Raw genomic sequence first — 144,179 nt, forward strand, 5'->3', positions numbered from 1 at the left:
CGACCACTCTAACAGGAAAATGGTCTTATGAAAAACGGGGAACTGTAGTCCAGAAAATTTTTCTTCTTCGTACAATAAGTTCCAAATTTATAGATATATATAGATATAGAAATAAAAATATATATATTCCTAATAGTAAAATGATGTAATCTGGATTATTTGCTCATACTTTAATCCAAAATAGTACATTTTACTTAAACTGATTATCGAAGGCGGTTTAAATTGATGACGAAGCGAATAATTTCGTGGCTTAAAAATCTACGGCAACAAATTAATTAAAGGAGTGCATTAAATTATATTTGATCACATTTTTGCTGTGTGGACAGTAGCAAAAGGTATATTTTATACAGTAATAACTTTTTACTTATAGAGCGATAATATAATAATATAACAGTAAAATATAATCCAAAGACTCAGAAGTACCACGACCTCAATAGGTAATTTGTATCAATACTAATATCTAACTGCAAAGTACTTTCCAGAAAATGCCGGAATGTGTTTTATTGTTTTTTTTAATCAAATAACTTAAAATCTCTTGTTTATAGGGCCTCTTCATTATTTAAATCAGAAGTTGTAGGTTTTTATATTGGGCCATATATTATAAATACAATGTGCTATTACTAAATTTTTTATCTGGTAATGTAAAACTTACAAATACTAATTTTAATTATATGTTTTTTTATATAAATAATTTATAAATAAAGTGATTAAGTAAATAACTTTCAATAGAAGAACTTATTATCACATTTTCACAACAAAAATTATTTTATTATTCAAATTTATGCACAATTTTTCAATAACGGTTCGAAATCAACCAGTCTCAGGTCCCCTGAATCGCAAAAGCTATTTATGATAAAAATGAAATGGTAAAAAAAAATATTAATCGGTTGTAATTATTTTTTTCACAACAATTGTGTAATATTGGATTAACATTGAAATATATCTTTTTTATATATTATTCTTTCTAAATAAAAATCAAAAATCTTAAATTAAAGAATTTAATATTACTTATACTCAATTATAGAATTAAGGTTTTAATATTTAAATTCTTAGTCGTTAAGAGAGAAGATTCAATATAGAATCTAATTAATAAAAATAAGAATAAAAAAAATCGGATATATATAATGGACTAATTCATCAGTAGCATCATTCGTCTTTAATAATTTTAACATTAATTTTTATCTAAGATATCAACTTAAAAAAAAAATTTATTGATTTTACTTGTGTTTTTAACCGATTATAAAATGTGCTCATTGTACGTAGTATTGTATTATTAGCCACAAGTATTTATTAAGAAATGAATCCGTCTGAACTTTTAATGTTTTTTAATGAAATATTTCGTTGGGGCCAATTTGAGAAATCGTGCCTGGCATTTTGCTGTTCACTTTTTTGATTGGAAATTCGATTTGTTCGTACCGCTGAGCATGCAGCTCAGGTGCATTTTCCAATTGGTGCGTTACCATACGCCAATTTACTTAATTTTCATTACAACTGCACGAACTTTCGGTACTCGATACATAAACCTGCCAATTAGTGAGCCAAGCGAGTAATACGAATAATACGCCATTTTGAGTGGGGTCGCTCATTGGAGCTGCCGAACATTATTAATCTATAGTCAGTAAAAAAAACGTGAATAACTGCAGATCCCGCACTTTGCAGCACCTACTTTACTTTAAATGCTGTTGTTATTATTGTTGCTTACGTTAAGTTGAGAGCCTTAAAGATTTCGTGAAATGCCGCAGGACTGCATTACGCTGCCTGCCGTTGCCTGCATGCACTTTTCTTAAGCTATTGATTTTGAGTTTGTGCAATTTGCGAATTCTATTGAAATGAGTGGTTTTATTTTTTCATCAGAACTCCTCAATATATGTTGCCCTATAACAAAAATCAACACAATTAAATGCACTAAAGGCTCAGGCTCAATGCTCAGTGCTCAGTTATGCTAGAAACATCAGTTCAATTTGTTAAAAATGCAATAAAAAAATTATCTCTAATAAAAAAACAACTACAACAAATTCTACAAAATTGTAATGACGATAAGAAAGTGGCTGCTGAAAAGCTAACAACATTTATTTGCACATGATGATATATTCGAAACCTAACACAAGCATGCATCGCGTAGGGTGCTTCGAAATCTGACAACAACAAACACCACAACAATACGAAATGATGCTAAGCAAAAACGTAAAGTAAGCAGATAATGGAACATTACTTCAGTGGCTATGCAATGGCAACAATAATGACCAACGAAAGGAGCAATAAGGATTTTTCATGCGATGCCTGCCAGCAAAGCTAAAGCGTCATTCAAATATTGTACGTACAACTAGTTTAAGTGATGTTTGGAACAACATATAACAACCTGCCTTTCGGTTGACCAAGGGAGGGGTAAACAGTGCACTCTTTAAGCAAAAGGTTTTCCCCCAGCGGCCACATACTCACCACACTCACACGCACAAATGAACAAATGAACAACCGAACCCCGCGGCTTCTTCGTACAAAAGCAATCAACGCCACCGCCACCACCGCCATCGCCGTCACTACTTAATGGCTGCTCTGCATTGCATGCCCCCATGCAAGAGTACAGAATAAGCACAGAATAAGTAATAATCCCGAAGCTGATTGCAAATCGAGCTGCATCGAGGCTAAATGAAATTCTCTCGCATTGCCATGCTGTAATTTTTATATTAAATGACGCTGTATGTCGTTCGAGTTCGAGTTTGAGTTTGAGTTCGGGTAAATGTTGTAAATGTTGTATCTGTAGAGGAGGCATTGTTCGGCTCGTGGATATGCAATTTAAAAGAAAAATATGGAAAAAAAACCGAAAAACGAAAAATGAAATATGAAAAATGAAAAATGAAACAGATCGAAAAAAAACAAAAAACCAAAAAAGACAAAAATACTAAAATACTAAAATTCAAAATTTCAGAAAAGAGAAAAACAGTGCTTGCTGAATTTGAGGTGATTCGTGATTGTTAATTGCGCCTGCGGACATCAGGAATTTTGGTAAACATTTCAACAACTGCAAAGACTACTTCACGCAATCTTCCTGCCAATTTTAAAACATTTAAATGTGTAAAAGTCCACAGAAATAATTACAATTTGCAACAATCCAACAATAAAAACATAAACAATAATTCAATAGATAAATGTAAATAATATTCTCATCTGAAATGAAATGCAGTTCCAATTCCATACTTCAGCAAACGAAACGATAAAATATTTCGAAAAATTTTGAAAAATACCTAATTAAAATTTATCTTTCAAGCATAATATAAAATAAAGAAAGGTGAATGGTACTTTCCATATATGTATATTCATTTTGAGTATACACCAATAACGGATTATCCAACAAATTTTGGTACCACCTTAGGAACTCCGCAAGATTATAAATTCTATATATTCATTTGACTATAAATTAAATTTATTTATCATTTATCAAAAATATCTAAACTGTATGAATTCATTTAATTAACATTAACGACAATTAACAAAGGAAAATTGTTTAAGCGTTTAAAGGAAAAGTGTTTTGGAATGAATAATTAATTTATATAATTTTTAAATTGTAATTTATCTATGTATATTTAGTTAAATTTTATCCAGTTTTTCGCTTCTTCTGGTACATTCCATTTTTTATTAAAAATAATTTCCTTTGAATAATTTTGAATAATTTCCGTTCGAACTATTCGAACCCAACTCCAAAAGTTTTTTAAAGCATGGTTGACTTCGGATGCCCGTTCTAGCTGATATTTTGAGTTATAGTCTTTTGAATTAGTTTCTCATTTGTTGATTATCTAACTTTAATTGAAAACTGATTAATCGATATCAATACAAAATTATTTTACAAACACAAGTATTTAACGGTAACATATAGACGTCACAGACCCACCATTTTATATGTACCATATAACATTAAAACCATTTTTTGATTTTTTTACGGTAATTTTAACCATACATTAAACAAAATTAAGGTATACAAATATTTAAATATATATATCCTTTTATTATACCTTTTTATAATATATTAAGTATTGAAACCAGAATTGTTTTTATATTATCTTTATTATTGTCCTATATACTATGTATATTAACGAACCGAAGAAAACAGAAACAAAAACCATTATTACTTGCTTTTGATTTTAAAGACGGCAAAGATAGATATATACCACCATCTTTTCGTGCTTAAAACAACAGTTAACTTAACAAGCTCTTAAATAAAAGGACTATAGAAAGGTTACCAACCCATCTGCAAATATTTCTTATCGAAAAAATGAAAAAATTTATTAAAGAATTAATAATTTATTAAAGAAAAATGAATTTTAAAGAATTAATACTTTAAATTGGAGACCATACAAGAAGTAATTATTTGCAGAAAAAAATATTTTAATTTCTTTGTAATTTAAAATAATTAAAGAACCTTTTAGGTGTTAAAAATATACAATGAATTTAATAAGTTTTACGTCGGAAGTAAGAAAAACTCTCAGTTTTATCTTCTAAGGTTAAGTTAGACTCGTAGATATTTTTATGTTTCAACGAAATACAAATTTATATTGTTTTGTTTTGAATTTATCTTCTGAATTTATGTATTCGGAAATTTAAATGAGGACAAAATAAAATCCGTTGAAATCCAAAGACTTACAATTAAAGTTACAGGTTAAGATAATTGTTGAATTAAAAATATATTATCTCTTTTTTTAATATAATTTAATATAATATAATTTGGCAGGACACGAGTACGATTCCTGGTACTTGCAGTCTCAAAAAATTATTTACCAATCATTAAATACAAGAATTATTTCCAAGACCACTGATGATGGGTATTTGAAAATACTCGCCACATCTATATGATCAGCCAAAAATTCGATTAATTAAAATAATATAAAAATGAATGAATGCATTTCGCTTCCAAATTAGATTAATATCAATTATGAAGTAACCCACTTTAGTTGAACTATTAAATAAATGCCAGCTTACGGAATAAGCACTTAAGTATTTGAAAAGAGTTTCAAAAAGAATATGTATAGAAAACCATTCGGAAAATATTTTCAATTCGTAAAATAAATTTATTTTTTAAACCTTTGCGATTTGAAAACCATTTCCTTTCCATACTACTCGGTTAACAAAATACAAAAAAAAATTCAGAAAACAATGTCTCTTTTAAAGCCATAATGAGATGTCTACGTAAGTTATCAACTGTGCTGAGAACCAGGAGGAAGCTTCTGAGGCAATAGCTGTTGACCACGCTGTTGGTCAACGCCAACATATCTTTAGTTTGGAAAGGTTCTTGTGTTCGACATAAAAGATCTGTTAAGGAAGTCTATGTCAATATTGTCTATTTATTTTTTCGTTAAACCTTCACAGGGTATTAATGTCTCAATTCTTCACTTAACGAAACTTCCATTTCTTATATTCTTAAAAAATAAATTCGATCTACGAAAAACACTCGTATGTTAAATTCAAATTCCTTATAGTATAATTTAGTTCGTAATACTGAATTAATAAAATAAACTTAATAAAGTTCAACAAGATTTTTTGAAAAAGATACGGTAAGACGTGTAAGATGTAAAATGAAGGCGTGGCAATACATAAAACAGGAGCGACATAAGATAATATAAAAATAAAATATTAAATTATGACTTCACTAAAGATATCAAATGATCAAAAAAAAAATAGTCAAAGAAGCCATATATGTATAATTAACCACATATAAACACAATATTTAAAAAATAAACTTTAATTAAAGTAAAAACTTTGTCAAATTTGCATGAAAAACTCATTTGTCCGCAATTTAAATGCCAAAAGCTGAACAATAAACTATGCGAATTCAGTATTGAAAAAGATAAAACAATTTATTATGATACTTTAATATTATATTTGTTTTTATTGGCATTTAATATTAAGCAAAATTTTATGTTTTTACAGAAGTCGTCAAATCATTCGTCAAATTTCCCTGGGCGTCCAAAGATTATTGATCTCAAAGGCACTAGCAATTTTAATAGGTTCAGCTGACAGAGTGTTTGGGCGCTACACTTTCGACACTCAACTTCTTGGTTAGAGACAAAACCAAGAAGAAGTTTTCTTGTCGCACGTCCTCAGCAGTGGGCGACATTTACTAAGATTATTTAATTGCTGCAGCTTCGCTTTTAACAATTGCAGGCATTATTTTTAAAATAATCTTAACGCAATCTAGTCAGAAGTATAGTAAATCAGCCCAACATAAGGATCTAAACTTAATATTTTGACAATATATTTTCTATCTTCAAAAATAGGCTATCTGTTTTAGATAATTACAAGTCTTTCAATTAAATCAACTTTAACTATATTCCAATATAATCATTAAGTATTGTTCATACACAGATTAGTTAACGAAAAAACTTTATTTAAAATTCATACACTTTAAGTTAAGACTTCTCCTCTAAGCAAAAGTTAATCTTAAATGAGAAAGTATATTTATAAATTTAAGTAATTTCAAAAGTAATTATGAAAAAAGCAATTCTCTTTTTAGAATTTAGATGGGAAAATGAAATGTGATATACTTTTAAAAATTTATTAATGAAATCGGCAAAACATTATAAAATATATTAAAATAATTGAAACCCTAACAAAAATATTTACTCCATCTGAACATAGTATAATTCAACGTGGAGCTCCTATAATCAAAGATGAGCTTTTGACCACCTATTTTGCTAAAAATCTAATATTAACCTCTAACCACCCCGCGTATTCTTCCAGTTTAAACTTATGAGGTTTTTATATTTTTGGAAAAATCCGTTTCGCAATGAGAGAAAAGCAATTTGTGGGCGTAGAAGCATACACCGATATATCAACTGACACTTTAGACGGAACCATCTGCCTAAATGTTAAATAATTTTGATCAATTCTCATTACTTTAAATTCCACTTACATTCTTGTAAGTTTAATTGATTTGTATATAAATTTTATAAGAGTTTTAAATTAAATGGTTTAAAAGTATATAATTATATTACAAATATCAACAATACTTACGTAGCACTGGTGTTAGAGTCATTTAATCTTCGATTAAAATATTTAGTCAAAACAAATTATATACGGACTATAAAAGAACTTCGAATGTTTCCTAAGACCACTGATGATGAATACTCGAAACAGCGTTACATGGTCAGCCAAATTTTAATAAATTAACTAAATTTTTGTTCTTATCTTTGCTTTGCTATTCGAAGTCAAACTTTTAAAATAGTTTTTTTTTCATCATAAAGACACGTCACTTTCGGCATGAAAACATTAACATTAAAATATTTGAAATTTATTAAAAATACGAGTGTATGTCTTATATATAACCAATGTAATTTATATTATTTTTATTTAAAAAACCTTAACGGTATACAGAACTACATTAAAGACAAAATTATGTATATGCGTATATATGTATATTTCATAAAAAATTAATAATTGTTTATTTCACGGAAACTCGTCGTGGTTTTTTTTTTTTTGAAATATATTATTATTACACATGAAAAAAAAATTACAAAATTTTGTCGAAAAATAAATTTGTGCACATATCCACATACACATAAGTATATTTTCATTCATATATTCTAAATAATCAATATTAATTAAAAAGCATCCCTTATATCCGTATTTCTGGGGATGGCACCCTTAAACAGACGACACAAACAACCATGAAAGACAAACAGCAAACAAACTTCGGCAGTTGAGCGAAGCTGCTGCAGCATAAATTACGTGTTTCTATAGGCAACTATGTTCCCTTAAGCAGAAGCACACATACCAATCAATGCCTGAATCCTGGCCAGTAGCTCGAGCCGTGCATATCCTTCAGGCATGCGGGCTGTTCATCGCATCTGTTTGCACAACGCGCTCTACTCTGCGTTTGTATGTACTGCATGCATTCTTTTCTGAATTGTGTACATTTGAGCATAAGTCACTCAGCGTGTAAACGGGTATGTATTTTTGCCCGCCTATTGTTTTAAGCAGCATGTGAGGCGTGGCTTCGCTAAATATAAATGGCTGCGAGAGAAAACTACAGTATCAAATAAATAACTTATTAGCTCTCCCTCTCTTGGCTACTAAAAAAAGGAACAGAAAGATATAAAACATGCTTGAAGCTACTTGAATATAAAACAAAAACAATAGATTAAATATTTTGTTTTACACTGGAACTCTCTTAAAAAAGAACTCTTCTGTAAGTTTTCTCTTATATTGAACAAATTTAATGAGCAAAATATTTTCCATATTATATGCATATTTTTATTGTTGTACATTCCAAATTTCAAATAAAATTAAAACTCTTTTTTTAATATTAAAAAAAAATATGTAAAAAATAAATTTTTTTTATTATATTCCGGCTTTGTAGTGGTACTTAAAATTGCTGCTAACATAAAGCTTTCCTTTAGAAAGGTGAAAAACGCCATGGTTAATTTTTTACAACTTAACATAGTAGAGCTACTTATTGAGTTCGAATTATATTTATAATAACGTCATTACATTACACTACACTATATCATTACATTATATTATTAAAAGTTATTAAAAGATATTAAAGTTGAAGTACGAAACTTTCTTAAAACTTAAATAATATTTTTTATATTATTTTATATAATGTTTTTTTTTTTAATTTAAAAAAGAACTATTTCTAGAGTCTTTTTAATATATCAATTTTCTGTATAATAATATTGGATCCAATGAGAATCCCAGTAAATAATTCGATAATAATTGATGAAGCTTGGTAGCTTCCCGCCAATGGAATAATTAATTAATATCGCTTCAAACAAATGTGAGCATTTTTCTCTTAATCTCCGACATGTTGAAGAGAAACGGCAAAGAGCGTGCTCACCGCTTAGCAGCAGCGAATAGACACTGCCAGCTCATGGCAGACGTCTCAAACAAAATCAACAAGCAGCTAGCCAAACAGTTGCTTACATACCCTGGAGGTTTTTATGGCCAACCAGAAAATTCAGTTTCAGTCGAAAACTACCGTCTGTGGCTGCGCAAGGGCAATTCGCGTTTGCCGGTCGTTAATTTGGATTTAAGATTTGTTAAGGAAATTCTTTTCGATATTTTGGGGGTTATTTACACGCTGGCCCACACTTGAAAAGCCTTTCCTGCAGGAAAATAAACAATAAGGAACTATAATTAGTAATTGAAATAAGTAATTGAAGTAACACATCTGCGACTCGAGCAGCGACGAAAACGAGTCACAAGACTGAAACTGGAATTAAAACGCGTCTTTAATAGAAATGACGGATTTCTGTGTAATTTTCGCAGCACGCGCCAAACTTTTCAAAGAGTTTCGAAACAACGACGGCAAGTGTCTAAGGATAAACGAGTTCTGACTTTTTTCTAACGTGAAAGACATTCAAGCGATATGCAATCATTTGTTGCATGTTAACTATTATTTAAAAAAAATTATTAATATTTAAAATAAAACAATAGTTGCCTTCCACAAGTGCCAAACAAACTTAACCAACAATTTTTGTAATTGTACCTGTTCCACTAAATTAAACAAGAGTTTTGACCAAATGTGATTCACTAACTATATAAATTATTTATTATTAATATAAAACTAAAGTTGAATAAATTCAAATTATTTTTATCTTTACACACAATAATCTTTACAAAAATTATAAAATACAATAAAGTAATTAAATCAGACGGATTAAATCAATAAGCAAAATGCATATTCTTCATCGAACAAATGAACATCAATTCGAGGATCAGAAATTTATGATGGTGAGTTCTCTGACTTTATCAGTGCAAAAATAATATGACTTAAATAAAGTCCAAAACCAAATTAAATTAATGAAAAACAAAAATATAATAAAAAAAAATAAAAATTATAATTCAAATATATACACATTTTAATCTTAAAAACTATGTGACATCAGAATATATAGAGAAACAATTTTTACATTTCTTTTGTAAAATCTAATCAAATCTAATTAACGATTAACCTGTTCACACGACTTTGAATATAAGTCGATCATAAACTAAGCACTGCAGTGTTTATGAAATATCACTGGCATTCAATTCTCTTATTTTTCTACCCGTGCCTTGTTTCACGGAACGTATGATTTATAAAATTAAGAATGAACTTCAACTCTATTGAATTGTTTCAGCCCGATTTATACCGACTTATTTTTATATGTTTTTAGTATTATTTAAGCTAAGACTAAACACAGAAATGTAAGATCATAGCCCAATAATTATAATAGCAATCTTGATTTATTTTTAAATTTTGACTTTTCATCTCTATAACAAACATGTGTTAATCGGGTATTTACAGCTTGTATTCCTTAAAGGACCTAAACGGACTTTCTATAGGAAAAACACATGCAAACCTTACTAAAGACAAATTTCTAAATCAAACCATGATATTATTTGATTTTATAAGTTGTTTCATATATCATTTATTAATATCAGAGTGTTGACATATTAATCCTTTATCAATATGAATACAACTATGGCATTGACACTGACAAAGACCCTGAATATCACAACTTATAATTGTCATATCCTTACCACAGGTGATATCGCAAGCAAGTTGTTACAAAATAATATATAAAGATTTCATATATTTTATCAAAAGTTTGAAGTATAACATGGCTTTGACTTATCTTTTCGAAGCTTTATTTTGGACTGCTTGAATATAATTATTAGAAAATTGTGTGGCAAGCCACACATTCATAACACAATCAATAGTTTTCTTATTTGTTCATAACTGAGATATTTATTTGAAATAACTTTCGTACTTATCGAAAAAAATTTAAGATAGTCAAACCTAAATCTAAACTGTTCAGTTTATGTAATTTAACAGATCTTTTTTTTCTTTTAACCATGAATACTCCGACAGACTGTTAAGGAAGTACTTTCCTATGAACCTGTTTAATGGCTACTGTCCTTTAAATGTCCACACTTTGCGTTCCTTAAAAAAACTCTGATTTAATTACTTTTCATATTTTATATTCTGTTTTATGAATAAAATATTTCAAAAATATTTGCTTACAATAGATTGTATATTTGCTTTTTCAAAAATACATCCTTGATTAAGTAATCAGATATGGAGAACTAGTCTTAATCAATGAAACACAAAACAATTTAATCTCATAAAGTTAAACTATAATCAACAAATTTCATAGATGAAATAGTTATTAAAAGTTGACAGATTAAAGCTAACTATAACCTAAATCATACATATGAACTCTTCGAATTCTCTTTTATTTTACTTAACATTGGAACAAAAGTTATTAAAATTGGAGAATTCATAATCCAACACCCTATAAATGAATAAAGCAGGATTATCTATTTTTTAGCTTGAAAAGTTAACGTTCAAAAAGCACTTGTGATTGAATTGATGATCAAATTTTATTGTAATATACTGTTGGAAACTTTCTTTATAGGACATCTTGCAATACTGGATACTTTGTTACAATTTTTGATAACTTCTCGATACATAACTAATAATAGAACAGCCATAACTTGAAATGTGTTCCTTTTCAAAGCTTTGGAGTTTCAAAAATTGTCAAAAAAAAATTTCAGTGGTGACTAATCGAGTTGTCTTGTTGGCCAATTCACATAAACAAAACGTGGCACTTAAGAAAAAGTGAATATTAGACATTTGTGTTGATGATATCTGAAGTAAATAGAAATAGATCATAACTTCAAAATTTGTACAAAATATATATTCTTGTGTAAGACGTTTTATAGAACGAAATCCTGTTATACATTTGTGTTCCCGCCGTAACCCAAATTCTTGTGCCCATATCCGTGGATCGGTTTTTAAAAACAACTTATAAATTCTTTGCTTTATATCAGAAACTATTTGGGTTGGATAATGGATAGTAATCGACAATCCTCAAAGTCCTTTACTTTAAATGATGACCATTTAATGTGTTAACAAAAAATTACAAAAATTACAAACGGATTCTAAACACAAAATAAAAAAAACATAATTTTGATATTTATAGAGCTTTTGATTGGTAAATCTGGGGTAATTTTTTCAATTCAAATGCTTTTTTAATGCACTTTTAGTGCAATTTTCATTTTCTATTTTCCATTCATATATCTTGGACGAAACGTATAACACTCAAGATTACCATGAAATCACCGGTTATTTAATATGATTAACAAACAAAAATATATATAAAATATATGTATTTGTGAAAAATATAAATGTCTACTAACACGATTAAAATAATGTTAGATTACTCTAAAAATTATACATTACTCTAAAAATGTTTGGACAACAAATTTTGACAGATCGAGAGTAAATCTAAATTAAATCCAGATTTACCAATCGAAAACGCTGACTTACTTATTATCATATAATTTAAAAATTATAACTTTTCTAAAAAATAGAAAAATATATTCAGCAAATCAATTTTTACTATATTTATAACAGAACTTTAGTTATGTTTCTTATCAAATCCCACCTACAGGTCACAGTGTGAAACTTCATTCCCCATTAAGTTCCAAATATTAAATAAGCAAATTTAATATCTCTTTGGCTGTTCTTGAAATGGCAAAATAATAATAATAAATAAAAAAGTATATAGTAAAAGCATATATCATATAAGTATGTACGCATATTCAATTAATAAAGTTTCAAATACACAAATCGAATCATTCATATATTGTGAATTAAGTGTATACTAACGATATTAGAATTTCTATGAAATGATAATGAAAATATGGGAGAGGTGTGAATGACCGTTTTTCTATTTGTTAAAATGTAAACTAATATCTCAGCTGTTGGGAGACCAAATTTCTTTGAATCATAGCCAATAACTTAAAAAAATGAATGAAATTGGTTAACTATATCATATATATGCCATACAAATGAACTACTATCTTTTAATTAACTATTAGATGTCACATCTTACAACAAAGTCATATCGTTATTGGTGGAATCTTCTCTCTGCATTAGCTGATTCACACGTATTCAACTCTTTTAAAGGCGTAGACTCCAGCGTAGTGCGAATGTTTAGTTCCACTCTCAGCACACAACATTTTTTCTCGCTACTTTCTCATAAGAACTGTGTAAATTAATTTTATATATTATACAATATAGTTTATATATAATATTCAGAGTCATTGCAACTATTTGTAAACGCTGAAGATAGTGTTATGATCCGTACATCAAGAACAAAGAGAAAGATACTTACAATTTAAGATAAAACAACACATACTGCAATTGGTTTCAATGGGAAACAACAAGTTCCAGATAGTTAAGTTACATTTTTGCATAATAAAAACGAATCAATAACGACAGCGAGGGAAAAAAATAATGAATAAAACTAGAATGTTATCTGTTCAACCTATGTATTACTGCTTAAACAAAGAGTTTTTAAGCACCTCTTAAAATCAGTTTCAGTTCTTTCTCATGCAGATGAAATATGTGGACATTGTCCTTAAAAACCATGTCTCTGTTCTCAAAGTCTTATTAGGGATTTTTAGATCAATGTAGTATGTAACAACTAAATTAAATAAAGAATCTATCATTTTATCTACTATTCAATGACGAGCTGGAGATTAGGATAGGAAGAAAAAGTACTCCCAGGGGTTGCGGACAATGTACTTAATATAATATTAAAACCGCGTTCCTAAGTACAATAAGTTCGAAAAGATCGCGAGGAAGAAAAATGAAATAATATGAAAGAGTCCAACAAATGTCCAACAATTGATTGGCAGCAACGATGGATAAAAGCAAAGAATGAGGCTCAATGAGGCGTTTAACGATTTACCGGGGTTCTTATAATTACTGGTAATGATTTGCGATTTTCTCTACGTCTGTATTCTCAAAAAATTTCACATTGATTACAAGAACAAGATATAAATTTTTACTTATTTATTGTTAATATACTTGATATTTATTATGTTATTTTGCATTGGGCAGGTTAGGCATTTCTGAAATGTTGTCGCTAAAAACTTAATTAAAAATATTAATTATAACCAAATGAAATTTTACGAAATCATAAGATGAAATATGGAAACAAATGTCTATAAATAAAAAATAAATTGTTTATGTTTATAGTTGAAAAGACCAATTAACTCATTAATTTAGCCGTTATATTATTTTAAACAATTTTTTATTTTCTATTTTATTGCAATAATAAAACATTAATTCATTAAAACGCTTAAAGGTGCAAATTGATTAAAGCGTGCTGACATTTTTTTCTTGTAATTAAGTAAATAAAATACCAATAAACAGTTTTAAAAATTATTAAAAATATCCAACAGTTTTTAAGAGATCTGTAGAGATAGCCAGCAAACACTGTGTAAGGTACTGCTTAATTCCTTAGGAATATCGTCTTAGAAATTAACTTAGAAAAATAAAAACACTGGTTTTCAGCATTTATTATACATAAAGAATTCACTATTAATATGAGTATCTCAAAAATGTCAAAAATTTATTCTACTATTTTGTATAAAATTTTTTTTAGGAAATTGGTAGCGCCCAAAATGAGAGCTATTTATTCAGAAACTGTATCACTGAATGTGTTATAGTAAAGAAATAGTTCAGTATCGTGGGTTTGGCCTTACAATAGGTGGCGTAGTAATGATTTTGTAATATGCTGTCAAAGTAGTTGCTCTATAAAACCTTGGGAGAGTTAACACTGTTTGACAGGTGCAGGAAATATAACCATATTTTTCAAGAACTCGACAATAACTTATTTTATTTAAAAAATTATATAGATAATATAGTACTGATCCAAGGTTTTGATTCAAGTAACTCTCTAAGTCAGCAACACACCAAATTTAATGTTGAAGTGAAAAATTCAGAAAATTAAATTAATTAAATAAATTTAATAGAATTTTAATATAAAAATAATACTTGTCTCTGTGAAAGTGTTGTTGGACCTTTTCCAAATTATTAAATAATTTAGAAACGGTAACAAGAATCTATTGCAGATATGATGATCATATTCATTCCAAAACCAAAAAAAAGATAATAAAACTAGTTGATTTAATTACAATCATTTTCAAAATTAATTTTAAAAGGAAGTCAGAAAATTGAATTTAATAAAACATCGTTATAATACTATGTTATTGCAAAGGAACATATATTTCTAACCTCAACAATAGGAAAATTATATTATATAATATAAATTTTATATATATTAATTCAAATTTTTAAACCAAAATAAATAAATTTAACGAATTCACCTTGAATTATTGAGACGGTCCGTGAAGTATGGACCAAGCAAAACCTACGCTGGAATAATGGTAACCTGCAGCAAAGAACGTCTTTCTTGAACAAAGAACGTCTTTCTTAAGCACTTCAACACTAGTATTTTTTAGTACTGACATTAACCTATAAAATATCCATACCAATAATCAGAATACTTTAACATTTGTGTTGTATCTCAGCCATTGTTAATTGCTTTGTACTTTGTATTTCGACACAAATTCTTCTGGAAACGTCTGTTATCAAAATGTTTCCTTCTATGCTATCTTCCAATACTTTGTCTACAGCTATTCGCATTATCTTTCTCGCTTTGAATGTCAACTGATATGATCACCCAACCTATTACAAATCACAATGCTTAAGCTCTTCTGATCATTGCAATATCTGCATTTTGTAAGAACCTGAACTTCATTTTTTTTTTATACGACTTGGTAAATTATCAAAATGCTTTCATCAGAGGAGAGTTTATTCCATCAGAGAAAAAATTGTTTCCAAAAAACTGAAAGGCAAATACTTCCATGTGCTCGTACACAAAAAAATCGGCCATTATTGAATATAATATAGATGCATTGTGATGCCAGTTTAAAAGTTACAGCAGTCTGAAGTTGATCAGAGTTCACCGATCCATTCTTTGCTTTAACATGTAATTATAATTCTTCAATGAAATCCTCACTTTCATAAGAACTGAGAGGCTAAACGACAAGCACTAAACGATATCGAAAACCATAATCCGGTAAAGTTTCTTAACTATGACTATGAAAATTATAAATAAAGACAAAAAAAAGCAGTGAAAAGAAAAAAAATTATGTCACCTAAACATGCCTTAGGTGCAGGGGCAATGTTCCCCTAAAAGTGTTCCCAAATTAATGATTCATAATATGAAAATGTGCTGTTGGGTAATGCATATACCCTCAACCCAAATACCAATAAATGTTTGTAGTGCCAATCTTGTGCAATAATGGAAAAAAGATTACCTATTAAAAAGTAACTAAAAGTGATATAATAATATATATGGAGCGGTACTTTATTTATTAGAAACAATGAAACAATTAATTGAACTGTTCTTTGAACCGCCAGCCCCAGCTCTTGGCTATGGCTTTTCGATCCGAATGTAAATAGTAACATTAGATTTCGGAGAATTTTTATTACTGCAATAGTGGGTGTAGTTCCGTATGCAAAGTGTACTCTGTAATTTAAGTATCGATCACTTCATTTCCCTGTCAACTAAAATCACTGTTAAACGTAAATCATTTCAATTTGACTGACATGCAAATTTAAAGCCAAATTATACCCAAGGATCGCACTCAAACGTACGAGGATAATTTAGTTCCCTACATGCAAGCAAATTGAGAAAAACGTTTTATTGCTTCAACGTTTTTTCGATCAAAACTGACATTCCGTATAAAGAAGGTTGATTACGCACAAAAATTGCATGTAGATACGTTTTCTTCATATAAACAATAATATAAATTCGGTTCAATATTATAGCCTTATAAGAAAGTTTCGTTCAATAACGAACTTGAAACATGAAAATTAAAGTAATTATCTTTTACTTTGATTTGTCTATTAAAATATTTTCATGGTGAAAAGATACGAATAATTAAAATTAAGTTGAACAAAAATGAATTTTTAAAAAGTAATACATACCATGTTTCCACTGCAGATAAAATGAGTTGTTAATCAAATTAGAATTTAGCCGTTTCCATTCACATATGTTGATTATATGTTGATTATTGCATGTGAAAGTACTTGTATGTGTCAGAAAATTCTATTAAAGTTCTAGAAGACCTTCTGTTTGTTTACATTTCAATTGTAAGCAGATGATATTTAGTCTTATATTAGTCTTATTTTTTTCTTTCAAAGTTATAATAAAACAAGAGCAAGTCTGGTTGAAATAAATTGGCATCAATTTTAAAATATATTAAATGATTTTTTTGACATATGTTTTTGTTATGTTGTGAGGAATATAATATATAAAAATTGTAAACACTAAAAATTAAATAATTTAAATAAAAGAAAACAAAATGAATATTAGAAGAGCAATGGCAAGCATTTTTATTTTATATATTTAAATTAATTTACTTATTTATGTATTTGAATTTATTAGTTAATGAAATGCTTATATAATTTTAAAGGATGATTGGAGTTTTGCAACATATTTCCTGTGAGCATTTACAATAGACTGATTTTTCAATTTGTCAGCATTAAAACTTAAGACGTAAAAATATTTGCGGATTATACCTAACTGTTAAGATTTTAAGAGTATTGTTGTGGTTTCGCATGTTTTCTTTCGTAAATTGCGAGTATTTTTTTGCTACTCTGAAGGAAAAAAATACGACTACTGTTAGTAGAAATTAATTATTTCATTAAGCGAATTCAGCATATTTGATATATGAACTCATTTGAGGACTCACTGTTTACTGACTTCTTAGAAGGAATAAAAAATGGATCCATGAGAAATGGATTATTGTTTAAAACGGCAGTGATCTTAGCGATAAAAGATATGGTTTAGTATAATATATCACAAATAGTTCAACAATTTTCTAATTTAATGGATCTAATTAGCTTTCTCCTAACTTAATGGATCTAATTCGCTATTATTAATTTCATTTTGTTTTTAAAGTAATAGCTCGAATCTATGAAAAGTAGATTTGTTTATCATAAACGCATGTGACAAATATTTTAAATTACAATTTTAAGTTACACTAAGAAATTTAACGTTAATACGAGCGCATATAAGATAAAAAAAAATAAAATTAAATAAAAAGTATATTCACCATAAATTATGGCAATGGGAGACAAAAAAAAAGAAAAAAACTAAAAAAAACTAGTCAAATCGTTTGATAACCTGTTCTGAGTGTATCAATTCCCACCCCCATTCAATTAGCCAAATTATACGGTTGCTTATTTTTTGTTCTCGGAAACTATGGAATTTTAAGACAACCTGAAATAGAGCAAAACAAAACTCGCAAACAAAAGTCATCGCCCACAAACAACATCATCATTATCATCATAATCGCACAGACATACAAAACAATAAAAACAGAGAAAAAACACAAAATATAACACAATATATGCCATATATGCGATATATACGATATATGCGATATATGCGAAATATGCGATGCCAAGAAGTCATCGAATTTATTTGCGTGATGCGTTGCCAAAATATAATTTATGAGTGTCGAACGCATACAATTTGCGTGCGGTGGAGTCTGTGCACAAAACCGTCTAAACTCCTCATTTCGTCGAATTTGAGAAGTACGAAATTCCCACAAATCTAAATTCCTTTAATAAAAACATAATTAGTTTGAAGCTCTTCTTCGGAGCGTAATTGTCGCCTAATTGTTTTATGGCTTCGTATCAGCTTTTACTCAGGAATTTTCAAGTTCATGAATTAAATTAAAGTTTTATTTAGTTTTTTAGTGATATAAAAATTTCCAAATTATGAAGTCTTGAGAATGATCGTTTTTTTAATTTAAGGACCAATCTTTCTTGTTTTCGATTTTGAAAAGAAATGCATAACTTCTTCAAGCCATTGCAATGTGATTAAGCCATTGTTCCATTAGCGACTACAAGAGGGGTTTTAAAGTTCAAACCGCCCCTCAAACATTTCAAATCATTTTACAATAAATATAATATTGTAGATGTTTTTTCAATTCAAAACAATTTTTATAACAATTCTAAATTAGTTTTGAAAAATCCTTGTGTAAAACTCTGTATACGTCCATCTAACTGAGGATTCCGATTTCTCAGGTACGCCCATTTAAACAACAGAATTTCAACAATTTCGTTGACAATGGCAATAATCTATTGTAACAACAGCATTTAATGTTATAACTAACTATCAACTAGCTTAAATTGAAATAAAAATTATTTTTCTTTCTACGTGCTTTAAGAAGTCTTCCTTAAAAATAATTATGTTATTAGCGAAACTCCTAACAAGCAGCGGACGCAAATATTTCAAGACAATGGCGACAATGGCTTTCTGTGTTCTCACAAACGCAATCGAAAAACTATTTTTCAGGATCCCACAAACCGAGTTGCCTGAAACATTAGTGGTATTCACAATCTCGAGTAACTCGGTTATCGAAATCGTTATTCAGGATCATGAATATCTCATAAATGATATTAACACTAGTATAAATTTTCTAAAAATTTTGCTATGGAATACATCATAAGTTTATAATAAGTTAATGTCTTCTCCACAACAAATAACCAAAGTAATATGAATATCTTTGCGACCGTGTAAGATATTGAAGATTTTGCGAAAGCTCCAGATACTTTAAAAAAATTACATTTAAGGCATCAATATCTCTCTGTGCTTTGATAAATTTAAAATTAGGTAGCCCTATCTTTACCTAAAATCATATCCCAAAATAAGGTTAAAAGTTCTTATTACCGACCAGAAAACCTGTTTTTTATAGACAACGAGGTTATTATTTGAAAATATAAGTATGTTAATAAAAGTAACTTATTTTTACAAATACTTTTAATCATCGTAATATATATTTACAGAGATATTCAAATTTATATAGATTAGGTAACAAAATTCAGTGAGCTTTTAAATTTTTCACATTGTTTTAAATGCAACTCTGTTTCTGATAAATGACATTTATAACATCTATTAACTATTGCCTTTGACCAAGATTATTTTTTATAGAGAAGCAAAAGTGGACTAATATTTATAATAAGAAATGTAATAAAATACAAACATACAGAAACAGCTAATACAGTAGTCGCTTAAAACAACAATTACCTTATTTAACGAATGTTCCATTTAACGAATGTTTAATTAAACGAACGGCTTATTTCTGTTGAATGTTCTGTAAAACGAATGTAATATTCGTTAAATACAATATTCGTTGCATAGAATGTAATATAGAATATATAGAATAGTCAATAATTTTCTATTATAATAGTTCAAGAAAAAAACTATTATAAGAGCAAAATAAAATTTAAAAATAAATTTAAAAAAAGTCTCCAAAAATGAATGAGCTGTGCAAATAACCTCTCGTTAAATCGGACAACTACTGTACTAATAAAAAAATTTCCCTATAACTTCACTAACTTTTAATTTTTTATTCGTTCGCGCAGTTCACGAAAAATCGACAATATCCATCGTAATCCATCCGTCGTAATGAATGAATTGGTAACATCACTTGTGAAGTCATGGGCGAATAAGTTTCTATTGGTCGAACCCACTGATGTGTTATTTTGTGTATCTTTCTCCGTCGCATGAATCTCCGACAATATGATTCGTCAAAATTTTATTTAAATATTTTTACTTGAAATTACTAATATAAATGATTCATTCATGTTCTTTCTTAATTTGCATGAAATGTTTTAAATTTTAGACTATAAGATATATTACGTTCTTTAAGATATACGAAAGTTGAAATTTAATTGTCAGAAAAATTCAAATCGAAAGAATTTTTCAGAGTTGCTCTCTCTTTTTTTTTAATCAAAATTCTATGGTATGAATGGAAATGGATGAGAAATGGCTCAAAATATATCGTTTAACTTAAATTGCAATAATTTTTTAAAATACTAATCGACAATTCTTTTAAAATTATGCAGATTTTAAAAAATATAAATAAAAATTCGGCTCCTAAACAGAATAAATGTTTATTTGATGCACAATTATGTATAGTAAAGAATGAAATTTAAATAAACTATTTTAAAAGATTTAGCAACCATTTTTTTTCATTTTTGATGGAATTTAATGGTATGCAATTCAGATATTCTCTAATTCAGATATTCTGTCATTCAGATATTCTGTCATTCATGGTCTGACGATAATAGAAATTTCGTAAGCAGGGATATCAATTTTCGCATAAGAACTTGTGTTATACTTGGGCAAAAATTTATTCCCGAAATTTCGAGTAGTGGACTATACTATATTTAATAGACTTAAGACAGTTTTCTACACCTTACAATGTTCGGATCAAAGAAATAATTAAAATATTTGAAAGAGTTTCTTATTGATCATTTTCAAATTTAAGAATCTAGACCAATTAATTTCGTCTATGGTATACCTATATGGCCCATGATGTCTTACATCACTACTGGCTTTTCATATTGAAGTCCGCGAAAAATATTATATGCAAGGTATTAAAAAATTAGAAGTCCATATTAAGCCTAAGAAACTCAGTATTCAACATTAAATCGTTTTACTTTTAAAAAAAACTGATATTCTCTGAATAATTAATGAATTGTTTCCATTGACGTAAAACTCATTGCTTTATTGTGCCTAACTATCTCCCGACTAATATATAATAGCTGACTAAAAATTGATAATTAAAGAAAAAAAAGTAGTATAAATGTTTTTCAGTATTAAAAGCCATTAATTTTGACTGAGAATTTTCAATTTATTATAGTTATTTAATACTATCACTTTATTTTAATCAATAATTCACTTTACGTAGTTTCTAAACTAAATCTGCAACATTTGTAACAGATTTTTGAAATAATAAGGATTATAGGTATATAGATAACATAAAAACATATACAAATGTATCTAATGATATATGACTTTGATTGTATAGTTAGGTTGTTCTTTGCAGCCAACACCGAACAGTAATCTACTGCGACAACACTGTAGGCCGATTGTGCTCGCAGATCTGTGCTAAACGCTGCTGAATGATTTTTGGCTAGTGCATTATTTAAATATATTAGCATGTCTGCAAAGAATATATCAATTAAAACAAACAGCCATCAGCAAAATTGCAAAAATGTTCCCCGCCAGTCGAGAAAGCTCGGCGGGGCATGGCAGAAACAAATTGCAGTCTCAATGCGTTGCATCTATTAATGTCATAATTACGTGTGGTGCACATGCAGCAACCGATAATTACACTCGTTTCGCATGTCAGTGCTGACATTGACAGAAATTGACTAACTAACTAAGTTAGTTTAATTTTGTTTGCGTAAAGTGTCAATAAGCCGCTGCAGATTTTGCTTAAGTAATTTTGGCATCGTGGGTTGGCAAGCGGAATCTTAAAAAATAGTTACCAATCTTTACATTTATTAAATAAAAGTATTCAATTATTGAAAGACTCTCTTGCGATATTTAATATTTGTCAGAACAAAAAGAAATTACTTTAAAATTAAACCTTAAGACCAATATTCCCTTTATACTAAAAGCTCTAAAAGAAAATCGATTACAAGGACAATAACCCTCAAGAGTCATTGTGATATATATTTCATTTATTAGAAAAAAAGCAAAATTCGACATTTTTTTTTGGATTCTGGAGTAGCAATATGCAATAAGAACCAAAAACATTTACTTGAATAATCTCCTTCAACAGCTCGAAGTAGTTCTCATTAACATTTCAGTCAAACCGGCTTGGATTCAGATATCATTCTCGGACAAATTATATTCCATCAAAATTTTTTCATGAATCTGAAAGACCCTATAGATATTCTATATTTGTATTTGTATATCTGCATTGTATATATTTTATACTGGCTAAAAGTTTTCTGTGTTTCATTCACTTGCCCTACGCCAAGTACTTTTCGGTCTACCTGATCGTCTTACTTCTTAGGAATTCCATTCCATGACAGCATGAACAATCGCATCAATTGGTTTTCTCAATGTGTGATCTAACCATCCGTATTTTCGTTGTAAAACTTATTTTTCTATTGGTTTCTGATTGGTACGACACCAAAGGTTTCCATTAGAAATTCTAGCAAGCTACCATAAAGCGGTAATATGTCGCAGCTTCCTATACATAAAAGTTTGAATCTTATGAATCAACGATCAGGTTAACGACTGCATCTCACAGCCATATAGCAAAGTAAATTTTACATATGCGTTTAAATTTCTGACCTTAGTCTCGTTATCCACGTTATTAGCTTACCAAACCTTGCAAAGGTGATTTTCCTTTTTTTTAACAGTTGTCTACGTCGATCATAGTTCCAACTTCGCTGCTTATGACACTGCCCACATTTTGAAAGTGCTGAACATTTTCGATATCTTGACTATTTAGCGAGAAAATTGATATTTTATTTGCCTTGATTCTCTTTGACACAGTTTTCGAAGAATTGATATTAAGTCCTACTCTGGCTGCTTGTATCGAAACATACTTAATCAAAGCTTGCATATCTATATGTCTACTTGCCAACAGTACCATGTCATCAGCATACTCGAGATGTTCAAGCTTTTGATTGAACCATTATTTAATGCCTACTGGCGTTTCTTTAATTGCTTCCTGGACGGCGTCAAGAACTGGGATGAACTATAGCGGGAAAAAGCACACCGGATTTTTAAAAAAGTACATTCCTATCCTACACTCATTATTTTAAAAACAAATACAGGTTTATACACCTTGAGAATAAATGCCGTCTCAATGCGAATTTCCCTAATCTGAATTGCCTATTCAGAGTTTTCAACAAATTTTTCCAACACATATTAGATATAAAAATAGTTGGCGTGTTTAATCAATGTAATAGTTGCATGGACTAACGCTAGATGATCTTTCCAGTTTTTTTAATGCAATCAATGACAAAAGTTTACAATTTTAAAACTGACATTTCAAGAAATATCAATATTGGCATGGAGTGAAACGGAAAAAATATTCCGTTCGTTAGAATCCGTTCTCTAGTCGGCGCGCTTCAGATATCAGAATTGATCCTTTTTTTCTGTTTCCGAAGCTAAAATTAAAGACCTTACCTAAGCTAGTTTACGAAAGTTGTATTGCACTCCATGTACATAAATATATAAATATATTTATATTGATTTACATTTATTTATTAATAATAAATTGACAAAAGTATATTATTGCTGATTAAGGTGTGAAATAAAAATATGAATTTAAAATAGATCATGTGACGACATAGCCATATTGCCGTCGTTTAAGCAACTGGTAAAGATACATATCCATAATATAAAAATATATCCAATGGATTTGGATTTATTATATTCAATGGATTTGGATTTGTTATATCCAATGGATTTGGATATATTATACTGGCAATACAAAATTAAGATTTTTATTTATAGAATTAAAAATATCTCTGTCTAAAGCTATACTCACTGCTTCACTTATAAGCATAGTCTTCAAGCACATTATTATATATTTAACTTCAGTTAATTATAAATAAATTTAGTGTAAGTAAGTTCGATTGTTTGTGTCCATCTCTGCCTTCTCTTTTATTCAGTGTACTAAAGACAGTTTCGATGATTTCTCTTTACTTTCAGTATTACTTCAGTATTATAATGAGCCCTTATTATTCTTAATTTTTAGTTAAAGGTTTTATTCTAACTTATTCATATTTGGGAACAATATTAAAACTGAAAGAAAATATCCGCAACTTACACCCATGAAGTGTCATCAAAATTGAATTTTCGAAGAGTTAATCATTTTTACTGTAGAAGCGCAGTTAAGTATCCATTCTCCATGACTTTGAAGTTCGACAAAAAACTATTTGGAGAACAGAATGAAGAGAAAATTAATGGTTTTCCCTTTAATGAAAATGATTGTCATATAAAAAATTTGTTAAGCGCAATCGATGACTCACTTTGATAACTGCGCACCTTGTTACTCTTTGATTGATCAATGCCAGAACATAGCGTAGAAAGAGACGAAATTAACCATTCCGTCATAGCGTAATTTTTCAATTATGGAACTCATTTACCAGCGACAAGTACTTGAGTGGAGGAAGGGTATCATTTTCTTTCTGAACGCCCGCAAAGCTACGCTTAATTAAGTTGAGTTCATGACAAAATGGCCACCTGAAGAAAGAGTGGTTTGAAGCGCTCGGAATATTTGTGGTGTGAACAAAATGTTTGTATATTTACAAAATATGTGAGATATTTTTAATGACATCCGTACATACACAAACAAACTTAAATTGAATTATACGGTTTTTTATAGTGTATATTAGCTTTGTAAAAAGTGTTGACATTGTAATTGAGTTCTGCGTGGGGAGGGACAGTGACTACTGCAATAAAATCTAGCCAGTCGTTATAGCTGAAGTAAAGCTGAAGTAAATGTCTTCTCAGATGTGCAATTAAAAAAATTAGTAAATAAAAATGCATTGAGGAAGTGGATTTAATTGTAATTTTAAATTCTTCTTCTTTTTCTTTGTATGTTCGTTTTAATTTGCGTTGTTGCAAGGTAGAGACGACGTGTGTTAGGCTCGTGCCCTGCGTAAGGTAAATTCTTTCTTTGGCCAAGATGAGATACGAGTGCATCATACGTTTTTGGAGCAGCAGTTAAGAATGCACGTTTGCACGTTCAAAAATTTGTACTTAAAAGAGTTCTCCTCCTTGTAAAATAAACGTAGTTCATCCGTTTGTATTTTATGTTTCTGTTGTTTATTTTTTTTTTCCTTATCTCTTACCTCTGAGCACTGAGCTCTGAGCTCTAAGTTCTCAGGTGTGAGTAGCTACGAAGTGCGAGCTGCAGCGTTGCAACGGTGTAGGACGAGTTTGATGGTTCACAGCAAAGTCCTAATGTATGTACCCTGACTAAGCCAATCTCAAAAATTCAATATTGGAATTAGTATTCTTGCCTTTGTGTTATTGTTGTTATTAAAGTTGGCATTCTATTTCCACCAGTTAGTGTCTGGCATTCGAAGACAGATTGAAAGTATTTATGAATGAGTTTTACTACTTCATTAAAATAAAAATACAACATATATAAAACCATTTTAAATCCATATGACTATAACACAGTAAGAAAACTTGCTGAAAAATGTACGAATAAACGAATATACGAATATACGAATATGATTATATTATATATGTATGTATGTCCAAGTGCATGAAGAAATTCAGAAGACAACCATAGCAAAATCATAATAAACAAAAATCGATTATCGTTTCTTTCGTTATTTTCATTATTTTGAGCATTGTGTTTGTAAACTTAAAACTTAAAAATCCTTTCGACTTGCTTAATTTATAGCTGCAAAGCACTTGAATCTTAAAGTCTTTAGTCTACGCTTCATCATTTAACTTTCAGCATTCAACCTCGTCAGAAATTATATTTTACATATGATCTGCATATTCAAATCGGATATGGCAGCCGTGAACCGTGCGTAGCATCCGCACTTCTTCTTCGACCAAAACATCAACGCTACTCTGTACTTTTAATAACTGTTGCTGTTGTTGCTGTTCTTACTCTTCTGGATCTTTTTTAGACCTGCATTCGACAACAAGTCGAATGTTTTTGTTGTCCTTGCATATGGTAGCAATGTTTTGGGCTTCCCTCTTCTTCGGACGGTATCAATTCAAAGCACGAGTGGGTGCTGAAATTAATTTAGTCGGAAGTAATTTTTTCGTTTGCTGATTAGTTTTCTTATCCCCTTTTATAGTTGCTTCTCGTACTGACTGCTGACTGCTGTGGCAATGCACTGCACCCGAGAAACTAATATTGCCCGGATAAGAAAAGTGCATCGGATTGGATATGTAAAACAATAACAAACGGTTTCCGTTCCTCGGACATTTTATTAAAGTGCCTTGTGATTTGAATGCTGGTTTTAACTTTAATTAAACTCCAATAGAATAAAAAATCATATTTTTAATTGAAAATTTTCCTTCACGCATTCAGAGTCAAAAAAATGATAATAAAACATTTAATAAAAATAAATTCCCTGGTACTGTGTTTGAAACTGCAAATATTGTGTGATTTTGCCAAACGAAATTCGGCTTTTGTCCTTTTCGAGTTTTTTTCTTGTTGTGCTTTTATCGCTCCAGTGTTTTCTTTGATTTCATTTTTAGCATTCTTTACAGTATCTGACAACATAATTATATATTTTCAAATAACTGACAATATAAAGAAAACATAAAATATTAGGATACTTCGAGAATAATTGCAAGGAGCCTCCACACATTCACTGTAAACCAACCAAAAAGTCTGTCGCAACCGCGTATCGCCGTATCTGTGATTACGTCTGTTGTTGGCTGCATATCAGTGCTACCTGAAGATATTTACACATATTTCGAATGGCGTAAATGGTGAACTCTCATGTAGTAATTTCAATAATGACTGCAGTACGAGTGTATCAAAAGGAATTTTCAGGCTACTGTTTAACAACGCAGCCCAGATAGTCGCATGCGTCACACAATCCAAATAATCAAGAATGGACGATTTGTCTGACAGAGTTTCACGTGTTTTGTCTTGGCCAGTAAAAGTGTGAAGAGCGAATTGGAAATAATATCAAATGAACTAAGCTAAGTCGTCTTATTAATCGTGTTATTAATAAAACATAAATGCAAAATACCAAAATGTTTCAAAATTCTAAAAAAAGCAGTATCAGTTGCATGGCGGTATATACAGGTTCACCACCTTAAAAAAGTCAACCTTTTCTTCTAATGAGTACATTGGCCTTTGTAATGATTTACGCTTTATTCTAAAAGAAGTGGTTAAACTATTCCGGATAACTTCAACTATTAAACTAAAAGCAATATTTTAATTCAATAGATAAATTGAAATATGAATACATGAACTTAGAAGTATGCGCAAACTAGATATTTTAAAAATTAATAGATTGCAGTTGCTAACAATGTATACACAATAGATATTCCCGTCTATATTTGAACATATCAAATGTATGCGGAACTATATGTAAAAAAACAAAACTAAATGAAAGTCATCTACAGATATTACAATATCGAAGAAAATTCATCAAAATATTATTTAATTGTTCTTCCAAAAAAATATTCTAAGAAATATAGGCGATGCAGATGAAAACAGAGACTGCGTTTAATTTAGCTAACTCTTCTCATGGTCTCAACATTTCAAATTTGTTAACCGGCGGTTCTTGCAATTCGGTCTATAAATAAAACTTTTTAAGTTACAATATAAACAACAACAGAAAAATGAATCAGAATAGATTTGTTGGGACATCAAGCAAGGAAGTGTATCCGAAGCGTTACAGAAATAGACGATTAGATCTTAAGTCATAGCATCAGAGGACAAAAATAAAAATATATATTAACAAAGAGTAACAGAAATTTGGAATTTAAAAAGATAAAATAGGATAGGATTTGTAAAATAGGATATCAGAATAAATGGAATAAGCCTGCCAAATTTTGAACAAGTGATTTGCTTAAAAATTGAAAAAGCAATGGAATTGTAAGAACTCACTTAAACCTTTAAAAAAAACTTTACATAAAATATGAATTTATAAGTAGCACAAAGCTTTGTTTTGCATAAATTCCAAACTCTTCGACCTCTCAATATTATCATATCCATTTTCCAATATAAATAGTTTTCGTTACCTGTTCGTTCGGTTTTGGTGAGATGAATCGCTTAGCTTAGATAGACGCATTGGATTGTATTTAATTGTGATACCCGCGTTCATGGAAGAATTTATGACTTTTCGAGATCCCTAAAAGTGACAGGTATCAGATAGGCCAAAGTTATAAACCGCATCGAATCAGATAGGAAGTAATATTGTGATAATTGTGATAATTATTAGAACAACGCTTTATTGAAGTGTTTGTATAATAAGCTCTGCAGAAATGACCATGTTTGTGGATTAATTAATTGATTAATTTTGCTCAACGCACAAGTCCGATTACTTATAGTGGCAGTTGTAATCAAATTAAATGTAAAAAACTCAACGAATATCATCGATCGTCCACTATATTCAGCAAATCCAGCCCATTGGATCTCTGTTTGTTCATAATACCGAAATTCCCGCTTTGGGACACCAATTTTAATCTGTTGAAGACATAAACCAAAATTCGTATACAGAACTGTCAAAATCAGTTTTATCGGAAAGGGCCTATGAAATGTCTTTCGAAAGCTTAAGTATATTTGATCTCTAGCTGATATATAAAAAACTCTTTATGTCATTTAACAGTTCCCGGTAGGTATGGGACATTTTTTTTGTGTACTAAATGCATTGAGTTCAGTATAATAAGACCATTGAGGGAGATCCTTCACTGAAATACATACTTGAGGGGTATTCCAAACACTAGTAAATCATTTCATACGTCATTTATTTGCTTAATTGTTGCTAATCAATTAAAGTTCTGATTCAGTAACTAAATTGTTAGACATATTTCACTAATATAGCATGTATTGACAAGCTAAATATAATGTTTACTTAAATAAAAGAGTTTTTAAAAATTATTTTGCAAAATTAAAATAAGAATCAAATCTGTAACCCACCGGCTATTATTTTTGTTTAATTAATTTATTTTACTTGGTACGATTTATGGCCTAAAAAAAAATTATTTTAATAATTGAAAATTCTAGTTAATATTAACGTTTAATATAAATTAATAGAAATTTTAAAGTTTTTGTGACTGCCAAAATATGGAAGTTATCATAACTTCTGAATGTGAGCAGAGACCTCCTCCTTTTCGAAATATTCAGATATGTTCTGCATTTCGACGGGGGTTTCAAAGTTGGTCGGTTTCAATTTAGACCAGCGCGCCGAATCTTCCCATCTTCGCCAAAATGACTGGAAGTGCACATCGAATTGGAATTGCATTAATTAATTGATTATCTACGCATTGGATATATTAGAAGCTTTCATACAAAGTTTTTTTTCTATTGGTCTAATACGGGGATAATTATTATCCCGTGTACCGTGAAATCAACTGAATGTCAGAAATAACTTCCATGTGGAAAATGTTAAAACTATCTCCTATCTAAAAGTCAAAGGTATTTTAAAATATTTTTACGAATTAGTATACAGAAAAGATATTCTAGCGCATCCTACTATATTTTATTCCGATGATCAGAATATGATATGTGATAATGTGATATTGATGAAAAAGTTATCTCAACTCCGTCTTGATTGAAGATTAAAAAACTCATATTATTGTAATTTAATATACGACTAACATGCATTTATTATTCTTATTAAAAAAAAGAAAAAAATATTACAATTTTTTAATTATTTAATTTATTTGTAAACATTTATTGATTTCGTTACGTATCAATGGAAACGAAGACTTTCAACTGTTCACAGCACTGTTTTTGTTGCGTTGAATAAAAAAACAACTAAATAGGTTGTTGTCTTTGATAGCGGAGCGACATCTTTAGTGTATTTGATTATTTTGAACGTTTGCTGCTTAAGTCTTTTGTTTTTTAGTATTAATTTTGTTGAGTGATAACTTTTGTATAATAATTAAACGGTTAACAATTATATATTTTTATGTGACACTAAATATTGAAAATAAATTATAATTTTTTTAAGAAAATGTATTTTGAACTGAACACACAGTTAGGGAGTTCGATCAGAGAAAATGATATTAGTTAGTGAGTGTAAAAAATATTTCTTTTCGGTACTAAACCAGTTTCTTCTTACTGCTCGAATATCGAAAATCAATTAAAAGTGTTCTGACAGGCAATTAACGTTTGAGAGTAGCAGCTACTGATGCGGCAGCTTGACACGAGTTTACTAAATGCGCGATACCGGGCAAGGCGTAAATCCATTTTACGTGCCAAAGCAGACTTTTTGTCTACTTAACCTTCAAGAAGTAATTGACAAACTTCGATTAGGAACCTTTTCCTAAAGTCTCGCAGTCATTACGGTAAATAACATGACATCAGGCCAATCTTATTAAATACTTTTGTTTTTAAATATAATGCGTGAGCGAAAAATTTCACATAATTTTAAAATTCAGAATTTGCGAATAGTATTTACATATATGCAGCAATAATCAATCATTTATTTTCAGATAAAAATCCTTAAGTTTATAGATATTAATTCGTTTTTATTGTATTTTTACAACTCAGAAATATGTAAAATATAGTAAAATGTACTCTAACACTTAATAGATTTCCTCTTTTAGTTTTTGTTTAATTAATTGTAGTTGAGAATACAGATCAGTTCAGTCGAGAATTATTGCTATGACAAATGGATTTTTGCTACTACTTATTCAAAAAGAGTAAGCATTTGTATCTCAAGTTTCAACAAAACTATTACGCTATGGAATTCATATGTATTAAAGGAATAGACACATTTTCTAACGGAGAACGACAAGCGGATATTGTTACAGCCTTATAACGTCAATGTGAATAACTCGTTCATGTCTGAAAATATAGCCATTTATAACCAAACTGGGAGTATTGCAATGTTCTATACTTCTGCAACGAAAATAATTTTGAAAATTTTCAAAAAATCCGAATAAACGAAATCCACTCTGCAATGGAAGAGAAGTGATTGCTCAGCAGAACATAGTAAACACAATCATTCGATGAAGTTTCACACATAATCTCCAAATAAAGCCCTACGATTTCCAAAATTCCAAATATGACAAAATATCAAGATGATTCAAAATACTTACTCGGTCATTTACCAACTATCGTCTGTTCTCATGAGAAAAATGTCTCAATTGTGTAATATATAAATAAACAAAGTGATCGATTTACTTACCGGGAAGGTAAGAATTTATATATGGTAAGAATAATTATAAGAATTCAAATAACACCATTTAATATCTTGGTCCTGATAATAGTTAATAGTTTTCCTTATTTTTAGACCATGGTCTCTAGAGTAATTCCATAATCTACTATAAGAAACATTTGTATGATCTTCTAAATCCATGTGCATTTCTTGTGTGTGTGCTGTTTTATGTTTTTAGATTTGGATCAAATTCATCAATGTTTAGATTTAAAAAATCTAGATTTAGATTAAATAAATCTAGATTAAGATTAAATCCTTTTGGACTGCTACTAGAATCATTCATTGAGAAACTATAATATCGTCCGAAATGATTTAGGTTATATGAGCTTTGTCACAATGAATGACATCATATCTGTTCATCAGTATGGGTTTTTTATTTACTTTATTGTATGCGTGTGTACCTGAGTTGATGATTCATCACCTTGACTCTTTTTAACCTGTGGAAAGTTTTAAGTCATACTTATAACTGAATACAGGGCTTTTATGAAATAATGGATCTATGCCTTTGTATCTGATTTATCAGGTTTCGCTGTGTTGTTGAGTGTTGCGTTAATGTGACTGTCAATTATGTTGAACAGTTTCAGTGCACGATCTTTAATGTATTTTTTGACTGAGTCGACTCAGATCTCTATGAATATCCGCTTCTCTTATGTACCACGGAGCGTTAACTAATTTTCTTAAGGCGATAAATTGCACTCTTCGAACCCTTTTTAATGTGGATTTTAGCGCTTAGCAGAACGCAATACTACTATAGAGTAGTCCTGGTATTGTAATCTGATTCTATATGATGACTATTTTCTTCATGTTTGGGCACCTTTAGCTCGTTTAAACTTGAAGTGTGCCTTTCAGGACTGATTTACTTTTTTATATTAAATCTAAATAACTACTAATAAAATAATTTAAATTAAATTGAACGTCAATTTTTCGTAGTAGTCTTCCTACCGCGATTTCTTACTCGACAGACTAACTTAAAATTTTACCTAGACCACAGTTCATCTTAAAGATTTGAATTTTCAAAAAAATCTCTTGAAAGTTTTTTATTTTTTTTTAAATTTTTTGGAATTATAAAAAAATCCATTTTTTACCAAATATTTTATTTTTTTCGGAAAAGGAAAATGTCCGAATTTTTGAAAAATATATAAATATACGTATGAAATAATTTATAATCAAATGATTCACTTATTTAATCGCACTTTAAAGATTATTTGCAAAATCCAAATCTATACTATAAACGATATGTATTTCCCATAAAACCCTCAAAACTGTAGCATCAGGATTAGGACTGCTTTATGATTTTATATAAATATTTTGTCACGATTCGATTAATGTGATAGTAAATTGTGATCTTTATCAAAAACGGGAACTGCTCACTATATAATTCAAAATATGAAAATGAAAATAAATCCAACACATTTCATGTCTCAGACTCCATGAAATGCTATATGTTATCATATATTGAACTGAACAATAAATGGCATAAAAGTGAGGTTTGAAAGCGGATCATGGTAACAGTGATAAATTATGAATATAAATTAAAATCGTTATTGAATGCTACAAATATTATTAATTTAATTTTTATTAAAGTTATTCCACAATAAAATCGATTATGGCTATATAAAAATTCTGTCGTTACATAGATTTAATTAAAGAGAGGTACTAAGTAAAATTTAAAATTAAAGCGATTAATCCGCTAAGAAATTTGCAAAATTTTTATAATGGTTTAGAATACCTAACTACTTACTTGACTGCTTCTACCAGCGGTCAAATTTTAATATAGTAATGTCTTACCGAAGTCCACGTTTGATTATATATATTTTTAACAATTGACAATTTTTGGAATCCTTTTCGTCATTCTCTCAGTAGATATTCTACAAGCATGACAAAGACATTGTATATGCCGCAACTTCACAAATTTAACAATATTTCCACCGTAACCTTCCTTTCAACTATGTTATATCGTAGTCGGTAAGATCTGTTCCTTTCCAATATTGGATCAAACGTTTCTGTGTATATTCTCCTTTGAAATATATTGCATTATTTATTATATTTGCATGTACCGTTCACATCTCAAGAAGCACAAATAAGACTTCTGTATCACCGATCACCGATTTCAGTTAAATTAAGTTCCCAATTAGTTGATCCCATCGGCACTTTCAGTCTTATGGGCACCGATTACCGCCAATAATAATGCATAAGAATGTCAAAGTGTGTTATTATTTCTGTTCAGTAAGGTTAGACAATTTGCTTCCAAATTATGGAAATGCTTTGAAAAAATAAATCTGTTCATGAAGTTCATAGAGCACTTCGTCGATATTACGGTCAACATAATCGGCCTAGTGAACTACGTCAATAAGCGAAATTGCCATATATGGAGCGAAGATAATCCTCAAATCATTAATGAATCACCATTACATCCATTAAAATTGATTGTTTGTTGCATTTTAAACGCTGGAGATATCATCGGTCTTTATTTCTTTTCAAATGAAGAACGATTTGTCCTTACCGGCACTATGGCGAGCAATATCGACCCATATTGACTGAATTTTTGTTTCCAAAAATTAATCAGTTAAACATCGACAACGTTTGGTTCCAACAAGGTGGATGGGTACAACTTGCCATAGAGCACACATTCAACAATCGATTTATTGCGAAATCAACTTGGTAATATCCTCATTGCCAGAAGTCGTCCTGTTAACTGGCACCCTTCTTCGTTCGATTTAACGCCTCTCAATTACTTTTTATTGCGCTATGTTGAGTCATTGGTTTATGCCAACAAACCAGCAACTCTTGAAGCATTGAAAGCTAATGTTTGACTTCCTGAAACGAGCTGGAAAGTAGTTTTGCGTTTGTAAAGGTCGAATTTTAACATCGGACTTTGTCCAGGATTTCAATAATGTGCATTTGTGGCCACAAATGACGAAGTTTAGCATCAAAGTTTATCCAGAATTGCCATAATATGCATTTGTAGTCCCAAATACTTTTCTTGGCATTGCTTTGATTTAGTTCATGGTTGATTTAGTGGTTTCTTTCTTTCTTTCTTTGAAGAAACATGGCATGGGTTTACTTTTAAATGGAATTGTGTGTATCTTCCAATTTCAAAAACGAAATATGAAACAAGTTCAGAATAAGACGTAATATTATTCATAAACGATCATTATTTTTATGTGTGACTATGAGTGAGTTAACGAAATTATTTATTATTAATTGGCGGCTAGTTTATTTTCTGTAACTCAATCTTTACGTTTTGGACTTTTCGGCTTTCATTATTTTTTTTTGTTTAGATTTTTAACTGTTTTTGCAGGTTTGTACGCATGAAAAATTTGTGCAAATAACAAAAATACCGGAGATTTCGGATTCAATTAAGCTCAGTGCGAAGATGCGTGACTTAAGCCGAAACTTATTTGAACATTTAATGGAAAATTAAATTATTTTTATTAGAACTTTATCATTTCCTTTGTATTCGAAATCAGCAGAGTAAGGCACATACATACATATGTGCATATACATACGTATTCACATATTACCAAGGAGTACAAAAGCCAAATGTCAATCACTCGTTAAGCTTGGCTTGGCTACAAATTACATATAGACAAAGTTTTGACTTCAACAGTGTGAATTCAAGTTGTTCTCCCTGATATCTTTGTTTTATGATGCTTTGTAATAAAACCAATGTTTTATTAACTGTTTTGTTGGAATTAGAAGCTGAGAAGCTGAGATGCTGAGAAGCGCACAAACATACGTAGGTACTACGATTAGTGGATGTGTGGCTTAAATGAACTTCCAGAGCTGTGTTTTCGATGAAATCTTTAAAATCTTTGCATGATTAGGCAGTCTAAATCTAAGCAAAGTGATACTAGCAGAAAGTTCTACCGCATTAGAGCATCGCCAGAGCCAGACTTGAATACTCAGTTATGGTAACGGCTGTAACCGCAGCAGCATAGCGGCATAGCGGCATCAACCTGGTGGACACGATTTATTCTGGCTTACAAATTAAAATAATTTTGATTGATTACTTTGGATTATCTTGTCATTTACCAACATCAAATGGAATATTTATCAAAACGAAATAAACCGGTTGAGTCTTGGCGAACTTTATGCGTTTCAAATCAATCCAAGAACTTTCAGTTATTTGAATATGTTTGTTTCTTGGCTTGGCTCTGAAATTGTATTGTGTTTTATCTATTTTTTGTTGGTGTAAATTTTTTTAACTTTAGGGGTAAAGTATGAATATTAAGGTTTAGAATTACATAATTACTCTATACGGTAGTTTGTGGCGCACCAAGTTAAGTCAATCTTTTTTGCCGTGGCTTCAGCAATTTCTTCATTTTGTTACTACTGAAACATAAACACGGTGATGTTTTTATATATTTTTTATGTTATTTTTATTTTATTTTTAAGTCTTTGGTCTATCGGTCTATCGGTTGGTAAGTCTTCACTCGCCACAAGCTTTTTAACTTCAAAATGTTGATTTAGCGTTGACCCTTCCACTCATTGAAAATGTTCTTGTGTTTTATACTCAATTTGTGTATTTATGTGTATTTATTTTTATTATTTTTTATAATGAGTTTTCGAACACACATTATTTTCGACTATTGTCTTACGTGAATATGCTGAAATCAAAAATATACAAAAATATACTGGTCAATACTCCCATCATTTGTGTGCGGCATCGGAAAAAAATTAGATTGAAACACATTGTACACGTTGATATATGTAAAAAGGTACCGATGAAATAAAAGTAGTCGAACAGGTCTTTTGGGCGCAATCCAATCTGCACACTTCAGATTGGTATTCTAATGAAATTTTATCCACTTGCCAATGATCAATTGTCATTAAAAGTACTTTGACTCTGAAATTTTGGGTATTTTTCGTTCAAGTACTGCGAATTGTTTACTTTTCAATGGCCAAACTATGCATACATGCCGATAAGAATAGATACACACATGCATAGGAGCATACACGCATAGGAGCATTCCAACTAAACAATAGGGACCTAAATTGAACAAGCATACCCGATTCGACATAAGTAGCAAGTAACTTCAAATTCTTGACTTTTATCAACTTTTGAAGAAATCTAATTTCCTCACAAAATATGGAACATCGCTATGGAAAACTATGAAAAAGTTTCATAAATTTATATAAAAACCATTACAAATTTTACAGCCATCCTTAAGATAACAATGTAATGAATTCCTTCGAAATTGAAGTGAATCTCTCTTCTTTTATTATTAAATCATTAAAATAAAAAATTAATATTCTCACCAGCGATTGGAATAAATCTATTGTTCATAACCTAGCTCTTTAACCCTGTATGTTTACGATTATAATATATTTTAGAACATTTTGGGGTTTGTTGTTTTAGTGTTTATATGAATTTAAAGTTAGGTCTGCCGAGAATAAGCATTCATAAAAAAATTTGATCTAAATCCCCAATATCCTTTCTTCAAGATCGGCAGACAGCATTGTCGGGAAAAATCAACTTATTTACACTCCTTGTTGATACATTGCTTGAATTCACCTCATTTAACAAAAGTACCTTATATGATATACCTTTTGTTGGGATGATAAATTATTTTGATTATTATTGGCCTACTCTATTAACAAGAAATCTTCCCCATAGGTTCTTATATCTTCATTTATGTACTTTTTGTGAGTCCACAAAATGTCTTACTACGAATTAGCATATATTTACATATTTTTTTGCTAGATAATTAGCCATTTCATTACCCTAATAACCTTAATGTATCCAGTCTAATGAAACATTATATTCTCGTAGTTCGCAACTACAAAATAAATTAAATAGCATATTTGATATTATAATATATAGCTATTTCTCTATTAACGTGTATTTATTTTTATTCCTATTATTTTATTCTACTGCATAATTTACTAATTTTAATTATAATATTATGCAAATGTTTAAGAAACATAGTCACGAACAAATAGAGCGAATTTAATATTTCATCCAATAAAGAACAACTCAATAAATATTTACCAATTTAAGTTTAGTTTCATTTTGTTTCTTTGAATAAAAATTAAATAAATGAATACATACCTCCCAAACTCGAGTGATTGTTGATTGATTGAACAGATGTACCTATGTTCGTAAAAAGCTTACAGATGACCGTAAGGCATACCCAATGTTGATCACTCTAGTAGGATATGGATGGTGAACCTTATAATTGCGAATTCATCTACATTGCAGTTTCTACAATAATTCATATAGCCTTGTATGAATGCAAGAGAAAAAGAAATTGTTGGACCTTCTCGTTGAGGGGTGTGAAATACAGCTAAGTAATCGTACTGCGATTACTCTTTACTCATGAAATTTAAAACTATTGCAATTTATTTATTATACTTAATTCCTAAAGAATTTTAAAAATTTGAATTAAATCATTTTTTTCTCTCTCTTTTACAAACAGATATATCCTTAATTGTTTCCTTATTTATTTTTCTCATATTTTTCTTTTCTTATATTTTTCCTTCTAACGTTATGTATACACGCTTTAACCAATTGTCTAACAAGATTCTATTCTGTTCCATAACAGACTAGGAAATTTAATTGGAAAAGTGTAATATTTTTAATAAGTCTACTAACAATTTGAAAGCCCTACTCCAAATACTGCTCAAAATTTGAAGTATGCTATAAAAATATTTGATATTAGATTTAGGTTTCTACTTTTTTAATAATGTCATCGTCAACCCAATGAGGATTTTCAGTAGAAACAATCGTTTAGTATAAATGGATTTCCATCGCCATCTTATTATTCCTATAACTTAAGTCATTTAACATAAACGAATACTAACATAATCCTACTATTTACACTAATAAAGTTATTGTAGTAGGATTAAGAAGTACGTAAATATATATAAAAAAATCTATACTTCAGTTGCATAAAGGTATTTATGAAATATAAAGTCATTCTTATATAAAATGATATGGTAATGTCAAAATCCTTACAAGCTACTAAAGTACCAGGAGTATTATGATTCATGATGGAAGCTAGAAACACTGTAATCATCCATGAAAGGGATTTATATTCCTAAAATACAGGACACTTAAAAATTTATTTGTTTTCAAAATTTCCTCCGATTATAGAAAAATATAATATTTTTCTAAATACATATGTTATGTGTGTATAATGTATGTAATTCCAAATTTAGTTTTAATAAAATGTTTCATTGGCCGTTTACAAGTATTTCCAAAAGAGGAGACAAATAAGAATCTGTAATTGGTTTTAATATATAAAAAATAATTTGTTGTTATGAATTTGCTTAAGTTTATGCAACACTAAAAACGTGGGTGGTTGACTTCAAAAACGATCGGATTAGTTTAATTGGTAAAAACCATTCTGGAGGCTGAGCCGTTACCTTTGACTACATTTCAAAAATATTGCTTGAAAATTAAGGCGTGACCAATTCTCCATACATAATATGCCACGTTTACTGATCTTTAACCAATAATTTAATCACTTAAAAAGTTATCAGATTCTGTTAAAAAAATGTAGTTAAAATTTTTAACGATTGATGAAAAAGGATCAAAGAAAGGTCGAGAGATACCGAAAAGATCTAAGCTGTCAACTTAGAATATCAAGGCTACTATTTTCTAGAATAGCAAAAGTTAGTTATCTAATTGAATGACTATCTAAAAAGGAGTTCTATGATATTGTGCAATATAATGGGATTAATTAAAAATTATACTTATAGATAACATTACCATTTACAGATGTATAATAATATGTTTCACCAAACAATACACGGGCAAGAAAGGTCGATTGTTTAATTAAAGGAGTAAGATGTTGAACCAATATTGAAGAGAGATTAAAGAATTTGAAGTATCATTGAGAAAAAAATTAAGACTAGAAAATAGAAAAACAACTGTTATGATAAAATTAAAAACAATTAGCTTTCACGCTATGAATGTCTAGATTACAAACTACCAAATCTGAAAGCATATAGGATAATCATTAGATAAGATAGATAACCATTAGTTATCAATAGTCTTTATTTTTCAAAACTAAAATTCCAACTAACAATTCCAAAAAAAAAAAACATTATAAAAAAGTAAAAATATTACCATACAATCGCTTAATTCAATCCGTATATAGTAAACGCATACATATAACAACTTTTTAATATAATATATTTAAGTTGTAATTTTCTTCTTCTTTTTCATTGATGTACTCATTCCGAGAAATAAAAAAATTTAACTTGCATTAAATACTTATTATAAATTATTTGTAAAAATTTTGGGGAACAGGCATTTAATCTCTTCACAATAAAAACAACAAATGAGATATTTTCCTAAGGATTTGTAAGTAACAACTGACGTACCACAATTCCTGATAAAGTCCTCAATTTGTTTACATATTCTAAATCAGAAGATAATCAACACCACCAAGTCGGCAAAGTGCAAGTGCTTCTTCATGACCATTTTGCTTTAAATTTAATTCACAATTAATCCACCAAGAACCATGGTCTGAAATCTGTGGAGTGTCGGCCGTAAGTACTTTTATACAACATTCCTTGGAATGGTTATTTGTTCGTTTTTCCTGCTTTCCTGCATTCTTATAAATACATTTTAATTATATTTAAGCATTTTTTATCACTGCGCTGCATTTTTCGCATTTTTGTTTAGAAATAATTTTTATCATTTTATTAGGAAAATTTAAAGATTTATTTTGCTGTAGCTTTTGCTAACAGCGGAAGTTATTCAAGATTGATTAACATAGCACGTTAATATGAGAACCAATTACTCCTAAACATAAATTCCACTATTGATTTATTGTAATTAAAGAACGTTTACGTAGGAACTCAGGAAAAATTGAAATACTTATAATGAAATTATATTCTATTTCAGGTATATTTGTATTATATTATATTTGTTATGATAAAAAAAGATAGGAATGCATTTTGTAATTTACTGGGATCAATTTTACATATTGATTATAAAAATTTTCTGTACTCAGGTCTGTTTTTGTGTATATTAAAGCCAATTAAGTAGTACTCAGGTCTGTTTTTGTGTATATTAAAGCCAATTAACGAGTAAAAAAATAAAAAACTTCCTTCACATTTAACACAGTCCTATACCCAAATCCGTTAAACAGGTTCCATAAAAAGAGTCGTCCAATGAACATATATGAATGAATGATGGAATAAAAACTAATTAACTCAACCGTTCATAATTTGCTCCATTTATTTTTAATCTCTGATTTATTTCTTATTTTCAAAAAGACTTAATGCAATGAACCAGTTCAAAGCTCTTTAAAAATCAATATTCATCTAAAATGTGTGATATTATATATTTGGTGAGATTTAAAAAGAATCTTTTTTTTTTCAAACACAATACTTCGATCCATAATAATGCGTATTGTCCTCAACTAGACAAATTGGTTTAATCAAACAAAAATGTTTGAAAAAAGTAAATAGAAAAGGTACTATATAGTGTTTTAACACGATATGTGGCAGACCTCATATAAGCTTAACAACTCGACAATAGCTTACAGATTTTAAATGAAATATACTTGTACCTCGTACTTTACCTACTGTTTACTTCAGATCTAACACAGCAATATTACATGTTACTTGGTTCATTCTTGCTCGCCACCAAATTCCAGTAATTGGGCAAGATGATGCTACAAAGATGTCAACTGATATTAAACCTGCATTTTCACCAAAAAAAAAATGAAATCACCTTCCACACAACCGAAGAAATTGAAAAGTTCCTCACTTTTTAAATATTATTTTATAATGCAAACTGTTATGGAGTTCTTTCTGTGCTTACATTTTTAATAAAATATGGAAAGACTCAACGATTTGCAGGCATCTATATGCAATTTGGTCACGTTCAGATGAAAGGAAATCCAAAATTCTTATTAAGATGTCCCGTAGAGATATCAGTAGTTTGGTAGGTTTACTTACAGGTCACTGTAAACTGGGGAACCATGCTAGAAGATAAGGTCTCCCTTTCAATCAAAGCTGTCGAGGCTGTGGGGAAGACGATGAGAGTGCCTCTTATCTACTATGTTTCTCCCCAGCTCATGCACGGCGGTGACTCAACTCTTTAGGAGCCACCTTTTTTAAGGATCTTAATTAATTACAAGACCTGACACTTAATAGCATTTTAGTTTTCGTCAAAGGGTCTTGGTATTCTTCTCAAAAATATTCCAATAAACATTATTGAGATAAATGTTACCATTTGTACTTCAGCTTAACATTATACTTGAATACCAGTTCGCGTTTCAGCACGAATATGGTATATCGGAACAGTGCCATCTACTTGTAAATACAATCAAGGATACACACGCTCTGCAGTGTACTAAAATATACAGCAGGCCTTCGACAGTATCTTACACCTAAAACAAATTTGACGCTAACATCTTATGTTATTTGTCTAACAGACATTGTTATTTGAAATGATAAAATTAATATTCCAAAATTTCTTTTAGTGCCGAAATCCTTGAAGGATGTGTATTGATCTGAGCTCAATAACGTAGCTATTAGAATAACGTAGTAGAATAACGTAGTTGTGATTAGATCTTTCCATATAATAGAGTAATATACGGTAATTTGCACTAATTATTTAGTGCAAAATTAATTACAAAAAGAAGAAAGGAAACACCATACTGTTTTATATACCAAGCAATGTGAAGAGGAATATACTACACCTTTCTTAATATTTATTAATACAGCATATTTAATATCTACAAAAATCAAAAAGCCTAGCAAGTCAACAATATGGATCGCACAAGTTTCTTTAATTTTTAATTTCAAAGTTTCTCATCATAAAGTCTAAGTAAGAAATTTAAATTTATTATCTTTATCTTAGTAATTGGAACCCAAAGCAAAGTAATGACAATGGCGAAATAATTTAATTTTAATTGAGATATTATTTTACAACATCAACACATTGCAATTTTTAACTTTGAAATGAAATGTATCAACTTGATTAACTTCCATAGAAAATCCGAAAGACAATAAATTGCACAGGTCATTCGCAGTATTCGTTTATGTTTAGATCAAGTCTTGGTACTGCTGGCAATACGCATATACAATAGAATGACTAAATAAATGGTGGAATAGTTTGTAAGTCATCTGACAGTACCTGACCAAGTGCATAGAAGAAAATAGCCGCTTTTCTATAAATAATAACTCCTTTCTTATTATTACGTAACAAACACTATTCCCTTATAAGGACCACAATAAGAACGCAACTAAGCTATTCGAATAAAGTTGTTCAGTGGTGAAGAAAGAGATCAGCATCTTTGCATATGCTGTAGCAAACACTTTCTGTCAAATTAAAGTCAATATTATTCAAATTATATAACAGTTAGATGACTTTCCATTAACTGACATTATCTTAATTTGGCACCAATAATTGTCCTTAAAGCATGAAAAGGTAAAGAATTGTTATTTGTGCAGATAAAGACGAACGATGAATACCACTACATCTAATTTACAAGTGATTAAATTACGTGTCTATCTGGTAGATTTCTTTAATTAAACGATGTAGAAAAATTTTACTTCATTTCTGTATCAATAAAGAAATTACCATTAAAAATAAAATTTAAAACTGTAATTTTGGTATGTCCCCTTTTACAGTTCCTTCATGCTAGAGACAATTATATGAACCACATCTATATAAAGAATTGATAATTATACGGACAGTTTATTTATTAATTTTTAAAGATACATTTTTTTTAAGAAATTAGTGCAAAAATAAATACTCTTATATTTTTTTTAAATAATTATTTTAATATTTAATATTACTGGCATTTATGATTTCCTTATTCGAACATTTATACCTAAATTTCTATAAACTAATAAACTAGTCTGCTATCAGCTCTCTTATGTTCAATAGGAAATAAATGCCGAATACACCTACATACCTAACATATGCATTATTTGAATGTACCAGTAGAACCGTTATTCAGCCGTCTTAAAAAACTGTAATTTTTCTAAAACCACATAACAATACATTAGTATCTGAATAGGATATGACACTCCTCATCAGAACTGTGGTGGACTATCAACACACAACGCCACCTAACGCTATTTCACGACATAAATTTTTTAAAATGACTTTTAACAGGATGCCAAAATGAGTTTACGATAGTATATGATAAAGGTATTTAAATGGTGTATCGAGAATATCAGTATCCGAGTAAGCATGAAAAGTGCTGCTCTTTATGCAACCTAATCTCCTTTAGTTACAATAACTACAACTTCCACAACGCAAACAAAACTGCTTGGAATAAAAACCCTTCTACATGGCATACAATCCATTGTGTATGAGTTAAAATTTTTTTATTTAATATTTTTATCGCCTTCGGCTATAAATTTAGTAAATTTCTCACCCCTCTCACAAGTTGGCTTAGTTGCCCTTGACTTCCACCTAACATACGCTTCTCAGCGAACTTCAATGATGTTGGTACTTCCTGCGAAATGATTGATGGCCGCCATACCACATGCTAAGTGCCAACATTCAAAATGTGGCAAATTAAATAAAATTTTTTTATATTCAAATATGAAATGCCCGATTGAAAATTGCTTAATTCTGGGATTTGCAACAGCGACAATTATGAAGTTTCGTCAGACATTTTTATTTACTTGAAGCATTTTTAAATGCCACTACCCTAATGCACATATACTATATTCGAATATAACAATACCGATATTTCTATGCAACCAGTTCTGTAACTGAATTTCGGACTTACTGTCGATAGGATGAATTAACACCGAACTATTATATTCCAGTTTTCACAAAATTGAGTTACGTCTACTTAGCTTTACCAGATTTCAGTTACTACATATATTTTCTTAAAAATATTCTATTAAGTATTTAACGATTTAGAACGAAATTTAGTTTTTCCAATTAATTTTATAGTTTAACTAAGAAATTATATTCAGCAAATTAAATAAAAAATTTTAATAATACTTTTATAATTATTTCAATTTTATAAAGGTGTTATTCAAATTTCAATCAGATATGAAATACAACTCTATTTAAATTCTCCACACAGCATATCTTGCAATCGTAGATCCTTTCTATATAGTTTTCGATGACTTGTTGGCAAATAACGGTCAATGAATTGCCCATAAATTGATCAATGTGCGGTTTTAAAAAGTCGAGAGTTTAAAACCCACATCTCCTTCACATTCTTATATCTTCAATTTTACACCAAACAAAATTGATAACCATATGAAGCTAGCAATCGGAACTGTAGCATTCAAATACCACTGCCTCAACGCGACAATTTTGTTAACTGATCTATATACCAAGCGATAAATAAATCGCATTGCTGAAGAAAATTCGATGCCAAATAACATCATCTAGCTCTGTTATTAGAGAATCCGGTCTCTGCATGTTCTATACTTTTCATGATTCATACTGTAAAATAGCAAACCTTGAACTAAACATATAATTCTTTGAATAACAGTTCTCTTTTACACACATCTCTGAAATAGTGCTGTCAAATCGGGACCGCGAAATATAAAACTTATTTTTTGCTTACTTCCTGTTACAGTTTAAGCTTTCATATAAATATTTCACTTACTTATTTCCTTCATAAAATGGTCATTCTATTGCATATCAGACTTATATCTCACTATAATGAGAATAGGATTACCCAATATTCAATGCAACGTCCAATCACAGTATAAGCTATAAAACAATGTAAACTAAAAGGTGTTTACTGACAAGAAAGTCATGCAAAGAACTTCAGTAGTTCTCATAATATATATGATTTTCTCATTCTCATCTCAGCAATGTTTATTAAGGTTGCTTATTTATAACAAATTATCAAAATCAAGTAATCAAAATCCATTTAGTGTACCAAGTATACGGAATTATTAAATAAAACAAACAAAAATCATCAATCAGAATTTATTTTATTGCTGTTAAGTAAGCCCCTTCGAGTGCCATCAACTCTACTACAAGTTTACCCAATATTTTTATATATTTTTCGAAGGCTTTTATTTTGTAGTGCAGCCTTATACTTCTCTTATAGACAATATTATAGACAATAGAATCAAAACTCTTTTTTTAAACTAATAATTTTATGGAAACAACAAAACTTTAGTTGATCGTTGGCATAAATTATGATCGTTCAGTTACTATGTTATCTTGCACTAATACCATTCAATTTTTCTTGCACAGTGCGAGTATGGTATATAAAACTGTCAGATATTCAATAGAAGGTATCATTTTTAATAGATTTAGAGTTTAAATAGAACTAAGAACAAATCTGTAAATAATTAAACTTATTGAAATTTTTTTAAAGCACAGTTTTAATCATAATTCATAATTAACTCTATTTATCTCTATTAAGTTATCTTTAATAACCCATAATTTAGAAGGATCATAATTAAATCTATTTATCTTTATTAAGTTATCTTCCATGATTCAAAATTTAAAACCCCAAAATCTCATCTTTTAAAATTATACACCAAAAGAGCATTATCTCTAACAAGCAAATTCTTATGTTATATTTCATAGCATAGAAAATTTAGATTTTCGACCTATTCGCAGTAAGCAATAAAAATGTTTTCATTATAATCTATGCTGGTAACTAGTAAATTCTGTGAAGTTCGATATAAAGAATATAATATAAAATAAATAGAGAAAAACTGAAATATCTTCGGTTACAAACACAATTTTGTTTATATGTTCAGTCAAGCTATAATATAACTCCATGACAGGAGTTTTTAAGAAATGTCCTAACCACTCATTATCGGTAATGCTACAAAGAATAAGTTAATTTCAAAGTTGTAAAAGGATAAGTGTAATTGTAGTTATTAAAACGAATACAACTTAAATATCAAACATCAAAACTATTCACAATTTTTAATGTAAATGTTTAACATATATATAAGTATTATCAATATAATCAAGGGATTCAGAAGATTATCTTGTAGATAATTGATTTCGATTTCAAATCTTTTAATTGTATAAATATTCGAAGTCTACTGTTAAATTAAAGGGTCTCAAAACTGGGTTATCAGTTTCAAATAAGTGGAAAAAGAGTATATTAGTCTAATCGAAGTGCTACTGTGATTGTCGGTTTCTTTTTTATTTTTTCACAAATATATTTCAATAGTAAAATATTTTTATAATGTAAATATGTATGAATTTTTTTTTATTTTATATATTTATTATTAATATGTTTTAACATTTAAAAGAAAATTGATTCTACCAGCTTATCCTGAAAGACAGCTGTAATTCTGTTTTTCTATAGGAACTAGTTCAACACATATTTAATTTAAATTAAATAAGGAAAAAAACACGGGTGTTTCATATATGGAGCAAAATTTACTCGCTGCATTTATTTTACTCGTCACTGTTATTATTATTAACGAGTATAATTATGTACCATTTAAATTATTAATTGATGGATATTTAAAGGTCTCTCAATAATATTATTCCCAGCTCAAAAATGTAGTAATTATATAGGATAATGATCAATATCGATTTACAGTGCCTTATAAATTATTTTTTTAAAACTTATTGCACACTTTTTATTATTATTTATAAACAATTATTAAAAACAAAAAGTAATTATAAAATAAATATGCAAAAAAAAAAGAAAAAAAGAAATATTTTGAAAAAATTATTCAAAAATCCTTTTTTCCTTTTTGTTCCATTACTCAATTTAATAGATTGTGAACGCACCCTTTAAAAATATGGTATTATTTATGGTACTTCGATTTTCGATATTGTTGTTGTGATATGCGAAATTGTACCATGGTTTACCATGTAAGATTATTAAAAACTATTTGAAAATTATTGTGATTTTATTATACGAAATAATTTGTCCTCATCTCAGAACGCAACTGAGATGAATTATTTCAAAATCACGTAATGAAATTCAGTGCAAACTGAAGATTTGCGGCTACTGCTGTCGCTGCCTTAAAAGTGCGTTTGAGCTCCGTTTCGAAAACACAGGCGATGACGAAGACGAACTGATTCGAGCGAAACGCTGTCCCTCGTTTTGGCCAACGCAACGAGCTTTGCTTTGCTTTGCTGCTTGTTCTATTCGTAGTTCGTGTTGTTCTATGTACGAAGAGTTCAGAACAAACAGCAGGCACAGCATACTTCACAGCCACGGCAGTAGCTGCAGTGGTGGTGGTGGTGTAAGATGCCAAATATTTTGCCATTATTTTTAGTTGCCGCGTGACTATTGAAGGTGTACCATTTCGGAGGTTTTATTTAATGTCTCAACGCCAAATAGCCAAATAAATTTATTTTTAATCGGCACAGAACAAAAAAAAAGTGATAATATTAATTACAATAATTAAGTAAAATTTCGCCAACTGCTTGGGTCGTTTGTAAATATTGGAAGATGAATTTTAATCAAAAACCGAATAAGTCGTTACATTTTTGAATTTTTTAAAATGCTTAAATAAAAATTATATATATATATATTCATAACAAAATATCTCAAACGTATTCCAAAACTATCAAAATGAGGTGAAGTGATGAAGTAATGTCAAATGTTATTAAAAAGTGGTTTAATGTGTTTCTGATAACTTGATTCAAAACGAAGCAACTGAATCATTTAAGTCTTTAATGTTAATTTAAACACAAACACAAATAATAAATATGATTAATTACACCAATAAATTGAAATAGAGTTTTTACAACTGTATTGTATGAATAATGTAAAAGTTTCGAATTTGAATAAATAATAACAAAGTGTTTAAAAATCGGACTAGCAACTGCCCTTAACTTTAGAAGTGAAGTGGGTTTCGAATCTCCTATTAAGAATATGAGACCATGACTCTAGCTTATGTGGATATGCCTACTGTTATTGACGTACAGGTAAAAAACTACTCAGATTAATTACACAGCACAGCACAAGATACACATATCAAAATCTAGCAAAGGAAAATGAATAAATTTAGCTAAAAATAATCAATATAATTAATTTTTAACAAACAAATAAAGCCGCTATACACCTAACAGCTAACAGCAAAGTACAATGGACTTCTTCTCGAAAACTGATTAATGTCTTTTGCATAATATTAATATTTCCAAAATTATATAATATTTATCAATATTTGAAATGAGCTAGCTATTTACACAATTTCCAATGTATCAACAATCAATAGGAATTATTATATAATTATTAGTAGTCATTAATTAATTAAGAAAACCTGAATCTTTAAAATATAAATAAACTGCCAAATTTTTAAAAAGGATCTTTTGATCTTTCAAAATATATATTTCCAAATGAAATTTATAAAGTTTTCTCTGTCAAGATCAATGCTGTTGATTTAGCGACGGGAAAAACGATATATCAATATATACAAGTATACAAGATATACAAGTCACAAATCAAAATACAAAAATATCTCGAAATACTTATAGACTTATAATATATTAAAAATATGTGTTAATAATATTACTGTCATTTATTTCCATTGCTGTGAAAGTACTTATCCGATAAGATTCTAATGCAAATGATAACCTAAAATAATTAAATGCTTATATAAATTGTGTTATATTATAAAATCGAAACATGGCTATTAATTATAGTTGATTGTTATTGAACATATAAAATTAATTACAGTTAATTTCCAATACAATATTTTAAATCAATACTGTTTGGTTTAAAATGATTAATTAATCTGAAAATTCCAGATAATTTAAAACAATACATTTGAATATGAATATGAATTCTTTTGGATTCCTCACAGTCAATCAAATAACAAGGATGTGTTCTATAATTGATCATTTAAACAATTACACAAATATTGTAAATTTCTTAAATTCTATAAATTTTGATGAAAAACTATTTGCTTTTAATTTATTAGTAACAAAATAAAACAACTTTCAATTAAACTATATTTTCATATATTCATTTGTATATGCAAATTAACAAAAATCGTACAGAAAAATAATTCGCTAACATGAGTGCCTTCATCCTCTCTGTTCTAAAACAGAATAAAGTCGAGATTATTTGATGTAAGATATCACTCGCACACCATAAGGTGGATATAACCCTGTTATCCTATTAGTTACTTCGTCGCCTTCATGGTTGTAAATTTCATTTATATATAAATTATATATAAATTATTAAATTATTTATAAATTTATATTCAAAGTATTTATAAAACTGGTGGATATCCACCATATAATACTAACTCACTACTTTTCTTTAATAGGAAAATTCTCTTCACATACGTATCTCCAAAGCTATCATATAATTTTTTTTTTATACTATTATATTATTATAATACTAAAAATGTTCTATGTTCCCTTTATTTATTTCGAGTCGGAGAACAGAAAATATCATTAAATAATTTGGCCTTTAACTCATCCAGGAAAAATATCAAATGTGCTCAAAATAAAAGAATTGTATATTAAAAATTATGTGTTTTAATGTGACAATTTAATAGATTAAATACAATCAAGAATGTGAATATTGTATGTAAACATTATTCAACTTTATTGTAAAGACCTATATTGCGATCCAATACCATTTGCTCTTAATTTTGGCTTAATACCTTGTATAAACCTTTTTCATTTCTACTTAAAATCATTCTAAACGATGAGTTCATTTTGTAATTAAATGATTTCGTTATAAAAAACAATTACTTCAAATAAATGAATTTAAAATTAAACGTTTAGGCTCCATGCATAGTGTTTTAGGTAGAATCAGTCACAGTTAGTGAAGAGACCAGAAATTCTTGTTAACGATATACTTTTGAAACATATCAATGACTAAGACAAGGATGCACAAAGTATCGAATGTGAAATTAGGAATTACATATTAGTAATTGCATATATACAACTATTCAAAGGATAATATATAGATAAGAATTTTTCTATAAAATGTCATATTTAGTGGATTCTAGTGAGACAATTCATTTGAACATAATTTTAACTGAAGTTTAAAGCGTTATTTTTACTTCATTTTCTCTATAAACTGAAACTTCTTATCAGAATTCCCAACTATAAAGCTTATCACAAACATAACTGAAATCTAAATCATAAATTTCATATGCAAAACGACAACAGAAAAAGAAATACCACTGTTAAACGATCTCAAAATATTTGTATATAAGTTAATATTGATAGAATACAAATAATTAAATTTTATTGCAAATATTTTATATCTACAAAATCATTAAATCCACTTTTCTTACAGATAAGAACTTGTCTTTAATGCCACTGCAGATATTTTATTCAAGAAAGGTTTATTTTAAGCCTAACTTAGTAAGGCTTATTGGCTATGATCGAATAGAACTAATTATAGCCTCATCAAGACGCTACAACTATCCATTTTCTACAAAGAGTTATTTTAAAGAAAGTGACCATTATTCAGACGTTCACTAACCAACCACCTTTTTAAATTATTCATAGAACATAAACTAAGGCTAAAACTAAGTATTAGAATTAACACAAAAGCAAATATTTATATTTTTTTTATAAATCCATTCATTATTATTATAAAAAACGGATTTTGTTTCGTGACCTTAAGATCTATTGTGTCCCCTACGTGAGCTTTGAGTGACTCAGTAAGTCGTATGTCTACAATAAATAAAAGTATTCTTCAAAACTTCGAATATATGTTATTTTATTTGTTTTCTTTGGTTTAAGCATTTGTGCAGAGCCGTTCCTCCATAACGCGGATGAGAATCTTCACATCCTCTTTGCAGAGTAATCAAATTTCATCGAACACTATTCCCAGTTTATTTCAAACTACGCTACTTTATTACTTTATTATTCCTGCCATAATTCTAAAATTACACTCAAAACAATTTGCAAGTTAAAAATTTTTTATTATTACTGCACTCCTACCACTGTTGTTATACTGAGTGGAATTGACTACGATCAATCCAATTTTATACTTATTCTTCTCCTATGTATCATTTCGTAATAATTCCAAAATAAAAAAAACATATTTTTGAAAAATTTCAATTTCTGTGAAGTCCAAAGTATTTAAACAGGACCTTTTAAAAATACCATATGTATTTGTAGTAAGGTCATCTATTCGCAATTATATGTAATCCGTAAGATAAATCCTTAACTGGTGCAATATCAAAAATTTATAATATTTACATGTATAAAAGTGGACTTGTTCCATATGAAGTGACAAAGTGTTTGTGTTATCGATACAAATGTGCATCGTAAAGCTATTATCGAAACGATACCAATTATCAACCGAGTTAATGATGATGATTATTCATCCAGTTGAAGAGTTCATGAATAAGACTAATTAAACCTAAAAACGGCTGTGAAGATTCATTGCTCAACCTAAATTCGTCTAAATTGCTAATTTATTCATTAAACATCAGTTGAAACTAGATGTATGGTTTAGTAGGTGTAGGTTTAGGTGAATGGTTTGTTATGCACAATTTAACTGAGGATCAATCAATATGAACTTATAACAAATTTTTTGGTTAAAAACTATATATCAACTGTTTTCCCTGCCGCTTATGATAAGTATTTTAGGGACGTACAAGCCATACAAACAACTAATTCCGTCATACTCAAAACGTGTATCAGTAAAGAATCTATCTTACCAACATATATAATAGCCTCACCTTAAACCTCTGTTTTTTAATTCTTTTTACTTTGAAATGCCCCTGTACTGTCACGAGTACTACATAAATACTGTTTCTGCTTAATATATTTACATTTTCTTAGAGAAATAGTATATGAATATTGGAAGTTTTGTCAAAAATACTTCAAAAATATAAAAATACTTTCGGTTACCTTTCCCAACGATAAAATCCTTAATTAATACTTATAAAATCTGGACCTATAATTTGTTTTATACTACTTTGATGAGTTCCAAGCTATATCATTAACATATGGAACGTGTAATAAATACACTCGTTCCGAATAGTACGAATCAGAGTACTTTAATTAATTATAAAAACTCGTGGGTTCACTCTTAAGTAACACGGTTTTTGATATATTCTAATCTAGGATTTAAATTATAAACATGCATTGAAATTATTCCGTTAGTCTCTCTTAGAGAAATATAATAAAATAAAAATTGTTGAATCCTTTATAATGTTCAACAAGATTTTGCTATATAATTTTTGAAATGGTATATGCAATATATACACTTGATTTTTCCTAAAATAATTATGTATTTTTAATTAATCTTAAATGAAACTTTGCTACACCAAATTATTAAGAATTCTTAATCCGTAGTTTGATGAGACATATTCTTACATTTTTATTATTTTATGAATAAATTTTAGGCTACCGGACTATTATAAAACAATCAAGGTATACCTACATCAATAATTAATTTTTTATATTTTTAATTTGTATATTCTATATATACCACAATGACTTCTGGTAGTCAAAATTATTTTATAACATCCATTTGAATTTATATACTGTAAGACAAAAACAATTTTAATTAATGTTTAACGCGACTATCATTTTTTTAAAAAAATCTTCGCTCTTATAAAGAAATTTGGGGTTTCAAGCAAAAATTTATTTCTATTATCATTGAATCATGTTAAGCCCACTATAAATTTCTATCTATTACAAGCTATTCTATTCTATCTTAAACAACCATTAATAAAAATTATTTTTCTATAATTGTATCAACTTAGGACTTTTGTTGTAGTGACTTATTGTTTTATAATAATGAGTGAAATATACATAAATAATTATAACAACAAATTGTAATTTTTTTAGGAACGCCTCACTAGTCACGGCAGCTTAGGTTTGTCGAGTAGTAGTCCAGCCTATTCAACACATACAGGAGGCCACACCGGTCGAGGTGGTCCGTCTGCGGGGCATGGAGGGCATGGCGGCACACATGGTAGTGCAGCGACAATGCATCACCAGTCACTACAATCAGATTTTCAGCCTCCATACTTTCCACCACCATTTCATCATTCAACGCAAAGTCCACCACAGCAACAAGTAATTATAAATCCTTTCAAATATATACATATATATATACCACAACAAAAATAGAACGTTATTTCTTCATTTTCATATATCATTTGTAATAAATTTCTAATCACAGCGTTTTTAATATTGATCAGATACCTGCATATTTACAGAATCATGGAGCTTTAGAATATCTGGGAACCGATCCATATGGCCAACCACTGTCTTCATTACATCACGCGCCTTTGCATCACTACAATCAATTAGCTGGACTGAGATCTACTCAAGATCAACTCGGTATACATAGATCTCACAGAGAAGCAGAGCTGCAGGGTCACATGGTAAGTCAATCACAATATTTTTCTAATTTAACCATTCTGTTATTCAATTTGACAGTTCAATTTGAAACATGACGAAAGCACAAATAAATTCTGACACATACAGCAAACTTACGTATACAGTTCCCGTCCTTTGACGTACATAATTTTTTTGATACATACACCAAAGTTGGGAGTATTCCGAGACATTTTTGTCTAAATTCCGTAATGACTGTATTATAAGAGTATATGTATTGCAGAAAAAATTCTTGCCAACATTCTGCGAATATTCTTGGGATAATGTTTTCTTGTTCATCTTGTTTGAAAGGAAAAATTCTCATAACGTTGTCTTGGCATACTCGCACACACTCCTGCCGAGTTCATGTGCTCTACGAAAATAAGCAAATATGCTTAATAAGAGGGTATTTAAAATATTTTCCCCAACGCAAAAGATGATCCCTCGATTAAACAATGATTTTTTAATTGCCCTGTTATGAGTGCGGATGTGCTTTATTTGAAGGAAGAAACTTTGGGATTGGCTAGCAGAACTTTTCCTTTCAACCCTTAAATATTTAAGTTGTGAAAATATTTTTGTGTTATTTTCTTTAAGTCGTATTGGGAAAAACTTTTCGGCTTGCTTTTTTACGCTTCTTTTAAACATTTTTGCGAAAAATTTGGAAACAAAAATTTGGTTTCATGCGAAGTAAATTTCTCAAAAGTAAATTAAATTCCATTAAAGAAAATTATTATATCGTAATTTTTTCTATAAAAATATTATTTGCAAATGCTTGAGTATTATGTATATTGAATTGCGTCCAAATTTCGAAATATATTATAATATTATTATAATATTATAAAACACTTTCTCTTCAATTACACTTAAATTTTTTTTCGAAAATAAATTAAATGTAAAAATTTCATTTGATTAGATTCCATAACTTTTCTGCAATAAAACCCCTTCTATCATAAAACCTGAATCACTCTTTTATAACTACAAGCTTCAACTGAATATAGAAAGATGAATACTAGTTAAATTTTGTATATAATATATACAAACAGGTTATTTATTTGGCTATAAGTAGACCGATCTTAAATAAGCCCTTTGTTCACTTGAGTTATAGGAAACGTATTATTTGTCATATATTTAAATTAGTTTATAAATTTATTTTATGTAAGACTTATCCAAATAATTTCAAAAAGAGCAGAACAAAGGACCTAGCAGTCCAGTTCCTTAATCTTAGTTAACTTTAAAATTAATTTTAATTATTTACCAAACAAATAAATTTCAAAATTATCAAACGATTGTAGACACAACTCTCACATGGATTTCCGTATACTGACAGAAGAAGTGATTACGGTAGTGCAATATCAGGTGGAACTGCCCATGGTGGACGACTCACTCACGAGCATGACCCCTTAGCACTTCACCAAGCTTTACAAAATGCTGTTGATGATGGTCAAAATCCTGGTATGGATGACAACGTCGCATTTATGTCAGATCTACCATTGATAAAAAGTAAGTGTAAATATCACTGTAAAATAATTTTATAAGTAACATAAGAATAAATTAATTGCCGATTTATTACAAAATGAAAGAACAACATTCATTTGATTTAGTTGTAATCAGTATTGCACTTTTCAATAGCAAATTACCCCAATTTAGCGAAATTCGTACATTCGTTTTGGTCTCAAATTTAATAAATTTTCTTCGGAAATGAGTTTTTTGTAATTCTCTCTGCCTGCCGCTTAGGCATTGCACGATGTTTATGAGGTGGTGACAAAAACACACCTGGACAAAACAAGGAGTTACTTTCAAACAGTATCGTTGCATTGTGCTGCAGAATCCGACACCTCTAATTGGCAGGATTATGTAAAACGACCCTCTGCACCACCAGTAGAACTCTTGAACGTTTAGAGTGTTTTGTTTCGTTTCGTCAATGTTTCGTGTTCACTTATAACAAAAATAACGACAATAATAATAATAACAACAACAACATTATTAATATTAACAATAATTGCATTATGCGTTTGCTTTGTATTGTATTTTACCAGATACATCTTGAATTCCCATTCCTTTAAACTTCTTGTTTCTTGCTTGTATTAAAGGTATAAAAAGTGGAAAGGATGTCGGCAATATCAGCTCAGGCTCGCCGAGTGAAGTATTTTGTGCTGTTCCCGGCCGTTTGAGTCTTCTTTCAAGTACATCAAAATACAAAGTGACTATTGCCGAAGTCCAAAGAAGACTGTCACCTCCGGAGTGTTTGAATGCATCGCTTTTAGGTGGAGTTCTGCGAAGGTACGAACAAGTTTAAAATGATTTTACAATAAAGCACAATTTCTTAACCTTCAAACGTGAATTCTTAGAGCTAAAAGCAAAAATGGCGGAAGACTGCTTAGGGAAAAGCTTGAAAAAATTGGTTTGAACTTACCTGCTGGACGAAGAAAGGCTGCAAATGTAACACTACTAACGTCTTTGGTGGAGGGCGAAGCTACACACCTAGCGAAGGACTTTCATTTTGTTTGTGAAACTGAATTTCCCGCTCGACAGCTTGCCGAATATATTGTGAGGCATCAAACAGAACCGCAAGAATCCTATCGGAGGAAAGAACTATTGCTACACTCACAACAGGTACTTATAACGGGTCTAAAAATAATTTAATTTTAGACAATTTAATTTTTAATTATTATTCAAAAATAAATATTTTACATCAGAGTTTGATTTATTAATTATTCTTTTCACATTAAATTGAATTAAATTAAAATTAATTTTGAAAAAAATAGTTTGAAAACCCAAGTAATGTTGTTTTAACGTAACTAAAAATTTAATAGCTAATAAATTCGGAGTCGTATTTTGTCAATTCGAATTATAATGATCATCTTACGGCGTTACAGATCTGAAAAATTCTTACTCCATTGAACTAGGGTTTGAATATATCTCAGCACTTTATGTCTGTACTTTTATCTTTCACAAATCAGCTTCTACATCTGCAGTCTTACGCATTTTTGAACGACCGTTGAATCATGGGTCATGAGTCATAAGCGCCTGATTTTGTTTCATTTTCGCTCTTACATAGCATCCTAATTCGTCATTGACATGCTGATAAAAATTAACATCACAATATTGACTATAAATATGGAACTATTTATCTGAATATATAAAGTTATATATATAAGTCGTTGAAGTATTTAGATTTATGTTTTCATCAGAATGCCAAGATATGGAAACTTGTCCACAACATCAAATGGTCCCTCTGTTAATAAAGGTATCATATATTTTTTTTCTAGCTTTTACCTCCAATGCGAATAATTTTATACTTTATCTAATAACATTACTCGAGAAGTTACACCGATTATCCGCCACTATCGCTTTATAAATAAATTTTCTGATCTGACAACAATCTTGATTATATTTGCACAATGTTATCAGGTGTAATATTGTTGCACATAATACATATCTTCTTTCTTGATTCTGACCGTTATATTAAAAACTTGGGACTCTATTGTCTGTGCCATCAAGTTTACTTTTGTACATTTCAGAGTTGATATCGTTAGTTCGGTCGGTTTTTCGAAAAAGACCGTTAACCTTCGGTCAATTTATTATTTCGGTTGTAAAGACTTACTTGACATCAATAAACAATGCACAGAAGTCAAACCTCTGGTCATCATATTTTTCAATCTTTTGCTTTAGCACGAAGATTTCATCGAGAGTAGAGAAGCTGGCGAATGTTTTGTACCATAAGTTAAGGAAGTTAATTCCTCTACAATTTTCTAAAACATATTGAAACGTTGATACAATGATTGATTTCACCTAAACGTTGACAAAATTATTCCAGTTTTCCAATCCACTACTGTGGTTTCACCTATTAATATTCGTGTAATACAAAAGGATTTTTTCTTTAATTAGTTGTAGTATTCCCCTGATAATTTATTATTCATTTTCTTTCATTTTTTCTTTGGCATTTATTATGTTATTAAACAATAGGCATTCATTGTTAACAATTTCAGGGAAAACATATTTTGTGTTTTTGTTTAAATCCATTGTTTTAAAATCTAAATTAAAATTGCCATTAAAATTAATTGCTAAATAAGACTGGTTGCACAGTTCCATGAAATACTATTTCCGGTACTTTTTTAAAGAAGAAGTCACCGTTCCATAACCCCTCACTGCTTGGCTACATCCTAGAATATTACTTATATAAGTTAACACCCGCGTACCCCAAATCCGGCCCTGTGCTTAGTTTTATTAACGGAGCAATCAAGCTATATTGTTCGAACGCATGGTTGCTACCAAACGGAACATCCACTTGTTTATCTGAAAAAGTCCCGTTTGGTTTCGGTAGCTCCCAACTTCCCAAAAGTGCCGAAGAAGCAACATCAATACTTCTGATTAAATAAAAGAATATTTAACTTTTAATATTAAATTAAATAAAAGAATATTTAACTTTTAATATTAAATTAAATAAAAGAATATTTAACTTATATATAGTACTAATAATTGAAATAATAAATTAAATAATTTTATGTCTCTTAATTTTAGATAACAAAGGAACTTATGCAAGTTCTTAGCCAAGATAGAACTACGCAATATGGCACAAGATCACAGCATCTATTGGAACCGTCAATGCAACGTCATCTCACACATTTTTCGTTAATTACCCACGGATTTGGTTCTCCAGCTATCATGGCGGTATTGCATGCTTTTCAGGTAGTTTACCTTATGTGATTTTTCAGAGTATTATTTTAGTCCATAATCCAATTTTCAGACTTTTTTAAACGAATCTCTTAATTATTTGGACAAATTATACCCATCAAATGGCGGCGGAATGGTTACATCATCACTAGACAAAAATAAGCTCGACAATGACAAAAAATGATAAAAATAATGGCTCTTATACACTCAAGTAAAATATTGACGTAATAAATAGGCTTTTACAATTTAAAGTTAATTAGTTAAAATTATTGTACAATACAAATAAAACAAAATGTAAATTAAGAGAATTCTATCCTTTAATTATAATTACTGTAATATACATATATATATATATTAATATATACTTATTAATATATTATATTGAGGTATACAATTTTGTATATTTAAGCTTTTTAATAATTCTTGTTAGTAAATATGTTTAAATTATTTCCAGTGTTTCTACTTAATAGATTTGTTAGTAAGAATCTGTGAAGTAAATAATTCATTTGCAACTAGTACAATAAGTAGCAAAAATTAATTAATCCTTATATTCTCACATTAGATACAAATTCCACAAATAAATTGAGCCCATGGCACACACAACACAGACATATATTTACGAAATTATGAACGAAAGCATATATGTATATTTATTCCAAGAATATTTCACGTAAAGTAATACATTAAGTTCTTAGATATTGCTTAAAATTTAATTATAATTTTATGAATAAAGACACGTTTCTAAAACTAAGATTTGTGTTTACATTAAAAATATCTATATATTATACGTATAATGTATATGTATATAACTTTCAAGCTTCTTTTTAGGTATCTAATCACAACTACAACTAATACACCTCTCTTAAGGTGTAACTAACCTTGGAAGGCATTCCAACTTTAAAGTTCTTATCAAAATCGAAGAATCAATGTCTCAACCACTCATAAACATTAGTTAATAAGAATGAGGTATTCACAAGCCCTTACGAAAGCGCTACACCCGTTGCTGTCATCACAAAAGAAAGTTCTTTTCTAAATTATAGAAAATAGTATAGTTCATAGCAAAGACGCTCATATAATAAACGTAAGACTTTAATTCATACTGGGCTACAATATTTATCAATATGTAGATGCTGTATGGTCAGAAGTTGTGGCTCAGAACATTTGACGAAACGTTGGAAAAATATTGGTACCAGGAAGCGAGCTTAACAAACCGATTTCGACATTGGCAATTTAGTAAAAGAAATCTTCACATAGTAATTATAGTATATATGTAGTATGAAATTAAAGCATTTCCTTGAAAGACCTTTCAACGATATAAAAAAGCATGCAAACCATTAATTAAAAAAAAAATTATCTCTTTACTTAAAGCAGGTATATTAGAGAAGATTCATGAACCAAACATAAACTATAGGCATCAGTATTTAGTTATTGTTAAATGTATCTACAGCAGTCACGTATATGAAGGTTGGTTTAACCCATTTCGGACCACCGTGTGGTGCACTACACGACTAGCTTTAAATATTTTTAAAAAATATATAAAAGTAATTAATTCAACGTTTTTCATATTTATTATTGAGTTTGATATCTTAATAATATAAAAATATATATAAACTCATGGATGAACAGTTTTCATCCATGAGTTTACACTGCCAGACATAAAAAGTGTCCAAAAAGGGCTTTTTTTAATTAAATAAAAATTAAAACATATTGAAATAAAAACCAATTTATTTATTAAAACATGTGTTCACAAAAGGCGAAATATAATTTTCGTAATTTTTTTCGACGCCATAATAGCAGTTACTTACCACGGGATGCCAGCGAAAAAAGGCGTGTGACTAACCACACGTTGGGTCCCATAGTACTATAATGATGAAATAATGCAATATAAATTTTAGTCGTTAGGTAAAGACAAAGTGAGAGTAATCTCTCTACTAAATATTATACTCTTCTAATTTACTTAAACTTGTGCTATTTTACTATGGATAAGTTCTGTTGTCATTATTTTACTATAAATAAAATTATAATGTCGTCCCGAAGATATCTAACAAATCAGGAACTATTGCATATTATTGACATATGGACCGAACATGACACATCAGTGCTAAATGATATTCCACTACCTATTGAAATGGTGATATATTTTCCACCGGATATTGTTGCTGCTGAAGTCGACAATAAAGTGATGACCATGATGAAGTCAACAAACACTTCATACGACTTGAGCCCTTTGAATGAAGTGGGAGGTTAGTATTTTATTCTCCTTTTTTGAATTGCGTTCGTCTAATTGTGGAAGGGTATTTAGGTACTTTTGAGGTTGTATACGAATCAAATGAAGAAGATTATGGTGGTTTTGTGAAAATTCCAACATCGCATCCATTAACATTGGAACTTGAAAGATCTGTAAAAAAATATCATCTTTATAGTGATTTTAAGCCGAACTGGAAAAAGTATATATATTACCACAAATTATCAGAACATGTTTACCTTTTGAGTAATTTACTACATGTGATCCGTACGCACGCTCCCATAAAAACTCAAAATCGCCACCGCTGTACTGTTTGTACTCCGAAAGCCACAGTTTTTACATGTGAAAAATGCAATGTTCATAGTCATGTAGAAAATTGCCTTAAAATTTTCTATGAGAATAAACAATATTACATTGATCGTAAACAACGACGCATGTAAGCTTTTTTCTTTTTACATTGTACAAAACATATGTGATTATTCATAAATATTTTTTACTAATAAATACTTAAAAGGCATAAAACATTGACTTTTATACTTAAATATAGTTCATATACGTTACAATGGTACTGACTTGACCAGACCATAAAAGTAACTAAATACCATATTTGCGAACAAACCGGACAGAAAAAGATTTATACTATCAAAGGGTCCCAGCGTGTGGTTAACCATACTGCACTTTTCCGAAAACTAATTTTCGAAATAAAAATTTATTTTTGCACTATTTTTAGACTATTATTAACTAAAAATAATACCTTTTTGAAAATTTCACCATAAAATTCCAAGTTTGAAGTTTCCTGGTACTTAAGGGGTTATTGTCCTCAATCCCCAAAAAATATTTTGAACCATTCTACATTGTATTTAGTGGAGTTTTCTAGCTTAAATATATTAATATGAATATGAATATTTTTAAAAATGCTTTCTTTCTTTGTTAAGTATTTTGCTTTGTACTGACACTACAGAACTGGAACTTTATAGTTTAATATCCGTTTTACTTTAAAACAGGCACATAGATAGAAGAAAATATGTTTATAATTAGGCAGACAAATTTCAAACATGCGTTTTGCATGCATGCGCTAACCAATAAGCAAAGAATCACCCAAACTCATGCATCAGGTGTTTTGATCTTCAAATCTATGGCATTTTCGATGATGATGAAAAATATAATAAATAAAATTATGTATTGTTAAAAGTCTATATTATAAAAATCACAGAGCCAATGCGAGGGTCACTATTTATATTTTGAGTCTAATAATGAAAAAATACTTACTTGTCGTTGAAAAATGCTTTATTGTTTCGGGAAGTATTCTTCTTAATGATTAATACACTTTTGTATGCGTTCGAACCATTTGTCCAAGCATTTTTTCAAATGTTCTTCAGACACCTCCAAAATATGCTTTTTAAATGCGACAACAGCTTCTTCCGCCGATAAAAAAACGTTCTCTATCGACGTTCGGGAACAAGAATCATTGGGTGCAAAATCAAGACCGAAACCAGTACGGCGGATGCCCCATCAATTCGATTTTTTGAATGTTCACATATGCGACAACAGCTTCTTCCGCCGATAAAAAAACGTTCTCTATCGACGTTCGGGAACAAGAATCATTGGGTGCAAAATCAAGACCGAAACCAGTACGGCGGATGCCCCATCAATTCGATTTTTTGAATGTTCACATAGTTGGTTGTTAGATGAGATGTGAGAGCACTCGTGTTGTTTTGATGAAGAATGATCCGACGGCGCTTGTTTGTTTTCCGTCTTTCACTGAAGACTCCCGGTAAACAAATGGTTGTATACCATTCGGAATTGATTATTTTAATTTCGTGTGATGGTCGCCGTATAGTTGTCACATGACCAGTTTTCCGAAAAAATAAGCGACCACTTGTTACGAAGTGCTTTGAGCGCGAACAACTTTTGTTAGATTTAGTTCATTATGAACAGGAACGTAAATCCTGTTCATACGCTTATATCCATGATTTGTCGCCTGTTATAATCTTATACTCGTATACATCTTTTGAAGCACTGCCATTGTACTTCTTGAGCATTTGTGAGCACCAATTGACATGAGCGTCGTTTTGAAATTTCATCAAATGATGGGGAATGACATCCAACGAGAACAAACCTTTATCACTAATAAATGATCGTGCAATTTTATACACACTAATGGAACTATGCCTAGGGTTCCCTCAATCTCACAGTATGTCGCTTGACGATCTTGCATTATCAGGTTTTGCACAGTATTAATGTTTTCACAACGTTTTCACGTAATAATGGAACAACAACTGATTTTGGACAACCTCCAGGAATTTCGTTAGTGAGCGAACTGCGGCCGCGATTAAAATCATTGTATCAGCGTTTCATAGTGGCAAATGGGGTGACATTCATGATCAAATTAGCGACTAAGACAATTAGCAACTTTAAAAAATTTGTTTGATAACGTAAACTCTAGTTCGGAGGAGGACAATGAACTTAAAAAAGAATCTTTATTTAAAACTTTTGGTAAGTGTATATAGTAACACATGAAGCAGTATTTTAATGATACATAAATTAGTACTTTGTCCACAATTGAAGTTCTATACGAAAAGGTTTTCTCAAAACTATAAAATGTCAAAACTATATTAAGAAGTATTATTAAAGGAGACAACTCAGATTCACTGATATTGATGAGTGTAGAAAAGCAGATTATAGACTAAAACGACAGCAGAAGACCTTACATGAAACTATTTAATCTAAATCTCAGTATTTAATGATATTTAAATATCCTCATGTTTATATTGTGTAATATCCATTAACTTAATATCCATATCCATTAACATAACTTACCATTGATCTTGTTTATTTTTTTCCATTGAAAATGTTCGTTTAGGTTACATTTTATATAACTGAAACGCCTAATAATCGTATACTTTATAGTTGTAATAACCTTAACGTCAATATCAATTATGAAGTAGCGACACTCTCCTTTATCAGTGAAATACTACTGACTGTAGTTAGTGAAGGATGATTGAAGAATTTGATATTGCTACCTCCCGTATAGAAGGATTCCAAAAGTTACATAAGCTATGAAGGTGAACTATTATGATATATAGGTGAAATACTCCTGTATTTATTTAAGTTTATTGAACATCTTGGAAAAACTTTATTGATATTCCTTCTGAATTATAATGATTTTTGTTTATTTCTTTTTCTGTTTTGCTTGTTGTTTAGCTAAAAACTTTTTGCGCATTTTTGCGTATTTATTTGCCTTTTTATACCAGTTTTCATACTTATCCACAATCTATAAATATGTAAAATTAAAACATATGACTTAAAATTGGCAGTTATAATTAATAAGGAATACTTTTTGATCCAAGGGTAGTTGCGAATTTTCTCCACCAATAAAATGGTCTACAAATTCTTCAGGCTCTAAAGAAGCTTGACGTAACTCCAAACGTCTTTGGATATTAAGGGTCGTTTCCACGTTGTTTACAATTTCGCCAGAATTATAAGCCTGAAACGTTTTGGCTAAGGCTGAGTATACATAGTCATCTATCACATCTTGATCAGCTGTTTGGGAAACAAATTCTAACCAGAGAAGAAAACTGGAACCATAATCACTTTTCGGAATTAATATTATTTTTTGAAAGATTTTTTTAAATTTCGGTTTGGCAGTCCATGGGACATCACTTGTACCTAATAGCATTATTCTATCATCTTTTTTAATAGGTTTTAAAATTTTTTTTGCTATTGACTTTTGAAGCATTCTGGGATTAATTCCTTTTTGATCTTCGGGAATCTTTTTCCAAAACACTCTATGAGCATCTTCAATAAAAAGAATTGTTGGTTGAAATGCTCGGGCAACTTTCATAAGAACGTGCAAAAAGTATGGTAAATCTTCAGCGAATTGAAATATTTTCTCTGGGCTAATATTAATAAATAACGCATCTAAAAAAATATCAAGAATATATTTGATCCTGTCATCAAGAAAATAAAAATGCATGCTTCCTTACACAAGAAGATGTAGTTAACATTTTAAGATATACTTTTGAATTAAGTGGACGGTATAAACAATATACCATTAAAACGTATTGTACATGTACAAAACACATTAAAAAATATCAAAAGTTTGTGTACATATGATTTAAATGTGCAGACAAAATCGGAGTACACTATTTGTGCACATGCACACTACAAATGCATATCACATAATCGTAGTGTGCATTCCTTTCGTACATTTCAGCCAACGAAATCTGCACTAAAACTCTACACTACGATCGGTTGGTCGTAAAGTTTTGTACTTTTAGAAGTACGTAACGATTGGGAAACGTTCTTGAACTTGTTTATAAATGTTTTTTATTTTAAGTAGAAATGTAAAACGTGAATATTGAAGGATATTCCTTAAACTTAATATTGCAATAAATATAAGAATAAATATAAGAATTGAGCAATCTTTTAATATTAACAAGCTCTTATTCAAGATGTGCTCAATCTCTCAAGATAGAAGTTCGTATTTTTTATCAAAGTAACTATCTTAAAAACATATCATTAAAATCATTACTACACCTCTTTTGTGTAAGACTAAAGTTCCAAATGATTGGAATATTGGAAAATGATTGGAAAATCAAATAGCTAACTGAAATCAAAATACTGAAAACCTACCAATTTCTGAAGCAATAATTTGACTAAGAAGTTTTTTTCCAGTACTTGGTGGTCCGACAATACACAGCGATTTAGGCTTATCCACTCCGAATTCACCCATACCAAGCATACATTCTTGTATTACCATTTTTATATCACCTCTTGCAGGTCCAAGAGTGCTATAAAATATATATTTAAGAAAATTAAATACAGAATGCAAAAGTTAATCCAATTATTTGTTCAAGATAAAATTAATAAATGTGATATTCTCACTATGCTTTTTTGGATTAGGCAATTTAATGCTTATTTATATTGGCCCTTAACTTACGTTAAGTTATTCTCATCTCTTAAATCGTCAGCAACAAAATTAAACTCCGATACAAAGTTGTCGAATGTCTTATGATCAAACTTTTCAATAAGTTTAGCCTCTTTCAATTCATCATAAAGAGATTCTAATGTTCGATCTCCTGTCATATCATGCACTGCCTTTTTCTTCTTTCCTTTTCCCTTTTTCTTTTTCGGTTTTTTTGCTTTAGTCGGTCTATATTTCTTCTTGAGATCTGCTGCTAAAGCTTTTCTTAGTAACTCATATTCAATCCTGAAATAAGTATTTGATTTTATTTCGTTTTATTTCACAATGAAATGAATTTACCTCATGTATTCATCCACTAAAAGTCTTAAGTCCTTATGTATTTGACACAACTCTTTATCTGTTACCCATTCTTTAATCGCTTCATGGTGCTTATTTAAATATTCATCAATAAATTTCCAATCAGTAGAGTACTTTTCCATTATCTCTTCCATTTTTACTAAAAGATTGAAAAATATTCCATTATTCTATTGCTCAAAATAAACACATTTTATTTGAATAAATTTTAATTAACTACAGAAAAATTATGTAGTTTATAAATAGTTTTGAAAGTTTACAACTTTGCAAAAATAGAGAACAATATTCCAAATTACTGCTGATTAATCCGATTTGATTACTGTTCGACTATAAATTAGTTTGATTAAAGGACATAATACTGTCGGATTAAATAACTTTAAACATACTTTATTTGAAGAATTAATAACATAAATAATCTAATAAATTAGATTATTTTCAATCGAAAAAATAAATATCTCCAGTTTTTAGTTTTACCTGTATACTTATTGCTTGAAATTTCATAACCAATATCAACTATTCCTGCCTCTTTCATCTTCTTTCGCGCTTGTTTTTCTTTCGCTAACTTTTGTTTCTCCTTTTGTCTTTCCTGTTTTGCTTTTTCCTTTTGTTTTGCTTTTTCTTGAGCTGCATTTTTTTTATTTTTCTTCTCCGAAAATTCTATGGGTTCCATGGTTTCGTTAATTACAACTAGAACAGTACCACCCTTTAAAGCATCGGGATATGGATGAAATTCTCCGACCTTGTCATAACTAAAATTCAACACATGTACATAAATATTTATTACGTACAAACGTTCTTGCGTTAATTTATTATAAAGCTCAACTTTAACTTTGAAATTTTCTACTTACAATTCCCGAAACCAGGCACGAATGTGATCGGATATATCTTCCATTATCCACGGACTTCGCTCTTGTAATAATCTGGTATTTTCACTTTCTATAAGATTTTGGAAATCTTCATCTAGTTTTTTCTTAAGCATTTCTTTTTTATAAGTATCCATAATTGATTCTGCTCGTTCATGGGGCTTTACTAGTTTTCTTTTCAATTTCATTCCATAGATTGTTTGTTTTATTTTAATTTTTTGCCTCACTACATTTAGAGTGCTGAACTCACGCCACAATGTTTGAATTTTTAATGCAGCTTCGTCCTTCAAACGCCGTAGTTCATTTTCATCGATTTCTAAAAAAACAATGCTAATATGTTTTTAAATGTTTAACAAAATGAGTTATACCAATTTCATCCTCAGCATCTACTCCTGACTCGGTTAAGTATTTACATTCTTCTGTAGGCTTTATAAAATTGGCATTGAAAATGGTACGTTTAACGGGTATACTCATTGGGCCTTCATTATGTGAAAACGTGTATTTAACTTTATTTGGTTGCCTCACAATAAGGTATTTTTTCTTGTCGTATTTAATTGCTGCTTTATATAATCGAGCACGTCTAGCTCTCTCATGCGCTTGTATAATAATTATTGCTTCGCCAATTTTAGCTAAAATCTTACTTTGTTCGTTTAGCTTAGCTTCCTCATCCATAAATATTTTATGTTCATACAGAATATCTTGCAATTCTGGAGGTCTCCTATATAAAAACTGTGGCGAACGCCAAATTACCAAATCGTGTGGAGTTAACTTACGGGCAATAAGAGCTTTATCCATGTAAACATATTCAGAAAGCTCTAATCTTTTTAATTCTTCTTTTAACTCTATAAGTCTCCTCAATGCTGTGTCTACTAATCCGTTTATAACTTGACGCTTTTGGACTTGAAAGGTGTTGCTGTATAAATATCCCAATTTATTGACCACTTCCGTATACAAAACGTAAAGTTGAGAAAATATTTTATACGTTAGCACGGGGTCTTGAATTGGTTTCATTTTCTTAAGAACATTTTGCCGTTTAATTAAATTTTGAATATCTTTTCTGGTTGCGACCCAAAATTTATGATTAAAAGTGAACGACATTTTGAATATTTTGTTTTAAAAAATTTTCCCAAAAATATATGCCAAAAGATCGCGATTATGTTTTTTCAATAAAACAATATATAATAAACTAAATTAAAAATAAAACGTATTTTCTATTTAAATAAATTCATTTGAATCTACTTTTTCATTTTTTGATTTTTAAATTTACTAATAGTACAAAATTCGTTATCGAATATTACAAAAAATATTTTATTGTTTGACATATTTCTTACACTTATAAATTATAATTTTATGAAAATTTCTTATTACACAAAACTATGGTATACGGAAAGGCACAACAATAGCTTCTTTGTGATCTATTTTGACATCCATCAGCGCGGCTTGGGCCTTATTAACTGCGTATTTTATCTAAAGTTCAAAAATTTTATTTAAATTAACATAGTTTAGAAATTTTTTGAAAGTACCTGCAATAAATCATCCATTTTGGCCGTTTTCTTTAAAAAGTATTCAGGATTGGAAACATCTTTTAATAGACCTATGTGGAAGGAATATATGTAGAATTTCTTATGCACTAATAAACTGTAAATACATTCATATAAGTAATATAAATACAAACTTATTTTAATTTAAATAACATTTTAAAAATCGGTAATATTTTTAATACTGTACAAATTAAGGAAACGGATTTTAACATCAATCTGTAAAGGACCACACCTTCAGTATAAAATAGCAAAAGAAAAGATTTTTTTTGTTTTTAAAACAAAATATTGGATGACTCATAATTATAATTCAAAAGTTCAAATTATGAATGCATTTGTGTAGAAAGAGTATACACCATAACTAACCAGTTTGCACTTTTTCCGGATGTTGTATATTACTCCACTGTTGCTGCAGACGTTGCGAATATAATTTTATCCTATCGCTATATTCTTGATGTTCTAAATTATGGGAATCCATTGCACCAACATCTATCATATTGCTATAACAAAGTAAAATTATTGTGTAGTGATAAAATATCCAGTGAGTATTTTAGCTTACTTACATGGCCGTATTTTGCACTAAAATACGGCAAAGGGCATTTTGGTCATCTTTTTTTGGAAGTGATTGAGAGTACTCATTGCTTACAGTATGAGTGCTTGTGTGTCTCAATGCTGGACTGCTGTTTACAGGATCAGCTAAAAGATGAGTACGCTCGTTGGTTTCATACGCCTATATTACCATAAGTATGTAAAACAATTATAATAAAAACACAACAGAATATTACTTGATTATTCAAATCCTCCGAACATTGTAAACAATTACAAAGCGTAGAAAAACAGTTTATAATGGGTTGAAAATAATCCATTTATTATTAATTACGACTTCGCTTAAACAAGAAACAAATAAAAGATATAATATTGTTCTTCGCCTTTTAACTTAAACAACGTATGAATATCATATGTTTACGTATGCGTGATTCAATAACGTAATAACGTAATGATTCAAATTATTCTATGCGTATATATATATTGTGTACACATAAATCGAATTTTATTCATGTACGATGTTTACTAAACCAATTTTAAAAATATTATATTCTCACTTCATGATTAATAAATAATTGTAATAATTAAAATTAATTGTTTATTTTATAACTATTTTTTTAAATGTTTTTTTAGTGTCTTTATTTTTCTTTCTTCTTTTCTTAATGTATTCACATATCAAATTTGTTTTTGATGTGAAGTCGAATTTGATTTTATTACTATTAGGTCCACGAGTTACTCGTAATAATTTTGAGTAACACTCCAGACTTTACTCGTACATTTTATTTCAAGTAAAATTTCTGTTGATGCGTGAATCAGCTGTTTTTTCTTGAATTTAAATTTTTGTATTGGTTATTTGCGCGGCACTGATGTTCTTACCAGATTTTACACAAAACTATTCTATAAAAATCTGTATAAAGAGCGAGTTTGTACTTGTGTTTTACTACGAGCAGCTCGTGGAACAGACCTATTATAAGCTGCTAGAATGTAGTTATGCGTGGAGCATAAATGATATTCTGCATTTGCAGGACTAGCACATAGTCATACAGAAAAATGGAAATTATAAAATCGGTTCCTCTCATTACACCGATCTGAAACATATGTATGATTTTCCACGTATCATATATTTATGTCTCAGGATATTTATTTTATTAAGTTATTCAATTACATTACTCTCTGAAACTTTCAAAATCGCTCCCAGAATATAACATGTAAATAAACTGATAAAAGCTAATTTGTCAGTTCGTATTTAACAATTTAGCAAATTAGCAAGTTCTTCAACATTTTTATTTCATAAAATATTTAGCATAAAATTTTTTAATATTGAAAATGTTAGAAAACCCTACAATTTTGAATTAAAAATATTTTCCATATTGACCAATTAAGTAAAAATTATGTTGTATCACGTATTAAGAACTGTGCATTATAACTGCGGCTTAATTTTGAACATCTGTTTGGTAATAAGTCGCTTCTTACCGGATATTTATTGTTGTGGTGACTAACAATAAATTTATAATAATAAATTATGTTGTTAAAACTGTAAGCATCGAAAACTCATTAATTTACCTTAACGTACCCTCATTTACACTATTTTAACATTTCTAGCATTTATATATTTAATACTTTTCTCTTTCTGATACTGAGTCTGATATCATTCGGCTTTTGCCTACGAAAGTGGTTGCAAAGTCGCAAGTTAAAATTATCAAAAAACAAAATTGTCAATGTTGGAATCTTCCATCCATATTGCAATGCTGGCGGCGGCGGTGAACGGGTCTTATGGTGTGCCATAAGAGCGCTACAGGTAAAGTAAGCATTTATTTCACAATCATATCCTAATATTCAACATACATTGCAGGCAAAATATGACAACGTCAAAATAATAATCTACACTGGGGACATAGATAGTTCCCCTAACAACATTTTGGAAAATGTTCAAAACATATTTAATATAAGTCTAGATAAAGAAAACATAACATTTGTTTATCTCAAACGTAGACAATGGATAGAAGCAAATATGTATCCCTACTTTACGCTTCTTGGTCAAAGTATTGGATCTGTGCTTTTGGGACTAGAGGCGTTGTGCAAATTTCCTCCAGATATTTATATAGATACGATGGGATATGCTTTTACTTTACCTCTATTCCGGTATTTGGGTTCATGTAAAGTGGGTTGCTACGTACACTATCCTACTATAAGTACCGATATGTTACGCAGAGTGCAGCAAAGAGAATTTTTGCATAACAACCAAAACTATGTCGTTCGCAATCCGTTTTTAACATGGATGAAAATAACATACTACCGAATATTTGCGAAGGTTAGTTCAAACAACATTATTTTAAAATACATAATTCAAATATAAGTTAAGATTTATAGTGCAGTTGGTAAATGTTCTGAAACTATAATGGTAAATTCTTCTTGGACTGAAAATCATATCTTGGAATTGTGGGATGCCCCATTCAAAACACATCGTGTCTATCCGCCTTGTGAAGTAAATCATATTAAAAATTTACCTTACGCTGGTAATCCTGATGAAATCATTATCTTATCAGTTGGCCAGTTCCGTCCTGAAAAAGATCATCCTCTTCAATTACAAGCTATGTATGAGCTCAGGACACTATTGGCACGTAACGAAGCTTTGTGGAATAAAATAAAACTCATTATTGTAGGATCATGCAGAAATGAGGAAGATTACGACCGTTTAAAAAATATGCAAGATTTATCAAAACATTTATCCTTGGAAAATTCTGTTGAATTCAAAGTAAATGTTCCATATAATGAGTTATTGCAGTTATATAAGAGGGCGAAAATTGGTATTCATACTATGTGGAATGAGCACTTTGGAATTGGTATAGTCGAATGTATGGCTGCTGGCATTATAATGGTAGCTCACAGATCGGGAGGTCCCCTGTTGGATATCATAGAAACATCAGAAGGATGTCAAAATGGATACTTAGCTGCTGATGCAGTGGAATATGCTAACTGCATATTGAGCATTATATACAATTCAAAAGAAGAAAACGATGCGATTCAGAATGCAGCTATGTAAGTTATTTTTGTTACGCTCAGAACAATGAATTTATTGCCTTTAACTTTTTTAATTTATTTGCAGCTCATCCGTAGAAAGATTTTCGGAAAAAGAATTTGAAATAAATTTTCTTCGTGCAATAACCCCAATTTTTAACAAAATAACTTAAATATTCATAATCATATATATTCATAAAAATAAATAAAATTTGCTAATGAAAGCGTTTCAGGAATTTATTATTGTTGCAAATAGCTAAATTTTATTTTAAACTTTCTACAAAACACTAAATCTTAGATTTTTTGTTTTTAATATTATAAGAATGAAATATTTATTTAATTGTTATAAAAAGTATAACAATTCTCATACTACTTGCTTATACAAATGATATTCCAGGATTGAAATCCATTTTATTATCCCAGTACGCTTACGACACGTGCAATCTGTACTCTGATGTATGTTAAGAGAACTAATATTTTTTTTAAGTCTCTAAAGGTGTCATTGGTGATGTAGTAAACTACAAAACAAATGAGATTTTTATTTCTCGTAAGCATCATTAGAACCCAAAAGCTTTAACAGTTCAAAATGCCAGCAACAGAGAAAATACTTCAAAAGTATTGGGTTTCACAATAAATTTGTTGCAGATTGTCAGGTTCTTTTAGTATATATCAAATAAGGTGCACTCATTGGAAAGATTGCAGGTGTTTCAGTAATTCACAGTATTACTGAAACAAAGCCTGTTATCCCCAATCACTATAGTATATTCAATAGAGATTGAAACCAATATACATATTTGTTAAAATGCGATTGTCTTGTAGATAATTTTAAAACAAAAAAAAAACATAAAGAAATGATATCATATTTTCAGAAACATAATAATGGGATTCATACAGCTTCGTAAATTTCTCTTAAGAGATTTTCCTAAGGTGAATGAGTAACCCTCTAGAAAAAATTTCGCAAAAGTTTCTGAATGCAGTTAGTTTCATTTCTTTTATTAAAGGAATTGATGCTTAGTAATTTTGTGGAAAAAATAAAATCATTAATACAATATACTCCTTTATATTTTTAGACGCTGAAAAAGATGATGAATTCCTTAAAGATGTCAAATCTCAGGAATTACAGATGCTTGACGATTGAGTAACATCCATTCGCAATTTAGTACCAAAATTAACTCATTTCATCCCGAAAATTTATCAAACCTTGAAGAAAAAAATTTTTAAAAAAATGTTTCAATCATTTTCTTCTGCTCCTTTGATATGTCGTACTTAGCGGAAACTGTAAGTCTACCAATTTTGTAAAATTTACGAAGTTGCATGAATCCCTGTTTTTCACTGTGGTTTTTATTAAATTCAATTTCATCATATATCAATTAAATTATATATTAAATTATTAAATAGTCAAATTATAACTTTGTTAAATTTTAAAATGGAAAAAAAAATTATGATATTTTGCTACACTGAATAAATAACCGACGGTTTGATTAATATATTAGAAAGCGTAAGATTTCAAGCACAAATTCAAAACATTTAGGCACCTGTTAGTGTTAAGGCTCAGTTAGACGGTAGGTACCGTAAGAGATTAATTCGAAGCGAAATGCACAACCAATACATTTCGCTTTGAAATAATTTCTTACGTTACCTTCCGTCTAACTGAGCCTTTAAAATCAAATAAAATTAGATAATTAAGATTTAAAAGACTTTTCAATGTGTTCACACAAATCTAAGGCGTTTGTGGAATTAAATTATGGTATTTCACCTGTAATCAATAATCAATCAATGGAACGAAATCAGAGAAATTATTTAATAAATATTTTATTATTAAGCGAAATGAACAATATATAACAGGTTATTAAAAATTAAGGCGATACTAGTATAATATATAATATTGTTTGATTTAAGATATTATATGGAAATCATGTGTATTAAGAAAGTAATTTATAAATAAAACTGTCATATCTATTAATTTGTAATTCCAAAAGAATTGTCAGTTTGACAGACCACTTATACAAACCACTTGTGCTCAGTGAATTTCGTAGTTCATCATGGGTTTTATTTCTACTGTAATTTGTCTTTTGTCAATTATTTCTTTGGGAACAGTAAATAAACAAATTAAATTATAATCGAATCCATTTTTACATTAAAATTTTTCATTAGTGTTATCTTGAATACGATGGGTGGATAAATATCGAGCTTCGTCATGCACTTGATTCTGTTAATTCTGAAAGCTTTTCGTATCGTGGAAATGTAACTATACCTAGTTTAAATTCAGGATTGTCTAACATTTTGCAAGATGCTCTTACTGACAAAGAATATCAAAACCTAAAGGTAATTCAATTAACTTGATATAATATATATGAAACATCATATTTACAGGCCCTTGCTAAAAAAAATATGTTTTACCGTCTAAGTGCTACGGTCGTTTACGCAAACGGAGTAAAGCAAACTTATATGACCTCAACCAAAGCATGTAGTCTTTTAGCAGCGCAACTTAATGACATTCTCTGGGTTTCGATAGATGGGTCTGGATTTGTAACTGCAGTTTCCCAAACTGTGGGTTCTTCGGCCACCGATGATTGTTCTAATTTCGAACTGCCGATATCTGAACTAGAAGATTTTAATACCGACGTGTTAATCAAACATACAGAATTAGCACCAGTTCCTGATACTGCTAGTTTTATACAAAAAGTTGAACGCGAACGAGAAGCTCGTGAGAGAGGCGAAGTTCGTGACAATCGTGGCTTTTTTGCGAAATACGTAAGACATATTTGCATTTATAAACTAAATCCTAACTTTGTGCAATTTCAGTGGATGTATATTGTTCCAGTCCTACTATTAGTATTTATATCAGGAGCTACAAATCAAGACAACGCAAAATAATATTATTTATTTTATTTCAGTAATATTTAACAATAAACTTAAAAATTTATGTATGCTTATTTATTTCACTGTTCGGACTTTTGCAAGAGTTTCGCAACCATTTGGTCTTCTTTGGATTTTCGCCTGGCTTCCTTTTGTTTTTTCTTGTCCTCTTTCTCTTTTTGTTCCAACATTTCTTTAAATCTATCATCGCGGGGGTCCAACTTAAAACCAAAATGACGACGAACTTCTTCAATAAGTCGTTCCTTACGATCCTTCGCTGCTTGCATTTCAGCTTCTTTTTTAGCTATTTTTGCGTTTAACTCTTTTTTCCATTGATCAAGTTTCACTAATTTTTTAGCGATTTCGTCCTCCCGTTTCTGAATTTTTTCCGTTTTTGCCAGTTTCTCTTCATTCACTTTAGCTATCATCTGTTGGAGAGTATAAGGATGAGCAGCTTTTTCATATTTGTTTTTAGCGGCTAAATCTTCCTTTGTATTAAAACAAATCCGGGGATCAATACCACTTTGGGATCCATATTTTCCAAATATTTTGCGTTGGTATTTTTCTGATAAGTGAATCCATGATTGTGGTTCTTGATAGGGTATTTTTTCATTTAACATGTTCCTATGTTGTGCTAATAACCTCGATTTGTTAAATTTCTTCGGATTTACAGGAATTTCCACAATTTCTTCCATGAACGATGGAGGTTGTTCAGGTTCTTCATTTTCATCGTTTAGGCTCTTAGCTTTAGTAGCAAATGTATTTTTGTAACTCCCAAACACCATTCCACGAAATAGTACATTGTTTCTACAAGGAATCGCTGCAATCATTATTTCTCTTTTAAATACTTTTGTTAAGTAACCTCACTATTTTTTTAATATAATTTATCCACAATTTAGGTTCCACAAATGTCAAATGTTGATATACCAGCAGTAAATTAAACATCTTTCCTTGTGTACATAAGCATAAAGTTATAATTAATATGATTCTATTCTATTATTACAAATAGAATGTTTCTTTTCGAATTCATTAAAAAAATTTTTTTTTATACGTTTTGGAATAAACAAAACTAAATATTTTAGTCAATATGGGACAGTACGGATATATATTAATTGAGAAACAGTTAATATAATTTTTTTTTCGTTTGTTTCGAACATTTCCATTACAATAGCTGTGCTTCAGCAAACAATTGTAATTGAAAGTAATTGGCAACGCATCAATCATGTCAACCAAAGAATACCTTACAAGAACGGCAACTCCATTGTGAACTAAAATTTGTTTTTTCGCACAACAACAATTTGCCGTAGAGCTCTTGAAAGTGTTAGTGAAAAGTGCACTAACACCAGCTGAAATCCCTGAAATTTTTCACCTTTTCACCTTTTTCCGATGCTTCGAGTACTTTTGAGAACGAAATATTTCAAAAAGTTTACCATGAAGAGTGTAAGAAAGAGTGTGGTTTTGTTTTTTGGTTTTGATTTTTTGAGAGTAATATAAAATTTCGTTGCGCCAAATCATACAAAATTTACTGCGCAAATATTTAACAAAAAGTTGTTAAAATTTTGCAAACACTTTAATAGCAGTTACCAAAAAGTAGGTATAGCACAATTTTTATACCAAAAATTAAAAAATATACGTCCATATGTTTGCTGTCAAAACTGCAAAACAGACAGTATTTTAACTCTTTTTATAAGGGTACGCATGTATATCCTGTTAAAATTTTTTAATAGGGTTCTAAATACACCTGACTATAAGCAAAAGCTCTTGCGTGTAACGCATTCATAAGCTTAGTTTTCCACATGATATTCAGTTGACTTTTACATATAAATTAAGTTTTTACTTTAATAATTTTTTGCTTTTAGTTTATGTATATTTAAATTTGCAATTAATTTTTAAAAGTATTGTAATTATTATTCTGTTAATTTTGTATTTGTAAAAATCTGTAAAAAATTATAACCAATATATAATAGTGGATATGCCTCTTGGGGAACCGACATATAAACTCGGTAACGCACCTTTATGCATACCTCTTGGGTGGTGTGGAAAATGCATACCAAATCTTGAACTTTGGTCGAATAAACTACATAGCTAAATAAACTAAATGTAGAAATAGGAAAATACAAGGAATGTAAAAAATTTGTTATAGTTCTTTTTTTAAATTTTCACACAATAATGATGAAAGAAAATTAATTTTCATTTAATTTCTATGCATATTTCTAATAAAACAGTTTAACGAAAGTATTTTACTATTTATTTTAAAATATTAGTAAGTGTGCATTTTATGTTCACATTGAGATTAAAATATTTAAAACATAAACATAAGGCGCTACATGTTAATGATCATATCATGAACCCTAATAAATTTATGTTTTTAAGATCATTTAAATTCTGAAGAAAATATTCATATATTCTATACATAAACAACACAAAAAAAAATAAATATGTTTTTAATTTTTATATTATATAAATATTTATAATATTCATTAAACAGATGAACTAAAAATGTATAGCATATATCTCGTTTAAATCTTGCATTAATTCTGGTAAATAATCAAGTCTATTTCATTTCATAACAATAATAAATTATGTAAACAACTTGTACTTCTTTTAATTAAACTTAGCTAATATTTTTAAATACTTTAGTATTTATATATAAATATATTTTATAATCATAATATAAAATTAAAATTTTTCAATATTAAAATTTAAAAATTGTTAAATTTTATATAAAAATATATCTTCATAAGAAAAACTCTTAAATCCGACAATGAATGCGCATGCACCCACTCTTATCAATAGATTTTTCGCTACTGATCACACACTAATGTACGTAAATTAATAATAAGTATTATTCACCACATACATTTAGAGCGGATGCGCGCACATCCTCCCTTATCAACAGATTTATTGTTACTAATCAATTAGAAATGCATGCAAGGCAATAATACGTACCACACATTTAAAGGGAATGCGCGTACACCCTTCCTCATCAACATATTTTTTGGCACTAAATTTAAAAATTAAGTCTTCGCAGAGAAACACAATTTATCATGGATCACTTAAGTGCTGCCGTATAAAAAAGTGAATTGGTAGTAGCTTCAATCTTTGTTATTAATTTCACATCAAAACGGTATTTAATGCTATTATATCAAAATTGTTTTTGAAATAATGTTTTACACGCTCAAAAAATATATAAGAAAATATAACTCACTAAATAAGAAATATTCAAAACTGTTTGTTTTTATTTAATTAAAAAATTTGCTTCTACAAAAGTTTGTTGCCGAACGTAATAAATTAAAATACTATAAAATTCATATGAAAATAGCAACAAAAATTAATTTACTGAATATATATTACATTATTAAACAAACTAAACTGATTTAAATTAATTGATTCAAATTATTATATATTAATTTATAAATTTATTTATCATATATTACTTGTTACAATATATATTTTGTTTACGTAATGTAATATTATTAACCAAATAAGGAAGCATAAGTTTTTTATATTACTAAAAAGTTAACATATGATTAACAAGTAGCAGCAAATTATTATACTGCAACCCCAAAAAGAGAGCAATTTGATGTTATCGTGGTAAGATCACATGTATTTAATACGTGTGCCGAAATGTTATAAAAAATAAGTTTTCAAAAACAATTTCAAATGCACTCTCACGAAGTGGGCGGAGTTTCCGTTCTTGTAAAGATATTCTTTGATGTCAACTGTGTTTATTTACAAAATTTTGTTTTGATTTATATAAATAATTTTGGTGCTAAAAGAATAGCTTAAAAAATTTTAAATACAAAAAATAAGAAATCTAAAATATATTAAAAAATATGTAATCTGCTAAAATTTATAAATTATTAAATGTCAGTTTCGTTTATTATAAACTTTAAAAATTAACTTAAATTCTGTAGTAAATAAATGAAAATTTATTTAAAGATATTAATACAATCATCGAACGATAGCGAAACTGATTCTTTACCCCATTTTTAAAATCTTGTTCAAATGTATTAAGCTCAAGAGATGAAGTGCATCAGCATGGAAATATTAGTAATTTTATGGAATTTTCCCCATGAAGATTTTAGCAAAAATTTTAGATTTGTACCATGTATTACCAATTATTTGAAGCATATGTGTACATAGAAAATACAATTACTTTTTATTAATTATATTTTCTATTTCAATAGATTTGTTGACAAATTCCAATCAAGAAACACAAAATATTCGTTGTGGTCACAATCGGACGAGTGTAAAGAAGGAGATTTACATATAGGGAGAATTTAAGATATAGGGCAAATACAATTGCCTTATTGTCTATTGTCATTGTCTATGTTTCTGAGCCATATGTAACTACCGGTCTTATTATTGTCTTGTACATTCGTAGCTTACTTTCCTTGGATAGTACTTTTGATTTAATCAAGTCTGAATATTTATAAAAACATCTATTTGCTGCTTGTATTATATTTCTTATTGCGATTCTGCAATCATTATTGTTGCTAATCAACGCACTGAGGTAGGTAAAGTTACTAACAACCTCAAAATTGTATTCACCAATTGATATGCGTTGCATACCCATACTCTCGTTCCTTCTTGCTAGCTTGAGGTATTTATCAAAAGCTTCTACTTGGAAAATAATTGACTTATTTCAATAGGAAGCCATATTACAGTTTAATCTTGCAGGCACTTTGCGATGCAAATAGTCTTTTTATAGACGTGTCTGTTGGAGAGTCTAGTTCCTTACACGACAGTTGAGTTTTGCGTAGATCGCAACTGTATAGTACAGCATCACTTTCAAACAAATTCCCCAGATGTTCTTTTTTTTAGAAAATTGTGCATATCCTTGGATTTGCAAGTAATGCATTCGTAGGCAAGGATTGTCATAGAAGACACTTTTGGTCGTTGATTGTTGCATTTTATGGAACAATAAAAAACACCTTCAGTAACAAATTTATTTATGTGCGCATGGGCAAATTGCCTACATGGTAGGCACCTTGACGTGGTGTAGGGGCTTAGCTACAACTCGGACTATAAATATGAATATTCGCAATCACCTGGCATTTGTCAGACGACTGTGAATTTTTAACGTTTCTAGAACGAGGTGTACAACCAAGATCTACCTTTAGGTAGTTTTGTGTTGTCATGTAGTCTATGTTTTGTTGTTTTATGTAGTTGTGTTTGTTTTATTTTACGTAGTATTTGTAGTAGTAGTAATTTTATGTGTATTAGTAGTAACTTTATGTAGGCTGACTGACGTGGTCCGAATGGCTACTATAACATCTTAGCGTCTCGGGGAGTAGATGAGTCTTTGCATTTTGGTGCTACTCATTAAGTTCGTTAGTCAATCGATCGGCCTTTAATGGAAGTTTAGTTGTTTGTAGGATCGATGACCCCAAAGCAGTTAGGTCATGTCTCTGCTGGTTTTGGGGTCGCCAGCAACTAGGCGGGGTGAAGGAAAACACCCTGGGTTTGATTGAAGATATGAAACAATCTATAGTTTTTGTACCTAGGATGTATGGTGTATGGTGTAGTATGTGTGTATGTATGAATGAGACCCGAACAACCCCCCAATCTACGGTGGAACAGCTATGCCTGTAGGAACTTGGTCACGGGGCTAGTGATGACCTTAATAGCGAACTGCGGATACCAGGCGACCTCCGCTTTCAATTTGCCTTCTGTCGGTAAATGGGCTCTGCCGATGGCGACTTTATACTTCCCTAATACTCGTGGGATATCATATGGATACGTCTAATGAACAAACTAAAGGGGATGATGCTACCCTTATCGCATCAAACACTACTGCTGTCGGGCAGGGAATTAACAACGACCAGTCGACTGTTGTGTCACAGGTCAGTGAACCTTTTGCAGATGGTGCTGTTGGGCACATCTGCAAAAATATACACGCTGTGGAAAATGTTGTTTTTCCACAGTATACTGATGCTAGCAGCACAGAAACTGAAGGGTCTGATGCTGCCTCTATTGACATTGACGGAGTCAGTCTCTGTTCTCAACAGTCAGGTGCTACTGTTGTCAATGTTTGTATGAAAGGGATCAGTTTACATGACCAGAAGGGTTTTGTGAAACTGAACTCAATGCAGAAGAGGAGGTTAAAGGCTTACATGAGTCAGGGACACTCTAGGGATGTGGCCCTAGACATGGTTTCTAAACTTCCAACTCGTGCGCCAGCTAAAAGGGCTTTATCTGACGACATGGTCATGCCAGCTGGTAAGAAACCAAAACAAAACGCCTCGATTCAGGGATCGAGTAAACCCTCTTTCAGCCAAGTAGCCAGTCAGGCCAAGGGGATCAAATTAGGATTTGTTCCTTTTGATTTGGCTAAGTGCCCCCTAAACAGGGAACAGACTGCACAGCTACAGGAGGCTATAATTGAGACTGCCATAGAGTTGGCGTCTGACGAGGTTAAACCAGAATTTGAAGGTTGTTTCCCTCGTACGGGATGGCTCATGATGGTGTGCACAAATAACCAAACGGCTGAATGGGTCCGTAAAAATGCGGCAGCTATTGCAACAAAGGCTAAACTGGGCGCCAAAGTGGTTGAAGAGTCGGAGTTTCCAAAAACACATCTGGTGCGAGGATACTTCCCACACAGTTGCGATTTTGAAAATACCAAGGTTCTTGCCACAATTGAGGCCCAGAACAGGATTAAAGCAAGCACCTGGAAGGTATTACAGCGGACCGCAGAAGGTTCACTGCTCCACATCGTCTTTGCTGTCGACGATGCATCCTGGAACTCACTGGTCCAGAGTGGAGGTAGAATTGCATATCGCTTCAGCCATGTCAAGCTACTGCTTAAAACTAACAGTATGACAAAGGAGGGGCAGCCAGAACAACGGCCTGTGGAACAAAAGGTTCCAAATAAACTCCAGATCACAAGGACGGAGAAACAGAAAGTGGAGCACGTGGTCCCACAATCAACACTTACGTCTATTGTGAATCCAAATGAGGCCCCAACTACTAGTAGAGCCGCCATTCAAAAAAGGCTTTGGATGCGGCCACCTGTGGGTGGAGCATCAACAACTCCAAAAGAGCGCCAGAAGGAAAAAGGGCCACGAAGAGCTCGACTTCAAAAGGAAGTCGAACGCTCTCTCAATAAAACTCAACAAAAATGAGCACCATAGGGGTGTTACAGGCGAACCTGCACCACGCGAAAGGAGCATCGGCTACCTTGTGCAGGACCTTCGCCACAAAAGGACTGGCCATAGCGCTTATCCAGGAGCCATGGACAGTCGGTGGGCATATAAAAGGCCTTCAACATCAATCAAGTAAGTTGATATATAAACGTGACATAGAGTCGCCTAGAACTGCTATACTAGTAAACAAAAATGTTAACTGTATTCCAATTCCAGATTTCATCCAGAGGGACTTGGTGTCGGCCATTTTTGAGATCCCGACGGAGTGCGGAACACGAGAGATCGTGATCGCATCGGCCTACTTTCCAGGCGATGCAGATGAAGCACCACCTGAAGCAGTCACAAACTTGGTAAGTTATTGCAAATCCAATAATTTACAATTTATAATTGGTTGCGACGCAAACGCGCACCATACCTTATGGGGTAGTACTAACATAAATAGAAGAGGGCAAATGCTTTTAGAATACTTTAGTAGTAATAACGTCAGCATATTGAACAATGGTTCTGAACCCACTTTTATTAATGCCATTAGAAGAGAGGTTCTTGACCTTACTCTTTCTAGTCAATTTATCTCCAATTATGTTGTTAATTGGAGGGTCTCAAAGGAGGTTTCTTTATCTGACCACCAACATATTCTTTTTGAACTGCCGGGTCACTTTTTACATAAAAATTTGCCAGCTGCACGTAAGTGTATCAACTGGGAAATCTTTAGACTATCCTTAGCTAGTAAGGAGGACCAGTTACTGAATTCAATCAGTCATATTGATGAACTTGAATTAGCTGCAGATCAAATAAACTCTGTTATCTCTCAGGCGCATGAAGATGCATGTAAGGTTGAACCACGTACATCCAGACGGGATGTGCCATGGTGGAACAAAAGGCTCGAAGAAATGCGCAGGGAGGTTAGGAAGCTTTTTAATTTAGCAAAGCGATCAGGGGTGTGGGTAGACTATAAAACATCCTTGACTGCCTACAACAATGAGATTAGAAAATCTAAACGGAAATCATGGAAAACTTTCTGTGACAGTGTTGACAACACTCCGCAAATGGCTCGCCTTCATAAAGTGTTGAGAAAGTCTCTTTCAAATGACATTGGTCTATTGAAAAAGAATGATGGTCTCTACACAGCAAATGGCAGGGAAACTTTACAACATTTACTACATGTGCACTTTCCAGGATCGATCTTATGTGATGCATCCATAGATAGGCGCACGTTAAGTTATGAACAACCAGACAATCGTTTAATGTCGCTATCTGGTATCATTTTTGACATTGATAAAATCAGATGGGCAGTTAATTCTTTCAGTCCTTTCAAGTCACCAGGAAGTGATGGTATCTTCCCGGCACTTATACAAAACGGCATAGACGTTCTTATCAATCCTTTAAAGGTGATTTTTAGGGCTAGCCTATGCTGGAAACATATACCTGAAGCTTGGAGAGAAGTGAAAGTGGTATTTATACCAAAAAATGGTAATAGACCAAGTGATGACGCTAAATCGTATAGACCGATTAGTCTCTCATCCTTCCTCCTGAAAACTATGGAAAGACTCATAGATATCTATATTCGTACAGAACTGTCTAAAAGTCAACCTCTTCACAAAACTCAATTCGCTTATTCCAAAGGGAAATCTACCGAATTGGCCTTACATAGCTTGGTCAGTAGAATTGAAAAGGCCCACAAAAACAAAGAAATTGCGCTTTGTGCATTTCTGGATATTGAAGGAGCTTTCGACAATACGAGTTATGGCTCGATCTCGAATGCCTTAACTAATAGAAATGTTGATTTTAATGTTATTTCCTGGATTGAGGCGATGCTTCAAAGCAGAAAAATTACATCAACCTTAGGTAGAACGTCTGTAGCTGTTGAGGCCGCAAAAGGTTGCCCACAGGGTGGAGTACTGTCTCCTTTGCTCTGGTCAGTGGTTGTTGATGAACTTTTAATCTTGTTGGAGAATATTGGTTGTGACGCCATTGGGTATGCAGACGATCTAGTTATAATAGTATCTGGAAAGCATGGTAGCAGTCTATCAGAGATCTTGGTAGGGTACCTTCGACGCATTTTAGCGTGGTGCGAAAGTGAGGGTCTCTCCATAAATCCGGAGAAAACTGTTGTTGTGCCTTTCACACTCAAACGTAAACTAGACATAGGTCCCGTACGTTTAGGAAAAACTAATATTTCTCTTTCCAGTGAAACAAAGTACCTAGGTGTTGTCCTAGATGGTAAACTCACTTGGAGTTCACACTTAAATAAAGTATATAACAAAGCATTAACGGCTTTATGGACAATACGGTCCTGTATAGGTAAAACTTGGGGCCTAAACCAAAAGATTATATTTTGGATATATCAGGTAGTAGTACGTCCTATCATGACATATGGTTGCCTGGTTTGGTGGCAAAAGGTCACACAGGCTGGATCTATTGCTGTTTGCATGAAGCTCCAGAGATTAGCGTGTCTCTTAATGACTGGTGCTATGAGGACAAGTCCAACTGCAGCACTTGAGGCTATACTTGGATTGACACCTCTGCACATACACATTCAATCTACGGCTGCGCTTAGTGCGCTTCGACTAAAACTCCACATGAACAAGAGTTGTCTTGACTATGGTCATACAACAATATTAAAAATATTTGGAGCACATAAAATTCCTCAATGCGATGGAGACTATACAACAGAACTCCATCGTTTTGGCAAAAAATTTGAGGTACACCTACCATCACGTTCAACGTGGGAGAATGGAGGCCCACAGGTTGACCCAAAAAGTTTGGTTTGGTACACAGATGGATCAAAGATGGATGAAGGCACTGGCGCTGGTGTATTTGGACCCAACACCAGCATCTCGGAAGCAATGGGCACATGGCCGAGTGTCTTCCAAGCTGAAATCCACGCAATCAACTTATGCGTAAGATCCAATTTAATCAAAAAACCTTCTGGCTCGAAAATTGTTATTTACTCTGACAGCCAGGCTGCTCTTAAAGCTCTTTCTTCTTGGACTTTCAAATCAAAACAGGTCCTTGAGTGTTACGATCTTCTGCAATCACTTGCAGCTCGGAATAAGGTAAACCTTTACTGGGTTCCGGGCCACAGAGGAGTTTTGGGAAATGAAAAAGCTGATGAGCTTGCCAGAACTGCATCAGAAACTGCTTTTATAGGCCCTCAACCCTTTTGTGGAATAAACTGGGCTAGTACAAAACAGATTATCAAGGAAATGGAAAATCATATGCGGCTAGAGTACTGGGTAAACTTTCCAGGACTCAGACAAAGCAAAGCACTGATAACACCTTACTCCTACAAAAACATTCTTAAATTCTCAAAATGTAATTTAAGGATGATAACGGGTTTCATTACAGGTCATTATGGTCTGAAATATCACCTTCATAAACTACAATTATCTGCTAACTCGGAATGCAGATTATGCCTCGAAGATGAGGAAACAACCATGCACATTCTTTGTGACTGTCCAGCTTTAATAACGCACAGAAGAAACCTGTTTCATAAGGAATTTCTGTCACCAGAACAGATTAAGAACTCTTCTCTAGATTTAGTTCTAGACTTTATTCACAAAGCTTTAAGGGGCTTTGTTTAATCAATAGTGAAACTGGTACAATAGGTCTCTTCTGGCCGCAGTACCGGCTGTTGGGCAATTTTCACGAATACCTTTTATTATTATTATTATTATTATTATGGGCAAATTGCATAATATATGTTGTAGACAGATTGTTGCAAAAAATGCATGATGGCCTATATTGGCCATGCGTGCTATTGGCATCACTGTTGTAATCTGTCAAGTATTATGTTTTGACAAATAGCAAAAATTTTGTACAAAAATAAATAATTAACATAGATTGAAAATTAAAATGATTAAAAAATTAAAAGAAATGGAAAAAAAGTTGAAAATTTCAAATAAAACACTGAAATTTTTCTTTTTTCCAATTTATGAAATTTTTGAATTTTGTTTAAATTTTTATTTATATATGATTTTTGACATATAATTGCAATATTCGTTGGAGTTTTCAATGAAGGTTCACAATAGTTCATTTATTGCGTATGTAACACTTTTTTTTACTGGCCGATGTGTGCATACCTATAGTGGCCGATGTAGAGAAAATAGTGTTGTTGTTTTGCGTACATTTCGGCCAGTGTAGGCCAGCAACTTGTTGTTTTTTGCCGTACTTGCGAGCCACCGAAAAAGCCTATTGTTGTTTTAATTAAATATAAGAATTTATCTTAATTTTTATATATTCATTTCAAATTATTTTATTTTAATATATTATCAAGAAACAATTTTCAATAATAATAAAACATAAGAAATTAATAATAATACATAAAACAAAAAAATAAATAATAATAACATGTTAAATAAAATAAATAAATATTAAAGCAGTTTTATTTTTATATTTTTTACTGCACCGTATCATATGTTAAAATCGCATTGTCAACGACATTTTCATTAATATACGTTTCACTTTTATTTTGTACATACATTCCACATTGAACCAAAATGTGAACTAGATTAATTGTTGATTCACCCTGTTATTATTGTTTTGCATGTAAAATTAACCGGATCATGGTTTGCTGAACCGCAGCTATTGTTATCTTTATAAACTTTTTTAGACAACGCGAAAGAACCTTTTGCATTTTTTGACTACGCTTTTCAGGTATTCGAGATCATGCACATCTTCAATATTATGGTCGTTTAAAAGGATGGGCGATTGATTGCTTGCTTTCACTCTCATTGTTTTTATCATTAACGCGTTGATTTTTAGACCGACTTTAACTGACTGTTCGCATACGCTATTAACGAGAGTTTGCATATCAGTATATCTGCTTGCTAACAATACTATATCGTCTGCATATTCGAAATGACCAAGCTTTTGATTCAGCTTCTAGCCGATGCCAATTGGGCTTTCTTCCACTACTTCGAGAACAACGTCTAGGACTGTAATAAACAATAACGGTGAGAGGGGAAAGCCCTGTCGCACTCCACTATTGCAATTAAAGCTGTTGCTGAGTGCACCTTCATGTAAAACTCTGCTATTGGCCCCTTCGTAGCTCTTTTTGAAGATATTAATGATCCTGTTGGGAATACTTTTAGCGTTTAACGCTAGACTTATGTAACTTCTCTTAAGCGTATCGAACGTCTTTTCAAAATGAATAAATGTTAGATATAAAGCAGCATTCAGTTTTGAGGCCTGACGGAAACCTGCTTGAGTTTTTCGAATAACTGCGTTTAATGTTCCGGCGATTCTATCTATAATTATTTTGTTGAAAATCTGGAAAACTGCTGGTATTAAAGAAATTCCCTTCTAGTCATTCAAAATTATGTCAGAACTAAGACAGTACATGTCAATTCTTTGAAGTTGTCACTTATTATCGAAAGTACAGTCCCCGAGCAGCACAGCTACAAGCACCGGTTAGCATCCTACTAAAAGAATGCAAGAAGATAGATAAAACAGAAATAATTCGAACAGCAAAACTCAACACATCACTTGAAAACTATAAGGCAAATAACATATATCAACTAGTAAAAATCAGTAGCGTTCTTCTCCGCCAAGCTTAAATCGGCAAAAGGGAATTACAGCATCTATGACAGAGAACTTCTACCAGTATACGCATTTTCGTCAGCAGCTTTAAGGGCATCATTTCGTCATCCGCACTGATCACAAGCTGTTTCAGCAGAAAACAAACAAGATATCTCCTAGCTAATTATGTCATCTGAGCTGCATAGCAGAATTTACAACCAATATTGTACATTCGTCAGGTGAAGACAATATAGTAGCAGACTCTCACGTATTAACACAATAGCTATGCCAGAAGCATCTAGTCTTAATCGAACAAGCGAGTACCAAGAATATGGCGAAGAATTAAAATAATTGTTGTCCAGAAACACAAGATTGCAGCTGAAGAAATTGATTGTGAAAAAATACAATTAAGTCGGAAAAACAAAATTAGTTTCAAAATAATCCAGTTGAAAATTGAATTAACTTGAAGCGTTAAGCTTATACCATAATTAAATTAAATAATGAATTAATTTTTATTTATTAATAATGAGTGTTTTATTGTATTATATATAATTTTTTAATTATTACTTATTTCATTATCATTGCGTAGTGATATCAAAAGGTGTTAATATTTTTACACACTATATCTCAAAGGAACAATCAGGTGCACTTAATATGGATTCTGGGGCATGCTAGTATCCAAAGCAATGAAATGGCAAACGAACTTGCAAGAATAGGCACGGCTTTAATAATGATAGCCCCAGAACTCTTCTGTGGTCTTTGTAAAGAAACTCTATCCATTCTTTTGAACGCCGCTGAGGAAAAAGAAAGAAACCTCTATTGGGAAAGGTTGTCAAGACTATCACAATCTTATATGCTTTTAGGGACTTCCAACCTAAAATGCATCAAATATTGCATAGAATAATCAAAAAATAACCTATGAATCATCACGGGATTATTGACCGGTGACAGTAGATTGAGTAATCACCTAACAAAGCTAGGAAATCAATCCAACTCAGACTGCAGATACTGTAGAGAAGAGAGAGAAACTGCATACCATGTGGTTGGGGAGTGCTCGGCATTGATGCACAAGCGGAAGAAACACATAGGAAGGTATTTCATGGATCATAGTGATTGAAGACTAAGAAAGATAAGCTTTATATTATCTTTCATTAAAGGAAGAAACACTCTAATCCAGCAAAGGGGCACAATAGGTCTTTTAGGACGCAATGCACTACCCCCTTTCAAATAATCCCAATGGTACTATAATCAATAATTATACTCTAAAAGACTATAATCTATAGTTATTTACGCAACGTTTGTGGAAGATCAACATGTCCACTAATGCAAAATTTTGTTTTAAAGACTTACTTTCCGATGACAATACGCATAAGAAATATCTCAGAAGAAATATTGTAATTCATTTAAATATATCATAATATAAATTCAAAAATTTTAATTTAAATTCTGTATAATATATTATTATATTTAGGATAAATGCATGATATAAATATTTTTCTTCTAAAGTAGGTATATCTTAGTTATGAATGCACAAGACGATGAGGCTTCTGGACTATCCCATGTAGCAAATAAGATGCAATTTAAATTTCCGTGTCTACTTTTCTGAAGCCCAGAGTTACGTGACACTTTATGAGTAAATACCAACAATAAATTTTAAGAAAATTAAACATGTCTGGTTTTGAAATATCCATTGGATTTCTGTATCAGCAACATGTTAAAAAAAACCGTATATGACACTTGGAAGGTTGGAATTTGAACGCACATAATTTTGCACATGCGTAGTTCACTGGAATATTAAGGGGATAAATAAAATTTCACAAACTTACTTGGAAAATAAGTTTAAGAATTTCTGTAATAAGAAAATTTATTTGTGCTAAAAAAAACAAACTGCTTACGGAAGCAAAAGAACAATTAATTTGAATAATAAATCCTACGAAAAGTAAGTAACAAGTTATTAAAAAGTGAGAACTATAAATTAGTTAAAAAATGTATCCTAATATCATGTTTTATGTGTACTTTCGAATTATTCATGTTTATGCATTTCTGCCAAAAATCTCAACCGATAAAATTTTATTTAATCCAGGTGCTCTATCAACTATTCTTAGGATAGTTATTTAAATAACTTGATCGCATTTAAAAATATATGATTTGTGATACATACACAGTATATTCGTGCTTACATATTTTCGTTATCAGGCGACTATCAATTGTCCTAATATTAGAAGTCTCCAGTAATCACAAAATTTTTTCAATAAACATATTAAGAAGTTTTTTATTTAACAGTTAAACTTATAATATAATGTGCAAATAATGAAGTTACGGATATGTTTTGAATCTCCAAGAGGAGTGAGAATATTGCAATTATATGTGTTTCTGTTATACAGTTTCTGATGATTTCTTAAAGACTATACCATTTATGGGATGTGTTTTAAAATTTTAAAATAATCACTGAAGCAATGAGAGTGTTCAGAATAAGGACCAGTGTCCTTTGTAATTATAATTTTTAATGTAATTTTAAATTTTCTTTAATAAATTTTAATATAAAGTATTATATATATGAGACATATTAATGTTTACATGTTCCTACATGAGTTTAACAATTTTTTAAAAAAACAATAAAAGAAAATTTTGATTTATCTATAAAAAACAGTGATAGATAGATTACAAATATCTTGATACTTTCACACTATCAAGATATTGCAAGTACCGTAAAGTGTATCAAAGTAAATAAACGACGATTTGGCTTATCCTATATTACTATACATAATATAATATTACGTATTACGAAAAATAACTAATTAAACAATTAAAAACTATGACAATCTCCGTTTTTCTCGCTTTCTTTTAAAATATGCTCGTAGAGCAATTGATGATGTAGGGTAGGGCTGTCCAAACCAGATGCTATCGAGGGCTAATACAAATCCCTGTATAGAATGGGGGAACGCAAAAACAAATACATACGTTCATAGTTGTTTTGGACAAAAATAAAAACACGGTTATAATGTTAAATTTAGTTTTATGAATTTATTAATTTAAATTCATTTAGTTGGTATACGATAGAAATAAAATAATGTAATTTAACCAATACACCAAAACAAATATTAGAAGATATTAGAAAGACTTCTGAGGCAGCGAAAGAAGAAATTATTTAAAGAAATATTTTTATTTAAAGAAATATTCATTTGGCAAAAAACTCGATCTTATTAATTGCAGAATTTTATAAAATTTTTCTTACTATGTTTTAAACATTCCAGCCACTAGAAACATCATGAATCCAGGACTTAAATCAAATATCTTTTGACACTATATCGTCTTAGATCTTTACAGTCAACAGATTTAACAGATATGAATTCATAATGAAAGCGGTTTTAAAAATACCTATATGCTTATAATCCAAAGTTATAGAAATTAATGTTCTCAAATTAGTAAAGGAATTGTACAATTTATTACGGGCAATATATTAAAAGTACATATGTATATATTAAATTATGTATATTATATATATATATTATAAAGATGTTTTCGAACAGAAGTGAAACAACAACAAAAATTTATTTTTTTTAAATTATTAATTGAATTTTTGGCTGACCATACAGCTGTTTCCAGTATTGCCAAATACCCTTCATCAGTGGTCTTGGAAATAATTCTTATATTTAATTATTCGTAAATTATTATTTTTGAGACTGCAAGTACCAGGAATCGAACTCGGGTCCTGCCAAATATGAAGCTCAGAATCAGCGCACCTTAACCAACTGATCCAAAGCCGTACTTGACTTTTTATGTTCACATATTTTTGCTGGAGTTTTGTTACTTTTGCTATGAAAGTTTTTATTAACAATTTTACTTGCTGTGTTTATATTAGAACGACATCATAAACCAGCTGTAGAATAATTGAATTAATTAATTAATTATATTTTTTATTTTTAATTGTTAAATTTCGAAACTATTCTATTCGTAGAAGCATTATTTGTTGCATGATTTGTTCTTTCTTATGTATAGAACCTAATCTAGGAACGTAATGCTGAGAAAGTCATGCTAATGTTATTCCACTAGTCGCACGGGCGATAACCAATATTTATTGGCGAGAACCATATTTTTGTGAATAAGTTGTAATTTAACGTCAAATTTTCCAGATATATTATATAATTATATATATTATATATATTATTATTATATGTAATAAAATACATATTAAAAAATCTTGTAAGTAATTTTAAAAGCAAGTCATCAAGATTTATACCATATAGGTATAATATTGTGCCCTTAATCATTTCCAGATGCATAAACTTATACTGATTAGGAGCTAACAAATTATCATAAAAATTTAGTATTTTAGTGTAGAGGAAAAAAAAACAAATCTATTTTCAATAATATATAAAATACCGAAATAACGAAGGGCGCGATAATTCTAATTTTACATAAATATCAAATGAAATTGGGTCTCGCACCTACGCGAACACACTAAGTTTATATTGAACTTGCTTTTACATGTACTCGTGTTCTATTAAAATGGTTCTAAAAAAGTAATATTTGTAAAACTGATAGAACTCAGTTTGCATAAAATTTAAGGAGGAACTTTGATTAAAGTAAAGAGAAAAAAACAACAGACTTTCGTACTAAAATGCCATACTTCCACCTTCATAAATAAATATAATATGGAAACCAGGCTAGATGCACATTTTATAAACACAAATAAACATAAGGTCATTATATCGGCTACTGGATTACTCTGTAACCTTTCCAATAAACCATACAATATAAACTGGAACACTTTGAATAAAAAAAAACAAATAGCAACGTTAACCAATCTATAAAATTAACACAACTAACTCCAATTATTTAGCACAATGGGCCTATAGGCCTAAGTGGATCCCCCTAGGATCACAATGGGTGGTCCAATAATTACGCAAATCGTTTGGCTGTTTATTTTAAGTTTTTTCTCATGAGTATCTGCAAGTCTTATTCAATTACTATTATTATTATTCATAAATTACTATTTATTCATAAATGTTGTGACGAGTTTTCGAAATAATTAATTAAGTCAAATCATTTGCGAAATTAATGTTTGGTAGACATAGTAAACTAGTACGAACTAGTAGCACGTACAGCAGACCACTACCGACATTATCTTGTAATACAACTACTAATATCTTAAGATACAATTACTGGTAACCTTTTTAACTTTACTCACATTTCCGAATGTACTTTCCTTTTCAATGTCAGGCTCGAGAGTTATAAAATTGTCTTGAATTTATATAGCAAAAATGCAGAAGTGTGGAAAAAATAACATACTTAAACATTCACAAAGTGAAAAATGTACACTAATACCTCGATTCATGATATACCGATTGGCATCGACCCGATTTCCGTCGTCCCGATTTGCGTCGTCCCGATTTGCGTTGATTCGAATTGCGTCGCTAAAAAAATTAGTTTTGGCTTCGACTTGCGTCATTTTTTAATACATGAGTACAGAGGGGATTCCCATTTTATTTCTTGTAGGTCACATTTTTTAAAAGAGGATAGTGTTAAAAAGTGTCAGTTTACATTTGTGTGGTGTAGTGGAAAAGTAAATTTCTGCTTTATAAAGTATAAAAATGAGTCAAAAACGAAAACAAATTTCCTTGGAACAAAAGTTAAACATTTTGAATCGTTTCAAACTTGGAGGAAAACCTGCTGGCATTGAGAGAATTCTGGGCTTAGTTCCAACTACTGTAAGAACAATTTGTTGTCGTGATGCAGAAATGGAGTCCCATCTATCCATTTGGAGAGAAAATCAGAATCAAAGCAGAATGCCATTGAGTCAAATGTTAATTCAGAATAAGACTGATATTCAATGAATTAGAAGGTAATTTTCCATCAAGTGCTCAAAAATCAGAATATTTTTGTAAATTTAGTATGTTTCGAATTTTGTCGGTCCCAATTAACGACGCCAATCGAAGTATTAGTGTATTGGTTACATAACTAGTTAGAAAATATAATGGATACCGCCTTGAGACAGAAATACATTTAAAATTCTTTAAAATTTGTATGTTTTTAAAGAAATGGTTAATATAAGGCGAAGAAATGACAATGTACTTTCTTATTACAGTACAAATGGATTTCTTGATAATTAAAAAAGTTTTAATATCAGAAAAATTTATTTATAAAGTATATTAACTTTTCCAAATTTATTTTAAGTTTTCATATTTATTCGAAACATAAAATATTTATTTAGTATCAGAGGGTTAACAGAGGTTAACCCTCTTCCATATATCTAAAATACATCTGATTCCTCTATTAACGAACTTCTCACAACGAAACTGTCACTGGTTATTAGAAAAGTAGAAGATAAAATATATAAAAATAATATTATATACATAGTAACTATTCACATTTCACTTCACAGTAATCATATGCATAGTAAGTAATGAATATATTGTAATAAATTGTGTTCGAATGGGTACTACACTGCTACGTCAACTGGTAGTGTAGTACTAGAAAACCAATCTAGGTATATATGTTGCCAAATTGATTTTATTTTCTTACATTTGCTATATGTGTAGATTTCTGTTTTACTTTACTACTTAAAATTTCTCTTGTGAGAAGTGCATTATTATGTATTGTATAATATTCTATATATTCTCATACCTATATAATATTTTGATTAATTAGATTTTATGAATTATTAATACTATTACTGAACAATAAGAAAAAATTATTGTTAAGCTCAAAATATGTTTGATTCATTAAATACTTTTTTTACAGATGATTACGAATTTAATCCTAAATCCATATTGTACAAGGATAATGCTTTTATTTCTAGGCATAGCGTTTTTCATACCACAAATAGGTAAATAGATAAAAATCATATATGTACTACATTAGTTATAAAACATTTTGTTATAAACTAGTACTTAAAATTTTTGTATATCTTTGTTAATATAACATAATTTAATTTATTACTTTAACTTTACAAAATTCTGTCTTGTATAGCAACTCTACCTAATGGATCTTTTATGATGTCTGAAAATGATTCTCCCACAACTGCTCCTAAATTTTTATCTCGCGGCCACCTATATAAGGTCATTGTAGGTGAAACGATTGAGTTACCATGCAAAGTACAAAATCTGGGTTCATTTGTGCTTTTATGGAGGAAAGGATCTTCTGTATTAACCGCCGGTCATCTTAAAATAACTAGAGATGCAAGATTTAAAATAGTTGGTGACTATAATTTGCAAATCAATGGAGTAAAAACTCAAGATGCAGGAGATTATATATGCCAATTAGGAGATCAAGAAAATAGAGATCAAGTACATACAGTGGAAATTTTAGGTAGATTTAGTTTAAATTTTCTCGTAAATATTCTTATATTAAATAAATTGTTTAGTGCCACCAACTTTAAGGGCACTACCACACAATGGGCAAGTTACCGCTCGCAAAGGTAGTACAGTAACATTAGAATGTAAAGCATCGGGAAATCCAGTACCTACAATATATTGGTTTAAAAAAGATGTGTTCTCTGGCCCCACGCATTTATCTGATAGTTCCACTTTAATTTTGGAAAACGTTGATAGACATCATGCGGGTATATACCAATGTTCTGCAGATAATGGAGTCAAGGAACGAGTTTCAATGGATATACAATTAACAATTTTATGTAAGTACAAAATTCTTAAGAAGCTAAGATTGACCTTTAGATGAACAGTCATAAAATAATAAAGTTAGGTTAAAAAAAATTGTTTTAAAAGATCTAGCAATTAATCATGTATCAGCTTATGTTACAAAATGGATCTAAATTTAAACATATCCACTACATTTCAGAAGTAATATAAACCCAAATTTAGCGAAAAATACTCGTACTGACAAATGTACAAGTTTTCTATACGAAAGCATATTTATTTCCTGGTCAGCTTTAACAACCGCATAATAATAACGTTCGCTGAAGAGCAATAACTTATTGTTATTGTTAACGCGATTCTATAATATTTTTCACACCTCAATCCCTAATTTTATTCTTGTTAGGACTTAACATCGCAAAATAATCCAAATGTTTCCCCGAATAAAATACACTGCTTAAGGTTTATAGAATTTAACAAGGTGAGGCTGAAAATACTTCAGATCAAACACTATTCCACGATAAATGAGGAATTGTTTTCAATAACAATGCAATAATGTTTTGACTATTTCGCAAAGTTAAATGCTGACTAGAATTATCTAACTAAAAACCGAATAACTGTCAAAATGGTGACTTCAAAAATAAAGTTACGGGGCCATATGTAGGGTGATGTTTTGAGAAAAGTCAAAATAACGGTTTTTTTTTCAAATAACTCGAAAACGGTACACAGGAAAAAAACTCGTTGTGATTTTCGAGTTCTACGGAAAATTTCCCTATAGGAAATATAAGTCTCGTCTTTGGAAATTTTTGGCTGTAAACTAGTGTTATTTATTCTATTATTTTTTATGTATTTTTGGGATTTTAGGACTGATTCGATAACACAGCAGAAAGTTTTGGGACAAGAAAAGATAATTGGATGCCAGATCAGGACAATATAAATGATGATCCATGAAATTAAGTTGTTTGTAGATCACTCATTTTTGTGTTGGAAAATTATCCGTTTTTGACGTTGGTTTTTCTCAATTTTACAAACAATCTTGTTAAACAAAAGATGGTGTACCATTCAAAATTCATCATTCTGCATTGTTTTAATGGTACTATTAACACATAATCAGTTTATTTTAAAAAAGAATACACCATTTGCTTCAAAGTAATATGAGTGTAAATAAATTTTATTGACATGAATTCAACGTGACATAAATTTGAAATTTTAATTTATCACAATTTTAGATAGATTTTTTAAAGTACCGACTGCAGTTCTTGAGTTCTTGTTTGGTTGAGCTTTCGTCAAATTATGTGAGATCCAACGAGAAGAATATTTTATCACGGTTATATGATCATGTTATATTAGTATCTAAAGTTAACTTAAACCTAAAGTTGTTAGCATCTAAAATTGTTAGATGACTACATTACAATATCAGCTTTTGTACAGGAGTAATATTTTCTTGCAAAACAACTGATTTTGGATAAGAACATTATCAAGCGTAATGTATTAGCGTTTCGTAATGGCAAAAGATGGGTCTTTATCCTCAGACCCATCCTTCCTTAGAGTCCTTAACTTAATTAAAGCTTATAGAAAGTGTATTGACGTACTGAACTGATTAGCAACTTATATAAATTTAAATTTTATTAACATCTTTTTAAAAAAATTTAGTGCTCATAACATAATATTTTTTGGAAAATGATTCTGGATATTTTTAACATATCAACAATCAATTTTCGTTTGATCAAATCTTATTTATTTTTAAAGTGTTATTTATTTGTAATTTCTTATATTAAACTATATTTCACAGTATAATTAATTCCCTTATTTGCTAAAATAATAACTATTTTAATTACTGGTAACATTATTATATTATACGTATATTATAATATATCCATATTATATATGCATTTATGGGTTACATTATTTGTTATAAAAAAGGATCAAATCTTTTTCTATAAACATTCGAATGTACAATAATATAATTTATTTATATGCTTACTAACTTCTTAGCACCACCTGAAATAACAGTTGAAAAATCATGGGTACATGCAGCTGAAGGTTATGATGTAGAACTTGTTTGTGTAGTCCATGGAGACGTTAACTCTGAGGTAAAAAATTTTAAATTACGTGATATACATGTCTAACCTTTTTTCCATTCAGATGCTTTGGTATCAAAATTCATTTTTGTTAGATCCTACTGATAGACGGTCCATGTATCCAAGAGATGACAGATACAGTTTAGTAATAAGAAACTTTCAGCCATCTGATTTTGGAAATTATAGCTGTGTTGCTGACAATGCTTTGGGTAGGACCAAAAAGTATATTGAAGTATCAGGAAGACCAGGCCCAGCTGATTTTATATCACCTGCTCTTAGTGGTTATTTGGATCATTACAATCTAACATGGACTATCGAATCAATTCCACCTTTGGAAGAAATCAAACTACTATACAGACGACTTTTGGTAACTATTTGTTTATATGATAATTTTTCTTTAAATACATATCACATATTTCATTAAAGATGAATGAAACCTATCAGCATCCAGGAAAATGGCATGATTTTCATATTAAACCTACACCAATCCGTATTGATGCCACTCACTTTATAATGTCACACGTTATACGTAATTTGGAGCATAATGCAGTATACGAAGTGATTGTACAAGTCAAAAATAAATATGGCTGGAATGAAGTAAGTGTTAAATTATAATAGACAGAAATAAGAGCATCATTCCAATTTTAATGGATCTTAGTAGAGTCAGCTATTATGAGCAACTTCTTTTGCTGCACTACATGCCAATATAGTTTACTACTTAAGATATCAAGGTTCAAATTCGTATATATTGCATATTGATTGCGATAACACAAAGTGTTATCATTACATTATTGTGCAACATTAGTTACACAGATGATGGATGACATCTTTACAGCCCGATATATCGAAAACTATCTTAGTTTTACATATAGAGCTGTGGAAGAAGTTGCTCTAAAAAGACGTCTTTATTAAAATCCGTAGTCAAATAAGCGTTCCTTGAAACGAAGGAATGGAAATAGACTTATAAATAATATTTTTCTCTTACTCTCTAGATAAGCGATATCCACCAGTTTTATACGAGAAATCATGATTTACTTCTGGACTTAGACATGGAATATAAAATGGCAAATGGAGCAAATAGCATATTGACAGATTTATCATTACTTTTTACCATTTGTATTTTTTTAATTTAAATTTTTATGTTATTCTTTTTGAATTTGTAAAATGTGCCTTATACCTTAAATATTTATAACCTTCATTGTTTATTTAATTTTATTTTAAAACAGATTTTAGTGCGTTTTACCATATTTTTAATCTATAGAATTGAACCTTAGAGGGTTTTATTCATAAAATTCTTTTTAATGCCATGCATATTTAAATCGAAGTTCATTTTTATTGCAGAATTAATTTTCAATCTTATTTTGTACTAAAATGAAAATATTTTGTACTAAAATGAAAAACTTTTTGTGTTCATTTGTGAACCACCAAAGAAATGAAACCGCCATTTGCTTTAGAACACATCAAGAAGTTAGTGTAAATATTGTATTGTTAATAAGTAGTCCAATAAAATCTAATGGGTGGCTGGGTGGCGAGCAGTTTAAAGGCGCGGCTTAAAGAGATATTGTTTTACTAAAAAATAGGTGATTCATAATTCGAGTGTACGAGTATTTACCAAATAAGACTTTTAAAATAAGCGAATAAAAATATAAAAGAAAAATTAAACACGTTCTAAATGACAGTAGAGTAGCGAATTGATAGAGGAATAAAAGAAAAATTTAAAAGCTTTTACTTGTGTAACCGATGTTTTAAGTTTTCATAACTTAACTGTAGAGCAAAACTATACATATTGTTTGTTTGTCTATGTTAGATGCATTATAATAATTTAATTAGCAATTTTTATTTTTTTCTTCAATGTTGAAATATTTTAAATTAATTTATTTTATTGTACATACTTTATTTTTTGTTGAATTGAATTGAATTGAATTCAATTCAAGTTGATTTTAAAATGTATATTATTTTTACAATACTTAAGGTATAATCAGTATAAATGTCTACAAATTGATAATCAATGTATCTGCCGACTGATACAGAAATTGTATCCGTATTTATATGTATATATTATTTATATGTATGTATTATTTATATGTATGCATTATTTATTATATATTATGAATTTGTTATTAACATTATGTTAGAAATTCAGTCTTGTTAAGATATATTACTGCCCCGTGTGCACCTATTAAGATTTAATTTGTAAAATAGACAAGTAGAAAAATAAAATTAATATAAATAATAGTTTGGTAGTCACTACTATCAAAGTAATTATTTTATAAAAAGTAAAATAATAAATTATTATTAATTATGTGTGTAAAAATAAATATAAGAATTAGAACAGTATTGATAATTTATAATGGTATAATTTAATAAAGTAATAACCACATATAGATTAATAGTTAAAAGTAATTAGTGAAGTTATATAAATAAGTAATATTATTAATTATATTATAAGAAAACATAATAAGAGCTCTTAGCTAGTCTTAGTAGAAATCAACCCAAAACAAACTAAATGACAAAACTGTTTTTGGTTAATTTATAATAATTAAATTAATTGTTGAAAGAAACTAAATTTAGTAAAATTAATAATTAAACAATAAAACATTGGGTATTTTACTAACGACAATTCGAATAATTTTACCGAAGTAAAATAACTATAAACGAAATGTCAAATTCAAAGAGATTAATACTTAAACAAATGTATATATGTAATATTTTAAAAGTTTGTTTGCGCAATATTACATATTTAAAAAAGATTGCAATACGCACCACAAAACATAAATATCACGGCTTAATTAAATTGAACATTGCAAACAAGAAATTAAACAGTTCGGGGTAATAATTTTCGAATACCCTGAGCTAAACTAATATGAATATTATATAGTAGCTATATTTAATATATTCCCCACAAAAACTTTGTACATAGAACGTTTTTAAAAATTTAAGAGAATATTACACACAATTACAGTCAATAGAAATAAACGCAAATTCGCATTATCATGAATAAAAATAATAATAATAATAATAATAATAATAAATAATATACAATTATTTTCTTCCAAAACCAATTAATACAAATCATAAAAAATTTATAAATAAAATTTATTATTGCTAAGGTAAAATTAATATGTAACAAAAAAAAATATTACTTAGCTGCAGAGTCATTGTGTGAATAATAAAAAATTCCAAACTACCTAATTTCACACTAAAAAATAAAAATGTGTTTATTATTTTCTTCTATTATATCATGACAAAATTATTTTATACTGAATATTTAATATATATTCCCTTATAATAAATTAATTAGAATTAACAAAAATTTTCTTTAGTTTTCTGTTCACTATATTCAGACGACATTAATATATTCATATTTGCCATAAATATTCTGCAGTATCCTAAACTAGTAATAAATTTTATAAAAAATTAACGAATTAATATGTATTAAAAATAAGTAATATTACGAGTATACAATTTTAAATATTTTTAAACGAAAATACAATTTTAAAATTAATTTTAATAAATTAAATTACTTACAAGTACTAGTAAAATGAATTATAGACGTAAATTATTGTATTGTGTTAATATTAAGAAATTATATTATTATGTAAAAATGAAATAAATATCGTCATATCAAAATTTAAATTTTTTAATAAAATGCTTAAAAGCAAATTCCGTTATTATTTTGGAGATTGTCCAACTATTCTGTGTATACCTACATACAACTTTTCCTTTACATACAGTGTTGTGCATAACAAAAGCAACCAAAATTTGCCCATCAAATAAATAAGTTTTTTGTCGACTTTTTACTTTTCATTCCAAAACTTAAATACAGAGTTTTATTTGTTATTGTATAAGCTATTATAAAAAAACAACAAAATCTACAATTCTAAATAACGGGTTAAATAATTCACAAAAATAATGAGATATTGCGAAATGCGGCTGTGCAGAACAATAGCAACTTTATTTATTATATTAAATTTTTGTATTATTTTTGTAAATTTTGTATAAAGCCCTTTGCTTTTTATTACTTGGGCACTTCTACGGGTCATAGGTGATATTAAATTGTTAATAAAACTATTTGGAATTTTATATCATTCAACTTTCATGACCTCAAACATTTGGAAACTTTTCGACCCCCAAAGCGACGTTTGAGAATACCAAAATGTTCTCAATTGAATTAAAATCAGGTGTTTGGGCTGGCTAATCTAAAATTGGAATTCCATTTTTCAAAATCCATTCTCTTATCAGCTTTAAGGTGTGTTTTGGGTTGTTATCGTACTGATATACCCGTCGGAGTGACATTTCTCATCCGCCATGGGGTACCATATGGCTTTCTAAAATTTTTTTGTACACATGTTGGGCTATTATTTGATGAATTTTATGAAAAGATCTTAGTCTAAATCCTGAAAAGAACGCTCAAATTATTACTGACCCACGCCCATGCATCACAGTCGCTTGGCAGTTACGCAAATACAAACGTTTTTCTTTTTCGCGACGCACTGTGCACATCCCATCAGAATTAAAGATGTTAAATTTTGATTTATTGCTGAAAAAAATTATTTTCCATTTAGTAAGAGTCTAATTTAAGTGATTCCATGCGAAATTTGATCTAAATGAAGTATATTAATATTAATTAAAAAGAAAAACAAAAATCTACCTCTTTTGCTAATGCTTTTTAGTCAACATTGGTTTTTTGACTGGTCTGTAACTTTTGAAACCGGCTTCGAGAGTAAGCCTGCGTACAGTACTAGAGTCAACACCTTGTTTAAGCTCGGCTACGACCTTTTTCAACGACACGAATGGTTGTTTTTTTTGTAATTCTTATGATGTTTCGATCAATTCTACAAGTAATCTTAAGAGAGGCTTCACCCAAATAAACAGTTTTAACGGTATTTTGTCAAATTATATTTTTTTATAAGCTGCGAAACAATAAACTAATTAATTTTAAATATTTTGGGTATTTCATTTGAGCACTGCCATTTAAATATTTTTCAATTCTTGCTTCTTTAAACTTCAAAGTATACGTGTCACGAGCCATGATAAAAACGTACTTCCATTACCTGATTTAATATTGAACTATTCTGTGTTTATGTTCTAATTTGCTTAAAAACATAAATCACAACATAAAAATGCAAAAAATCAAAAAAATATCTTGCTAGAATGCACTTTGGTCATAGATCTATCATTGATCTTGTCTCAGTTGCTATTGTTTTGCACAGCCGCATTTCGCAATATTTTATTATTTGTGTGAATTAATTAACACGTTATGAAGAATTGTAGATTTTGTTGTTTTTTTATAATAGCTAATACAATAACAAATAAAACTGTGTATTTAGATTTTTGAATGAAAAGTAAAAAGTAGACAAAAAACTTATTTATTTGATGGGCAAATTTTGGTTGCTTTTGTTATGCACAACACTGTATATCAACTGTAAATATTAGAACGTGGAAGAAATCTAAGCTACTGGATAGATACTCACATCTCCTTAATATATCTAATATAGGAATGCTGCAACAAAGCAAAACAAATATTTTATTAAATATATTACATTTTTCTCTTTCCTATTTGGCATTACAGTCCAGTGTGAGCCACCCTAAGGCCAACGTTCACACTGTTCACTATATAAAAAAACTAAAAATGTCTAGCCTTAATTAAATGTAAAATTGTATTCATAAAATCACTATTCTGATAAAAAGTTTTTTGCCAACAGACTACAAGGCTTTAAGCAAAGAGAATTTATTTGATATTATGAGATTTGAATTATTTATAAACGTCTTTGAAAGACAGCTTCCGAATAACTGGGATCATCCAATTACTACACAGTCTTGTGAGAGCTTGGCAGAAGTCTGCTCGGGTCAATGTTTTCTTCTTCGCAATTTTATGAATTTTATAAATAAAATTACTTCCCCTACCTCCCCTTAATGGCCAGATCTTGTTTCGTTGAATATACAAAAACCACCCAATAGATAAGAGACTACTCGAGATATGCAAAAATACTTTACATAATTAATTATTTGAAATTTACAAGTCCTAATTGACAAGTCCTGAGAACTGTTTCTGTAAATAATAAATAGAAACTTATAAAGAGGCGACAATATTCTCTAGATGTACCATCTTCAAAATCTAAACCCAAAAAAGTTAAATTTCTTAGTAACTTTACTTAGGGTTTCTCTTTTACGAAACACTAAAAGGCAAGATCCATATACGAAGGCAAGGAAATAAACTACTCTAATCTTCATCACTTGCCATTTTTTCAACATAATACCGCTATGTTTTATAAATTTTTGAAACTGATTCAATGTTCATAAAAGTCCTCAAAATCGAATATATTTTAATTTGCAAATAAGAAATTAACATGTCGTACCCTCCATATCAACAATCTATGAAAATTACCTCAGAAATTAACAGCACCCACCATATCAACAATCGATGAAAATGACAGTTGCATAATATGATTGCACCTAAAAAAGAAGAATTAAGAGATTAAAAATATATGAATATTTACTTAAAATTTTATCCAGGTCCCTTCTGTCAGAATGGTGAATATTTTCAGCATCATGAGATATGTTTTTCTTAACTCATAATATTTCAGAAATCAATTTCTAAGTAAACCCATATTAAATATTTTAAACTGTTCTATTATCATAACTGTGGCTTCTTTTGTGTTTCTTATATTATCGTAATAATTGTAATTGTAAATCAGAAATTGCATCACTCATATGAGGATTAACGTTCTTTCTGTTCACCTATAGAAAACCAATGTGTTTTTAGAGTCCTGCCAATCTATTGAATTGAAGACCAAATTTGGTACATCTAGGGGAATCAAAAAGAAACTTTTAAACGACGTCACTTATTCTTTGTGCAATCATATACTACTTAGCGCTAATTAGCCATTGTAATTTTTTGTTAGTGTAATCAATTTCTACTTAATTTTCAAAAAAATAAAAAAAAAATAGACTATAGGGAGAAAGTTTCTCAAAATGGCTGACTCTACTAAAATTCAATACCAGCTCGGCATTCCTCAAAAATAAGGAACGCATCACATCTTTTATTTTGGATTAAGTTTTGGTCAAAGGACATCATTTTGAATTATTTTAAAAGCAAAACGATGGCTACTATTTAACTGATATTATTTTCCACTTATTTTAATTTATTATAACATAAAATGAGTATAAATCAAAAAATAATGAAATAAATCCCATAAGAATATTTATTTTAACCTCTCAGTCCCTAAAGATATCACCTCATTACTGCATTTTTAACACTGATACCACAAGTTTGGGAAATTCATATTAATTTTGTTTTTTGACATACATTTTTAGGTAATTTTGAAATTTAGAAAAATATTTTATATAGTTTTATTATCAAACTTAAACGTTACAAAGTTTATGTTTTAACTTTAAATATATTTGCAATTAAATATCATTCGTAACGGTGTTGATAATACTGGTTACTTCGACATCTCTTCGTGCTGCATCAACGATGCAACTATTTAATTGATCAATATGTACAGGTTCCCCTCCGCTCTTAATAAATAACCCAATTGAGTCATTGACAACACCTATTGCAACCTGTGAGTGTGCGATGTGTTCCTCCTCGGCTGATGGGTCCATTAAAACTTTTCTAAAATAAAAAGATAAATTTAAAACTCTATGTACATAGCAATAGTATTTTTAGATTTGAAATTGTACTATGATTTAACGATCAACAAACTTTTAAATTCTTCTACAGGTACAGATTTAATACTTACTCTTCAAATATACTGTATGTGCTTAATGTAGGAGATCTCCCTAATGACAGCTTATGAAAGTCATCATCAATTTCAATTTTGTCAGTATCTGTGTCATATATAACCTTTGGTAATTTTAAATCTTTAAGGGCAGCAATACAAGCTATCATTGCAGTAGACAGCAATCCACCATCAATTTCCAAGCAAATTATATCTATAAATAAAACCCATACCAGCTTTTTTCGTTGAATACACAATTGTTCTAGTTTTATTACAGACTGGTCTACAAGAATGTTGTATATTAAACTATTAATCATATCTGATGTCATCCTCAGTTTTGGTTTAGCAGAAGTCGACAAAAATGACATGTCCACATTTGAGACAACATAGCCTTTGCTTGGTGATCCAGGATTCGGTTTAGCAAATTCTGCACGAACACCACAAGCAATGTTTGTATTCCCAATCTTAACGCAACTAGAACCTTTGGCATTAGTAAAAGAACCCGTCGTAATAGTTAAAGGTCTGTAGGCATTAAACTTTCTACCATCGTACCGAACGTTATCGTCTAAGGCATCTTTGAAAGATTTAATGGGATAAATCAGCCTAAAAATATTTGTAATTGATTAACTACGTAACTACGATAAATTAGCTTCAATGTCATATATTTTTAAACTCACTTATAATCATCTGACATATTGAAAGCGTATTGTAAATAAAAATAAATTCAAATTAAAGTATTTACTACACACGAACACATGTGGAACGACAGTATTGAACAATTTACAGGCACATTTTAGTATTAATATATGTCGAAAATATCGTAACTACGATAATTTTTAAGACATTAGGACTTAGAATATCGTAACTTCTAAGACATTATGTATGTGTGTACCATGAAACTACTTCAATTTAAGCAACTCAAATTTGTTTAAATTTCAATTAGCAAACGTTTAAATTCTTACTAAAATCAGCTTTTCTGTTAATTCATTTGCCAATTTCGTGTAAATAATAATTACACCAAAATATTGTGCTATAAAATAATATAAAGAATTGTTGATTCCAATTTGACATTAGAATACAATAATATAATGATACGCAGATAAGAATTTATAATTTTAGATTTTATCCAAGTTCAGAACCAAATATTCAGATTAAGAACTAAAAATTGTAAACTAAAATTATAAATTATAAACTAATTATAAACTTAATATTAAGAACTTGTTAACACTTTATCTCATCTTGTGGGTTAGTAACTGTTATTTGAAAAAAGTTTAAAGTACGTTTCCACTGCCTTCATTAGAGCAGTTAACTTATATAGCGTTTGGATTGGGTGATTAAAAGTAGATTAAAGCAAAAATCGAAATTAAAGTACTAACCTTGTTGTTTAATCTCAGATTTTCCATACAAAAGTTAATTTCCTTTTGGTCGAGCTTAATTTTAAATCTCCTTTGAAATGGAATTATTTCTCTGTGCAACTCTGCAAATTTCTTAATATCGTAGATTTTTTTACGAACTTAGAATTTAAAGCGAAATGTCAATATCTATTCAAAACAAACATTAAAAATTTATTAAATTTGTTTATTAATAGTTTAATACATAATTATAACTAAAATTTGTTAAATTTTGTTATAAAACTATATATTAAATTAATATTATAATTTTTTTGTACAAAGTTGTTATTAAATCCTATATCCCATATATCTTTTTATAATTATTTCTTGGAGAATTTTTTTTAAAGAACTCTCAAAAATTTTGTTATCAATACATCGGCCCGGCGCTTCATTGTTAATGTACATAAATCTATATCTAAACTCAGGAATGATATTGCACAATTATTCATTTATGTTGATCATGTTTCTTTTGTAATCAACGAAAGCTAATAGAACAACTGAATACCACCCTTTGCAGGTGAAATAGTCCGTTACATCTGCTGTAGCGGACCTCACTTTTGCGTGACAGCTATGGAATATCAAGTTCCCAGAATCAGCCATATCTTTCCTGTAACACAATTATATATATAATATACAATATATAAAATCTCCACAATCTTCGCGTGTTTCCCTCATATTTAATAATTCCAACAAAATATTTCATTCTTATATAAACTTAGCATATAAGTCGGCGTTTTATTTTTAAACTATGCGATAATTTATTTTCTCTGTCAAACTTGAATTTGAGCTTATAATTTAGCTCAAAGCGCAAAATCTGGCTTTAAGAAGACTAATTAAGATTCCTTGGTATATTAGAACAACAGACATGCATAGAGATCTAAGCATCGACTCAGTAAAAAAATATATCAAGGACAGAGCCCTAAAATTGTTCACAAAAGTCGATACGTTGCCCAACCACGCCCTAACAAACCTTAAGTCCATCTCAAAACGCACAGAAAGATATGATGATCTACAGTCCGTCATCAATTGAAAGATAAATAAATAATAATAATTCTAGTATAGTAAAAGCTTAGTGTGGGGCAGGGATAAGCTACCCCACCCCCAGTCACAAACGAGTAATAGCACTAACTCTAACCAAAACAACAACAACAACAATTTATACTCCTTTTTTTTATTATTGCTACTGAAATTTTTATCAATCACACAAACAAGAGGAACGTCAAAATTAATCTCTAATGTGTAATGTGAACAGTGGAGATTAAAAATGCAGATTAATTTAATCTCGTTTTCTTAATCTCACAATGTAAACGTAGTATTACGTTTTATTTTTGTATTCAATGTCAATGTCAAAATTTCATAAAAAGATTTTATATATGGTGTTTTTTGTGCGAAATAGATGTGAGTACTTTGCTTAAATCTAAAAGAGTCTACTGATTTTTAAATAAAATGAAAAACAATAATATATTGAAAATATTAAAATCGCACGTGCACACGAATATATCATAACCTTTGAGAGTGATTTACTACTGCCAATCTTTTTAAATATTGTTTTGTACACACCTTGTCCCGTACTCACATTCAATCGTTTTGACAATCGAGATGTTCGTGTAGTTTAGTATCAAGTTTGCCGGCGTCTAACCAAATTGGATTTAGAAAATGAAGCTTGTAAGGTAAATATATTTGATGAAGCTCTTATTTTTATATTTTTTTTTATTATAACACGAATTCTGTACTAAAAAATAGAATGCTAAATATATAAACAACTGGCACATGTTCTCCGGCATGGCGCTACATATTGTTTGTTTGATTTTGTTTTTGATTCAATTCGAATAAGATTTTTGCTTGAAACATATTTTGCAAGTGCAAGCAGAACAATTTGCGGGTTCTAATTTACAATAAATTATTTCGTTCTAAATTATAATACGTGGTGGTTTACGTAAGAATCAAGAATATAAACAAATAAAACTTTTATTCTTTTTGTTCAAAATTTGGTCTTAACTTAGCATGATTTTTCTTTACAGGTTCTTGATGAAATTGAGTCACGAAACTGTGACCATTGAGCTTAAAAATGGTACACAAATTCATGGCACAATCGCAGGAGTGGACGTTGCAATGAATACACATTTAAAGTCGGTAAAAATGACTATTAAAAATAAAGATCCTGTTCAACTTGAATCATTAAGTGTCCGTGGTAACAATATAAGATATTTCATATTGCCTGACAGTTTACCTTTGGAAACACTTTTGATTGATGACACACCAAAATCGAAAACGAAAAAGAAAGACAGTGGTCGTGCAGGAAATCGGGGCAGAGGTCGCGGTACTCGTGGACGTGGGGGACCCCGCGGTCGTGGTAGAGGAAGACCTACTAGTAGACGTTAAGTTTATAACTACCATTAATTTCAGAATAAACAATTTGAAGTAATAAAAGTTTTTATTGTACACAGTAAATATATCGTGAATACATATTAAATAATTTAAATTTTGTGTGATTTCTATTTAGTTGGTAATTAAACGATAGCAACCAAAAATTAAAAAGCTTAGAAATACAAAAGTCGTAACACCCATTAGTTTTTTTGAGTTGTCCTTATGAAGTTCTTTTACATATTTTGAATGCTCTTCCATTTTGATTTTGAGTGAAAGTAATTCTTCCTCTATTGCCAAACGACAACTTTCACTAACGGTTGGATTATCCAACAAATCCTCCAATCCTCTCACTCTACTGTTTAATAATAGCAAGTCCTCTTCAATTTTTCTAATCTGTAATATAAATACAATTATATGGAATGAAATTATAATTGTTCAGGATATTTACGTTTTAATCATTTAAATAATAACTTATACTGATACTTACTTGTTCTTGTAAAGTACATTTTTTATATACACTATCTATCTTTGTAAATGCCATACTTAAATTCCAAATGCTCCTCGACTTATTTATTTAGGCCTGGCTTTAAGAAAATCAGCTGTCAAACATTCAAGGCTAAATAAGAGTTGCCAAAACCAATAACTGATTTGATACAATATAACCAAGATATTATATTTAACCTTACTTTAAGATGATTTTTTTTATTAAAATATTGCTTTTTTCAAATAAAACCATTGAAAATATTGTAGTTTGCACGTAATGATATTAAGATCGGACATATAAAATATAAACAAAATAAGTAATATAATTCCTAAAATCAGTTTTGAAATTCAGTTTAGTTCAAAATAGGCAAAATATACATTTTTCGTATTAAAATATAAAAATAATCAGGTGGTACGTTAGACAGCTATATATTTCTCTTCCTTATACTCCTTTTAAAGCTATAATTAAAACACAAACAACCGGATAGAGATGGATCCTACATCTCGTCTGGCATAAGTATTTATGTAAAACTTCGAATTGGAACTGAGCCAAAAAAATTGATGTTTTTGATGAGGCAAAAACTGGAACTGTACAGAAAAAATATATCGGTTAATTTTGGTTCAGCCCCGTACAGATTAGATTGGTACCTACACACTTATTCAAGCAGATTTCTTCTCATTTGTTAAAACATTATTGAATAATGTTATTGAACATTATTATTGAAATCAATTCGATCAAGTACGCAGAATAGTTAAAGTGAATGAGAAAATAATTATTAGGTTAGGTTAGGTTATACCTGCGACCTCTAGTGGATCCACTTAGGCCTAATGACCCATTGTGTTACCGTATATATGGAGAAAACTCATGGTTTAAAACCACTTAGAACATTTGGCGAAGGATAAAATGCTATTTAGTGTTAGGCCCTGTAACTGGTCCAGGTTCTCAAGAAAGGGGGCTCCACAAATATTAAGCCGCCGCCGTACTTGAGCAGGCCAAAAACACAATAGATGAGAGGCACTCTCTTCGTCTTCCCCACAGCTACGACAGATTTGATTGAAAGGAAAACCTAATCTTCTAGCATGGTTTCCTAAATTACAGTGGCCTGTAAGCATATCGCTGAGTCTTCCCATCTTTTGTTAAGCATTTTTATATGGAAAGAACTCAGTAATAATTTGCAAGATGTTAGCGATATGGCCAAATTGTCTAGGTGTTCCGAGTAAGGTTTTGAAGCACCTTTTCTGGTTAGCTCGTCTGCTCTGCAATTGCCGAAAATATCCCTATGAGCGGAAACCCAGATTAGAAAAATATTGTTTTTATAAATATTTAAAATATTTCGTTTAGAGATTTGTAGAACTCAAAAACCATTCTAGATGTAAATTGGATTAAACTCACGGACTTTAAAGCAGCTTAACTGTCTGATAGTATGTATATATTCCTGCCTAATATATCATCTACATTCAAACAAGCTATAGCTTCCCTAATGGCGATCACTTCCGCCTGAAAGACACTACAATGATTTGGAAGCCTAAAGTGGGAAGATTTGTTCAATTCTTCTGAGAAAACTCCACTGCCTACACCACTACTTCTTTTGGATCATTTTTGTTAAAATGATTATTAACAAAAAACAAAAAGATACGGTGTACGATTAAAAATTCACTGATCAGACAAATTGTAATTATATTTGACTTCTTTTCAATGCATTTAAAAAAAGGAAAAACTCTTTTAGTTCTCATATATTTAACTACTAAAATGATTCAATAATTAAGGAACTCTTATAAAAAATTGCTTTTTATTTGTTTTAAACCAGTTTTATTTCACAAACTATAAAAAAATATCACCTCATTTATAAATTTAATAAAAAAAGAAATTATTTCGCCTATACATAATTTAGATACTATATGAAAAAATAAATAAATATATAATACATTAATCAACATCAACAGACTGTTCTTTCTCATCATAAACGCTTTTTGCATAGTTAATCTAAAAAATACAAAATGAACATTTTTTATATAAACATTTCTTTAAGGATTTAACGTTGTTTTTCACAGTTTAACTTACGCATCGTGCGGCTCGCTCTGCTATTTCTTCATTTTGACATCTAACTCTTGGCCTTGTTACCTTTGGTAAATTCGTAGATATTTCAATATAATAACTGGGTGTAACTTTACTGGAAGAAGCTCCCGTGTTTGCTGTTAGAGCATGGCAAGAAAGTACTTCACTTAAATGACATTCAAACATAATAGCGGGATCGTCATCACAACGAGAAAATATGCGAACATAATCAGTCGAAACAAGAAGACGTAGTTTGGCTTCTTTATCATTACACAAATTTGGCTCATAAGACATAAGTTTTTCAGAAAATTTTCTATGATTTATAACGTACAAATATTGTTGCCCTTTACTTTGGCGATACGAAAATTGCGGTAATAATCCCCCAGGTGCACCGGTAACACATCGTGGCAATCGTTTACGATCTGGTAAGTTGCGATGGGACCCTTTACTAGACTCCCTTACAGCACTTGCAGTTTCTGATGCTAAATCTAAAACCCCAATTATTGGTTTTGTAACTGTCCCAACTAGACCTTTACCCAATCCACTTATAAAACCTGGAAAACCCTCAGATTGTGCACCAACGTATGCATGTCTTACAATACTAGTAACACCTCCAAGAATGCCAAATCCAAATCCTTTTAAACCGGCAGCTAAATGACCTGTAGATGAATTCGTTGTAATCTCTAATATTTTTTGTCGAGTTTCGTTATCTTGTTCATCTAAAACAACTTTGCCGAGACTGTCTGATAATGTTTCAGTTAATTTAGCAGTCGAATTAGACAATCCATGGGTTACATTCTTTACTAGACTTTTCACAGATCCTTCAAAAATTAAACCTGAAACACCTTCAGATAAATCATTGGCAAAACCTAAAGGGTTCCCCAAAAAGTCTACACTTCCAAGTATTGATGCCGCATGCCATTTAATCTGATTAATGTAATGCGTTTTAATAGCTTTGAGATATACATCTAACGTTTCAAAATGATGTTTATCGCTAAATTTATCAAACTCAATTAATGCATCTTCAAATTTAATTAGCGTTAGTCTTAAGGCTTTTTTCATTTCAGAAAGTTCTTGTGACAGTTTAGATGCTGTGAATACTGAAAGACGTATCTGAAAAAAATAGTTGTATTATAGATATTGGATACTTCGTAATTTTTATTTACTTGACTGGGTCCAATGCTCAGATTTTCAAAATAAAATCGTTTTGAATCCTTTGAGAAGGCATTTTCTTCAATATGGTAGGCTTCGTCCTCAAGATCATAATCGGTACGTGCCGGTGGTAAATTACCTAACCCAAAAAATATTGCCATTTTAAGTATTAACCTTTCCTCAAGGCACACTATGCAAGGATTAAGATCAAAGGTTAAGTATTCAAATATAACAGCGTTCTTATTGGGGCTTGGTAGTATTTTCCCTCTAAGCTGCAAGCAACTTTCTGCACTTTCTTCCTTTGGTAATTTTAAAGTGTACAGTAGCACAGGACATGAGCTTTCGATTAGTTGATTATCGATTTGTAAATCCGCAACTTTTAAGTCAAACGCTTTAATGAATGGTGTGGAAATGATGTCGACAACAATATTATCAAAAGTTATGTACGCTAACTCTTCACAAGGTTGTCTCATGACAATTGATACTCCTAATCCTTTTAGCAATTCAAATTTGAACTGAAAAGATATTTTCAATTAAATATTTTATTTTAAAAATCCTTAATTTTATCTAAAGATGCAAGCCTAAATGTTTAATAATGAAAATTGGTTATAGTTATAATTTGGTTTGTTATTAATTATTTAATTATACAGACACAAGCTTCACTTATATTGAATTGCTCAAAATCTGTTTCGTATTGTTAGGCCAAAATTGAATATAAGTTTAAATTAAGTTTTAACTAGATTTATGCAAATGATTTGAATGAATATCTTAGTTCATTGAACAGAACGTTCAACGTTAGTGAACATTGAACGGAAAGCATCTTTTACATACAATTTACCACACCAAAGCGTGTAAATCATATCGTAGCAGTTGATTCCGATAAGACACAAAATTCCGATAAAAAGCAAAATAAATTGAACAGAATAAAAAACAGAATTGAAATACGGGTGCCTCATTTTTCTCTATTATAAAATAAACTAAATGTTTTTTGAATTTAAATCATCTGTGCCAATCGCAAAAATATGGTATATCTAAGCTATTGCAATTTTTGCACTTTTTTCGCAAACTCAATATTATATTTCACAATAAATATATGATCTTGATATTTGTGTATAAAAATAGAAAACTTTCAGTATATATGTGTTATGTATTACTTACAGAACATTCTTTCAACATGTAATGTTTGGACTCATCAATTATCTTTTTAGAATTCATTGATGCATGACTCCAAGATGGATCCGCATTCAACATTACATCTTCTTTATTTGATTTTACGTCGTGTATTTGTATTGTTTGAATTGGCCCATCCATTTTACTGACAACTTCTAAATGTCCCGAACCAGGCCTCAGTTTTTGTATTTCTATAGATTGATCAAATGGAATTTTTTGGTCATTTTTAATTCGCGAGTTCGATTCTATTTGACCTAGGACGGCATCCGCACCTGGATAAAGACCGTAAAATCCATTACGAGCCTAAACAAAGTTATATTAAAAATAAATTTCATTTAATTATTTATTATGAAATATCTTACTTGCACACACATGTTTGCATGACACATGAGACGTCCATTTTCAAACCTCCAAGTTTGGGTAGTAACCCTTTGTTTATTTGGTGAACGAATGACCAAGTTAGAATATTCAGTGGGATTTGGTGCTCTTTCTATATCCAATACCATACGAGTAAAATTACATTCTTCAAACTTAAGCTCAGTAGGTGGTGAAGATCCTTCATGCTCAAGATTTCCATTAGAATTCATTAACCACAATTGCGAGCGATCTCCAGCACACTTTTTCATCAAAATAACCTTTCTGTCTTTAACACCTAACACTAATTGTTGTCCCTCTATTCCATTCTCAATATCGCTATCTGATGCAGAAATTTTAAAAGTCTCCTTAAATGCGATATATATAAAGTTTGCATAAGTTATGCTTTGAGATACTTCTATCTTGTTCAAAGAAAATTCAATTGTATTTCCTCCTGGTGCTTCAATTTGCAATGAATGCAGGCCTAGTGGATCATCTAAAGCATAAGCAAGTGAAGAGTGCGGTCGAACAGGTGTTCTCCAATATGGTTTACACCCAAATTGAGAAAAGTGTATAGCGACTTCAGAGTAGTTGTCGATTCTTATAGGTGGTGGTAATTTATTAGCGTTTGTAAAGAGTAAGTAGTAGGTAGCGCCTTTGGAGATTACTTCAAGCCGCAAGAAAAACATTTCCCCAAGATCGTTGCGAATATTTATATAAATACTTTGTGCTTCATTCATTGGTATGCCATTCGACCAATAACAAAATTCAATATTGGGAATACGAATACATAGCAGTGGTTCTTGCTCATAATTTGGCCAATGAAACGGAAAATTGCATCCAGGCAATGCAGATATAATCTTTTCCACGGAGGTTATTTCCTTTGAGAAAAAGTGATAAGATGAAAATTAAAATATTTCTCATTAAGTATTTTATTTTCCTATAAACACAAAACAAATATCCAAATATTCATGCTATGCAACAATATAAGCTATAATCATTAAAATCTTATTACAGATTATATAGTTAATAATGAGATACTTTGACTTAATTAATAATATTAATTCTGAAGAAATAGCACTTCAATTAAGAAGTAAATTTTTTTTGCAATTATTTATTAAAGCACAACAATAAATTTACTATAGTCTACTTATTTTTGTATAGGACTACAAATTCTAAGTATAGACATACCACTTTTATGGTATGTGGAGATTTGAGACGTATATATATATGTAAAATTCAAAGAAAACTGGCATTGTTTATAGTTCAAATTTAAATGGAATTCAAGCATTGTAGTTTGAAATTACAAATTAATACACATATTTACAATTGACATATTAATTGAGAATGTTGACAAGGTGATATTGCTGATTTTACATACATATGATTCTTGTAGATTCTTGTAGAATCATATCAAGGTTAAATCTCTACTTGAGCTCTACTACCAATAAATAATAAATAATACAACACACATTGTACTTACCGTATTTTTAATATCGCACTTTTGTGCAAACTCTAATTTATAACATGTTTTATTATAAAGTTGGAACCGTGGAGATAATGTAATAAAAGTGGTACACGAATATAAACCCCGGCCTCTTCGTACATTTATTCCGATAGCATAACAACCTTTTGACCGCTCAGCTCTCAATTCTCTATAAATAGTCTCTTTATGAATGTTGAAACTCTTGCACCACTAATAAAGATAATAATGTGTATTTAATAAAAAAAAACAGGTTCAGTATATTTACGGTGTTATTATTTCCAAAGCTTTTACCCAACCGGATTTCTAATGATGGTGATCCCTCTTGGTCCGAAAATGAAAACATCAATGGTGAAACAACGCGTGCTTTCTCATGCTCTTCAAATTGACCGGATGCTAAATTATTAGTGCCTTCTTGTTTATAAACCAGAGGTAGTCCAGTTTTGTTTATTATCCAAACAGGAGCACTGATATATATTTCCAAGCCCCTTCCTTGGAACGATTGTATAGAAACTCGCAAATAAAGTTCTCTATTAAGGATATCAATTAATTTGAGTTTAGGTTCAACAACGCCAGTATGACCCATTGGAATTTTGAGTTGACCAGACAATTTATAGTTATCTAGCGTAATACTTAAATTAAAAGAATCAATGGAGTTGACAGTATAGATATCAACAGATTCTGATGGGTTAAGCCTTCCTTCAATGTGTCCTGATATTTTGAAAATCAGATCACAACATAACATATTTTTCAATTTCAGTGGAGGCAATAGAGTAACTGTATGCGCCGGTAGATTAGCTATTTCTCTGTTGGGGTATTTATCTCGCTTGATTTCTACTAACGTATGGAAAACAGATTTATTGTTTCCAAAACAGGAGTGAAGATCTTGAATAGAATCCTTTACACAATCACTCCACGTTACAGCCCGCGTACAAAATCCTATCTCATCACTTTCATTGCTATTTGTTCGAAAATATCCACTAATTTGCTTTTCAGAGTTATCATATAATTGCGAAGAAGATATAGGTTTTAAATAAATGAATGAATCAACATAACGTAAAGGGATACTTAATTGATCGTTTGGGTTTATAACCGCAGTAATATTTTGAATTTCGTTTTTCATATCCATTTTTAACATTAATGGCCTACTTATTTTGTTAACAACTTTTAAAGCTGATTTAACTGTTATAAGTTTTTGCGCGGATCCAATTAATGATATATCAAATACAATGCGCGTTCTTTTTTTATACTGCAAGTCAAGCGTGCAATACCTGAAAAAAATTCCAACTTTGTCTATTGATATTGGGCCAATTAAAGTCCAATTGTTTATTTGTACCATTATCTGATGTAAATTTAATTTGTGCGAGTCCATGTGTCTTAATTTTGTTTGTGGTCCAAAATCAAAAGGAACAGTTTCAAAAGGCTCTACAGAAATCCAATTGCAAACCATATCTTGCTGCGTTACTTCTGTGCGTGTAATTCCACCAGGCTGTGAAAAAATTGTTTTAAAAAGTAATGGTTCCCCAGTTAAATTTTTCAATGCAAAAGGTATAAATGGTGTTCTTCGTCTGTAGTTGATTAGTCCCGATGTATTATTACTCATGTTTAAGGTGGAACCATAATAGTCTTGCATCCAATTTTTGCGAACACTCTCACATAGCTCTATTAAAGTTGAAGTTATATTTAACCTTAAAAGCTGTTTACTATTAATGTATATGTTTGCTGTTTTGCTTTTTACTGCATTAGTACCAGAATACCTCCATGAGGAAAGACATTCCCAAGGCTCAATTATAGGCTCCCACCCACTTAATCGCCGATTATAATAATCGCTTCCGATAACTGTTTCCAAATTTCCTTCCAAATAAACCAGGTTATTGGATTCATTTGGATTCTTGTGGGCAATTTTCTGTTTCACTTTTAATCGCGACATTGAAAACTCTAAAAGTGGCACATCTGCATCCATACAATCGTCTATTATACAAATAGAAATTCTATTCGCGTTTAAATATAAATCATGAATATCAAAAACTGAATTTTCTGAGTGCAGTCTTTGTTGAGAGAGCCATAGAGCTGCATCATTCAGTTCATATTTATTAATTTCCATAGCATATAAACAATCTTTAGGTGAAAAGCCCATAGCAATTAATGGTGCAATTGATTCGAATTCTGTACCAACAGTGGAAGTAGGTTTTCGTAAAAGTAATCCCTGCTTCGGTATTGAATTTATCATTCTTAAAAATAATTTAACGTCGTTGTACGACAGGCGTATACATAATTGATTTTGTATTGACACATGAAAACAATTTTTTCGTAACTCCATATTTAAAGTAAACGGATCTAGAATTGATAGAGCAGTTTCTTCTTCTAAGCCCAGTATACACGAAAATATTTCTAAATGATTAATATCAATCGACATTGGTATAATGTCGTTATTTGGTTTGTAGGAACATACCGTGGTACTTTTTAAAATGATGGCATTAGTATCAATTTTATCTAAATTTTCAGCAAACACAACTTCAGAATCAGTAATATTTAAAACAACTTCCAGAAAATTTTCGTTACTTTGTTCATTAAAACTTTTTGAGGTAGATTTTTTTATAACTTTTTGTTTAATAGGATTTGTTGTTGTATAAATATATGGTTCTTCTTTTAAAAAATTTTTTATACTATCAAGACAATCTAATATAGCCATAATTCTCATATTATTTAATAGTATTGTGTATTTAGAACAATTCGCATTTTTTCTACTATGTATTTCAGCTTGAACTATATCTTTTGAAGAACTCTCCCTTCTTGGCTGTAGAATGTGTTTAAAGACGTTTACATTATCTCTAGAATCCATTATTAGTATTTCCCTTGATATAAGATCAATATCTTGAGAGCCATCAGAAAACGAATCAATCTCTAATGAAGATTTTATAAAATTTATGCATGTTAAAGACTGGTCTGAAGTTTCTGAATTAGACTGTTCATTCAATAATATTGATACGTTTTCAAGTAATAAATTTATTGATAGTGTGTTCCAAGTGTCGTTGATTTTTTGATATTCAGGGACATATTTCATATTTAGTTTTTCAATCGATTCTGAAAAATTATTGGAATAATTATTGTAGACGTCATCAATGGTTTCTCCTAAATTATAATTAAGAAATCCACGTATTAATTTGTATTGCTGTAAGTTTACTACTCCATTTAATTTCGATAATGTCCCCTTAACGCTTATATCCGGACAATTATGACTGAAGTGTGAGTCTGTATTACGTTCAACTTGCAGCTTTAAGAAACAAGTTTCTTCAAATAAGTTGTTTCCTAAACGTTGAATAGTAAAACTGCCAACATTTAGGTATCTATCTGTAATGCACTTTTCCGCTTTCTTTCCACCTTTGATTCTTTCAGCGGCAAATAAATCTATATTCACCAAATCTACATGCATAACATCGAGTATTTCATCGAAGGAAATATCTTCTCTTTTTTTACTTATGACTATTTCGTCACTTGCAAAATGAAAGCTATTCTTTAATGTTACTTTTCCTAAATCAGCAACAATGACTTGAGTGCTATAATAACTCAGCGGCAGTAAGACTATTGGAGACTCTGCAAAAATTTCCAAACTAATTTGTATAGGCCTTGAATTGATATCTTTGTCAATATCAGAACTTTTGATTCTCTTTATAACAGGCTAGAAACAAAAATATGGTCTTAATATCACATTCATTAGCAATTATTTTATTATATAAATTTTGTGATTAGTGTTTACTCATACGTACAGTTTGAAGCTGCAATAATTCTTTAACAAACAGGTGAATTTCCATTAAAAACCGCTTTGTGTGAATGTAACGAACAGAAGACATTTGAATATTCAACTTAGCATCAAAATCCAGACAGCGTTTTCCTTTTCCGTTAATATCGCCATGTAATCTAAATAAAATATTTTTATATAAAATTGTATTCGTTTAGTATAAAAAAAATATTGATAACCTTCGGTAAATAAAAAAGAGTGCCGTGCAGTGCCTCAATTGTAAAAGACAAATATATTTATTATAAAATAGCTGGAGTATAAATACAATATTAACAAGTGCTTAAAACCATACATGTTATCGTAGCGCAATAAAAGTAAAGCACCCAATCTAGAATTTAAACTTGAAATACACAAAAACTCCAATGACAACAATATCTTAATGCCAAACTCAAAGCCGCTTAACATCACCTTTAACACAAATCGCTTTCAACGCCTAATCCTTAAAAAATGGCTAACGCTATAACTGGAAAATTTGGACTCTCATGTCATCAATAACCAAAATAGACTCACTATACAAGCAAAGAAAGATACTGAATGCTCCAAGTGAAAGGAACATTAAAGCACTGTTGTACTTTTGTAGTGATTTACATCTTTTTAACAAAAGTAATATAGAAAAAATTAATGTTTTGTGAGAAAGCAATTGTGATTGTAACCGCATTGTAATTTATATTATAGCAAACCAAAAGTTAATGTACGTAATATACAGGTCACATGCCATAGTCTTAAATTCCAAACCGAGCCCCATTTGTAACGCAAGTGTCTGAATCTAATAATCAAAGGAACCAACTCCAGATAATAAACTTCATGCAAGATTTAATTCAAAAATTTATTAAATTACAAAACCATATGATGCAATCTTTTTTAATAAAAAACAAACTCTGCAAAGATCTGCCACTGAAATGCAAATAAAATATTAATGAAGTATATTAATCAGCAAGAAATATAAACATTGGTAATTACTCCAAAGATAAATCTGTATAGGTGTATTAATAAATAGTAATATCAAACATTATACTTTGGAATAAGCAATATCTATAAGATCACAGTTTACAGATAACGATATCAGTTAGGTACAAAGTTTATTGGTTTACAGGTTTTTAATTACTGAAACTTAATATATTGATTTTTTTAATTTTATTAGTAAAAAGTTTACTGTTACTGGAGATTTCAATATGAAACACACTTATTTGAGCTCGCATTTGAAAAGGAAAGGAAAACCGCTGTTTTCGTTTTAAAGACTCATTGGTATAATTAATTTTCTATATCTATGATTCAAGCAACTTATTGACTATCGGATACACAAAAAACGCTGAATTTAATTGATTTTTCAAAACAAAAAAAAAAAATTTTCCTAAAAGACCTACTAAGGTCTAATAATCAGTTGAGCTGACAGCAAAAAACAAATTTGGTTAAGTATCGTCAATTTTCAGTAACCACTTTTGCAATAGTTTAAGTCTATATTGATATCACCAGCTACACAGACCACAACCACATGAACAGGCATCTAAGACGAATATAATACAGATTCAGATCACCATCATCAAAATCAACATGCCTTACTACTAAAACGAAACTTCGATTTGCACTACAAAAAAAGATAAGGAAAGTAGTGAACCCCCCTTCCACCCGGAAGAAAAATCAATAATTTTTTCAAGAACTGAGATAGTTACTGACTCGAGTTATATTGACCACAATGACAATAAATATCGCATATTACCAAATGGTGCTATGTGATGAAGGAAGCAATAAAGTTAATTGACATTATCGGAAGTGCTAAACTTACTAAATCTTTTCAATATGTACATTAACAAAATAATGAAGGCTTTAATAAAAATTTATTAATATAATAGAATATGTAAATGTATTGTAATTAATTACATTAATCAATCTTAATAAACAACTAATTAAGGGACAAATAAAAACGCCGAACAATATTGAATCAAATATACTAAAACAGGTTAAACAATATTTAAATGAAAGAATTGACCAAGTTCAATTCATAAACTGTACATCGTAATAGAGAGATCGAGAGTTTTCTCGAAATTTAATTATTTTATTTATTAAAAAGTGTATTCATTGCTGTGAATTTAACTATTCTATGTGACCCCCATCTTAGTTAAGGTCATTACTCGCAACATTACTCTAAACTTTTAAATTAAGACACTCTAATAATGATATTCTAATAAATTACAGAAGTTAGTGGGTACATAATTGTAATTATATAGCAAAGAAAATAAATAATTTAAAAAAAATTGAAAAACAAAAAAAAAACACAAATTAAAAATGGTAGGTACTGCACCCATTATTATAGTTATGTATATAAATAAAATCCTTAATACTTTACCTTTTGTATAGGAAATTTAAAGCTTCGTCGCCAGTTGTTGAAAATTTTTCCCGGTATAAGTTTCCAAAATGTGTAAGATCTAAAAGGGATAATGATCCCAATGAGCCTTCTACTTCTTGAACTATATTTTCTCTTGTTACTTTAAAAAAAGCATTAGATATATTAGCCTTTGTTAGTTCCATTTCATTTCGAACAAGAATCAAATTAAGAGATCGGACAGAAACTTTTAATTGACTGAAATCCCTTTCGTCTAAAAATCAAATTAAAAATAATTTTAAAAGTAATTTTACAGTTCAAAATATTTATATAACAATATAAGCAACACTTACGTATAGCGTTATCTGTTTTTGAATGTTGAATGTTTTTATTGTCATTATTTGAAAGCAATCCAAAGAAGTCTAGCACCATAAACCATCTATCCAATGATATCGTCAAATTTAAACAATTGAAATCAATCGAACTATCTGTAGTACGAAGAGAACTAAATTTTGAGTCGTTTAATGTTGTTGTTCGAGATTTGTATATAACTAAATTGTCATCCCTGATAGTTTGTTTATTAGATCTAATTGCACTACTTGAGATCTCCGAATTATTCTGTACCCGAAGCACATTCACATTGCTCACACAATTTAGTTTCGTAGGCATAGAAGAATACAGTTTAGATTGCTGGAGACTTAATCTTGCTAGGTTTGGACATGATGTTGAACAATGACTTTTGCGTAATTTTTGGTTATCCTTAGAATCTGATGATGAATCAACCATATTACGAAATTTTGACTCGATAGCACATTTTAGATCTTCCATTAGTACCGAACGAAGAATGACTTGAATATTTCTTTCGTCTTCTATTTGACTATGAAAAATTTTAAATTCGCGAAAAGTTATATTTATTGCCGAGTTATGATGTTCATTTTTTAAATAAATAACAAAAGTTGGTACCGAAAACTTTGCATATACTTTTGGTTTTGCCTTAAGATGAAAATCACCACCATTTTTATCCTTAATACTGGTATGAATGGGAAACCGTTCATCTGATTTATCTTCCATATTAGTTTCAGTAACAAATTTTGTCGCATTTTCAATTGACTCGTTAAGCTGTTCATATTGATCTCGGGTTAATGATAATTGCAGAAGTTGCGTAATGCTTCCATCTATCTGAGTAAATGAGAACTTAAATTAATGTGATTCTTCAATAATTGTAGTATTTTTGTTAAATAAATTGTTTAAGTCCAAATCAGTTTGTAAAAAAAATTAGTAGAAACAAGATGAAGACACATTTATAAACTGAATTTGAATACTGGCCAAATCGAATGCTATGCTAATACAGTGGAAATTACTAATTAAACCGAATGTGATTAAATAACATATGAAAACGTATCATATTAACCAATCCATATGTTATAAACATATATAATAAAGTTGATCTGATATATGATACAAACCATTTCAAAAAAACAATTCCGTTCATAATAGTTTTAAACTACTTTCTAAAACAATATCATATGTTTCTTCAAAATGGTTTTTAAGATAATCGATATCGAGCTTTTAATTAAGGTAATAATTTTTTATAACGGTTTTTATAAGAATAATGAATCATCGAAATGGAATAAAAAACATTCACCTGATTGCTACAAAATTTAATTAACGTGTTTTTATTCTACTTTCGAAAAATTCAAAGTAATAATCAACGATTGTAGAGGTTACAGAGTAAAGCAGTTTTTATTCTTCAATTATTAAAAATAAAATCGTTTAAAAATTTAAACAATATTCGCGAAGTAAATTTTAAATTCACTCCAAACTTCCAACGGACACAATACTATCAGAAATGGAAAATGTCTGGCAGTTAGAACAAACCTGACACTATAAGGGACAATGGACAAATTTATACTACAAAATAACTAATATTCTTATAAGTTAAAAAAAAACTATCTGTATTAATGTATATTAAAGAAATGTTGGTTTAAAATGAAAATAAATAAAAAAAACGCAAATCCGACATTTTTCCGACTAAAAAAAATTATATGCTCATAATAAATGTTTTTTTTCTTCGAAATTTTGCTCAGTACAAGAAATATGACTCTTACTGATTAAATATATATGTGTTCCTTACCGAAAAGGTAGTTTGAGTGCGCCTTTCAGCCTTTGTTTTAGATTTCCAAAGTTCTTTTGTGAATTTAAATGACATAGCAGTATCATGCAGAATAGCGACAGCATCGTTTTTACAGGAATAATACTCATTTGCTTTTGGTAACGCCGCTAAACGTAGCTCTTTTCTTTGGGAAGTATTTAAAGAAAATAAATTAATATTCCTTATATCTATAAAGTAATTTTCTTTGGTCGTGTAATCGAATCCTTCTACATCTGAAGAAACTAATAACTCGCACTCTTCGTGAGTGTTGTATGCAGTAATCTTTCCCAGATTCGCCACAAAAACATCTGTACTTTGACTTGAACGAGGTAAGATTAATACTGGACTGCTTAATATTATATCCAATCTAAAAATAAATAAATATTTATTTATGCCCTTTTAAAAATTATGTAAAACTAATATGATTCATACATCAATTTATTTTGCACTATGATGGCATATGAATATCTATGCTTGATAATAAATTGATTTTGATTATTACAAATTGATAAATTGATTACTACTTACGATATATGTCCAGCTTTGGTGCTAGGTATATACAATTTTTTATTATCGGTTTGGTTTAATTGGTGAACAAGGCCCATTGCCATATCAGTTGCTTTAGTACGAAGAGATTTTGCAAAATTTCTGAAAAAAAAAATACAAAAATCAAATTTTGGTTGATATTCATTATATCCTTCCCCAACAATACTTACTTAAGAAAATGCTTAAACTGTGAGATACACATATTGATTTCCTGAATAAACCGCGGACAATGTGTATACCATACGGAAGCCATACGTATTTTGGCTGTAGGAATTGAATTATCAAATCGATTAATTGTAAACACTAAAGCATTTTGTTGTTCAAATGGTGAATCACATAAATTTATTCCATACATTTCATTCACAAGTGTGTCCAATAAATTATGCCCGTGTAAGTTTGGTGGATCAGTTAAAGGGTCTTTACCCACTGATAATATTCTTTGATGATTTACTCCTTCAGGAGTGATATCTATTATCTGAATGCCTCCCAGAGAACCTGTGACACGTATATCCTTCCCCAAAACGGCTTGAATTTTCGCTTCACTCATCGTTAAGGTACCTACTTTACGCCCAACGAAAACGTTTTCTTTTTTTAACGTTCGTAAAACTAAAATGTTAAGCCTGTGAAACTCAAAACTAATTTCAGTGCGAATACGGCGAATATGTGTCCCCATTGAACCGTCACTCTCATTTTTATTAGAGCTTTGAAAATTATTCGATTCAGTGCTTTCCTGAAATTTTTTGTATGTGTAAGCAATTCGATTCATAAATCCTAAAAGTTCCACAATTGTTTCCTGATTAGCTGTAATATTCAAAATTTTTTATTTTTTATTTCCTATTAAAATACTCCACCAAGTAATTCACCAATTATATCCAAATTATTAAATGTGATGCTTGCGGTTTGTAACAGTTCTTCTTCATTACTATGTACAATGCTTAAGTCTATTGTGATTAGTGCATTCATTTCTTCAAATTCCACTCCTGCAACGTTTTTTTCTGAAAATAAAATATTTTTGTTTATTGCATATTTTTTTAAAAAATAATAAGAAAAAAGTTTTTAAATTACAAATAATAATAACAAATAATATTTACCTGATTGAAGATTATTAACTGCTTTCGTAATTATGTGAGGACTTGTCGGACGTTGATAACATGTATGATCTGGAGATCCTGGAGAATTTGGAGAACACGGCTCACTTTGTTTTAGACTTCCAGATATACTATCCATACTAAAAACAGAAGACAAAACACACTTCATTATATTGTAACATTTTTTGCTTTTTTAATGATTTATATAGAAATTCAATATAATGCATACGAGGAATAAAATAAGATACTGTTCTGGTATTAAGGATGGTCGCCGGTCTATTAAATATACGACTGTATAAACAGATACAATATAGAGAGATAACTCTACTGATAAGTATATCATTTAGATGTCCATCTATGTAAAAGGTAAAAATAATGTGTTAGACAATAATTTGGTTTTTTCACATGAAGAAAGTATATAAACGACATACAATAACAGACAGATCTTACTCAAAAATCAGCAAACAGCACATACGTAAATAATATAGATTTAGTGATATTACTGATATTTTCATTAATCAAATGAAATATCGTTCGTCCTCTGATTTATCTGACTGCAACAACTGCAAAATTTTATTGATTTTCTGTATATTCAAAAAAATCTATAAGCCGAAGAATATATTCAAAATTGAATCAGGGCAGAAATATTAATGCCTCTAAACTTTTCACATGTTAGCATAAAGGTGCCATCCAAAAGGTACCTGTCCAAAAACTTTATTTAGATCCTCGTTGCTGAACATTGTATTCTCGAAATCACTTTTAACAATGTTATATATTTCGCGTTTTTTTGAAATTTCTGTAAGTTTATTTATTAGTCTCTAGAGGCACAATAATGACCGTTAAAAAAGTAGGATCTTAAAATCCTACATAAAATTGGTTATACTTCAAGAAAGCAGCACAATACAACAAAGTTAATTTGCTGATCTATTTTAATGAATATAAATGACACCTCTATTCGAATCCGCTGCAGAACAATTAATCTTTATGACATTTATTTAATCACCATCTTCATGTGACTTGTAGATTTCTACAAATTATTCTAGAATAATGCCAAAATAGATTAAAAATCTTTTTTTAGACCATACTGATAACCATAAAATAGTAGTACATGGAAAATGTTCTTAAATATAAGCAGTTTGTGTCCGATATTACGTTTAAACTTCCTATTCAATAATGGATATAGCACTCCTATTTAGAATGTTAACATTATCGGCTGTTAACACAACTCGTTCACTTGTAGAAATATATTTTAATTGCGTCTATTTCCTAGTAAAGTATATTGCATGCATCTTTCGGCTATTAACACAACTCGTCCACTTGTAGAAATATATTTCAATTGCATCAATGTATCAAATACAGTAGTGATGCCTAATAGTGCAATCCTGATAGAAAGTCAGTGATTAATATTAGATTACACTATATTATTGGTTCTAAAGATTAAATTAAAATAGTTAGATAGATAAATAGATAAAATAGTTATTATTACATAGCAGCCGTGACTCTTTGTGAATCATAGAGTATATACAATATCAAAATATTAATAAGTATTTTATCAATTCAAACTAAAAAAATCAATTATAATAATGTACGACACTCAATTGTTTTTCTTTTATATTTTATTGGTTTTAGATTAGTAATAGGCTATTAAAGCACCCCGAAATTCTGAATAATTTAAAGAAGAATGCAATATATATACAAATTAATTTTACATACCCTACATGACGATGACTCGCCATTAATAGTTCAAAGTCCGGTCCAAATGACTGAATTGCATCTACAAGTAGTAACCCATGAACAGACATATTCAAATCATAATCATCCTGACTTTTAGTTAGTTCTGCTTTTGCACCAATTATTTGCAACTCTGCTATACTTTTTTCGCAAGACTGGACTTCTAAGATAACTTGACCAATAGTAAATCGCACAATAATTAAATCTGCACTTGAGTTACATTCATCAATTTCAACATCGCCAAAATTTTCACTGGTCGATGAGAAATTTTCTATATTCGTGTTCTTTTCTTTTGCATTAAAGAATTCATTTTTCGTAAGCGGATGCATAATTTTTAAAAATTCACTTATTTTTTGTTCGTTAATATGAGCAACTATAGCTGGAAGGGTCGCAAGCAATGTTATTGCTGGATATTCGGGATCAGATGTATAAATAACTCGCCGTTCAAGCTCTAAAGATATGTTAAATTTATCTAGGAGATGGAAATTTGAAGAATTTTTAAAACTTGCAAATCCACGCTCCCGATTTTTACAAACCAGCACTTGTAAATCTGTCATTGTTATTACATACTTATCATATATTTTATTGTGCAGTGCACTTTCTAAACCGGTATCGTTATTGATTACAACCTTCGTAGAATTTAATGAATCTTGACAAACAGTTGGTGATTCAGATCTACTTATTTCTGAACCTGGAGGGGTAGAACACGGTGTCATGAACAAATCGTCTTCTTCACTATTATTAACGGAATTATTGATTTCACTATTTTTTTTATTTTCATTTTTAAGTAATTGAAATCGTCCAAAATCGACAAGAACAATTGATGTAGACTTCTCAAGAAAATTATCGACAAAAATTATTCGTGGTGCAGAGATGTCAATTTCGAATGTCCATGTCTTACGATGTTTCTGTAAAAAAAAAAACATAACACTTGAAGAAATTATATTTTAATGAAATTTTTTAACTACCTGTTGCCCAATTAGTAACTGTTTCCAGTTATCTAAAAACTTTAACTTTGTTTTATGCCTTTGTATTTGAACGACCTGCTTTGATCTTAACTTATGTAAAGGTTGTAACATAAATGATAGCAGCCATTCAAACGATTGTTTATTATACACAATATCTAAGCTTCGCGATTTGACCACAAGACGAAAATCAGAGGTTATATCTACAGGACTTTTTTCATATTGTAACTGAAACCACGGTTCCACGTCTTCATTATTTAAGTTCTTAATAAAAAATTTTTTAAAGTCAATGTATGGAGACGAGCAATTCGTTGACTGAGTTTCTTTTAATTGTGGTTTTATTAAATCAGGAAATTCAGTCTTTTGAGTTAATATATCCTTTAAGCATACAGAACCCAAAGAAATTCCAATTAAGTAAGAATTAAATACGCTTTTCATTTCTATTAGAGACATCAAATTAGAGAACTGCATCTCAAATTTAGGAACAGCATAACCAGAATCCTCGTTTTCCAGAATTATGAATTTACCGCTAACTAAGTTAAAAGTAAAATGACCAAACAGTGCATCACGTTTCGAAAAAGAATTATTTTCAATAGAATCTTCTAATGCGTTTAATATATCATCCTCAATATTTTTGTAAGTTTCATCTTGTGTTTGAGGCTGATTATTTACCTCAGAATTTCCATACCATCCTAACCAGTTGGGAAACCAATGGTAGAGCATTCCTTTCCCCTGTTTCAAGTTTTGAGTTTTTTCATTTAAACTATAATTAAGCACACTGGTAAAGCAAACATCACGCAAATTTTGTAAGTCCTGTAGATTTCTACTCTTTTCCATCGATAATTTAAACTGTTTATCATCAGCAGTTATATTTTCATTAGGATTTAATAACAATTTTTTGTATAACCTTATATATCGTAAGTTTTCATGAAGTTTCAACCACTTTTTTTCCTCTGAATCGTATTTATATCCGTGACAATTGCAAGCATATTTCCACCATAATGCGGGATTTTCTAAAATTTTGCAGATTGGTCTTTTAAGTCTGTACGATCGTATTTTACTTATTGTATGCAGCCCCAAAATACACTCAGTTATTTCTTTATATTGTACCTTAAAAATATTTCTAAATTAGTAAACGTTACGCTACGGTATTGTAAACATAAATAAATTTTACTATAAATACTTACATCACTAAGAGAAAGTTTTACTTCAAATATTGTAACTTCACAGGAAAGACGAGGTCGTGAACGGGAACGAATTGCCTGTTTACATCTTTCTCGTTTAAACTGCGCTCTTGCTGTCGTTGGGCTTAAAATATAGTGATGCTCTTTAACATCACACACACTATTCATACTTTCTAATAACTCTTTTGAAGATAATTTGTGGCACATATTATTATCGCTCATTTTATCCCAATATATTGAAAAATCTTTTAACTCAATTATTTTGTATGATATATTTTGATTGTTTATCTTAGCACCAGGTACCCAGTTCGAATCGCTACTCTGCACAGTAAGCGAGTTGATTTTAATTCCTCCTGCAATTTTTACATTATTAATTGTTACAATATCTTCATAACGAATATGAACATCAGATATTTTTAGTTCCAGATTTTCTAAGATATTTGTTGCCAACGTAGTTCCATAACTCAGCCAACTTGAGTACGACGTAGAATAATAATTATCGGTCTCATAACCTTTTTTAATTCTCCACTCAGCTTCATTTGCATCCAGTTGGGCTAATTTTATATCGTACTCTGAAAGTTTTTCTTTATCATCATCCCATTCCTCTAAATTTTTTGGACCGAAAACACCGTATATTCGTTCAATAATAATGCACCATGGAGCTGTACGAAATTGACGAACTGGTATTTGCAATCTGATTTTTCCAATATATCCAGAATAAGCTTGAACAGGAATACCAAATGAATACAAAGCATCTTTTCTAATGGGAACATTTTCTAGCTCAACTTCACCTGAAAAAATAGCAAATTAAAGACAAAAAGTTATTAATCCAACGAATAAACACTTGTGATTTTATTATTTAAATGATATTATTTGTAAATATAAATTCAATGACTTCCTCTTAATATTTTTTGCGCAATTTTATTATATTAAAATACTCTAAAGTAATTATGCAGGTTAATATTCACCAGATAATAGCGCAACTGATAATTGTTGAGGGTTAAAATCCTCTAAATATTTTCCAAGGTAAGTATTTAACACCCAAGTAATTAATTCATTTAACATCTTAGTTTTTAAAACTTTATTTAATATCGTCCATCAATTATTATAAAATTTACATTAGAAGCGCTATACATTATGTTTACAAAATACGTATTTTATAGTCTTGATTTGATAATTTTCATATTTATAACATATGATTTTGACAGTATAAATGAAATTCACAATAGTGATAGGCAATACATGCACATATGCTAAATACACATCTGCATAAAGAAACACTCACGTACGGAACGTTTTAGATCATCAGCTATATTTTTATTTTAACCAGAGAGCTTGATAATTTGCAGCGCAGTTGTACGCCTGAATTTTAGTTCAACTATTACACAATTAAAAAATATAACTACTGAATGATATCATCTATAAGTTAAATATAACTCAACGCTATATTTCTAGGTTGCTTATATGTATATTTATTCAAAAACGGGACAGAGACATACATATATAAAACAATTCAGAAAATTTTACAATTACAATTCTTAAGTTGTTTGTTTAAATCCTTTTCAAAGAAAATTATATAAAATAGCGTTGAACCTTAAAATGACTGTTATATGCACAGAGAGAAATGAAGCTTTACTATAGCTAAACATATAAAGTAGATTATGTTTTATTAATAAAGATTTAAAATAATTTTGTATGCTTGATCTAGTTACTTATTAAATTTTATTTTATTTTATTTTGTTATATTGTATTCTTTTTTATAACTTTTAATTAGCTATATTTAATTATATTGCAAGTTTCTTCTATTATAAATAAACTATAATTTATATATAAAAATATTAGTTATATTTTTGTTTGGTGTAACATGCTATTAAAATACATTAATACATATAAATTCAATTTTTACAAACATTTAGAAAAAAATATAGAAAAATATCAACAAGTAGTAGAGCAACCGGAAAATGATTTTATTTATATTCAAAATAATATATAAGGTTTGCATAAACTTTACATTTGAAAAATTTCCGGTGGTAATAAGAAATAAAACATTTATATTAAATAATTAAAATATTCAACATTAAATAGGTATAGGCAATTTTCGTTCATTGCTCTGGACAAAAAATTTTGCAATGAGATACGATTTCCATTATCGTTCTTAACACATAATCTTCATAAGAAATTTTATTTCCACTTGCTTTTCGATACAATTCCTTAATGTTTTTTATCACATCCAATTCAGCTAATCTAGAATAATTTCCCGATTTCCATATGTCCCTTCTGTACACAATATTGTGTACAACAAATAGAGCGCCCTCCTGGAGCTTTTGCTCTGAATGAAACTAGTTTAAATAAATAAATTATGTTAATATTCAAATGAAAATAATTGACATATATTTACCAGATATTTATCAAGATGTGTCATTATCCTTTCATCATTTATAATATATTCAATGTTTCCAGCTTCCGCAGCAATATTTCCAACAATGCATAAGACTTGTTCCTTAATATCAGGTAAATGATTTGAATCCAAAAGCATAATAATAGCATCTAAAACTTCAACAGAATTTGCTTCCATTATAAAATCTATATAGTACGACGAACTCATTAAGTTTCTTATTAGACCCAGAGTTTTTAACACTACTGTAGAATCCGTGTCACTGATAAGCTCTAACAATCTCCTCATTCCAATTGTATTTATGATTTCCATTTTTAGTCTCTCATCAGCTTGATAGGATGCGTTCATTAAACCCCATAATCCATTTACACGAATTTCTGGTTCACTATGTTTAGTAAATTGACAAAATTTTTCTATTATTCCAGAATTCACTAAAGGTTCCTTAGAGGGTGAAAATTCCAATACCAAATTACAAATAGTCGATGAAGTTGCAATGAGATATTCTATTGATGTTTGGTTTGATATTATATCCAATAGAGGTTTCCACACATTATGATCCTGTATTTAAGAGTTACATTATTAATAGTAATTTTTTTTTAATTAAAAGAATATTTATGTGCATAAAACATTGTAGTATACTTCTTCTGTTAATTTAAATAAAATGAAAAACTTTGCATATCAACAAAATAATTAATATATTCTTAATATTTATTGAAGAAACAAATTTACTTACAAAATTAGTTCAAAATTGTATTTTACCGAAATTACCATGTTTCTTTTAAATGTGAAGATACTGTACTTATTTTTATATTTAAATTATTATTTACTCTACTCAAGTCAACTTGAGATGTAGTCAACTTTTAACGTATTTCATATATAATCTGTAAACAATTATGTAATTATCCACATTATGGAATTTTTTTAAAACGAAAAAAATTATGTATGATTGTTAGCATATATTTCAAATTACGATTCTTACAATACAGTTATGTTCATTGAAAATAGTTTAATTAAATATTTGTGAAAAAAATAGTAATAAAACAAACGAGCCAGTTTGTAACAATGGTTATATAACTTCGAAGTTAAAGCGCGTATTACACATCAAGAATTTTTGTCAAGGATTTTTATTATCGCTTGCTATTACACATCAAACTAGTCGACATTATATTGAACATGCTCCAGCAAAAAAAACAACAAATATACTACAAAATAAGATCATACATATGTTTTCGCTCCTTCCCTTCAAGCGCGTATATACACATGAGAATTTTTTGTCAAACTTTTTTGTGACATGCGAAGTTTGTCCAAATTTGATGTGTATTAAGGAAAGTATTAAGGAAATCAAAAAATTTGATTATTCCACAAACTTGCTTGTGTTTTTTCTATAGAATCGAATTTTTGTCGGCATGCAAAAGTTCATTCATTTTTATAGAATGGAAGAGTAAATATCGTTTAATTATCTATCTAGGGAAAATTTTCTTACTTACTAAAACATATTAAGAAGATTTAAAATATTAAAAACCTTGAACTAATAAAAATATGTAAATTACCAAACATAACATAACAGTGAATCATTTATTTTAAATATTACTTGTATTGTCTATCTATTGCAAATTTCTTAATTACTAAAACATATTATTAAAAAGATTTAAAATAAATATAAATAAATATAATATATAAAAATAAATGTATAAAAAAAAAATATATATATATATAAACAAATATATAAAAATAAACATATAAAAATAAAGATATGAAAATAAACGTATAAAAATAAATATATAAAAATAAATGTATAAAAATGAATATATAAAAATGAATATATAAAAATAAATATATAAATTAAATATAAAAAATCATTTTTACTTATAAAATCATGCAAAGCAGTTGCTGTTGAAATTTTAGTGATTGCTTTAATACTGATGATCTGGTCAAAATAATGTCGACTAGTTTGATGTGTAATAGCAAGCGACGACAAAAATTTTTGATGTGTAATACGCGTTTAAGTAAAATAAACTTTTTTGTGTACTACATCAGCTAACGGACTTTAAAAAAATAATATAAGGATGAAATAATATATTAGATATATAGATAACTCATTAAATGAGTTAAGTACTTTAAATTATTGTAAACTTACACTTAGAAAATAATATAAGGATGAGATAATATATTAGATATATAGATAATACACTGAGTTAAGTACTTTAAATTATTGTAAAGTTAAAGTTAGTAATATACCTATATATATATACATATTGCTATTATAAATCTGTTTGTACCTGAAAAGTAGTTCTTAGTTGTTGAACAGAACGCGACAAAGAATGTAGACACTTTACAGCAGCAAGTTTTACCTGTGCAAATTTTTTAACATTTCAATGATTTCTAATATTGTTTTATTCTATATTTGGTACCTCATCATTGTCGTCGTTGACACCATCTATTATAGAATCAATCAAGCCAGTACAATCCATTATTCTCTTTCTAATAGTTTCATCATTAGCTCCCAGTGATGCAAAACATCTTAATGCAGCATTTTTAATAATTGAATCACTAATTTGAAGAAGTTGTGAGAGGGATTTTAAAAGATGATTGCTTATGGCTGCTGTACGTTGAAGTTCTGAATCAACCTATTTAAATTTATGGTTAAACACAATGTTTAAATATGTTTGTTTAAATATGCGTATTTTACTAGATCAAGTACCTCGATAAGATAAGCAAGTATATCCGCCGATTCTCCTCTTATAGATTGATTGAAATTATCAGAACATAACCTTGCCAGGGATGGGAGAGTTTTATGTAATATTCTATTATCTGTTGATAAAAGCGTTCCAGATCTATAAATATATGTTAAACACCTTGCTGCTGTTATTTGTATTTCAGGTGTAAATAATCGAGACATTAATGAATTTAGAATATCCGGCAATGATCGCCCCATAAAACTGAAACATAAAACACAGTTTTTATTTAAATGTATTATATAACTATTTAAATTCATCATTTACAAAAATTTATACTCAATATTTATTTTATTACCTCGTAACACAAACATTGTCTGCAACTTGTCTATTAGAGTAACACATTGAAGATAAGCAACGGAGCGCAGGAATTTGAATATGTTTGTTATTAAAACAAATCATTCTAGCCAAAAGATGTATAGTTCCCGCATGAAGAAGTAAAATTTGATCTTCATACGACTGACAAAGTGCAACTAGAATACTTGTAACACAAATTTGTGTCTTCAAAGAGCTTTCGGGTGCGGCTAAACCTAAAATTTGTTGATAAAGTTTAAAAAGTTTAATAAAAATTCATATGTATACTTAAGAAAACTGAAAGAGTCTTTCCATTTTTAAAAAATTCATCTACATGTGCATAAGGTTGCTCATAGATTGTGCACATTGTACTAAGACATATTTCCACGCACTTTCTATCATTATTCTCGGAAGTAATTTCATTTATTAGTATTGGCATCACATTATATGTATTCACCAATAATTGTACCTGGCCTGGCGTTCCTTTAGCTAAGGACCCTATTATAAAACAGAAGTGTTAGATGTATTGAAACAATTTAGAAAATGTGTAATGAATCAATAATAAAAATCTAAGAAGATTGAGCATTTTGTTCCCAGATTTTCATAACAATAAAGTTGTCATCAAAATAATGCTTTCTGAGGTTACAAATTACCTAGTACAACGAGGGCATTTGTTTTGTCGTATTCATTAGTTTCGTTACATATTTTAAGTATAATTGGTACTATGTCATGGGATATAAGAGCGCCTTTTTGTCTGTTACTGCCAATGACCGAATCTTTAATTATTAATAAACTTTGCCGTCGATCTTTTGCATTGCCATCAACTAAAGCACTCCTTAATTGTATCCAATCGGTTTCCTAAAAAAAATATTACTATTATATATGTATTTCTAAATTATTTTACAAAAACGTACCATAATACTATTAATTCTGTTGGTATTCTTCTTTTTTTCCGGCTATCATTCACAATCAATTCCTAACGATCAGGGATGTTATTTACACAGCTGATTTTAAATAAGAGTGACTACGTATTCATATGATATTTTAGTTAAACAAAAACGTAACTCAAATTTGAGGACAATCAAATCGAAATTTTGACAGAATGGTTTTTTTAACTATTGAAAAATTTTTAAAAATTTACATAAAAAAAATTTTCCGTTTAAGGAGAAGTGGTTGTCAAAATGGTAAAATTAAAATTAATGGACTAAAATGTAAACACGTCATTTTTACCTTAAGAAAGTGTGCGAGTTCGAGTAAATTGATAGTAAATAGAGGGAAATAGTAAATTATGTCGGTATGGCAGCGAATGTTTGTATTTACCAGAATTTCGAGTAGGGTAAATTAGATAAAAATTAGGTAAATTAGGAATTGCGATTATGAAAATTTTATAAGATGTTCAATGAATAAATACATAAATTTAAAAACTTTTAACAGAAAAATAATAAATAAATGCAATAAATAAGTGTAAATAACTGCAGTGCAATCCCTAGGAAATTTCAATTGATTTTACCTCAATTTACTCGAACTTGCAAGCGGCCTAAATCAGAATACCACAAGCAGACGTACTTAGTTATTCATCTAGACAGGCATCTATCTTGGCGCAACCATATTAAAGCCAAAAAAAAAAACAAATGAAGCTGCAAGCCTCTTAGTTGTACTGGCTCATTAATAACAGATCCTCCCTCTGCATAGAGTATAATTACTTGAGTCATATTCAAATTTTTTACATATTAAATTTATATTATTCCAGGTACACATACATGTGTATTGTGTGTTTGTCATCAATAACTCATTTTGTTTTCAAATATATATTTTTATTTAATTTAATTTATATTTAATTATTGCATAATATACAGAAACAAACTAAAAAAAACAATTTTCATTATTATAAAATATATAAAAAATGGTCAATATAAAAATATGTTTAGCAAAAACTTTTTCTAAGAAGACAAAAAGCCTATCTTTATAACACTAGAACTAGAATTTAGAATTTTCACATAGCCTTTGAACCTAACCTTTGAAATGCATATCCGCATAAATATTTAAAACAGAATTTTAAATTTGATTTTTTTTAATTTCCCTTTCTATTGATAATAAGTTCGTTTTTATAAAGGCATCTGTGATATTTTAATAAAAACAGTTTTTTAATTTTTTAATTTTTTTTTGTATGTTGTTCTTTCCCATACACTATACACTAGAACTATTTTTATAATCATTACATGAGGACTATATAAGTGAAAAAATTCTAAAAAAAATTATAAATAATAAGTAGGTTGTGTTTCGTTATAAGAGTAGCACTAGCTCGTGCTAATCCTCTTTTCTGTTCATGATTCTGAGAATTGTTTTATATAGAAAATCATGTTTCATCGTCTGACAAAATCAATAAAAACACAATACTTCATATAAAGGAATATGAGAACAAAATAAGAACACAATACAAAATAAAAACTCAGGCAAAACGACAAGATATTGCCTCACAAACAAACTAATATTAGAGAAGAACAAAATATTAATTGATATGTGCAAACAAACCCAAATAGACAAAGATATTAAAAGACAACTAACATGTATCTCCGCGTAGGCACCTTATCTATATGATCTACCAAAAATACGTTTAGCAAATACACCAAAAGTTTCATCAACACAATTTTCTTGCTAAAAGTTTCCTAAGAAACATAATTGCTAAGAGTACAATGTCATAAATTCGATGAGTATCAAAAACAAATTCGAAAGTATAAAGCCCAAAGATGACGAAGATCTTATAATTCTGGATATCAAGTATTCGGAGTATCATGCGTAACATTTTATCAACACAAATTGTTAACATTTGTGCGCATTATTAAGAGACACGATAAATTTTTTAACAATTTATAAAAAGATAATATCTGTACCACACTTAAAAACAAGACATCAAAGTATTATACTTAAAATATACCAAACCAAACTGTACCAAACTACAATTCGTTGTAGAAATAGAAAAAGATATTTCACCTGCATACCTTGAAACAAAAAAACATAGAGAAAAAAACAACCTCAAATTTGTTTGGTACGAAAGGTCCATTTTGTTTGGCAGGATAATCATGTTCTTAACAAACCAACCTATTAAACCGAAGATGTTGTAAAGTCCATGAATATCAGATACAAAATCTATAAGCGACAAACAATATTTGAACAAAAACTTTAAAAATTAAAACTTCAGGAAAACGAAAAATTTAAAATAAATGTTTTTATTAAAAAGTTCCCATAAGTCTCTATAGAAACTAGTGAAATATTAAACGAAAGCATATTTCGTAAATTCTGGAACCTATTTTCTGATCAAATAAGAGTCTATATTAAATCTCTATAAATTTAAATTGAAGTTTTGATTTATAGAATTTTCAATTATTTAGGTTAAGAAAAAAAATAAATTTTACCAAGAGTCTTCTTAATGCAATCATTAAATTTGAAAATATTCTTGATTACAATGATTAATAAACCAACTGATGGTCCCACCATAGCTTCTTCATTTAGGTCAAAAACATTATTGCCATGCATTTTAAAACTCTTTGAAAGAACACTGCTTCTGAAATTGAAACCCTTTCTTGACGGGCAAGAACAACCCAATTCCAACCTATCAGTTTGGTTTTTGAGAAAATAACTATATTTTTAAATAAGTAGATCTAATACTACATGCAATAAGCATGTATTTAAGCTCCGAATCTTCTGCAGTATTTTTCAACGTTGAACATGCTTTTCACAAATTGTGGCATAATGATATTAGGTACGAAAATCGCTGTCTATTACCTCCCAGCGTTCACTGAGTAATACAACCATATCTACAAAACACATCCTTTAAAGTCTCGTATAAATCATTTACATCTTGAACTTCGCTCATAACATCTGGTATTTCAGCAGGGAACATTCTTCCCCTGTTGTTCTATGTTCTTTACACATGTGACATTCCAACATGTCATCTAGTTGTGACCACAACGTTTGCCGATGATACAGCAATTTTATCATAAATGTTTTACCAGCTTCTTGCTACGTTCCGTCTCACTTATTTGGATTTATGGATTTTTGTATATGGATTTAAAATATCTGGCTGTTTAGTAATGCTAGTCGTTCAAATGTTGAAATTCTTTAAAGACCAAAAATACTGAAAAGAACGACTGGCATCCTATGATATATTAGAAACTAAAGTATTCGCCAAGACCTGCAAATTTTCTTAGTTAAAAATTAGTTAGAAAACATTGAAAAAAAACAAAAAGTGTTTGGAACAAATTAACCCATTAGCTAAGAATCTTACAGATTTATGTTGTATTTCGCGTATATAAGTCGAGACTAAATCGCCACGTAATATCGTACGATATTACGATTTGCACATATTGCAATTGTTTTAATTTATTAATGGCTCATATTTGGATGAGTCGAAACATTGTTGTTGAATGTTTTCATTTTTATATTGCATTTTTTGTTTAAAGTAGTTAAAATAAAACGCGTGCTGCTCATTTTTATTGTTAATATGCAACCCAATGTTGACTTTCGTCAACCTTGCACATTACATACGGTAATCTTAAAAAAACAACAACTTTAATTTTATACAGTTTTTTAGCTTCCAGACTGAACTGGGTTTTTTGATTCGCTCTCTTGCATTTCAAGTCCCAAGTGAACAGCACGCGTTTTATTTTCAATTTTCGATTTATTAAAATTTTAATTTCTTAAATAAAGTGTAATTATTCTGAATAAAATACTTTCGTTGTAACTTTCATTTTTTTATAACTTCAATAAATACAAAAACTCTTGTATTTTTTCATTGGCGCCCGAGCAGGGACTTGAAATTAAATAATAAATAATTTAAAAAATTACGAAAAGTGAAATTTAGTGATTATTGTTCGGTGAATGTTGGTGTGGTGAAGTATCAGCACCAGACAAAAACCGCTAATAAAAAAAAAAAAATTTTTAAACTAAATTTCGTGAATATATTCTAGAGCTGCAATTGGCAGCATCGTGATTTTCGATCAGTTTAATTTTTCATTTTCCACGTGTGTAGTGGTTGCGGTAAATGTCGGTGTGGTGTCAAGTATCAGCACCAGACAAAAATCGTTAATAAAAAAAAAAAAAAGAAAATTCGCTTGCATTCACGAAGACCGTTTGTCTGCTGCACTTGTCTCCAATCAAAATTTCATTTTGCGATCCTCCAGCCTAAAATTAAAACGTGCCCAAATCCTAAATAAAGTTTTGAAGTGAAATTATTTAAATTATTTCGGAAATTATAATTTTTTGTCGCAAAAATAATTAAATTCGCATTTTCCCGTAAACTTCCCGGAACTGTTTTTCGTGCCAGCAAAGTGAGAAAGTTTTCGCCAATTTTTACAACAAAAATTTTCCTGCTCAATTCTTATTGCTGCTGTTGGTCACTGCTACTGCAGTTTCCTGATCAATTCTATTGCTGCTGTTGGCCGCTGCTACTGCAGACTGCTACTGCATTTCGCTGTTGCTGTTCGCTGCTGCTGCAGATTGTCGCTGCTATTCACCGCTGCTGTTGGTTTTCGTTTGTTTTCTGGATGGCGTGCCACTGTAACACCACTGCCGTTTGCCAGGTAAGAAAGTGCAAATAATGAAATTGTTGTACCAGGTCATGCTCTGACTAAACAAAATAGTCAAGAAAGTATTTTAAATAACTTTGCACTGGTAATTATTTGCACTTTTAAAACACCTATATTTTTCTATTTCTATAATAAATTATTTGACAAACGTGAAACAAATTTACGAAGCTGAGGTTGAGCTTCATTAACAAATACGTTCGGTAAATCCAATTATTTAATACAAATAATTGAGTAATTTGCAGGGGCAAATTATATACAAAGTGAATGCATTTTTCGTTTTCGTTTTCGCCAGTTACTTGCAACTACTTTGTTGGAATTTACCCATAATCACAATATTGATTATTTATCGTTTTTTATTATTCTATAAACAAAGTGAGTGCATCTTTCGTTTCGCTAATTTCTCGCGTTTACTTTGTTGGAATTTACTTACAACCGTCGCTCAACAGTATTCAAATACTCTTATCGTTCTTTGCGCTGCATTGCCTTCTCTCTTAAAAAATTTAGTAAATTGTGTTCACTATGTCAACAAAAAAGCGAGCATCATCCCCACAAAAAAATGAAGAATTGGATAAACTACTCCAGCAGCGAGAAACTGTAGTGGCCAGTATCTTGCGTATTAAAAAAGTAATTTCTGAAAAAACTGTTGATTTAAACCCTGTAGAACTGGAATGTAGGTTGGACATTCTCAATTCATACATTAAACAGGCCATGACTTGCCAACAAAAAATAGAGTGTATCAACGAGTTTGATGTATTTCGGCCAGATCTAGAAGAAATCTGCGTTGCTTCGAAATCATTGTTTCTACAGGCGTTAGGTAAAAACCGCAAGTCTAGTATTCCTGATACTTCGCATGAATGCAGCAATCATCGTTCCAGGCTGCCAAGTATGCGTTTACCTAAATTTAGTGGGAAACATTCTGAGTACAAAAACTTCATAAGCCTTTTTGAAAGCTTAGTGCACAATGATCAGTCGCTAAGTGATATTGAAAAATTCAATCATCTCATTTCGTGTTTGTCTGACGAAGCTCTTGGTACAGTTAAGGCATTTCAACTCACTGAAACTAATTACTCAAAGGCATTAGCTAGTTTAAAAAGAGTTTACGATAACACTTGTCTAATCTTTTTCGATAGTATCTCGCAGTTTTTTGAACTGCCAGAAATGAACAAGCCATCTGCTTCTGCATTACGCAATATCATAGATACTGTTTCTGCCATATATGAGTCCCTATTGTCAATAGGAGATGATAAGAACATTTCAAATGCGATTCTTATTCATTTAGTCATGTCAAGAGTCGATGCCGCCACGAAATCTAAATGGGAGGAGCAATTAGATTACAATAAGCTGCCGCTCTGGTCTGATTGCGAGACTGCGTTAAATAAGCGATACCAACACATTTCTGCTGACGAAGCTTCTACGTCAAGGTCTCGATCGAACAGGCCAAAACAAGACAACTGGCAAGGTAAGAATGTAAAATCGTCACTTATGTGCAAGAAAAATAGTTCGCAAGAGGAAAGTAGATGTTTGTTCTGTAATGCGAAGGAACATGTAATAAATTCATGCTCCGCCTTTGCTGCCCTCTCAGTTACTGAACGGTTTAATTTCATTAAATCATCTTCGGCATGCATAAATTGTCTCAAGAAAGGGCACACGGTATCTAGATGCAAGGCGTCACGCTGCAGAGTGTGTAATCGGTCGCACCATACTCTTTTACACCAATATTCTACTAACACTCCTCAAACAGGTTTATCTTATAATCCAGAACAACCTATTATTTCTCGTGCCTCTGTGAATCATAGCTCATCGAATGACGATCAAATTATTCTAGCCACTGCAGTCATAACCATTCAAGGAAAATCTGGAGAGTATCAGCTGGCCAGAGCACTGCTCGATTCCGGTTCTCAAGTCAACCTTATAACCGAGGAACTTGCACAACGACTGCAACTAAAAAAAGAAGCGAAAACTCTAAACCTGATTGGCATTGGTGAAACAAACTCCACAGTACGGCAAAAATTACATGCCACTGTGAGATCACGTATTAACTCTTATGAGTTTTCTACTGATTTTTGGGTAATGCCTTCAATCTCCACTTACCAACCCGACAAATTTGTGTCAATGAGTAATTGGAATGTTCCTTCTAATCTTTCACTTGCTGATCCGCACTTTCACAAACCGCAAAAGATAGATCTTCTACTTGGTGCCGAAAGCTTTTTCGAACTGTTGTCGATTGGACAAATAAAACAAGGTACTAATCTTCCAATTCTCCAAAAAACTTTACTTGGATGGATTGTATCAGGAAAATATAAAGATGTCCCAAGTAATGTATCTAAGATATGCAATTTAATACGCCTTCAAGAAGCAGAGTCAACAGGTGATTTCTGCTTAAACTCTCTTGTGAAAAAATTCTGGGAATTGGAAGAAATTCCCAAGGAGCTCACGGTCAAAAAATACACAATAGAACAACAACACTGTGAGACCAAGTTTCTCAACACAATTTTACGCTTACCTTCAGGGAGGCTTAAGGTGCAGCTTCCTTTCAAGTCCAACCCCAACCTTCTAGGTCAGTCATATGAAACAGCAAAAAATCGTTTTCTCTCACTGGAACGCAGGTTGTCGAAAGACTGTATGCTTCAGAAGCTGTATATGGAGTTTATGGCAGAGTATCGTGACTTAGGTCACATGACATTAACTACTGACAACTTTTCTTCGACACCTCATTACTATATACCGCATCAGTGTGTGTTGCGACCTCAGAGTACCTCGACAAAACTTCGCGTCGTGTTCGATGCTTCATGCCGAACATCTTCACAAGTGTCGTTGAACGACATTCTAATGGTTGGTCCAACGGTACAGGAAGAATTGTATTCAATCCTACTTCGCTTTCGTATGCACAAATACGCGATGACTGCTGACATTACAAAAATGTACCGTCAAATCGAAGTTGACGAGGCAGATCGCAATTTTCAGCTTATTCTCTGGAGGGAGAAACCTACGGATCAGATTAGCGTTTATAAACTGAACACAGTGACATATGGTACTTCACCTGCTCCTTTCTTGGCAACACGTTGCCTAAACTACTTAAGTGACCTGTACAAGAATTCTCATTCAGTTGGAGCAAGGGTTATCCGACATGACTTCTATGTCGATGACCTATTGACTGGAGCTGACAGTCTGAAGGAACTGGAAACAATTCGTACCCAATGTACTGAAATTCTTGATGCGGCTGGACTTAAATTAGCGAAATGGTTTTCAAACCATAAAACGTATGACTCGTCAGACTTCTTTCTAAATGTTAATAATTCTGATTCCACAAAGGCGCTAGGTATACACTGGATTCCCCAGAATGATACGCTTAAGTTCCATGTAGACGAAAAGTTTCATGACTTGCGAGCAACAAAAAGAAACATACTATCAGTATCAGCTCGACTCTTCGATCCCCTCGGACTAGTATGCCCAATAGTGACTAAGGCAAAAATTTTATTGCAAGAACTTTGGCTTCAGAAGCTTGACTGGGATGAGTCAATTCCTATGCATCTCGATTCTAGCTGGCAAGCATTTAAAAGCAACCTGACTCAGATGGACTCTATTTCCATTCCGCGGTATGTTCATATTCATTCAAATATAAAATGCGATATTCACGGTTTCGCCGATGCGTCAATGAGAGCGTACGGCTGTTGCATCTACGTCCGAATTCATGATTCGAATGGGATTCATTCTGAATTGTTAACTGCCAAATCTAAGGTTGCTCCTTTAAGCACAAAATCATTACCCAGATTAGAGCTGTGTGCCGCTCATTTATTGGCTAAACTATGGTCTCGAATTCAGCCGTTGATTACTTGCGAAATCGGGGATGTTTATTTTTGGACGGACTCTGAAATTACACTTCATTGGATTAAAACTCACCCATCTACTTTAGCAACATTTGTAGCAAACAGAGTTGCAGAGATCCAAGAATGGACGAGCGAAGTTTTTTGGAGACACGTTCCATCAAAGCTAAATCCTGCAGACTTAGTCTCCAGAGGATGTGATGTAGATGAGTTGATTCACTCAATTTGGTTTCGTGGCCCATCATATTTGCTTCAAGATG

General features: G+C 30.1%; 13 protein-coding genes and 1 long non-coding RNA gene across 20 annotated transcripts in view; 6 read left to right on the forward strand and 8 right to left on the reverse strand.

The window, feature by feature from the left end:
• The first annotated feature begins 9,623 nt into the window (after positions 1-9,623).
• Positions 9,624-58,690, forward strand: LOC119669824 (transcription factor AP-2-epsilon). Of its 2 annotated transcripts, none has more exons than XM_038079852.1 (8): positions 9,624-9,723; positions 53,217-53,447; positions 53,573-53,758; positions 55,043-55,250; positions 55,841-56,030; positions 56,099-56,363; positions 58,272-58,439; positions 58,498-58,690. In XM_038079852.1, the coding sequence occupies exons 1-8, from the start codon at positions 9,667-9,669 to the stop codon at positions 58,606-58,608; spliced, it is 1,416 nt and encodes a 471-aa protein (XP_037935780.1). In that variant the 5' UTR covers positions 9,624-9,666; the 3' UTR covers positions 58,609-58,690. The 2 variants fall into 2 exon arrangements, with proteins under 2 accessions (XP_037935780.1, XP_037935781.1); XM_038079853.1 differs by having other exon boundaries at positions 53,591-53,758.
• On the reverse strand, positions 55,193-55,888 carry LOC119669825. Of its 2 annotated transcripts, none has more exons than XR_005251641.1 (3): positions 55,784-55,888; positions 55,388-55,685; positions 55,193-55,234 (listed from the first exon to the last, which is right to left on the reverse strand). It is a non-coding gene; the product is annotated as an uncharacterized LOC119669825 (long non-coding RNA). The 2 variants fall into 2 exon arrangements; XR_005251640.1 differs by having other exon boundaries at positions 55,205-55,266; positions 55,321-55,685.
• Positions 58,691-63,771: 5,081 nt separating the features above from the next.
• On the reverse strand, positions 63,772-67,989 carry LOC119669823 (IQ and AAA domain-containing protein 1-like). Its single transcript, XM_038079851.1, has 8 exons — positions 67,182-67,989; positions 66,799-67,129; positions 66,425-66,699; positions 65,936-66,092; positions 65,612-65,881; positions 65,305-65,462; positions 64,007-64,590; positions 63,772-63,943 (listed from the first exon to the last, which is right to left on the reverse strand). Exons 1-8 carry the CDS (start codon positions 67,909-67,911, stop codon positions 63,842-63,844), a joined length of 2,607 nt encoding a protein of 868 aa, XP_037935779.1. The 5' UTR covers positions 67,912-67,989; the 3' UTR covers positions 63,772-63,841.
• Positions 67,990-68,105: 116 nt separating this feature from the next.
• LOC119669826 lies at positions 68,106-69,295 on the reverse strand. The gene is made up of 5 exons (XM_038079854.1): positions 69,137-69,295; positions 68,915-69,081; positions 68,718-68,851; positions 68,337-68,407; positions 68,106-68,280 (listed from the first exon to the last, which is right to left on the reverse strand). Exons 1-5 carry the CDS (start codon positions 69,215-69,217, stop codon positions 68,188-68,190), a joined length of 546 nt encoding a protein of 181 aa, XP_037935782.1. The 5' UTR covers positions 69,218-69,295; the 3' UTR covers positions 68,106-68,187.
• A 1,040-nt stretch (positions 69,296-70,335) lies between these two features.
• On the forward strand, positions 70,336-72,110 carry LOC119672400 (GDP-Man:Man(3)GlcNAc(2)-PP-Dol alpha-1,2-mannosyltransferase). The gene is made up of 5 exons (XM_038083436.1): positions 70,336-70,433; positions 70,500-70,695; positions 70,750-71,208; positions 71,260-71,936; positions 72,004-72,110. Exons 1-5 carry the CDS (start codon positions 70,420-70,422, stop codon positions 72,086-72,088), a joined length of 1,431 nt encoding a protein of 476 aa, XP_037939364.1. The 5' UTR covers positions 70,336-70,419; the 3' UTR covers positions 72,089-72,110.
• A 1,786-nt stretch (positions 72,111-73,896) lies between these two features.
• On the forward strand, positions 73,897-74,841 carry LOC119669844 (ER membrane protein complex subunit 10). Its single transcript, XM_038079875.1, has 4 exons — positions 73,897-74,011; positions 74,070-74,240; positions 74,289-74,669; positions 74,721-74,841. Exons 1-4 carry the CDS (start codon positions 73,958-73,960, stop codon positions 74,790-74,792), a joined length of 678 nt encoding a protein of 225 aa, XP_037935803.1. The 5' UTR covers positions 73,897-73,957; the 3' UTR covers positions 74,793-74,841.
• Positions 74,790-75,770, reverse strand: LOC119669843 (growth arrest and DNA damage-inducible proteins-interacting protein 1). Of its 2 annotated transcripts, none has more exons than XM_038079873.1 (2): positions 75,637-75,770; positions 74,790-75,581 (listed from the first exon to the last, which is right to left on the reverse strand). In XM_038079873.1, the coding sequence occupies exons 1-2, from the start codon at positions 75,717-75,719 to the stop codon at positions 74,858-74,860; spliced, it is 807 nt and encodes a 268-aa protein (XP_037935801.1). In that variant the 5' UTR covers positions 75,720-75,770; the 3' UTR covers positions 74,790-74,857. The 2 variants fall into 2 exon arrangements, with proteins under 2 accessions (XP_037935801.1, XP_037935802.1); XM_038079874.1 differs by having other exon boundaries at positions 75,642-75,730.
• Positions 75,771-94,195: 18,425 nt separating this feature from the next.
• On the forward strand, positions 94,196-98,304 carry LOC119669845 (limbic system-associated membrane protein). The gene is made up of 7 exons (XM_038079876.1): positions 94,196-94,274; positions 94,418-94,756; positions 94,812-95,081; positions 97,036-97,133; positions 97,186-97,488; positions 97,548-97,718; positions 98,114-98,304. Exons 1-7 carry the CDS (start codon positions 94,232-94,234, stop codon positions 98,252-98,254), a joined length of 1,365 nt encoding a protein of 454 aa, XP_037935804.1. The 5' UTR covers positions 94,196-94,231; the 3' UTR covers positions 98,255-98,304.
• Positions 98,305-104,494: 6,190 nt separating this feature from the next.
• Positions 104,495-105,875, reverse strand: LOC119668791 (exosome complex component RRP43-like). 2 transcript variants are annotated; one of them, XM_038078432.1, is made up of 3 exons: positions 105,595-105,875; positions 104,867-105,448; positions 104,495-104,739 (listed from the first exon to the last, which is right to left on the reverse strand). In XM_038078432.1, the coding sequence occupies exons 1-3, from the start codon at positions 105,600-105,602 to the stop codon at positions 104,532-104,534; spliced, it is 798 nt and encodes a 265-aa protein (XP_037934360.1). In that variant the 5' UTR covers positions 105,603-105,875; the 3' UTR covers positions 104,495-104,531. The 2 variants fall into 2 exon arrangements, with proteins under 2 accessions (XP_037934360.1, XP_037934358.1); XM_038078430.1 differs by having other exon boundaries at positions 105,523-105,602.
• A 1,881-nt stretch (positions 105,876-107,756) lies between these two features.
• On the forward strand, positions 107,757-108,718 carry LOC119668584 (probable small nuclear ribonucleoprotein Sm D1). Of its 3 annotated transcripts, none has more exons than XM_038078141.1 (2): positions 107,757-107,906; positions 108,258-108,718. In XM_038078141.1, exons 1-2 carry the CDS (start codon positions 107,893-107,895, stop codon positions 108,616-108,618), a joined length of 375 nt encoding a protein of 124 aa, XP_037934069.1. In that variant the 5' UTR covers positions 107,757-107,892; the 3' UTR covers positions 108,619-108,718. The 3 variants fall into 3 exon arrangements, with proteins under 3 accessions (XP_037934069.1, XP_037934071.1, XP_037934070.1); XM_038078143.1 differs by having other exon boundaries at positions 107,762-107,901; XM_038078142.1 differs by lacking the exon at positions 107,757-107,906 and adding an exon at positions 108,012-108,172.
• On the reverse strand, positions 108,682-109,199 carry LOC119668586. The gene is made up of 2 exons (XM_038078144.1): positions 109,091-109,199; positions 108,682-108,996 (listed from the first exon to the last, which is right to left on the reverse strand). The coding sequence occupies exons 1-2, from the start codon at positions 109,142-109,144 to the stop codon at positions 108,736-108,738; spliced, it is 315 nt and encodes a 104-aa protein (XP_037934072.1). The 5' UTR covers positions 109,145-109,199; the 3' UTR covers positions 108,682-108,735.
• Positions 109,200-110,896: 1,697 nt separating this feature from the next.
• Positions 110,897-130,573, reverse strand: LOC119669900 (vacuolar protein sorting-associated protein 13D). The gene is made up of 19 exons (XM_038079948.1): positions 130,055-130,573; positions 129,090-129,877; positions 127,906-129,012; positions 126,920-127,845; positions 125,210-125,346; positions 124,982-125,113; positions 124,289-124,919; positions 124,101-124,220; positions 123,555-123,939; positions 121,774-122,599; positions 121,445-121,694; positions 119,069-119,219; positions 115,570-118,980; positions 115,302-115,514; positions 113,827-114,699; positions 113,453-113,767; positions 112,309-112,809; positions 111,149-112,255; positions 110,897-111,070 (listed from the first exon to the last, which is right to left on the reverse strand). The coding sequence occupies exons 1-19, from the start codon at positions 130,149-130,151 to the stop codon at positions 111,014-111,016; spliced, it is 12,027 nt and encodes a 4,008-aa protein (XP_037935876.1). The 5' UTR covers positions 130,152-130,573; the 3' UTR covers positions 110,897-111,013.
• A 342-nt stretch (positions 130,574-130,915) lies between these two features.
• Positions 130,916-135,602, reverse strand: LOC119669901 (armadillo repeat-containing protein 8-like). Its single transcript, XM_038079949.1, has 9 exons — positions 135,425-135,602; positions 135,164-135,368; positions 134,799-135,008; positions 134,515-134,746; positions 134,183-134,420; positions 133,893-134,108; positions 133,761-133,832; positions 131,485-132,039; positions 130,916-131,425 (listed from the first exon to the last, which is right to left on the reverse strand). The coding sequence occupies exons 1-9, from the start codon at positions 135,425-135,427 to the stop codon at positions 131,189-131,191; spliced, it is 1,968 nt and encodes a 655-aa protein (XP_037935877.1). The 5' UTR covers positions 135,428-135,602; the 3' UTR covers positions 130,916-131,188.
• Positions 135,603-140,614: 5,012 nt separating this feature from the next.
• Positions 140,615-144,179, forward strand: part of LOC119686867 — an 8,816-nt gene continuing 5,251 nt past the window's right edge. Inside the window, exon 1 of the mRNA XM_038101121.1 lies at positions 140,615-144,179. This exon is cut by the window's right edge and continues 769 nt beyond it. Coding sequence (XP_037957049.1) covers positions 140,615-144,179 — 3,565 coding nt within the window.

Source organism: Teleopsis dalmanni, chromosome 1 (genome assembly GCF_002237135.1).
Source record: "Teleopsis dalmanni isolate 2A chromosome 1, ASM223713v2, whole genome shotgun sequence".
In the NCBI taxonomy this organism is placed as follows: domain Eukaryota; kingdom Metazoa; phylum Arthropoda; class Insecta; order Diptera; family Diopsidae; genus Teleopsis; species Teleopsis dalmanni.

Excerpts from the sequence above, each read along its gene's own strand:
- LOC119668791 (XM_038078430.1), bottom strand. Across the intron at positions 104,740-104,866 it reads ACATACAGTATATTTGAAGA|AAAAGTTTTAATGGACCCAT; the intron begins GTAAGTATTAAA and ends TTTTTATTTTAG.
- LOC119669843 (XM_038079873.1), bottom strand. The coding sequence starts at position 75,719 with ATGTTTAATTTACTGCTGGTATATCAACATTTGACATTTGTGGAACCT. Across the intron at positions 75,582-75,636 it reads TATATTAAAAAAATAGTGAG|AAACAATGTACTATTTCGTG; the intron begins GTTACTTAACAA and ends GATTCCTTGTAG.
- LOC119669901 (XM_038079949.1), bottom strand. Across the intron at positions 135,009-135,163 it reads AAATGCCCTCGTTGTACTAG|GGTCCTTAGCTAAAGGAACG; the intron begins GTAATTTGTAAC and ends GTTTTATAATAG. Across the intron at positions 132,040-133,760 it reads AACTAAGAACTACTTTTCAG|GATCATAATGTGTGGAAACC; the intron begins GTACAAACAGAT and ends TCTTAAATACAG.
- LOC119669826 (XM_038079854.1), bottom strand. The coding sequence starts at position 69,217 with ATGGATTATTTTCAACCCATTATAAACTGTTTTTCTACGCTTTGTAAT. Across the intron at positions 68,852-68,914 it reads TTAGTGCAAAATACGGCCAT|CAATATGATAGATGTTGGTG; the intron begins GTAAGTAAGCTA and ends ACTTTGTTATAG. Across the intron at positions 68,281-68,336 it reads AAATGGATGATTTATTGCAG|ATAAAATACGCAGTTAATAA; the intron begins GTACTTTCAAAA and ends TTTGAACTTTAG.
- LOC119669900 (XM_038079948.1), bottom strand. The coding sequence starts at position 130,151 with ATGTTAAATGAATTAATTACTTGGGTGTTAAATACTTACCTTGGAAAA. Across the intron at positions 123,940-124,100 it reads ACCAAAGCTGGACATATATC|ATTGGATATAATATTAAGCA; the intron begins GTAAGTAGTAAT and ends ATTTATTTTTAG. Across the intron at positions 122,600-123,554 it reads GCACTCAAACTACCTTTTCG|ATAGATGGAAGCATTACGCA; the intron begins GTAAGGAACACA and ends TCATTTACTCAG.
- LOC119669824 (XM_038079852.1), top strand. The coding sequence starts at position 9,667 with ATGCATATTCTTCATCGAACAAATGAACATCAATTCGAGGATCAGAAA. Across the intron at positions 53,759-55,042 it reads CAGAGCTGCAGGGTCACATG|ACACAACTCTCACATGGATT; the intron begins GTAAGTCAATCA and ends AAACGATTGTAG. Across the intron at positions 58,440-58,497 it reads CGGTATTGCATGCTTTTCAG|ACTTTTTTAAACGAATCTCT; the intron begins GTAGTTTACCTT and ends TCCAATTTTCAG.
- LOC119669844 (XM_038079875.1), top strand. The coding sequence starts at position 73,958 with ATGGGTTTTATTTCTACTGTAATTTGTCTTTTGTCAATTATTTCTTTG. Across the intron at positions 74,241-74,288 it reads AAGAATATCAAAACCTAAAG|GCCCTTGCTAAAAAAAATAT; the intron begins GTAATTCAATTA and ends TCATATTTACAG. Across the intron at positions 74,670-74,720 it reads GTGGCTTTTTTGCGAAATAC|TGGATGTATATTGTTCCAGT; the intron begins GTAAGACATATT and ends GTGCAATTTCAG.
- LOC119672400 (XM_038083436.1), top strand. Across the intron at positions 70,696-70,749 it reads GTGCCATAAGAGCGCTACAG|GCAAAATATGACAACGTCAA; the intron begins GTAAAGTAAGCA and ends CATACATTGCAG. Across the intron at positions 71,937-72,003 it reads GCGATTCAGAATGCAGCTAT|CTCATCCGTAGAAAGATTTT; the intron begins GTAAGTTATTTT and ends ATTTATTTGCAG.
- LOC119668586 (XM_038078144.1), bottom strand. The coding sequence starts at position 109,144 with ATGGCATTTACAAAGATAGATAGTGTATATAAAAAATGTACTTTACAA. Across the intron at positions 108,997-109,090 it reads AATGTACTTTACAAGAACAA|ATTAGAAAAATTGAAGAGGA; the intron begins GTAAGTATCAGT and ends TTTATATTACAG.
- LOC119669845 (XM_038079876.1), top strand. The coding sequence starts at position 94,232 with ATGCTTTTATTTCTAGGCATAGCGTTTTTCATACCACAAATAG. Across the intron at positions 94,757-94,811 it reads ACATACAGTGGAAATTTTAG|TGCCACCAACTTTAAGGGCA; the intron begins GTAGATTTAGTT and ends TAAATTGTTTAG. Across the intron at positions 97,489-97,547 it reads TACTATACAGACGACTTTTG|ATGAATGAAACCTATCAGCA; the intron begins GTAACTATTTGT and ends ATTTCATTAAAG.
- LOC119669823 (XM_038079851.1), bottom strand. The coding sequence starts at position 67,911 with ATGTCGTTCACTTTTAATCATAAATTTTGGGTCGCAACCAGAAAAGAT. Across the intron at positions 66,700-66,798 it reads CGTGCCTGGTTTCGGGAATT|TTATGACAAGGTCGGAGAAT; the intron begins GTAAGTAGAAAA and ends GTTGAATTTTAG. Across the intron at positions 65,463-65,611 it reads AGAGATGAGAATAACTTAAC|CACTCTTGGACCTGCAAGAG; the intron begins GTAAGTTAAGGG and ends TATATTTTATAG.